At 41.7% G+C, this 117,866-nt stretch overlaps 1 protein-coding gene across 2 annotated transcripts; it reads left to right on the forward strand.

Annotated features, from left to right (window-relative positions):
- The first annotated feature begins 1,655 nt into the window (after positions 1 to 1,655).
- LOC126473297 (retinol dehydrogenase 14) lies at positions 1,656 to 116,959 on the forward strand. Of its 2 annotated transcripts, none has more exons than XM_050100267.1 (8): positions 1,656 to 1,776; positions 85,031 to 85,208; positions 86,504 to 86,596; positions 88,606 to 88,845; positions 96,680 to 96,862; positions 99,675 to 99,784; positions 109,775 to 109,864; positions 116,594 to 116,959. In XM_050100267.1, exons 2-8 carry the CDS (start codon positions 85,040 to 85,042, stop codon positions 116,696 to 116,698), a joined length of 990 nt encoding a protein of 329 aa, XP_049956224.1. In that variant the 5' UTR covers positions 1,656 to 1,776; positions 85,031 to 85,039; the 3' UTR covers positions 116,699 to 116,959. The 2 variants fall into 2 exon arrangements, with proteins under 2 accessions (XP_049956224.1, XP_049956223.1); XM_050100266.1 differs by lacking the exon at positions 1,656 to 1,776 and adding an exon at positions 83,160 to 83,312.
- The last annotated feature ends 907 nt before the right edge of the window (positions 116,960 to 117,866 follow it).

A 117,866-nucleotide genomic window follows, 5' to 3' on the forward strand; every position in this document is an offset into this window, starting at 1 on the left:
GGGACAACAGTACATTTTCAGGCGGACAAACTTTAGAAATTACAGTAGTTACAATTTTCAACAACAGATGGCGCTGCAAGTGATGTGAAAGATATAGAAGACAACGCAGTCTGTGGGTGCGCCATTCTGTACGTCGTCTTTCTGCTGTAGGCGTGTGCTGTTCACAACGTGCAAGTGTGCTGTAGACAACATGGTTTATTCCTTAGAACAGAGGATTTTTCTGGTGTTGGAATTCCACCGCCTAGAACACAATGTTGTTGCAACAAGACGAAGTTTTCAACGGAGGTTTAATGTAACCAGCGGACCGAAAAGCGATACAATAAAGGATCTGTTTGAAAAACTTCAACGGACTGGGAGCGTGACGGATGAACGTGCTGGAAAGGTAGGGCGGCCGCACACGGCAACCACAGAGGGCAACGCGCAGCTAGTGCAGCAGGTGATCCAACATCGGCCTCGGCTTTCCGTTCGCCGTGTTGCAGCTGCGGTCCAAATGACGCCAACGTCCACGTATCGTCTCATGCGCCAGAGCTTACACCTCTATTCATACAAAATTCAAACGCAGCAACCCCTCAGCGCCGCTACCATTGCTGCACGAGAGACATTCGCTAACGATATAGTGCACAGGATTGATGACGGCGATATGCATGTGGGCAGCATTTGGTTTACTGACTAAGCTTATTTTTACCTGGACGGCTTCGTCAATAAACAGAACTGGCGCATATGGGGAACCGAAAAGCCCCATGTTGCAGTCCCATCGTCCCTGCATCCTCAAAAAGTACTGGTCTGGGCCGCCATTTCTTCCAAAGGAATCATTGGCCCATTTTTCAGATCCGAAACGATTACTGCATCACGCTATCTGGACATTCTTCGTGAATTTGTGGCGGTACAAACTGCCTTAGACGACACTGCGAACACCTCGTGGTTTATGCAAGATGGTGCCCGGCCACATCGCACGGCCGACGTCTTTAATTTCCTGAATGAATATTTCGATGATCGTGTGATTGCTTTGGGCTATCCGAAACATACAGGAGGCGGCGTGGATTGGCCTCCCTATTCGCCAGACATGAACCCCTGTGACTTCTTTCTGTGGGGACACTTGAAAGACCAGGTGTACTGCCAGAATCGAGAAACAATTGAACAGCTGAAGCAGTACATCTCATCTGCATGTGAAGCCATTCCGCCAGACACGTTGTCAAAGGTTTCGGGTAATTTCATTCAGAGACTACGCCATATTATTGCTACGCATGGTGGATATGTGGAAAATATCGTACTATAGAGTTTGCCAGACCGCAGCGCCATCTGTTGTTGAAAATTATAACTACTGTAATTTCGAAAGTTTGTCTGCCTGAAAATGTACTGTTGTCCCAAGCATATTGCAATAAACGGTGTATTTCTATCGCTGCTTGTTTAGTTTTTATTGCCGTTTCAAATATACCGGTCATTTTTGAAACACCCTGTACATGCAAATAGGTAGTTTTCAGCATGCTAAAACGCAGCATGTGATGCATCACATTATCTGCTTCTAAAAAAGAGTACGAGACCATGTGCTCGGAACGTCTTCTCGCGGCATAAGCTGGAGGCTGGAATGTGTCGGAACTGGCAGGTCCCCCTGTACAGGCGTGGCTCCTCTTTCCCCCCTTCTTCCCCCTCCATCTCGGCCCCCTGCACAGAACACACTGTTCGCTGGAGGCCAGCGCATTGAGTCAGCTCAGCTGTGTGTGCCGCTGTGGACGCAGAACCGGACCTGGAGGAATACACGATCTTTCAGCCACGTTGGTGAGTGTTAATGCAGGCAGCCGCTGCCGGCACAAGCGCACACGTGTGACAGAGGACATCGTTTTCCCTGTGTTCGGGTACAGGATCCTCAAATGTGGAAAAATCCCCTGTGTAATTTGTGTTTTTAGCATGTTAGCTGCCTGAACATAGACACAAGCCGGTACAAAAAGTGTGGCGAGAAGGGGACAAAATTATGATTTCATTTTGGGCCTGAACACATTAGAATGCAGTCTAAGAAATCAAAACGTAAAAAAAAAAAATTACGCTATCTCTCTGTTTTTGGTAATTTAAGGGCTTTACTTCTGATGTTATGTACAGAATAATTTAGCCCTGACACGCTGCTACATTCATTTGGAAAGTGTGATACTTGAACGGTTATGTCAAACGTACTGTTTTCGTTGTGCCTTTCCCGTAAGGTAATGTAGCAAACCGGCTAAGATCGAATTAATACTGCTCGGCCCAGGTTCCAAATGAGACTACTGTCAAAGCATAGATTGCTGTAATTGTGTCAGCTCACTCAGTACTGTGGAGCACTCCAACTGGATTTTTTACATATCGGAGTTTTACACAATGCAGAATAACTGCTTCTGGAGAAGTCTGTAGTTGGGCAAATGACGTGTTGTGCATAAAACGTTGAGTTTTGAACCAGTAACGAAGTGGAACCACGCATAAAAAGAATGTTAACGCCCCTGGTAACCCGAGCCTTCAATCGTATGAGTCAGAGAACAGATCCAATAAATAATTAACATAATTTTACGAGTATACAGCAGGGGACCTTGTTTAGGAATTACGTTTATTCGGAATCATGGAATTTTCAGAGTTTGTTCGATTTGGATTTATAAATATTGTTGAAGAGCGATACCATTTTCTTAATATTTCATGTACTACTGAAACTCTCCTCTCGTCCGCGCGTTCTACTGTTATCTCTCAAGATAGAACGATCTCCAAGTAGTGAGAAAATTTAAATTAAGGATATACATTTAAACGTATCGTGTTGCACAGTGGACGCACAACAATCCATAGACTTAAAAAAGGCACTAAAAACAGAAATCTCTGACTAAGACTGAGAATTTTTTTCTGTAGCACCGACTATTTAGACAGGTGTTCACAGCTGCTGCTTCTGACCCAGGGGAGCTTGTGCTGCCTCACATCATCTTGTTCTAAAGTGTGCTGCATTAAAGTCCTAGAAGAGGGTCTCACTCTGCGTTCAACTGCTGTTGAACATCAAATCTCTCGATTTAGAAGTTCTCATTGACACCATGCCGAGTGAATGATATAACAAACATTAGAGAGTGTTTCGTCTGTCACAAATACCAGTCCTATTAATATTGAGGTTAAAAAGAAATCTGTGGAAAATATGAGTCCGGTGTGGGCTGAGAATGTCTATCGTAGCAAGAAGGAAGGAAGGACGAGGGCGTTATTAGAAACGGAGGACAATCTCGAATTGGCGAAGAAAGTAAGCTGTGGCCTTTCAAAGGCAGCATTTCGTCCTACCGATTCCGGTCCTGCGCAAATTTTCATCTTTCGTCATTGAATTATTTCAGTGCCCCGTTTCATCAAAATTCTGGCATTTATTTCTTCAAGTATATACAGGGTGTTTCAGAAGAGATTGTCAATATTCAGGGATATGACAGGAATGATCATTCGAAACAAAAATGCATACCTTAAGAGCTACGAACAAATTTTGATCTTCGATACTGTGAAAAATTCTCTTCTACTGCAAGCTCTTTGCATTCCATATTTTAGGAAGGCAAAACAAGGAAAAAATGTCCAGTAAACATGTGTTCTTATACGCATACCTTAAGAGCTATGAGCACTTGTTCATCTTCACTACTTTGAAACACAACTCTTCTGATGAACAAGAACTCATAACTTTTAAAGTATGCATTTTAGAGCACATGTTTACTGGACATTTGTTCGTTTTGGTCTGTACTACCACTTCTCAAAATATGGAAAGCGAAGAACTTGCGGCCGGTCGGAGTGGCCGTGCGGTTCTGGGCGCTACAGTCGGGAGCCGAGCGACCGCTACCGTGGCAGGTTCGAATCCTGCCTCGGGCATGGATGTGTGTGATGTCCTTAGGTTAGCTAGGTTTAATTAGTTGTAAGTTCTAGGCGACTGATGACCTCAGAAGTTAAGTCGCATAGTGCTCAGAGCCATTTGAACCATTTGAAGAACTTGCAGCAGAAAAGACTTGTTTCATAATATCAGAGATCAAGAATTGCTCATAGCTCTTAAGGTAGGCGTTTTAGAGCCCATGTTTACTTGATTTTTTTGTTTCAAATATCATTCCTGTCATATCCGTGAATATTTACCATCACTTCTGAAATTCCCTGTGTACACAGCTGTGGACTGACACGATGGTGACTGTTCTTTCGGACATGCATTCCCGAACGATCAGACACCACACCTATAATAACACACATTATACCTATACGAGCGAAGACTGACTAACAAGAAACCGTGACTTTTTTCCTTCATCATGTCTTCCAGCTTGTTTGATGCGGCCGTTGCGATTTCTTCTCCCGTGCCAACCTCTTCATCTATCATCTATAGTCCTACACGAAGGCCCTCAGTTGTTTGTTATGTGCATTTAAATCTCTGTCTTTTTCAATTTTAGCTACCCAGAGATTCCTCTAGTACCATAGAAGTTGCTCCCTGGTGTCGTGACACGTTTCCAATAATTCTATACTATTTTCTAGTTGGTGTTTTCAATATATACCATTCGTCGTGGATACTGTGGAGAAGCGTTGCATTCCTTACCTTATGTGTCCACTTAATTTCCCATTCTGTAGCACACCCTCCATTCTCTTCTTTTACGGTTTTTTCCACAGTCGTTAATTCACGTTCATACAGTGGTGTACTCCAGAGCTAGGTTCACAGAATTTTCTCGCTCAGATTCGGGCTTGTTCACTCTAAGACAAAGAAAACTATGCACCGCGAAGAAATCAATAGATGTACAATGCGTATACAAACAAATGATTGCAATTTCAGACAAATTTGGTGATGTATTCAAGCGAAAGAGATTCACAAATTGAGCAAGTCAATAATGCGTTAGTTCACCTCTGGCACTGCATACAGTTATTCGGGTTGGCATTGATTGATAGTTACTGTATATGCTCCAAAGGGACATCGTGCCAAATTCTGTCCAACTGTCGCGTTAGATCGTAAAAATCCCGAGTTGGTTCTTAATTGAGAAGATATCCGGCGAACTTGCTGGCCAAGGTGGGCTTGACAAGCTCGAAGACAATCAGTAGAAACTCTCGCCATGTGCGGGCGGTGCGTTGCTGAAATGTAAACCCCGAATGGCTTGCCATGAAGGGCTACAAAACGGAACGTAGAATGTTATCGATGTACCGCTGCGCTGTAAGGCTGCAGCTGCTGAGAACCAAACAGGTCCTGCCATGAAATGAAATACTACTTTGGTTCTCAAATCGTATGGCGGACGATAGGTTGGTTTCTCACAGCTGTCTACAGCGTCCTCCAGACACGCCTCCGCTGGTCATCAGCGCTCAGTTCGAAATGGGACTCTTCAGTGAAAAAAATGTTCAAATGTGTGTGAAATCTTACGGGACTTAACTGCTAAGGTCATCAGTCCCTAAGCTTACACACTACTTAACCTAAATTATCCTAAGGACAAACACAGACACCCATGCCCGAGGGAGGACTCGAACCTTCGCCGGGACCAGCCGCACAGTCCATGACTGCAGCGTCTCAGACCTCTCGACTAATCCCGCGCGGCACTCATCAGTGAAGACAATTCCACTCCAGTCAATGTAACTGCAGACCGAAGCCAGCGGTAGGATACCGACCTGACTGCCATACAGCCCGACAACCAGGAATGTTGTTCTGGGGTGCCGTGTCTTGTCATAGCAGTACCCCTTGGTTGTCATCCGCTCCGCCCTTATAGCACGGAGGTACGTCCCGTTTTGTTGCCCTTCATGGCGAGCCTCCACGACAGTTTCTACTGCTTGCCTTTGTGCTTGCCAAACCCTGCCTTGACCAGCAAGTCGAAATTGGGAACGTTTGGAGCATCTGGACAGGGCTCTCCAAGCAGCTTGGGTCAGAATTTGGCACTGTATCACTCAGGAGGACTCATCCCACAATTCTGTCAATCATGAATAACTGCTTGCGTAAGGGCCATAGGTGGATCAACGAATTAATGACTTCCTCAATTTCTCTTGAATAAACCACCCAGTTTCTCTGAAATTGTAACCATTTATTTGCCAGTGCATGTACGTCATATCTACCGATTTCCGTCCCATTCGAATAATTCTTCTGTCGTGCGTCGTTTGTTTGTCTTTTTTTTTTCTTACAAGGGAACATCCCCATCGCACCCCCCTCAGATTTAGTTATAAGTTGGCATAGTGGATAGGCCTTGAAAAACTGAACACAGATCAGTCGAGAAAACAGGAAGAAGTTGTGTGGAACTATGAAAAAATAAACAAAATATACAAACTGTGTAGTCCATGCCGGGATAGGTAATATTGAGGACACTGTGTGCTCAGGAGCGCCGTGGTCCCGTGGTTAGCGTGAGCAGCTGCGGAAAGAGAGGTCGTTAGTTCAAATCTTCCCTCGACTGAAAATTTTACTTTCTTTATTTTCGCTAAGTTATGATCTGTCCGTTCGTTCATTGACGTCTCTGTTCACTGTAATAAGTTTAGTGTCTGTGTTTTGCGACCGCACCGCAAAACCGTGCGATTAGTAGACGAAAGGACGTGCCTCTCCAATGGGAACCGAAGACATTTGATCGCAAGGTCATAGGTCAACCGATTCCTCCACAGGAAAATACGTCTGATATATTCTATACGACACTGGTGACGGCACGTGCGTCACATGACAGGAATATGTTGTCGACCCACCTAACTAGTACACTTGGCGAATGGGTAAAAAGATTCTTCTACCTTGCCCGATTTATGTTTTCTTGTGGATGTGTTAATCACTCCCAAAAAAGTGATGAAAGCATAAGAGTTTGTCACATAAAGTGAAAATAAAAAGTTAAAACTTTTCCACTTGAGGGAAGACTTGAACCAAGGACCTCTAGTTCCGCAGCTGGTCGCGCTAACCACGGGACCACGGCCCTCGTGATCTCACAGCGTCCTTGTTATTGCCTATACTGCGCATGGACTACTCAGTTTGTATATTTTGCTTATTTTTTCATAGTTCCACACAACTTCCTGTTTTCTCGATCGATCTGTGTTCAGTTTTTCAAGGCCTATCCACTGTGCCAACTTATAACTAAATCTGAGGGGGGTGCGATGGGGATGTTCCCTTGTTAGTGTCTTTCGTATTAGTAGAATTCTTCTTGTGAAGAACGCTCTCTTTGCATGTGCTACTCTGCTTCTTATACCCTCCTTCCTCCGTCATTCATGCATTCATACATTCCTTCCCTTTGTCTATTACGTTGTCCCAGGTTTTACGTTAAAGTTTGCATTTAATCTCATTTCTAATGCTCCTTCATATTTTCACCATTTTTGTGTTTGCTCTCTATCGATATCCTGCGCTCAGTAGATTGTTCATTCCATTCAATAGGCCCTATAATCCTGTAATGTCATCAGTGAAATTTATTAATGGTATCCTTTAACCCTCAATTTAAATCCTGATTCTTAACCTTTTCTTTATTTCCGTGGTTCCTGCTAGATTGCAACTGTTGAAAAGTAGTAGCCGGCCACTGTGGCCGAGCGGTTCTAGGAGCTTCAGTCCGGAACTGCGAACTGCGCTGCTGCTACGGTCGCAGGTTCGAATCCTGCCTCGGGCATGGATGTGTGTAATGTCCTTATGTTCGTTAGGTTTAAGTAGTTCTAAGTCTAGGGGACTCATGACCTCAGATGTTAAGTCCCATAGTACTTAGAGCCATTTGAACAATTTTTTCTTTTTTTAATAGTAGATGAGAAAGAATGGATCCTTCCTTACGTTTATTTTAATCAGAGCACTTCTTGTGGTGTCACCACCATACACCACACTTGCTAGGTGGTAGCCTTTAAATCGGCCGCGGTCCGTTAGTATACGTCGGACCCGCGTGTCGCCATTATCAGTGATTGCAGACTGCCGTCACACGGCATGTCTAGTCTAGAGAGACTCCCTAGCACTCGCCCCAGTTGTACAGCCGACTTTGCTAGCGATGGTTCACTGTTTACAGTCGCTCTCATTTGCCGAGACGACAGCCTTCAGCTACGTCATAGCAAGGCGCCATATTCAGTTACTATTGATATTGATATTGTGAATCATGTACCGTCAAGAGCGACGTTCATCATTAATGGATTAAAGTTAAGTATCAAACTCGCTACGTCTGCTTTCTGAATTCTAATTCCTTGTCATGTTCCAGACCTCACGTCAGTATAGTCCCTCCTCACGCCAGCCTGCGTGAGCTAAAACGCGTGCATTTCGGCCTCCTCTAGTAACACGGTGTTGGCTCTTCTGCCGACACAACGCTTCTCTTACATTAAATCGCCCCTTCAGAGCCAGACTGGTCCGCCGACATGCTCGCCGACCAGTCGTACTGTGTATGGACACCAGCGACTGCTTGACGGGCACTACCTGACTGCACTGACAGTGTGAGCAAACTGGTCGATGTGTGGATGGGCCTATGGAGGCTTTTATATGCTAATATAGGAGCAGATTGTAGCGATGGATCCTGAAAAACCATCAGGACCTGTTTGTGCATTAAACGCCTCCATACACACGTGGACCAGTCGGCAGTCCGCAGCCCGTGTCTGCATCGACCCACTCACCTGTGCGTGGGCGGCGGGTCTGCCGTCTGTTCTGTGGTCTGGATGCGACGGTCTGACTGCCGAACCGTTACTTGCTGGATCCGACCCTCCTCACACTCCGTAAGTGCAGGCAGATCTGATTCGAAAAGCAGTCGTCGTTGTCCGCACACAGTTGGGTCGGGCGGCGAGCGAGTAGGTGGACTAGCCTGGCTGTGAATGGGGGGTTGTTGAGACACTACCTTCACATCGTTCTCGGAATCGGCGATCCCGCCTCTCCATCTAGACAAACAAAAGCAGTTTTCTGCAACTGGCCACACTGAGAACGTCTGTGAGTTGTCCTGTGGTTTTTAGGTGAAAGCAAGATTTTGTAGTTTAAAACATGATCAAGGAGTACACCCGTGACCACATCGAAAAACTTAGAGTTGTACTGTGAAAGACTATGAAAACTGGCGTTTGAACATTACACATTTAAGAAATAATAGATCGGAAGAGATGGGTGAAACATTTCTAGACCTTATTACAATTGCAGGCAAGAGAGCTTTGAGTGACGGTTTTTAGAAAAAAAATAACAGAAAGGCTGACTTCCTAAATTTAAAGACAAATGATTGAAAGAAACATCATTCTGTACATTTACACGCTCGCAAAATCATAGGCTGCAGACCTGTCACAGTCGTTGTACTAAGTGAAATACCAAGGTCACTATGATACAAGTTTTGTAGGCAATGACGTTGTGAAAGTTGTTCAATATTGTTGCTGCTGTACTTCTTAAATCAGTTGCACGTCACATTTACTTCTCAAATTTTCGGAAGAATCAGTCAAGTCCTGCATTTCGAGAACCATAATTTCTTAGAAGTCATCCTTAAACGATATACTAAAACGCTGACGTAAAATGTATTAAAATTATTACACATTTTGTTTCCATCAGTTTATCGTTATTTAAAAAAGATTTTACAGACAGTACCTGATAAAGAAAGGTGAAGCAACCAGAAGACATGGTAAAACCCTGCGGGTTTTTCAGAATGTATCGCTAAAATCTGCTCCTGTATTAGCAGCTAAAGGCCCCCATAGGCACCCATGGTAGTGATTGAGGGAACTCTGTTGGCTGAACGGTACGTCACGGACATCCTGCGTCCTCGTGTCTTACCTCTCATACGACATTACCATGGTGTCATTTTTGAACAGAACGATCCAGACATGTCACGTGCTCTATAAAATGTCTGCATGGTGTTGAGTTACCTGTGGTCAGGAGGATCTGCAGATCTGTCACTGATAGAACATGTGTGTGTCGAGCTCGGACGTCAACTGTGTCCCATTGCCATTACCAAAGATATGAAGGACGAATTGGCTGGGTGGTGAGGAGGGGTGGGGGGGGGTGGGGGGGGAGGATTGGGAAGCTTGTCTGAGGAGATAATACGATAGATTTGTGACATCCTTTCCAACTGAATCAGTGCATCTAGGCCAGAGGGGTGCAACATCATATTGGTATGTGAGCTCAAACTGCCATGATCTTTGTAAATTCAACACGATTGCGTAAACACTGCAATCACATTACATATCTGCTTAACTCGTGAAGTTTCATTTCGTCTACGTGGTCAGGGTGGGGGATCGCTAAGTGGAGGGGCCCTTGTTTGATTCCCGGTCAGATTGGAGATTTTCTCCGCTCGGGACTGTATATTGTGTTGTCCTTACGTTACTATCGTAATAAGTGATATTACACTCTTGAGAGGACTGAATAAGCACGGCCTGAAAGTAAAAGAAAAAAACAAAAAAGTCATTTCATTTCCTCCTCACCTTCTGGGGATTTCAATATTTTTGTCAGTTTATTTATGTAATAGCTGCTATTAAAATCGTAGGTGTACATGACAAGTTAAAGGTTAAAGTAGGCATCACGGCAACGTACATTTGGAGAATGTGCGGGGTAGGCGTAAGGTGTGCTTGAAGAGAGAGTAATAAACTGTGACTCACTCAGAACCGAACCCTCAGACGCACATCTTTTCCTATGATTAGTTACATTTGATTCTTGCATTTTAAATGGCTCTTCTCGCATACTCCCAAATATTTAATGGTCGTAACTGTTTCCAGGGAATGTTTGCCAATCGTGTTATCGCACAATAACGGATCTCTCTGCCTATTTTCCTTTATATTGAGACTGAATTGCTAACCCCTGCATCTAGCTTCTTCCTCTGTAGGTCTTCCTGCACTGCACTACAATTTTCGAACATCATGACTTCTATATAGGGTATTTCACAATTCGTATTACGGGATTCTATTGGTGGTTGAAGGGAGTTAGTAAGTTTCGATATGGAACACATGTCCGATAAGATACTGTTTGGATGAAAAATAGGTCTGAATATCGGAAGACCCACTAGTTTCCCGCTTCATAGTAAGCACGCGGCAGAGACAATGACCTCTGACCTGTGTGCTCTACAAACGATCTTGACATAGGCGTTGGTTTCGAGTACTTGTCTCTTCTACGTGACAAAGGAAATTGTCTTCAAAGACAAGGAGTATCACAGCGGAGCATCACAGTCAACCCTCCTGATTGCGGATATACCAGTTTCTCGCAGCAGTTCTTGCAGCAGAACGAAAATGGTATGTGATGTCATAACTACAACAGGGATCGACTACGGCGCCATCATATCAGTTTGTGTGTGTATCGTGAAGCGGAAGATTTGAAAATAATCCGATCTTCTAACTTACTTACATAGTACCCAAACGGTACATTTCCAGACATGGGTTCCTTACCAAAACGTTACCTACGAAGTCTCCTCAACAGCCCCTAAAATCCTGTGGTGGGAATTGTGGTAAGTGAAAAGCCTTATGGAGCTTTCGCCACTATCCCCTGGGTGAGTGGTTCCCAACGTTTCTTACACAATTACCCTTGACTACAATTAGGCTTTGGCTAGTAACCCCCTCCCCCCTGCCATCTGTTGTCCTCCCCACCTCCCCCCCCCCCCATTATCACCATCTTAAGCACCTAACTAAACAGTGGGACGAAAAATTTTTCTTGGAACGCTTTTGTTTTTAAACGATGAAAGAGGAATGATATTTAGTTTGTGTGTGTGTGTGTGTGTGTGTGTGTGTGTGTGTGTGTGTGTGTTAGTTAATGAAAACTACCCACAGTGAGGGTAGGCATTTGTTACAAAACAAACTTCCCCTGCATTATTCCTCTCAATTGCGGTACTTGCTTGACTTGCACGCTGCAACCCCATTTAGGATCAACCAAGTTAAAATATGTGCACTATACTTTATTCTGCGCTTCTTACTTCTTAATTGGCAGGAATTCGAAGATTTCAGGCTGTTAATACTTTTGCGTCTGCCGACAGCCGCTAATAATAATAATAATAATAATAATAATACACTGCAGAACCAAAGAAACTGGTACACCTGAGTAATGTCGTGTGGGACACCGCGAGTAAGCAGAAGTGCCGCAACACGACTTGGCATGGACTCGACTAATGTCTGAAGTACTGCTGGAGGGAACTGACACCGTGAATCCTCCAGGGCTGTACATAAATCCGTAAGAGTACGAGGGGGTGGAGATCTCTCCTGAACAGCACGTTTCAAGACATCGCAGATACGCTCAATAACGCTCAAGTCTGGGCAGTTTGGTGGCCAGCGAAAGTGTTTAAATTCAGAATCGTGCCATTCTGTACAAATTATGGACGTGTGAGGTGCCGCATTGTCCTGCTGGGATTTCCCAAGTCCGTCGGAATGCACAACGGATATGAATTCTTGCAGGTGATCAGACAGGATGCTTACGTACGTGTCACCTGTCAGAGTCGTATCTAGACGTACCAGGCGTCCCAATCACTCCAACTGCATACGCCCAACACCATTACAGAGCCTTCACGAGCTAGATATGCAGGTTACATGGATTCATAAGATTGTCTCCATGCCCGTACATGTCCATCCGCTCGATACAATTTGAAACGAGACTCGTCCGACGAGGCAAGTTTTTCCAGTCATCAACAATCCAATGTCGGTGATAACAAGCCAAGCCGAGGCGTAAAGCTTTATGACGTCCAGTCATCAAGGGTACACGAGTGGGCCTTCGGTTCCGAAAGGCCATATCGATGGTTTCGTTGAATGGTTCGCACGCTGACACTTGTTGATGGCCCAGCACTGAAATCTGTACCAATTTGTGGAAGGGTTGCACTTCTGTCACATTGAACGATTCTCTACAGTCGTCGCTGGTCCCGTTTTTACAGGATGTTTTACCGGCCGCAGCGATGTCGGAGATATGATGTTTTGATTCCTGACATTCACGGTGCACTCGTGAAATTGTCGTACGTGAAAATCCCCACTTCATCGGTGCCTCGGAGATGCTGTGTCCCATCGCTCGTGCGCCGAATATAACACCCGTTAAAGCTCACTTAAATCTTGATAACCTGCCATTGTAGCAGCAGTAACCGCTCTACTAACTGCGCCAGACACTTTTTTGTCTTATACAGGCGTTGTCGACCGCAGCGCCGTATTCTGCTTGTTTACGTATCTCTGTATTTGAATATGTATGCCTATACCAGTTTCTTTGACGTTTCGGTGTAGTAATAATACTGAGTGCGGTACTATAGCACTCCTTGTGTAGTTTCTGCTGTGTCGAGCTGTCAGTTCATTTATCTTTTCCCAAGTGAGTAATGAAGCAATTTCTGGACTACCGCAGCTACTATCTACAACTTGGAGAAGACATTTTCTTGAGTTATTTAACAGTTGTTACGTACAAAAATCTCTGACTTTATCATCAGCGATGTACGGGACAAAGCACAACATATGTGTGTAGCGGGTGGGCAATGTGAGGAACCTGTAACCTTTACCGCGTTAATGCTACTAACTAAGAGAAAGTAATTATTGGCAACTTATATAATCAAAGCGCAACATATGGGTGTAACGGATGGACTATGTGAGGAGCCTGTAACCTGCACCACATTAATGCTACTAATTGAGAAAAAGTAATTATTGGCAATTTGTGTAATCAATCTTAGAGTCTTAAAAAACTGTGATAATAGTAATGATATTTTTGAAAACAATTTAGTTTCGTGACTGAAACAGAATCAAATCGTTTAGTTTTTACCCCTCAGATAATTTCATTTTAACCATCAGGGGATAATTATGCCCAGGCTGGGAACCACTGTAATGTACGTTCTGTGAACAGTAACGGTGAAATTACAAGTGCCTTCCGATACGCCCGAAGCTAATTCTGTATCTGAAGATTTCTCTCTGTTAAGACCGACGAGCTGTGTTTTAACATGTACTTGGAGTTTATACACTCCAAGAAGGAGTTGTGCGACATAAAAGAAACTTGGTAGACGTGTTTCTACATTTGAAAGATGATTTAGCTCCAGTCTCATTAAGAGTATCGCTGGTTGCGCCACTATGAGGATGAAAATCAGATTCGCTTTAAATACGCGCTGTAATGGTCGTGAGCGTGGACATGCCGAGTTGAAGTTAGTCCACAATGCTTTTAAGGCGAGAAAGACGCCATTATCAACACCTCACTGAGTTTGAACGAGGTCGTGTAATAGGGCTCGAGAAGTCACATGTTCCTTCTGCGGTACTGCAGAAAGACGTGACACGAATGTAGTCACTGTACGTGATTGCTGGCAGCGGAGGTAACGAGAATGTACGATTCCGGACGGCCACGTTGCATTACCGAGAGGGAAAAAAAAAATGGTTCAAATGGCTCTGAGCACCATGGGACTTAACATCTGTGGTCATCAGTCCCCTAGAACTTAGAACTACTTAAACCTAACTAACCTAAGGACATCACACACATCCATGCCCGAGGCAGGATTCGAACCTGCGACCGTAGCAGTCCCGCAGTTCCGGACTGAGCGCCTGAACCGCTAGACCACCGCGGCCGGCTCGAGAGGGAAAGTTGAGATTGTAAAATTCTTGGGATTACAACTTAATAATAAATGCAGTTGGGAGCAACATACTAACGAACTGCAAAAGCGCCTGAACAAGTCTGTGTTTGCAATGCGAATGATGTCAGACATAGGAGATATAAATATAAAAAAAGTGGCATGTTTTGCTTATTTTCACTCCATTATGTCATATGGTATCATATTTTGGGATAACCCCACAAACAGAGAAAAAATTTTTAGAGTACAGAAGCGTATGATAAGAGTAATGAGTAGTGTAAATCCAAGAACATCATGTCGAAACGTATTCAAAGAATTGGGCATATTAACCACAGCTTCTCAGTATTTTTATTCCTTAATGAAGTTTGTTGTAAATACTACATCTCTTTTTCCAACTAACTACTTAGTACACAGTATCAGTACTAGGAACAAGAACAATATACATAAAGATTTAAAATCACTTACTCTTGCCCAGAAAGGAGTCCAGCAATGCATATTTCAATAAGTTACCAGCTACCATTAAGAGTTTAGTTTCAGACAAGGCACAATTTAGACATAATTTAAAAGAATTTTTGGTGGCCAACTCCTTCTATTCCATCCATGAGTTTCTCAACAAGTGCAGTAGACCATTTTAATGAAAATTTATTATACTTCAATTTTTGGCAATACTTGGTTGTAACAGCCAAGAACTACCTACTGTTTGAATGATAGGTGTATGGAAAGCAGATGTAAATCTTAAGTCTGTAAATAGTGGAAGTTTAATTTTAAATCTTGTACATAATCTGACTATTCTTAACTGAGGATCACTGAAATGAATAATTTACTTTAATTTTTGACAATACTTGGTTGTAATAGCCAAGAAACTAGCAAATGTCTGAATGATGGATTTAATGAAAGCAAATGTAAGTATTAAACCTGCAAATATTAGAAGTTTAAATTTAATTCATGTACATAATTTTACTGTTTATTGACTGAGGATCATTAAAATGAATGAAATTCAAGTTTTTCTAATTACATTTTTGTAATGTGTTTATCTGATATGTCCCACAACCAGGATGATTCCCTCTTCTATGGGTCTGTGGTATGAATAATTAAGATAATCTAATCTAAAACCATTATGTTCTGCGTGTAGTTCTGGCGCATCGTCCTGCATCTGCAGCAGAAATTTGAGCAGTTGGCACAATAGTGACACAACGAACTGTTACAAATTGATAACTTCACGCCCTGTAATGTGCATTCCACTGACACCCAAATCACCGCCGTCTGAGACTTCAGAGGTGTCAGGCATGAGCTCACTGAAGGGTAGGGTGAAAGTCTGTGTGTTTTCTGATGAAAACGGATTGTGTCTCGGCGTCAATGATGGCCGTGTGTTGGTTAGCAGGAAACCAACTGAGGGCCTGCAACCAACCTTTCTGCGTGCTGGTCTTACACCTGGAGAGTTATTGTCTGGGCTATTTCCTATGACAGCATGAGCATTCCCGTGGTTATCCCACATACTCTAACTGCAAATTTGTACATCAGTCTCGTGATTCGTCTTGTTGTGCTGCCATCTATGGACAGTACTCCAGGGGTTTTTCGAACAGTATAACGCTCGCCCACATACCGCTGTTGCAATACAACATGCTCTGCAGAGTTTCGACATGTTGCCTTGATTTGCTTGATCACCATATCCGTATCCAATCGAGCACATACTGGACATCATCGGACAACTCCAGCTTCATCCACAAACAGCATTAACCATTCCTCTATTGACCGACCAAGTGTAACAGGCATGGAACTCCAGCCATTCACGGCCGAGCGGTTCTAGGCGCTTCAGTCCGGAACCGGGCTGCTGTTACGGTGGCACGTTCGAATCCTGCCTCGGGCATGGATGTGTGTGATGTCCTTAGGTTAGTTAGGTTTGAGTACACTACTGGCCATTAAAATTGCTACACTAAGAAAAAATGCAGATGATAAACGGGTATTCATTGATAAAATACATTATACTAGAACTGACATGTGATTACATTTTCACGCAGTTTGGGTGCATAGATCCTGAGAAATCAGTACCCAGAACAACCACCTCTGGCACTAATAACGGCCTGGATACGCCTGGGCATTGAGTCAAACAGAGTTTCGATGGCGTGTACAGGTAAAGCTGCCCATGCATCTTCAACACGATACCACAGTTCATCCAGAGTAGTGACTGGCGTATTGTGACGAGCCAGTTGCGCGGCCACCATTGACCAGACGTTCTCAGTTGGTGAGAGATCTGGAGAATGTGCTGGCCAACGTAGCTGTCGAACAGCTTCTGTATCCAGAAAGGCCCGTACAGGACCTGCAACATGCGGTCGTGCATTATCCTGCTGAAATGTAGGGTTTCGCAGGATCGAATGAAGGTTAGAGCCACGGGTCGTATCACATCTGAAATGTAACGTCCACTGTTCAAAGTGCCGTCAATGCGAACAAGAGGTGACAGAGACGTGTAACCAATGGCACCCCATACCATCACGCCGAGTGATACGCCAGTATGGCGATGACGAATACTCGCCTCCAATGCGCGTTCACCGCGATGTCACCAAACACGGATGCGACCATCATGAGGCTGTAAACAGAACCTGGATTCATCCGAAAAAATGTTTTGCTATTCGTGCACCCAGGTTCGTCGTTGAGTACACCATCGCAGGCGCTCCTGTCTGTGATGCAGCGTCAAGGGTAACCGCAGCCACGGTCTCCGAGCTGATAGTCCATGCTACTGCAAACGTCGTCGAACTGTTCGTGCAGATGGTTGTTGTCTTGCAAACGTCCCCATCTGTTGACTCAGGGATTGAGATGTGGCTGCACGATCCGTTACAGCCATGCGGATAAGATGCCTGTCATCTCGACTGCTAGTGATAAGAGGCCGTTGGGATCCAGCACGGCGCGGCGTTCCGTATTACCCTGCTGAACCCACCGATTCCATATTCTGCTAACAGTCATTGGATCTCGACCAACGTGTGCAGCAATGTCGCGATACGATAAACCGCAATCGCGATAGCCTACAATTCTACCTTTATCAAAGTCGGACACGTGATGGTACGCATTTCTCCTCCTTACACGAGGCATCACAACGATGTTTCACCAGGCAACGACTGTCAGCTGTTGTTTGTGTATGAGAAATCGGTTGGAAACTTTCCTCATGCCAGCACGTTGTAGGTGTCGCCACCGGCGTCAACCTTGTGTGAATGCTCTGAAAAGCTAATCATTTGCATATCACAGCATCTTCTTCCTGTCGGTTAATTTTCGAGTCTGTAGTGTAGTTCTAAGTCCAGGGGACTGATGACCTCAGATTTTAAGTCCCATAGTGCTTAGAGCCATTTGAACCATGGACTTCCAGGACACAAACTAACAGCCGGTACCTGTACAACACAATGCATGTTCGTCTGCATGCTTACATTCGACAGTCTGACGGCTACACCGGTTATTAATGCACCAGCATTTCACATTTGTAATGGCTTATTTCGAGTTTAGGTTAACATGTGACCTGGTAATGTTAATCACTTATATATGTCACCTAGACAAATGTATTCCCGAAATTTCATTACATTGCATTAATTATTTTTTGGTGTTGCGATGTTTTTGCCGTCAGTGTATAAACGTCTCAGCAAACATCATGGAAGAATCGTGAATATACTGTTTACATGGGTTGATTGTGCGGAACCTCTTCACCTGTTGGACAAAGAATGAGGGGAAGAAAGATAGAGACAGAGAGAGAGCGAGCAAGAGAGATAGTGAAGAAGTCGTGACTTCCTGCGCTTTCTCCGCAGACCGGATGCTTGTTTGCAGGTCACGGCACACTCATACTGGGCACTCACGTAGGCAAGTGCTGTTCGTTTTAGCGACGTCAGTGAGGGGACAGCCTTTCTACATGCAGATGACGAATTTATTGCTCGCTGGAAAGACGTATGAATATAGCAATAAGAAATGCTACAGCACTGAAAGTGCTGTAAGAATTGTGAACAGTAATGTAGAAATTAAGGTCGTACGCTGTTGTAATGTGAGGCATCGTTTGATGAAGTTATAAAGTTTCTATCCATAAAGATAGGACGGAAAGCATTTGCAAAGCCTGATGAGTGGGACGACTGGAGTTCGTATCCCCCTCAGGTAATGCTGAGGGAAGTTTCCGTAAGTTCTCCTAAATTGGTTCAGGCGTTTTTTTTTGTGCTAAAAAGTTATTTTTTTGTCAGTCGGACAAACACAGTACACAGTTCCATATTGTGAAGATGTAGGCCTCTACAGGTCTGACGCTGATGGTAGCAATAAGGTGTTGTAACTCGGGCGAAACTGGTTATTATTGTTAAATAAAAGAAACGCGGTGTAGACTGTTTTCTGCATTAAATTATAAGATGGGATCACTGTTATCACCTCAGACACACTCCTCTTTCTGAAGTTTTTTTAGTGCTATTCGGCAACTCCTTCATGCATACCACTCCCAAGCTGTACGGAGATTTGCCAGTTTTTTGAAAGCGCCTGGTCTTACTACTACTTCTTCGTACCTCATCTTTTCCTGTAGGTGCAATCCTCTTCATATAATAAAACTAAACTCCTCCCGAACAGGCCTTGAAGGCCCATTGGTACCGACCAGCCGCCGTGTCATCCTCAGCCCATAGGCGTCACTGGATGTGGATATGGAGGGCATGTGGCCAGCACACCGCACTCCCGGCACAACGTCGGTTAACGTATACAGGATGCTTAAAAAAGTGTCACATATTTCTGCAGGAGGTAATATCGCTCAAACCTAGAAGGAATGTTCCTATAATTATATATCTCAAAACTATTACCTGTTGAGATATGAGCCAATGTGTCCTCTCATTATCATCTGTGATGTAGAAGTAGGCACTAAAGGCAGTTCTCTGTACGGTTACCATGCATCCTGACAAATCCTTCAGCCCTTCTTAGCTGTGGATCACGCAGTCTTTCGAATATACCTGGTTCCATTCGGCTTGCATCGCATGCATTAGTCGCATGCTCCTGTAATGTCTGCATATTGGGAGTGGGCTGGACATACACCAATGCTTTAAAATCTTTCCTGAGTCAGACATCAAACGGATTTAGGTCCGGTGAACAGGAAGACTCTGGTACCGGCCTCCTGACCAATCCATCTACATGTACATACATACTCCGCAAGCTACCGTACAGTGCATGGCAGAGGGTACCACGTACCACCACTAGTCATTTCCTTTCCTGCCCCAGTGCCAGAGCGAAGAAAAAGCAGCTGTCTGAAAGCCTGCGTAAAAGCCCTAATTTATCGCATCTTATCCTCGAGAAACATACGTTCGGGCAGCTTATAGATTCAGCCTTTGCATTTCTCTTTTCAGATTTTCTAGCTTCCCTTCCACGATGAAACTACTGACATCCCACGCTCGGACTCGTAGAATGTTATCCGTATTCCATCTTTTTCTCGTCGATACCTCTCCCCTTCGCAGTCATCTCCTGGAGACCTGAATGGCCGGCCACTGTGGCCGAGCGGTTCTAGGCGCTTCAGTCCGGAACCGCGCTGCTGCTACGGTCGCATGTCCGAATCCTGCCTCGGGCATAGATGTGTGTGATGTCCTTAGCATAGTTAGGTTTAAGTAGTTCTAAGTCTAGGGGACTGATGACCTGAGATGTTAAGTCCCATAGTGCTTAGAGCCATTTGAATTTAGACATGAATGGGGGACTAATCCGAAATCTTTTGCCAATAGAGAGATCATTACGACACTTTCCATGTAAAGGCCTCATATATGGATAAACATTGTCCTTAATGTGGTAGTTTCCATTACCTTCTGCATCCTCATGCCGCTGATCATAACTGATTATTACGCCTTTTAGGGGCATTTTCCCACCCCAAGAGAAAGAGTGTGCCCTTCACCACTGTCTGCTCATGCGCCCGGTTTAAAAAGGTCATTGGCAGAATGAGGGTGACTTCTTATGTTGGAAGTCTGAGGCCGCCATTGCTGGTGGATTTTTTTCTTGATTTAAGCAGTGACTGGATTCGGATACGGAACCCAGGACATTTTGAGTGCTAGGCAAATACTGTAGCATTAGATCACGTGTGCCTCAGTATAACAATATCGCAGTACAGTATAACAGCGGAGCTTGGTGTGTGGAGCTTAGGTGCTGAGGATACTAGGGGACATAGGCTGCAGCTATACTCTATTCGCCGCGTCATGGCCCTGGAGTGCTGCCTTACAAAGTTTTTGCTACCGGCAGTTTGGGCCAACGAGATCGCCGAAGTCGTTGTTACACGGTGAGACGTGAGCGTCACCGTCTTCTTTGAAATGGAGATGAAAAACGGCACCTTGATCTCGTGGGTACGTTAATTGGTGGTATCGTCATGTTTGTTTTGGCGGCGGGTTTTCATCAGACGTCATAGCCACATACATTGTCGTCACTGGCCATGACGTGCACCAGTAGTAAAAAGAAAAGTGAAGATCAAAGTACTATGGCTGGCTCGTAACCGGTTTCAGTGCGGCTCGCAGAAGAAATTCGTGGGAGAGAGATGCATTTTGGGATAGTCACAGTTCTGTTGTACGAGTTATTTTAGTTTGCCTTCTGTGTAATAAAGCCGATTTATCCTATCTTCAAGAGATTTAAACTTGTAACTTTTTAAAATGAACAAAGAAATGATGGGTTAATACATTTAGTGTTACAGAAACAGCCTATGCTTTATTTTAGCACAAATATTTAAAAATATTTGGTAATTGTGTTTGTGGAGATTAAGACACTAAATTTCAAACACTCTAGTGACCTGCCTGTGGCCAAAAACCTCAAAAGTTCCTCCTAATTGCTAGTCGACTGTGACTGCCTGTCGCATTGGCGTATATTGTTTTTCTCTTCCTTTTCGTATTAACATTAGTAAATAATTCTTGTCCATTGTGGGCGTATTAGAACACAGTAAATGTTGAAACTGAAAGTAATTTATAATGAAGCAGCTGCAAACATTTGGTTTCACAGGAGTTTATTTTTCAATGACATTTCAAGATGCTTGGCGTCCGATCATACGTTTATATTTATTCACGTGTCATGAACATTGTTCCTTACTGAGGGCGTTACAGAATTTTGCAACTGAAATTTCTACGACGGCTGTTGTAAAAAGTCGTAAGTAAGGAAACAATGTTCACGACACGTAGATGAACGTAAACATCTGAAGATAGTGTGAACATACATCTACATCTAAATGTTTACTCTGCAGTTCACACTTAAGTGCCTGGCAGAGGATTCATCGAACCATTTTCATACTAATTCTCTACCATTCCACTCTCGAATGGCGCGTGGGAAAAAGGAACACCAAAATCTTTCCGTTCGAGCTCTGATTTCTCTTATTTTATTATGATGATCATTTCTCCCTACTTAGGTTGGTGTCAAAAAAATATTTACGCATTCGGAAGAGAAAGTTGGTGATTGAAATTTCGTAAATAGATCTCGCCACGCCAGCTCGCATATCATATGAGTGACACTCTCACCCCTATTGCGCAATAACACGAAACGAGCTGCCCTTCTTTGCACTTTTTCAATGTCCTCCGTCAATCCTACCTGTATGGATCCCACACTGCGCAGCAATATTCCAGCAGAGGACGGACAAGTGTAATGTAGGCTGTCTTTTTAGTGGGTTTGTCGCATCTTCTAAGTGTTCTGCCAACAAAGCGCAGTCTTTGTTTCGCCTTCCCCACAATATTATCTATATAGTCTTTCCAGTTTAAGTTGCCTGTAATTGTAATTCCTAGGTATTTAGTCGAATTGACAGTCCTTAGATTTGTGCGATTTATCGTATACCCAAAATCTAACGGATTTCTTTTAGTACCCATGTGGATGACCTCGCACTTTTCTTTGTTTAGTGCCAATTGCCACTTTCCGCACCATACAGAAATTCTCCGATGATATTACTAGATGGTAAATTACAGCGTCATCTGCAAAAAATGTAAGGGAGGTGCACAGATTGTCACCTAGATCATTTATATAAATTAGGAATAGCAGAGGGCCTATGACACTACCTTGCGGAACACCAGGTACCACTTCTGCTCTACTCGATGATTTACCGTCTATCACTGCGAAATGTGTCCTCTCTGAGAGGAAATCACGAATCCAGTCACACATCTGAGACGATACTGCATATGCACGCAATTTGATTAATAGTCGCTTGTGAGGAACGGTATCAAAAGCCATGTGGAAATCTAGGAATATGGAATCGATCTGAGATCTCTTGTCGACAGTACTCATTAGATCATGGGAATAAAGAGCTAGCTGCGTTGCACAAGAACGATATTTTCTGAATCGGTGTTGGTTATGTATCAATAAGTTATTTTCTTCAAGGTGATTCATAATGTTCGAGTTCAGCATATGCTCCAAAATCCTACTGCAAATTGAGATCAGCGATATGGGTCTTTAATTCAATGGGTTACTCCTATGTCCTCTCTTGAATATTGGTGTGCTACTTTCCAGTCTTCAGGAACAGACCTTTCGTCAAGTGAGCGGTTGTATATGATTGCTAACACAGGCGCTATTCTGTCTGGATACTCTGAAAGGAACCTGGTTGGTATACCATCTGGACCAGGTAAAATGAATGTACTCTCCCATACCCATGTTTTGAGCCGCTATTTGTTGGCATGGCGTGTCGATAAAGGTGTGCCATTCATATCGAAGCAATGCCCCATAAACATTGTCACAGGCGACACAGTGTCGACTTTCGGAGCGCTGCTCTAACATTACGCGACGAAGCGGTCCGTGAGCTTCAGTAAGTGTGTGAATCAGGTCCGCAGGTCGCCAAACGCGGCTGCCCATGCTGCTCTAAACGATTTAAATAGTATAGAAAGGAAAATAAGTACAGGGCTATTACAAATGATTGAAGCGATTTCATAAATTCACTGTAGCTCCATTCACTGACATATGGTCACGACACACTACAGATACGTAGAAAAACTCATAAAGTTTTGTTCGGCTGAAGCCGCACTTCAGGTTTCTGTCGCCAGAGCGCTCGAGAGCGCAGCGAGACAAAATGGCGACAGGAGCCGAGAAAGCGTATGTCGTGCTTGAAATGCACTCACATCAGTCAGTCATAACAGTGCAACGACACTTCAGGACGAAGTTCAACAAAGATCCACCAACTGCTATCTCCATTCGGCGATGGTATGCGCAGTTTAAAGCTTCTGGATGCCTCTGTAAGGGGAAACCAACGGGTCGGCCTGCAGTGAGCGAAGAAACGGTTGAACGCGTGCGGGCAAGTTTCACGCGTAGCCCGCGGAAGTCGACGAATAAAGCATGCAGGGAGCTAAACGTACCACAGCCGACGGTTTGGAAAATCTTACGGAAAAGGCTAAAGCAGAAGCCTTACCGTTTACAATTGCTACAAGCCCTGACACCCGATGACAAAGTCAAACGCTTTGTATTTTCGGCGCGGTTGCAACAGCTCATGGAAGAGGATACGTTCAGTGCGAAACTTGTTTTCAGTGATGAAGCAACATTATTTCTTAACGGTGAAGTGAACAGACACAATGTGCGAATCTGGGCGGTAGAGAATCCTCACGCATTCGTGCAGCAAATTCGCAATTCACCAAAAGTTAACGTGTTTTGTGCAATCTCACGGTTTAAAGTTTACGGCCCCTTTTTCTTCTGCGAAAAAAACGTTACAGGACACGTGTATCTGGACATGCTGGAAAATTGGCTCATGCCACAACTGGAGACCGACAGCGCCGACTTCATCTTTCAACAGGATGGTGCTCCACCGCACTTCCATCATGATGTTCAGCATTTCTTAAACAGGAGATTATTGGAAAACCGATGGATCGGTCGTGGTGGAGATCATGATCAGCAATTCATGTCATGGCCTCCACGCTCTCCCAACTTAACCCCATGCGATTTCTTTCTGTAGGGTTATGTGAAAAATTCAGTGTTTAAACCTCCTCTACCAAGAAACGTGCCAGAACTGTGAGCTCGCATCAACAATGCTTTCGAACTCATTGATGGGGACATGCTGCGCCAAGTGTGGGAGGAACTTGATTATCGGCTTGATGTCTGCCGAATCACTAAAGGGGCACATATCGAACATTTGTGAATGCCTAAAAAAACTTTTTGAGTTTTTGTATGTGTGTGCAAAGCATTGTGAAAATATCTCAAATAATAAAGTTATTGTAGAGCTGTGAAATCACTTCAATCATTTGTAATAACCCTGTATTAGAGTTTAATGTTTCATCGACAATGAGGTTATCAGATATGAGAGAAAGGATGTGATAGAAAATCGGCAATGCCATGGCATTCATCTTAAGCCATTTAGGGAAGTTACGCGTAACCTAACTCAGAACTTCCGTACGTGGATTTGAACCGTTGCCCTCACATAGGTGAGTTTGTTATTATTACTATTATTATTATTTTGACTGGAATACTCTTTCAAATTCTGAAGGTGGCAAAGGTAAAATACAGGGAGCGAATGGCTATTAACAATTTGTACAGAAACCAGATGGCAGTTATGAGAGTCGAGGGGCATGAAAGGGAAGCAGTGGTTGGGAAGGGAGTGAGACAGGGTTTTAGCCTCTCCCTGATGTTATTCAATCTGTATATTGAGCAAGAAGTAAAGGAAACAAAAGAAAAATTCGGAGTAGGTATTAAAATCCATGGAGAAGAAATAAAAACTTTGAGGTTGGCCAATGATATTGTCTGTCAGAGACGGCGAAGGACTTGGAAGAGCAGTTGAACGGAATGGATAGTGTCTTGAAAGGAGGATATAAGATGAACATCAACAAAAGCAAATTGAGGATAATGGAATGTTGTCAAATTAAGTCGGGTGATGCTGAGGGAATTAGGTTAGGAAATGAGACACTTAAAGTAATAAAGGAGTTTTGCTATTTGGGGAGCAAAATAACTGATGATGGTCGAAGTAGAGAGGATATAAAATGTAGACTGGCAATGGCAACGAAAACGTTTCTGAAGAAGAGAAATTTGTTAACATCGAGTATAGATTTAAGTGTCAGGAAGTCGTTTCTCAAAGTATTCGTATGGAGTGTAGCCATGTATGGAAGTGAAACATGGACAATAAACAGTTTGAACAAGAAGAGGATAGAAGCTTTCGAAATGTGGTGCGATAGAAGAATGCTGAAAATTAGATGGCTAGATCACATAACTAATGAGGAGGTATTGAATAGCATTGGGGAGAAGAGGAGTTTGTGGCACAACTTGACTAGAAGGGATCGGTTGGTAGGACACGTTCTGAGGCATCAAGGGATCACCAATTTAGTATTGGAGGGCTGCGTGGAGGGTAAAAATCGTAGAGGGAGACCAAGAGATGAGTACACTAAGCAGATTCAGAAGGATGTAGGCTGCAGTAGGTACTGGGAGATGAAGAAGCTTGCACAGGATAGAGTAGCTTGGAGAGCTGCATCAAACCAGTCTCTGGACTGAAGACCACAACAACAACAACAACAACAATGACATACACTGATGAGCGAAACCATTATGAGCACCTGTTCAGCAGTATGTCGGTTCATCTTCGGAAACACAATGCAGAAGCGATTCTGCGTAGGATGGATTCAATACGTCCATGACAGGTTTTTTGGAGGCACGTGGCAACAAATGTCTACGCATACGTCACAGAATTGCCGTTAATTAGCGGACAGTTATAAAATCACTCAGCTATCTTCAATTACTGTTATTTGCATTTTGCCTATACTGGCCTTTTAATACTGATATGTTTCCCACACCACCTTGTGTTGTGATTGTCTGTGTGTGTTTTCTGTTGTAGTGAATACATACACCGTTGGTGGGACAAGGGCGATCAGTGAAACTGCTTTCACACTATACGCTTCCGTTGTTATATCGATCTGCTCCAGCTACTGCAGATGCTGTATTGAAGCTGAAAGTGTTAATTAAAGTTGCGGAGAAATATTCGTCGGGGCTCTGTTGCATAGCAATCAGATTTGCCTTCAGTTCTTAGAAACATTGGTGGCTAAAAAATGATCCGTGAAATCACTTCTTTTCCGAAGAAAGCATCAAATTATTTAATTAGAACTGAACGCTCCCGTCGGAACTGTTCTCGAGCTGGTATTCATTAATCGATCACACTTGACTATACGTCGTTTGTGGAAATAACGCGTACCTTTTTGAAATGAACGAAGTTTTATTGACCTTAGTGTCACTGAAATTCTTCTCGCACATGGCTCAAATGGCTCTGAGCACTATGGGGCTTAACATCTGAGGTCATCAGTCCCCTAGACTTAGAACTATTTAAACCTAACTAACCTAAGGACATCACACACACATCCATGCCCGAGGCAGGATTCGAACCTGCGACTGTAGCAGCAGCGCGGTTCCGGGCTGAAGCGCCTAGAACCCCTCGGCCACACCGGCCGGCATCTCGCACATGAATTAGCGATTCTCTATGATATATACAGATTTATATACAAATTGTCTTCAACCTTTCGCAATGGCGTTGATTTATACAGCACAATAAAGAACAGAATCCTCTTCCATGAAATTAAATCTTAAGAAGAACGAAAGCTTACTATCTAACAAAAATTATCTAAGCGCACTACGCCACAGAGTAATAAAGAATACCTTTCTCTCTCTCTCTCTCTCTCTCTCTCTCTCTCTCTCTCTCTCTCTCTCTCGCATTAATGCATAGCAATCTTATTACATGATAAATCATACGGTGCAGACAAGCTTGTAGGTAGGGCAACCACAGCTACGAGTAGTCATCTTGGGTATCATAGTTGTTCTAAAGATTGCTTTAAAAAAACGGTTTTCTACTATTTATCCCAATATTCCATGTTCTCATTCACCATTTGTGTATCCCCAAAAAGACCACCAATCATTCGCTCGAGCCCGCGCATCCTCAGCGCATGCGCGAACGGTGGTATATAAAATTCTGTGTACGTGTGGTAAAGTCTACATTGGAGCTACCAAGAGAAGCGTCAATTCACGGCTGAAGGAATATAAAAATTGTTACCGACTAGGGAAAATAGAAAAAGCAGCAGAGTACGTTTTTCGGTCAGGAAATAGTGAGGGTTTCCGAAATCAAAGTTTTATCAGCAATCACGAGCTATTATCCATGGCTGTATAGAGAAGCCATCGAAATATATAAACATGAGGATAAGTTTAACAGAAAGTAAGGACCCTCTAGTGATATAAAGACAGTAACTCTGCAGAATCGACAGTTAATTTCTATCTCTGATGAGGGTTATCCCTGCCGATCACGCGTAAACGTATATCACGCCCCATTATCACAATATTTATGTCGCTCTCACACATCCGACCCGTCTGTCAGGACTCAACGGAATCTGAAGTATCTCTGAAGATGTGCAGCGCAACTCTGGGCGAAACGGTAGGAACAGCAAACTTCATGGACCACGACCACTACTTCTCTGGCATAGTGATAATAGATTATAAAACAAACTTTCCTTGTGGATCAGTCTATCTGTTAGTGAAAACCGTATTAGAATCCTTATACAGGAGACAGAAAAACGCTGCGGGGAACTTTATAATTGTATAGATTACAGCTCACGTTGAGTGTAAATTATGGCCTACTTTAAACTTATTCTGTGCCCCACAATAAAACGTCGAGTCACACTGGTTGGGAAAGCCTGATTACTTGCGCTTAGTGGTAAAGCGACATTCGGCGGCAGAGAATAAGCACACTAGTACAGTATAATGCGTTAACCATTAAAACATACATAAAACCTTCACACAGAATGATACGCAGACATATTGTACAGGTGCCCTGCGTCTGTGCTCAGAATTTTTGAAAGGAACATAAAATAGGGTCGTAAAAACAGCGGCAAATGACTCGTTATCACTAACTTTAGCTCAAACGAATAGCTGTCGACGTTAAGAGTGTACTGGTTCTCCGCATATTTCGTCGAGCGCCTTACGTCTTTTAGAGAGAGGGTATATCAACAACGATTTTTATATGTGCTTTTAAACCATTTAAAGCAAATCGTTTCCGTCGGTAATATTGTGGCCCCAAGCTCTTAATAACGCACAACAGACTACAGGGGAACATTGCAGATAGAGCTCTTGTGCTAACTCATAAAACGTAAAATGTGATTTCATAAAATAGTATTACGTAGAATGTATTTTTCAAACGTTCGAACGCATACACGATCTGTGTCAATGATGTAACATTTCCAGGGCGTCAAAAGCCATTCTCAATCATGCTAACGCATAGACGTATACAGGAGAGGTGAGGAGGAGGAGGGGTGTGGAGGGGGAGAGGGGTGGGGGGAGGGGGGAGGGTAATGGGGGACGGGCAGTTGGCCCCTCCTGACATCTTGGTCAGAGATTCGTTATTCATTATCGAATTCTCCCCCTTTTTTAGACGTCATTGTTATGTTACATAACCCCAGATTCACAATTTCCGAGTGCAATGGGAAACATTGCGGCCGAGCACTACATAACTCGGGTTTGTTTGGGTATTGGTAAACCACAGCGTTTCCTTGGCGCGGCGGCTGTTTCAGCACTGTTTTAAAGTTATGGCGAATGCGGACCTTTAGAGAAAATTGCCGAAATAGTCCCCATCTATCCAGCACAGTGAAACATACAGGCATCGTGTTACCAGTTGTGCAGTTCGTTTGACATGACTGCACAACTGCGTATTAAACCGAGGAGACGAAGGCTACCTTAGTTCAGTCCTAGTTTGTTGCGAAAATTCGGTTATACTGCTCACTTTGAGGGTTGTTTTGGAATGTTTCACACATCCATCTCGTCAAATTCTGGCCCTCAGTTAAGTTTCAGACAAGCAACCCAACAAAATCTATCTTTCAAAACGAGTTTTATTGAACTTTTATTATTCCAGTCAACATTAAAAAACACACACCTCAAAAAAGTTTTGCATCACCTCGGTTCCGAGAGTTCCGAAACCTGTACAGGAAATTGGAATAGAGATCAACATAAATATCATTTCCGCCCTTTTTATTGCTGACGGCCGGTGTGGCCGAGCGGTTCTAGGCACTTCAGTCTGGAACCGCGCGACCGCTACGGTCGCAGGTTCGAATCCTGCCTCGGGCATGGATGTGTGTGATATCCTTAGGTTAGTTAGGTTTAAGTAGTTCTAAGTTCTAGGGGACTTATGACCTCAGAAGTGAAGTCCCATAGTGCTCAGAGCCATTTGAACTATTTTTTGTTTCTCATGAAAACCACATATTGCATATTGTACCACCATACAGCGAGACCTTCAGAGATGGTGGTCCAGATTGCTGTACACACCGATACCTCTAATACCCAGTAGCACGTGCTCTTGCATTGGTTGGTTCAAATGGTTCAAATAGCTCTTAGCACAATGGGACTTAACTTCTGAGGTCATCAGTCCCCTAGAACTTAGAGCTGCTTAAACCTAACTAACCTAATGACATCACACACATCCATGCCCGAGGCAGGATTCGAACCTGCGACCGTAGCGGTCGAGCGGTTCCAGACTGTAGCGCCTAGAACCGCTCGGCCACTCCGGCCGGCTCTTGCATTGGTGCATGCCTGTATTCGTCGTGGCATGCTATCCACAAGGCACTGTTGGTCCAGATTATCCCACTTCTCATCGGCGATTCGGCGTAGATCCCTTAGAGTGGTTGGTGGATCACGTCGTCCATAAACAGCCCTTTTCAATCTATCCCAGGCATGGTCGATTAGAGCTCATGTCTGGAGAACATGCTGGCCACTCTATTCGTGCGATGTCGTTATCCTGAAGAAAGTCATTCACAAGATGTGCATGATGGAGTCGCAAATTGTCGTCCATGAAGATGAATGTCTCGCTAATAAGCTGCCGATATGGTTGCACTCTCGGTCGAAGGATGGCATTCACGTATTGTACAGCCGTTACGGTTCGTTCCATGACCACCAGCGGCGTACGTCGGCCCCACAAAATGCCACCTCAAAACATCAGGGAACCGCTGCACTCGCTGGACTGTATGTCTAAGGCGTTCAGCATGACCGGGTGCCTCCAACAACGTCTCCGACGATTGTCTGGTTGAAGGTATATGCGACACTCATCAGTGAAGAGAACGTGATGCCAATCCTGAGCGGCCCATTCGGCATGTTGTTGGGCCCATCTGTACCGCGCTACATGGTGTCGTGGTTGCAAAGATGGACATCGCTATGGACGTCAGGAGTGAAGTTGCGCATCATGCAGCCTGTTGCGTACAGTTTCAGTCGTAACACGACGTCCTGTGGCTGCTCGAAAAGCATTATTCAACATTGTGGCGTTGTTGTCACTGCTCCTCCGAGCCATAATCCGTAGGTAGCGCTCATCCACTGCAGCAGTAGCCCTTGGGCGGTCTGAGCGAGGCATGTCATCGAAAGTTCTTGTCTCTCTGTATCTCCTCCATGTCCGAGCAACATCGGTTTGGTTCACTCCGATACGCCTAGGCACTTCCCTTATTGAGAGCCCTTCCTGGCACAAAGTAACAGTGCGGACCACGGTATTGACCGTTTAGACATGGTTGAACTACAGACAACAAGATCCGTGTACCTCCTTCCTGGTGGAATGACTGGAACTGATCGGCTGTCGGGCCCCCTCCGTCTAATAGGCGCCGCTCATGCGTGGTTGTTTACATCTTTGGGCGGGTTTAGTGACACCTCTGAACAGTCAAAGGGATTGTGTCTGTGATACAATATCTAGAGTCAAAGTTTATCTTCAGGAGTTCTGAGATCCGGGGTGATGCAAAACGTTTTGATGTGTGTATATGAAGAACCCACGGAAAAAACGCGATAAGTGACGTTTAGTACATTATTCAGAAGAGTAAAGTTAATCTTTTAAGATGACAAATACTTAAAACACTCAAGTAGAGTGTAACCAATATAATTATGGTGTCAAATTTACAATTATGGAGGAAATACACTAGGGAAAAGTAATAATTAAAATTATTTGATGAAGACAATACGCGCAAAGATAATGTAACTTTTCCACGAAAAGAACGTGGTAGGTCCACCACTTTTTGGTTTGCTTTCGTCCCTTCTTTGTATTGATTAGTTTTGGAAGTTATTTTTATTGGTCTTGAATTTTGGTTCGTTATGTGGTAGATTGGAATACATATTTCTTGCATCTTGACCACAAAACTGTTTAAATTCTTGAAGGACTGCATATTTTTCTTAAGATATTGGCAGGAGCTCTGAAAGTATACCCTTATAATAATTTATCTGCAAAACAGTCTTTATTTACCTTACAAGAACTTTCATATTGCAAAACACATATGCTCGATGAGGCCATAAGAATTCGTCAGGACCCTGCAGTTGATAATCAGGCTAGACGTGTACTTGTAGACTACCAGAACGTTCCAGATCTATTGGTATCGAGGTTCTCTGAGCGGTCGTGTCTTCAAAGAACACTACAGTTTGTATCATACTTGCAAAAACGTCGTCCAATCTCGTATAATTTCTTGTTGAACGGGAATGCCTTGGATTTAGTCTTGTGTTTCCAAAAGCCTTAATCCAATCTTCTTATAATTCTGCAATAGTTTTCTCTTTTATGAAACCTAAATTTTTATCTTGTTCAACGTAAGAGCGTCCTCTTATTGTAAATACTGTTTAGGTACTATCTAATCTCTTAGTGGCATGAACGACATAGTGAAGGTATAAAAACACTGCATACTTCTTGTGCTGCCTTTAGCACGAATCACAGAATATTACGAGAACCCTTACTTTTGCATCGAGGATTTCGTTCACATAACTATGCAGAAAATTAATAAATTCTCTCACTCATTTGCCGCTACACCTTCACTGTAAGGATAAAATGTTGCATCACTCTGGGACATTTGATAAATGTTAAAACTGTAAAACCATAATTGACGCTTTTAATACACCTCATTGGAGTTGATACTAGGAAATGGTAGTTTTTTCTTTTTTTATATAGCTTATGCATAGTGCTTCATTTTCCTCTATCTACTGACTTCCTTGCCTTGCTTTTCGCTTTCTTGAATAAAATGTAACAGCCCTTAGCTAATGAACCTGGTTTTCCGTGCTCATTGACTTAACTTGATTTGTAATTTCTAACTTTTCTTTTTCAGAGATATTTTGTGAAATATTTGCATTCAGACCCTTTAATTCTGCTTGAGCTTTGTCATATGATGAGCAGGAATCAGTACCAGGTACCCCAATGATAAGTTGAATTTGTTGTTCATTATTTTCCGCTATGTCCCATATGCAACATGACGTTCAGGGTATTTTCCTTTATACATAGCATTTTTTTATATAATTCTTCTGCACTGCAAGGTAAATCCTGTCTGTCTTTTCCTTGTCGTAGCGGTTATTTCTCCCCTTGAATGCATCTATGTGGTTTTTGACGGCTGTCAACTTTTCTTTGGATATTTTCCAAGGCCGGTTAACATGCATGCCTCTTTTGTATTTGAGGGATATTCCGGCATCCTTGGTGGCCGACTATATAGTCTGCGCTCTGTGCTTTGTTATTTCATGTAAAACAATGAAGGTCTTTCGGCAAATACGAATTTCATTCATCGTATCATTTCGTTTGATTCTTACAATGTGTCAGAAAAAGCAGTTTCTGGCATTGGAATCGTGATTCCTAAGCTTTCTATGAGCAATTAATGTCACAGAAATTAAGCTGGTTAAATAGGAAGAGTGATTATATCACTTTTCTAACAAATTAAAATTCTTCATAAGCTGTTCTTTTTCGTGGGGACTGATTTATTTTAAACACTCAAACAGCGAGCATTTGCAGTCACTGCCTAACTCTTGAAACGCTGCCCTAAGGTCTCCACAGACATGACTCATTCTGGCATAACTTTTTCTCTTTTTAACTGATTGATTATCAGATGCTTTCTTACCGTCGTGTGTGGGATTTTCAAAATCCCAAGAGGACCACACTACTATCACACTTCAAACTAAATACTTTTACTACAAGGAAACAACACAGAGTAAGAAACTCAATCGATCACGTTTGTAGCAGCACCCCAACTGACCTAACAAGTATAGTGCGAGCAGTGGAAGCAAATCTTGGACTGGCCCCATTCTTTCTAGAAGACTGATTTACAGCGTTATTTCCGTTACCACGGAAAGTGAAATCCGTTGTATCTTGGTGACCTGCCACGTTATTTGAGTCATTTAAGCTGTCTTGTAGTACCGACGACTATCCATCAAAATGTGCGGTAAACTCAAATCCTAGTTAAACATACTTCCCCGTTTTTTTCCGTGGGTCTTGATATCCCATGAAAATAAATAGACAAGTCGGTTAGCAAAATCAGAAGTGAAGCTTCGTAAAAAAAAAAGAAAGAAAAAAAGGTAGTACCGAAGCTGAATTAGCCTCGTTTTACAAGTTTATTTACTGTTTCTCTAGTTAGAGGAATATCAAACTGAAGAATTTTTTATTGTTTATTTTTACTGATATGTAATAGGTCATCTTCAATGGACCGTTTTTTTTTGTTTTTTTTTTGTAAGTCAGATGTTTAATTTTCATTATCAACTTAACGTTATTGACATATGATTAAAAATATATTTAGCAAATGTTTTGTAACTTTACTTCCTAGCTCGTTGGATTTAATAACATTAAAATAACAATCTACAGGCAATAATGAAGAAAAGAGGAATTCGTAAATATGTGATCCAAGTCCCAAGAAGTTTATATATGAACACCAGAATTAAAACTGACGTGGATAAAAAGATAATACCTGAAATACAAATAAATCAAGGAGTGAAACAAGGAAGTAGCTTCTCACGAACATTATATGACATAATCTAGGAATGGAAAATAGAGAGAATACCGTCAATCATAAATGTTGGTTGGATTTCAAATATTAACACGGTGTTATTCGCGGATGATCAAGTTATCATACAGAACAGTTAAGATAAATTACAAAGAGCATTACATAAACTAAACGAGATAAGTGCTAAATACAGTCTACTATTTCTATAAATGAAACAGCCCTCAGTCATAAGCCGATAGAACAGGTAGACCATTTCAAGTACTTAGAACGTGACTGCTGTATGATCAAGGTATGAATAAACAGAAAAAAGCAATACTTACCAGCGCATATGTAGCACAATAAGAAAACTTAAGGGTAAAAAACGGAAGTAGGCAAAGCTGAAATTAAAGTCTTGGCAATTCCTGCTGTTTTATATGGGACAGAAATTTGGACGCTGAAAAAGAAAGATTTACGGCAACTAGAAGCATCAGAAATGAAATATCTAAGATCTGTGAAAGGTTAAGCTAGGGAAGACAAAATTAGAAACGAAGTAATAAGGAAAGAATGAGGAATTCCCGAAACGTAATCGAATACAAAGAAAAATGTAGAGGATACGTACTTCGTATGTCACCACAAAGACTTCCTTAACTACGAATGAATTATGAACCATGTGCAAGCGAAGTGTGGGAAGACCGAAGATAAGATGGTGAGACCGAAACGTCCCATAGGCCTAACCCTGGAGTGGCAGAAGAAGAAAAATAAATGTACTTTGCAGATACTAATGAAATAACCTTAGGTATGAAAGCAATCTTATCTTCAAAAACATAATAAGTGAATAACCGTCAAACGTCTAAGATAGAACATTCGTTTCGAAACGGATTCCTTCCATTAATGTGTAACGTCCAACTGGCTACGCCAGAACTTTCGTAACTACAGAGACAGCGTTTGTCACCGTGCAGCAAGTAAATCTCAGCTGGCTGTGCTGGCTTCTGCGCAACCAGTTACCGCTGGCGCCCCCACGTGCAGACGGAGATTACGTAAATTGCGAGACGGAGGCTGTTCTGTGGCATTGCCCTGACCGGCCGCCACGAGCCAGTGGCTTTGCGTCACGGCCAAGGTAACCAGCGGAAAGGCAGCAGATGCCTCGCTAACACAGAGCCCAAGCGGAACTGCTCAAGGGCATGCCAGAGAAAACTCTGACGCGCCATTGAAATGGAAGGAAGAAACTGGAAACGCTGTTCCTTATATGTGGTCCTGGTTTTTGATACTTAAACGATCTGCTTCCACGTGGAAGTTTTTCATAATGAGAAACATAGGCGGTGTTGGACAGGTTTTACGTGCTTACGAGGGCTGTCCAGAAAGTAAGTTACGATCGTCCGCGAAATGGAAAAGACTATGAAAATCCGATAAAGCTTTGCAAAGATGTGTTGAGCAGTGTCTCTAGTATGACTCTAGGTAGAATTATGCCACTCTTTTCATTCCTGAGCTCTTAGTGAGCGCGTAAAGATGTTATAGAAAATAGTGTCTCCCGCCAAGTACGAGGGCCTGGTGAGAATTTTCCCCTGAAGCTATGCAACCAACATTACATAACTGTCGTGCGGTTTCTTCTTCAAGACAATTCTCAGCCTCATTCTGCAGGGGCAATGAAGGTATTCCCGCATCGTTTCAATTGGAAATGTTTGGTTACCCACAATACAGCCCGTAATTGTCTCCCACTGAGTTTCATCTCTGCTCAAACGAACCGCTGGCTATGAAGACAACATTTTGGCACAGACAACGAGGTTTAGGTCAGCGTAGAGAATTCGCGGAAAGCACTGGCGGCTGCCTTCTATGATGGGGGTATTGTAAAGTTGGTACAACGCTACGACGAATGTCTGAGTCAGAACGGCGACTATGTAGAGAAGTAGCTGAAAGGTGTAGCTAACTGTTACAAATGAAACATTTCTGATTTTCACTGTGATTTTCATTTCGCGATCAATCGTAACTTACTTTCTAGACAGCCCTCGTAAGATACTCCATCATAGGGTTACACAGATGTCACTATTCTTTATTTCGATCAGTTTCAAGGTCGTCTTCTTCTTAAATGGGGTCTATCGTAATTAATGTTAAAAACTAAAAAGAGTAAAAGTACAGTATAAGGTAATATAAGGAAAAATGTTCCAGTTAACAGGCCGCTTGCGACATGATTGCAGATGTCTGGTTATGTGCTGCCACTTGCTTCCTTGTGAAATATTGCACTACGTAGTTAATTTTGTATCCCGCCTGGAAGGCGGCGCGTGGGTCTGCTCCTGAAAAATGAAAGGTAGGCCGAATGACGAAGGCGAGTAGTTGCAGGAGAGGTAAAGCACTTCGGTACTGCGTGAAAAATTATATTTGTTTACTATAGGCAAAAACAAGTTAATAAATGGTTACATAACTTTTCAGCGCATGAGCACGTAGGTGCGAAACCGTATTCCCGTCGTAAGTAGTACATAGTCTCAATAGCAACGCAACACCCTCTAATGTTGATGTTTCCAGGCAGTCTGCTCTTGATCAAAATGGGCTGAATCTGGAGCGGAGCTCGTAGATCTGGACAGCGCCGACTAGAAGGCGCTGTCGTCGGTGTCGGTGTCGTAGTACCAACCTACGAAATTGCACCTACGCCGTGACATCGTAGCTATCGATACCACAGTTACTACTCTCCAAGACAAAAAAAAAAAGGATGCACCACGAAGGAATTATCCGAATGGGACGGAAAATAGCAGATGGGATGTACATATACGGACAAACAAATGATTAAAGTTACAAAAAATTCAATGTACTCAGGCCCTTATGTAAGCAGTTATTCGGCTTGGCACTGACTGATACAGTTGTTAGATGTCCTCCTGTAGGATAGCGCACCAAATTCTGTACAATTGGCGCGTTAGATCGTCAAAACCGCGAGCTAGTTGGAGGGCCCTGCCTATAATGCTCCTAACTTTCTCAGTTGTGAAGAGAACCGGCGACCTTGCTGGCCCAAGATAGCTTGCCATGAAGGGCAACGAAACGGGGCGTAGAACATCGTCGACTTACTACTGTGCTGTATGGACGCTCAGGCTGACGACCAAATGGATCCTGCAAGGAAAAGAAATTGTGCTCCAGACCATCTCTCCTGGTTGTTAGGCTATACGGCGGGGGACAGTCAGGTTGGTATCCCAGACTCATCTTCGCTGTTGCCCATTCGCACACGCTGAGAGTTCCCATTGTTCGTCTTCGTGCTTGTGAAACCCTACCTTGGCCATCAACATCACCAGATCTCTGCCCAATTGAGAACGTTTGGAGCATTTTTGACGATCTAAAGCACCAATTGGACAGAACTTGCCATGATATCCTTCAGGGCGACATCCAACAACTCTGTCAGTGCCAGGCCGAATAACTGATTGCCTAAGGGCCACAGGTAGACGAATGCGTTATTGACTTTTTCAGTTTGTGAAGCTCTTTCTCTTGAACAAATCATTCGACTTTCCTGAAACTGTAATCATTTGTTTGTCTGTACATGTGCATTATGTCTGTCAATTTTCGTTTCATTCGGATTATTCCTTCGTGGAAAGTCGCTTCTTTGTCTTAGAGAGTACAAATGTATTTTAAATGTCAGCTTTACTATTAAGTTTTCATATGTTGTTGTTGTTGTGGTCTTCAGTCCAGAGACTGTTTTGATGCGGCTCTCCATACTACTCTATCCTGTGCAAGCCTCTTCATCTCCCAGTACCTACTGCAACCGACATCCTTCTGAATCTGTTTAATGTATTCATCTCTTGGTCTCCCTCTACGAGTTTTACCCTCCACGCTGCCCTCCAATACTAAATTAGTGATCCCTTGATGCCTCCGAACATGTCCTACCAACCGATCCCTTCTTCTTGTCAAGTTGTCCCACAAACTCCTCTTCTCCCCAGTCCTATTCAATACCTCCTCATTAGTTATGTGATCTATCCATCTAATCTTCAACATTCTTCTGTAGCACCACATTTCGAAAGCTTCTATTCTCTTCTGGTCCAAACTGTTTATCGTCCATGTTTCACTTCTGTACATGGCTACACTCCATACAAATACTTTCAGAAATAACTTCCTTACACCCAAATCTATACTCGACGTTAAAAATTTCTCTTCCTCAGAAACGCTTTCCTTGACATTGCCAGTCTACATTTTATATCCTCCCTACTTCGACCATCATTAGTTATTTTTCTCCCGAAATAGCAAAACTCATTTACTGCTTTAAGTGTCTCATTTCCTAGCATAATCTGATTCCCTCAGCATCATCCGAATTAATTTGACTACATTCCATTATCCTCATTTTGCTTTTGTTGATGTTCATCTTATACCCTCCTTTCAAGACACTGTCCATTCCATTCAGCTGCTCTTCCAGGTCCTTTGCTGTCTCTGACAGAACTACAATGTCATCGGCAAACCTCAAAGTTTTTATGTCTTCTCCATGGAATTTAATTCCTACTCTGAATTTTTCTTCTGTTTCCTTTACTGCTTGCTCAATGTACAGATTGAATAACATCGGGGATAGGCTACAACCCTGCCTCACTCCCTTCCCAACCACTGCTTCCCTTTCGTGCCCCTCGATTCTTATAACTGCCATCTGGTTTCTGTACAAATTGTAAATAGCCTTTCGCTCCCTGTATTTTACCCCTGCTACCTCAAGAATTTGAAAGACAGTATTCCAGTCAACATTGTCAAAAACTTTCTCTGAGACTACAAATGCTAGAAACGTAGGTTTCGCTTTCCTTAATCTATCTTCTGGGAGTGTGGAGCACGACTGATGGGGTACTGGAACAATTTGCTGCTTATGTAAGACGACATATCATTCACCAATATAGTCCTACATGGATCGTTTGAACAGATCCTGTACCTTATCCTCAAAGATCATCTTCGTCGATTTTCAGGATTTTTCTGCATAGGGTCATCTGAAAAGTGAAATGTACAGTACTTCCTGCTGATCCGGTTGAAGAACTGGAGTAGCTGTCTTTTCAATATTTACGAGACGATCAGGGTCTTTGAGAGGATCTGTAACTCACTGTAGAGGCAAGTGGAACATTTGAAACGTCCCCCTTTTGAACATTTATACATGACTGTGCTTAACCTGACATACAATATTTTTAGCGCAACGCAATCTGACTTTCAAAAATCCCTGCAAAAGAATGGCCCTGAGTAACATTAAACTATACCTTTCAGAAATCACTTACCTCACAAAAATCTTGGTTACTCGAACTACTGCAATACAGCGAGCGCCACTACTGCCAGCTAAATAAAAGATTCAAACTACGGAAGGCACTAACTACTGATAGGGATAGTTAGCAAATGAAAGATATTAATAGAGAACAATCAATGTATTTACCTTAATATCATCATATATCTAGCAGTTCATGACAAATTACAAAACTCCGCCATCTCTCTCGCCACATCCACCACTGCTGGCGGCTCACCTCCAACTGCGCAATGCTACGCGCTGTTCACATCCAGCTGCCGCTGCCCAACACTACAATGGCAGACAACAATGCAAACCAGCCACAGACTGCACACAGCACAGCCAGTGATTCTCACACAGACCGCTACGTAACGTTGCCAATAACAAAACAGCCTACTTACATAGCCCCCATGCTCCCCACAAAAAATTTTACAAATTGTTTTGGGCGGTGGCCAATAATGATTTGATAAAATTTTTCGTAATTACAATAACAAAGATATCAAATGCACACACTTATTGATACAATGTTGGTCAAAAGCTAAAATTTTCTCACAGTCCATAAAGACAGTCCTGATCGTTTATTACAGTAAAATAGGAGTGTTTTTCTCAAAGTCTGAGCAGTAAAAGAAAATGCACACGGAAGTAGTGGATTTCCACACAGTCTTGAAGAAGTAGTGTTGTCCTTCAAACGGAAAGACAGTACTGACTCTTGACATGCAGACAGGTATTGGTCCACAACAGAGCAAACCTACAGCAGAGTCAGTCGAAATTTTGAAGAGTATTGGTAGGTAGGTCATCACAGAGCAGACCCACTGTAGTCCTGGTAGAGATTACAGTATTGGTGGGCCACCAGAGGTGCAGACCCACTGCAGTCCTTGTAGAAATAATGGTACTGGTGAGTCAGCAAAGGTGTAGACCCACTGTAGTCCTTGTAGAAATAATGCTATTGGTGGGTCATCAAAGATGCAGACCCACTGTAGTCCTTGTAGAGACGGCCAGCAGCCATCTGTTGCGACTGTGCAGGTGAACATTCACCATCGAAGAGTCTTGCGGAGAATATAGCAAGTCCATAAACCACCACCTGTGCACTCACAAAGTTTTTCTTTAATTGTCCTTAGAACCAGCAATGCTGTTATCCAGTCCCTTGCTGAATTATTAACACACGTGCAAACACTGACAGTCTCTACTTCTCACATATTGTCCATATACTATGACCAACAGAAACGTGTGCAGTGAAATGTAACTTAATTTGAAGAACTGGTGTCTATACAATTATAAATTTACAACATGAAAATACAATTACAAAGGTACAAAATACATCATTAAAGAACATAATAGTACAGATAACATTTGTAGTAATATGGGCTTTACAAAAGAATCGAAATGACATATACATCAGTGTTACAGGAATTATGACATGAGTATATACATAAAAGATCAGAATAACTTTCGAAACATCAACTTCACACATGAGCATTGAAACAAAACAGAATAAATAATGTCTAAACACCTTTATGAAGAAAATAACATAGTATTTGAAAAAATTCTACAACATAAATCTTATTAGCTAAACATATAAAGACAGGAAAAACACAAATACACAAGGGAACACAAACACATAGTGGGATAACACAAGGAAAGGACAGGGTTTCTTTAACTGCAGTATTTTGCAAACAAAACTTTTTTTACTTCTCGGAGATCTCCCTTCATTCGTCATTATCCCAAAAAGTCCTATCTATACCTGCTTTCTGTATTCTATTCATATTTCTTTCAAAATAATTATTTCTCAGTTTACAATACTCATTTTGGCCCAAATCTTTTTCATATAACTTCTCAATGCATTTTTTCCCTATTGTCCATAGTCAGTTTCTTATATAGTCTACCCCCTCTTAAGCTAACTTAAATCTACTGAGCTCAGATGCTAAACTAATGGATGAGGCAATGCAGCAGCACAAAACAATTAACGCAAACAGCAATGAAAAAAATGGAAATTTGCAAAGCAAGCTACAGTAAATCTAAATTACCAAGCAATTCAACATTACAACTAATATGAGGCAATGCGCAGCAAACAAGAAAAATAAATCTGGCTTAGCAGAGTAACACAAATTGAAATTCAGTAGCACTCTGCCTGGCAACCAACAACAGAAAATGAAATAACTTATACCTAAACATGACAAAGCTCAAGCAGAAAAAATAGTACACTAAAAATGGCCATGTCTAATACCTATGTCACATCTTAATACTAGAGTGATGCATCACAATTTATTCTACAAAAGAAATTACCAAGTACTTGAAAAGAAAATTATGAATGCAGTTCCTGTGAAGGTAAATGTCGTTTTGTGCTCCCTCATTTTTTTGAAAAAAATTATTATTTACTCGATCTGTAGACAGAAAATATTTATATTAGTACATCTATAAAATTTTATTTTAACCAATGCTGCAGTGCAACTAGAAACTAGATATTAAAAAAAATAGGCAAAGCAAGGCGTCAAATGTCATTCACTAGCCATATGGCATTTCATACTGCAGTAAACAATATTTCAACTAGCAAGACAATGGATGTAAAATGTTTCTCATCATTTCACTAAGCAATTTAGTAAATATCATAAATTAAGAGCTCTACAGTGTAATCATATGTTATCAAGTTCGACCGTGTCGTTTTTCCGATGCTTTCTACAAAGGAACGTCAATAGCGAGGCTAATGCCCCCCCCTTTTTTTTTCACCTATGCCTCTGGAAGACACACGCTAATGGCTTTTTTCAAGGCGGCTGTCGCCCAGCTGGGTGCCCACAACGCATTAGGTGCAGGTGGTCACTTAACTTTCTTACCGAAATATTTACGACACCAGTTTCCGCTACAGTGACAGTCTCATATAAAAATATTTCACAGGTCGAGAATTTGCGTTCAAATGTGTAGAAACAAAATCCTATGAATATAACAGTGTTCAAAAAGTTTTCGTCGGCATTGTGATACATTCACGCATTTACACACATTTCATAACTCTTAAAGTACGATTCTTGGTTTCCAACATCCTTCTCCACAAATCAGAGTCCCTAACCACTACTCATTATTCCTTACCTTATTACACATATACATATTCGTCGACACGTCAATCTTGCGACGACACTTCAATATTTCATCGTAATAAATACATATCATAATCAAAATCCTCATATACGGTAGCATCATCTTATTGATCATAAACATACCTCAACAGCATAATATACATTGTCGTCGTAAAAATAACATTGTAACACCTCAGTCAAATCTCAAAATCGTCATAGCTTTCTGCAATAATTTCAAAACCTAAAAAGAATTCTATGCTCATTTCAATAGTGTCATCTACTTCAAACGTACTTTAAAATTATGATCCCATACCAAATACATCATTCAAAGCTCTCATAGTATCACAATGGTTCTGAAAAAATATGAACAGTTTACAAAGTACAGACAAAATACAGTTTCATAAGTGTGAAGTTATCCAACGGTCTAATTACGTAAACATCTGTCACTGCCGTAGTAAAGAAGTTTGTCTCTCTCAGTTAAATGATCAGATAGCTGTGTAATTATGTGTTAGAGAAATATGGTACCGATGTGTAAAGTTGTATAAGCAAATACCATAATAGCTAGGGCTCCTTGTGCTTGCCAAACACATGGTACACAAAGTGAGCGTGTACCCCCCAGAGGATTAATGTAATTATACCCTCAGGTGTTACAGATTACAGCAATGGAATGAAATATATCACGGAAAACCCTTGTATCATTGTACTTCAAATATCTTAAAAAAATGCATGTTTTATGTGCGAAATTAATCACTCAAATACGTGTCCTGTAGCGCTAAATGTGCGACTTGCTGTAAGATAATCTCTGTGGAAGTGTCGTAGTTATCGTCCTCCGAAAGCTAAGTTCTGCAGAAGCCAATGTACTTACCTCATGATAAACAAAAGTGAAATGCTTTGCGTATAGATATCTTAGTTATTACGCTTATTACCGTGATGAAGAAAGTACTGTGCTGTAACGTATTGTTGTGCTACGGAAAAGGCAGTCTCATTGTAGCTATACCACAAAAGTTACTACTAAAACATGTTTTACTTGCCAGAATAAAACAGAAAACTGTGCAGATATAAAACAGAAACACTGCAAAAGCAACATTGTAAATTGTCACTAATTAGTATCGTCGTGATAAAATCGTATAGCTGTCACATAAACTAACCACTGTGTCATCTGGTATCTCACAGAAAGTACTTTAATTCAGAATGTATTTTCAAGTAAACCAAAATGTTGCATTAAAATCTCATTACCAGTACTGGTAAATGTTCTAATTATGTGAGCCTTATAGTCGTTACATAATCGTGCAACTAACAAGCAAGAATGTACACACACAATAACACTGTGACGTCTGTTCACTATAACAATGCATTCGTAATTTCTGTTTAAAAATGTTCCCTAGGTTCTAGACTGGATATTTAACTGCAAACATTGTTGCATGTTAACAGTTTCTTAAGTCTGACAAAGCATACTAGAAATGTGAAGTGAAAAGTTTTATGGCAAAGACAAAGCAGATTATCTTTCAATAAACGGTTTTACATGTGAAATGTGGTGTAAACCTTTACTCTTCCTAGTGCACAGAGTTTCAACTTCAAAGCAATTATCATGTTGTATACATCGGTAAAGAATGCTAAAATTTTTCTCAAGGCTAGCATCTTATGTTATTTTTCTCGGAGCCAGCGGGCGCACGTGGCTGCCTGCTGTGCGAGTCATTGTCTCTCTCTTCGTTGGCGCGCGCCGTTATTGGGATTTGGAGACCTAACTTCTACAAATTCACCGTGACGAGAGGGCCCTGCCCTGTTTAAATCCCGCCAGTTCTGATGCAGTTCAGGTCTGTCGTTACGATCATATCGTCTGTCGTCATGTCGGTAGATTCCATAGTTTCTTTCTTGTCGGTCACGTGGTGGAGAATTTCTCCCTGAGTGGTAACTGCGCGCTGGACCATTGCGTCTAAAGTTATTCTGTCTCACGTAATAATAATTATTTTGGTTCCCATATTGTCTGTTTCTCTGATTGTCTCTGTGATAGTCATTACCGCGGAGAGGTGATCTTTCCTGTAATTATTACTACTCTGCCAACGGTTGTCATATGGGTGGTGTCTGTTTCGGTCACGATTTACATTGAAAGAATAGCCTTGTCGTATATTATTTCTGTCATCGCGGAATTGTGACGGATGTGATCTGTAATTGTTGTGCTCCTGTTTCCGTGTTCCCCGATTGTCAGTGTCAATTTCCAGTTCTTGTAACAGTCCCTGAAAAGCCTCAATGTCTTCTTTGCAACGTCCTGCTAAAATAATATGTCGTAAATGTTCAGGTAATTTGATTAAGCAAATGCGGATGAGTTCTGAGGGGCTGTATGGGTTTGACAGGTACTGATTCTTGTGCAACATGTCTTCAAAATATTTCACAAGACTGGAAAATTCAGATTGTTCGAAATGTTTCATCATTATGATGCCATGTTTTACTCGGTCTTGTGTAGCTTGAGACCAATATGCTGAGAGGAAGGCATGGTAAAATTCTCCTTCACTGTGGCAATCGTGAATGACCAATGTTATTCTTACAGCTGGTTCATTCTCTAAGTAGCCACACATAAATTCTAATCTGTGTTCTAACGACCAGTTGGGAGGAAAACAATGAGAGAATTGATGAAGCCACGCTTGTGGATGAATGTCGTTGCCAGAATTCTTAAATGTTTTGAATTTACGTGTAGTAATGAACAGCTTATAGTCAAAATCATCGTGTCGGCGAGTCGCATATCGGTCATTGTTACGTCGTGTCGGCGGTTCAATCTCAAAATTCGGTGCACATTGCCAATTTCTTTCATAATTTCCGAAATGTCCTGTGTTGTTATTTTGTGGTTGTTCCGTATTTCTATGTCCCTCTTCCCGTACTGGAGCGCGAGTGTCCTGTGAAATATGTAATTCTTGTATTACCTGCGTCAACTGATCTTGTACTTCCCGAATTTCTATTTGGTGTTGCGTATTAATTTGATTCTGATTTTGTTTGAATTTCCTAATTTGTTCACACTCTTCTGTGTCATTAAAGACTACCGGTTTTGTGTCATTCAGATTATCATCTACCTTCGTAGATAAATTAGTGAACTGATGCGAAAGTTCGGCTACCTTCTCCGATAGTGTACTTATTTCCTCAGTGTGTTTTTCTGAACCAAGTTTCAGAGTATCCATTTGTGTTGAAATCGAATCTACTGTGTCCTTCAAGTTTTCCTGAGTTTTTGCAAGTTGTGTAACCGAATCGGTAGATGCAACTGAGTCAATTTTAGCCCACAAGGTCTCATGATTTTCATGAACAATGGTTTGCAGTTCTTTTATGGCTGCTTCGTGATTCTGTAATGCATTTTCATGCCGCGAAAAAATAGCTTGAAAATGCTCACAAATTTGTGTTTTTACGTCATTACAGACTTTTTGGCATTTCGATTCAATGTTATGTAACTCAGTAGTTAAGTCTTCATGTGTTTGTTCAAGAGTTTGTTCCAATGAGTCTAACTTTTTGAGATTCTGTTCCACTGTGTCTAACTTTTTGAGATTTTGTTCCATTGTGTCTAACTGTTGCTGTGTTTGTCTCTGGTGTTGTTCCATTGTGTCTAACTTTTCAAGCTTTTGTCCCATTTGTTGCATTAATTGTAATAACAATGCACTGGTGTCTGAAACATGTTCCTCAGTGCTTTTCGGCAGTGAATTTGCACCGGCAACATTCACATTTTGACAAGCGGAAAATGTGTCTTGACTCATTTGAAAAAACGGTGAGGACGCAAAACCTGAATCTACAGTATTTGCAAAATTGTGTCCTGTCATTTCGGATTCCTGAGGCGAGCTGTTGCTGAGCGATCGATCGATAATGCTTCCCTGTTCACTACCTGTTTCACTGTCTACGCCATTGTTTGCAGCCTGCTGCATTTCCCTATGCACAGTTACCAAATTACTACTTTGCACGTCTGTTAATTCATTACACAGTGGTGCTGGCAAGCTACGCTCGTCGTCACTATTATTTGTCAGTTTACTTTGGAGCCTAGTGTTACGTTTTTCACACGCCATTATTGTCACAATATTTCACATGATAACACAGAAAAGCACAATTTGAAGAGCAAAAATAAGAGAACACATTAACATAGCACTGAAAATAATATCTAGTTAATTGCAGCTGCGAAATACTAGGTGCAAATCTACATGCATGCCACAACTGTGTACAACAATGAAAAACTACAACTACAAAGGAGATTCTCTCTACAATTACGCACTAGCAATAAACAATAGCTACACTAATTACACAAACTACAAGAAAAAATCAGAAGATTCCAGTGAGGTATCCTGGCAGGGTCGCCATATGAAACGTCCCCTTTTGAACAATTATACATGACTGTGCTTAACCTGACATACAATATTTTTAGCGCAACGCAATCTGACTTTCAAAAATCCCTGCAAAAGAATGGCCCTGAGTAACATTAAACTATACCTTTCAGAAATCACTTACCTCACAAAAATCTTGGTTACTCGAACTACTGCAATACAGTGAGCACCACTACTGCCAGCTAAATAAAAGATTCAAACAACGGAAGGCACTAACTACTGATAGGGATAGTTAGCAAATGAAAGATATTAATAGAGAACAAACAGTGTATTTACCTTAGTATCATCTAGCAGTTCATGACAAATTACAAAACTCCGCCATCTCTCTCCCCACATCCACCACTGCTGGCGGCTCACCTCCAACTGCGCAATGCTACGCGCTGTTCACATCCAGCTGCCGCTGCCCAACACTACAATGGCAGACAACAATGCAAACCAGCCACAGACTGCACACAGCACAGCCAGTGAGTCTCACACAGACCGCTATGTAACGTTGCCAATAACAAAACATAAACAGCCTACTTACACATTGAAGCCAAATACGAGGACAACGCGTGGAGCGCTTTCCTCAGTTGTAAGTGTACACTAAACGTAAAATGTAATGTAGTGAAGTAGTATTCTATTTCTTGTTGAGGTAAGTCATGGGTGAAATTTCAGCCATATTACATGGTACTTAGTCGAAAAGTTTAGTCACATTTGTCTTAACATTTTTTTCTGTGCCCGCCTGTTCATGTCAGAGTAGGTCTTAGCAGCTAATATACTAAGCCAATATTTCACATTAATGCCAATTGTGGCTCATATCAGCACCTTTGCTGCAATCACCTCGCAAATTATCTGAAATGTAAATAGTGATCAATTTGTTTTGGTAATGTGTACGAATAACGTACAAATTTAAAGTGAATGCGCTACACCGTTGCACTACGCAGTGCAAAGGCAAAGGGTAAGGCGCTTGAATCGACAAAATTTCCAACACTTGTCGTCGCTTTAAATCTACATTATTGGCTTTGCTAATCCGATCGATACATGTGTGGTGTGGTAAAATTTTGGCGCACGTTGCGGCGGTACACGCTTTCGTGACGCAACCCAAGTATATTTCCAGACCACGTAACCTATTTCCCATGCTCTCCGCTTCGGTGTGTTATGCAATGACCACATTTCCATGACCCTTAAAACGCACGTTCGCCCTTTGTTTTTCCTTTCTGATATAGCTCACTGTAATGTATAGAGTGCAGCAGATACGTCTTTGCTAGTTGTAGATCTGGTGCGTATACCCGAGGTCGCATGCGCTTTCTGAAATTGTCACCTTTCTCCGTAGCCAGTGCCGACGGTACACCATATCTCGACAAATCGTGCAAAATCTGTTCTGTTAAAGTAGCGTCGTATGTACGGAAGGAAGCGTAATATGTCCGTTACTGTTAACGATGCATGCATTCTAAAACAAAAGAAAAAAGAAACGCACCACGAAGGAATCATCCGAATGCGACGGAAATCCGTAGATGTGATGTACGTGTACAAACAATTGATAACAATTTCAGAAAAAATAGATGAATTACACTCCTGGAAATTGAAATAAGAACACCGTGAATTCATTGTCCCAGGAAGGGGAAACTTTGACACATTCCTGGGGTCAGATACATCACATGATCACACTGACAGAACCACAGGCACATAGACACAGGCAACAGAGCATGCACAATGTCGGCACTAGTACAGTGTATATCCACCTTTCGCAGCAATGCAGGCTGCTATTCTCCCATGGAGACGATCGTAGAGATGCTGCATGTAGTCCTGTGGAACGGCTTGCCATGCCATTTCCACCTGGCGCCTCAGTTGGACCAGCGTTCGTGCTGGACGTGCAGACCGCGTGAGACGACGCTTCATCCAGTCCCAAACATGCTCAATGGGGGACAGATCCGGAGATCTTGCTGGCCAGGGTAGTTGACTTACACCTTCTAGAGCACGTTGGGTGGCATGGGATACATGCGGACGTGCATTGTCCTGTTGGAACAGCAAGTTCCCTTGCCGGTCTAGGAATGGTAGAACGATGGGTTCGATGACGGTTTGGATGTACCGTGCACTATTCAGTGTCCCCTCGACGATCACCAGTGGTGTACGGCCAATGTAGGAGATCGCTCCCCACACCATGATGCCGGGTGTTGGCCCTGTGTGCCTCGGTCGTATGCAGTCCTGATTGTGGCGCTCACCTGCACGGCGCCAAACACGCATACGACCATCATTGGCACCAAGGCAGAAGCGACTCTCATCGCTGAAGACGACACGTCTCCATTCGTCCCTCCATTCACGCCTGTCGCGACACCACTGGAGGCGGGCTGCATGATGTTGGGGCGTGAGCGGAAGACGGCCTAACGGTGTGCGGGACCGTAGCCCAGCTTCATGGAGACGGTTGCGAATGGTCCTCGCCGATACCCCAGGAGCAACAGTGTCCCTAATTTGCTGGGAAGTGGCGGTGCGGTCCCCTACGGCACTGCGTAGGATCCTACGGTCTTGGCGTGCATCCGTGCGTCGCTGCGGTCCGGTCCCAGGTCGACGGGCACGTGCACCTTCCGCCGACCACTGGCGACAACATCGATGTACTGTGGAGACCTCACGCTCCACGTGTTGAGCAATTCGGCGGTACGTCCACCCGGCCTCCCACATGCCCACTATACGCCCTCGCTCAAAGTCCGTCAACTGCACATACGGTTCACGTCCACGCTGTCGCGGCATGCTACCAGTGTTAAAGACTGCGATGGAGCTCCGTATGCCACGGCAAACTGGCTGATACTGACGGCGGCGGTGCACAAATACTGCGCAGCTAGCGCCATTCGACGGCCAACACCGCGGTTCCTGGTGTGTCCGCTGTGCCGTGCGTGTGATCATTGCTTGTACAGCCCTCTCGCAGTGTCCAGAGCAAGTATGGTGGGTCTGACACACCGGTGTCAATGTGTTCTTTTTTCCATTTCCAGGAGTGTATTTAAGAGAAAGAGCTTCACGAATTGAGCAAATCATTACAGCGATGGTCCAACTTTGGCCCTTATGCAAGCAGTTATTAGGCTTGTCATCGATTGATAGAGTTGTTGGATATCACTGATCATCAGGGCTCATTTCGAAGCGGGATTCATCACTGAAAACAATTCTACTCCAGTCAATAAGATTCCAGGCTGAATATGTGTCTGGAGACACTCCGGACAGTGGTGGGATACCAGCCTGACTGTCGCCCGACGTACAGCCCGACAACAGGAGTGATGGTCTGAGGTGGCATTTCATTTCATAGTACAACCGCACTGATTTTCATCTGCGGCACCTTTACAGCGCAGCGATACGTCGACGATATCATACGCCCCGTTTTGTTGCCCTTCGTGGCAAGCCATCCTGGGCTTACATTTCAGCAAGATATTGCCCGCCCGCACGCGGAGAGTTTCTACTGCTTGTCTTCGTGTTCGTCAGACTCTAACTTGGCCAACAATATCGTTGGACCTCCCCCCAGTTGAGAACGTTTGGAGAATTATGGGCTGGGCACTGTAACCATCTCGAAATTTTGAGGTCTAAAGCGCCAAAAGGACATACTTTGGCACGCAATCGTCCAGGAGGACATACAACAACTCCATCAATCAATATCAAACCGAATAACTGCTTCCAATGCGTTACCGACTTGCTCAGTTTGTGAGGCTCTTTCTCTTGAATAAATCATCCAATTTTGCTCAAATTGTGATAATTTGTCTGTACATTTACATCACATACACCGATTTCCGTTCAATTCAAATAACTCTTTCGTGGTGCATAGGTTTTTTTAAGTTTAGATAGGGACTTCGTAAAGTAAATTACATAATATGTCATCCCACGCTATGACACACTACACAATAAGAGTGGCACGTTGTCAAAAGAGAACTATTTTCCGGGTATCCTGCAAAGACAGGTCTACTGCGATACTGATAACAGATGCATTACAGTGTGAGAGTGAAATGACACAGCAACTGGAAATGTATTATAAAAGACCTGATGTGGGAGACACTACTATTTTTGGGGACAAAACTTTACACTGCAGTCACTCACCGTGAAATTCTGGCAATGTATGGACCAAATGCAATGTCGCGTCACACCAAGGCTTCACAGATGTGGGTGATGCAGATCAGAAAGGAATTCCATCGACCTCGACTTCAGAGGACAGTGTTCATACAATCGAGGAAGCACATCTGGGAGAAAAGAGATTTCAGGATGTGGACGTTCACACAGCTGTTCTTGAATAGCTCCGTAATGGAGAGGTTTTCAATCCTTGAGGAATTGAACGACTGGTAGAACCACTCCGACCGTCCTTTAGAGACTTTGGGACTGTTGCAAACTGTCATGTATAGCTCACACAGGATACAGTGGCGGATGCGCAGTGACCAGTTTTCGTCCAATGCGTTGGGCGAGTTCATTCGTTCGTTAGGTAGGGGAGGCCTACAGTGTTTGAAATCTTTACGACGGCCGGCGATGACAGAATTGGGGCGCACACCCTGCAATCTTTCTCAAATGATTTTGCAGAAACTATTAGGTAAAAAAAATAATTTTTGCTTTACTTATAGCTTTAAACGTCAGGTTCATGATGACATACCCATAATTTTGTTAATGGCCATAGCTACTGTGATATTTACGTGAAAGTAGGACACGGCGCGAAATTAGAAAAAGTTTGCAATGAAAAATATAGGTCGCTATGATTTTGCGTTTGGTGCATATAACACAACATGTTGCAGCGTATGAAATTTAGCTAACATATTCAGTTTTTCGTTAGAATTGGGTGGGTGTATCTGTCACCAATCTCGAGAAATTTGATCTGATGTAGCACACTCATATGCGACCGCGCCGCGCCAGCGACAAAGCCAGAGTGAAATATCCAAAAGATTCCTTATATTTCATAAACGGTTTGAGATATCGAAATGAGATTTTGGCAAATGATAGCATGCAAAGAGGAGAGTATTTTGCTATATGGTTATCAAGCAAAACTTCATTATCTACCCTGTTATTCCACTAACTACAATGCAATTTTTAAGGGCCACTGCTAGCTGGTTAAACGAGAAATGCTATGGGTTTTGGATCAACATTAGATGTTCATTTTGTACTGAGAATACGCTTTTTCATAAGCCACTGACCTTACTTTTCCTCAGTTCCTCATTTAACAAATTTAATAAACCACTTATTCGGAATTCTTTTGCAATTGCATCTGCACAATATGTTAGTGAGGTGAGACTGTGGAATTTCGCTGTTTTTTGGCAAAATAAACAGATTTTACCATGACAAACAGAGAAATGTGTATGTTTTACTCAAAATTCGCCACTCATGACGCTTCTCTGAAAGTTGCAAATGATTAACAAGCTAGGCGAAAATAAATCGCGAAATTCTTTTTATACACTAGATCTTTGTGAATGGCCCTCATGCAAGGGTGGGTGCGGAGGGCCCCCACTTAATATTTACAGAAAATGTGAGAGTAGGCTTCAGTTTAGAGCGGTACTTCTCCTCCAGCACTCAGCATTTCCCCTACATCTACATCTACATCTACATCCATACTCCGCAAGCCACCTGACGGTGTGTGGCGGAGGGTACCCTGAGTACCTCTATCGGTTCTCCCTTCTATTCCACCCCCCAGGGGGTCCACAACTCTTTCGTGGATACGTGCATGGCGAGCACGGGGCCCCGAGCCATTGCCGCCTTCTTTCTCTCCCGGGCTGCATTTCCTTTCCTTTCCCTTCCCCTCCTTTCCCCTCCATACCCCTTTCCCCTCGCCCTCTCCTCTCTCTCTATTGGTGTCCTTGCTTATGTTGGCCCCCGCTATCCTCCTGGTTCTGTTGGTTTTACACTCCGGCTTTTTTTGCGTAATCATCTCCTCCTTTTGGCGTTCCTTGGTCCCCCTCTGGGGTTTGACCTCCATTCCAAAATTTCTCTTCCGTAGTGCGAGCCATTTGGGGAAGAGCACCTTACCTAGTGTCTCCGACGTGTGCCCTCATAGTACATTCCACCTTTTCTTTTACGTCGTTGTCTGATGCTAGGGTGCATAGCCAGCACGGTAGCCAGCCCGTGTGGTGGGGTCGCTATGTACCCTTTTGGTTGAGCCCCCTGAACACACAGGGATCACACTTCTGATACCTGAGCTGTGACCTCCTCATGCATGCCTTGGAGTGGTTGCTCGTCATCCTGGAGCATCGGAACTCCCGGCAATCGCCGCCGTGCCAGACGGCCCTTGCTGTGGCTGGGTGGCGCCCGTGAGGAGAGCCCCTGATCGGAGTGGGTGGTATCAGGGCGGACGCTATGCAGATGAAACGCATACGGGTCCAAAACTCTGGCCGCTCTTCTGCGGCCGTCTCTCTGCGTGGTACTGATTCCTCAAGTTCTGCTTCTCTTGCCCCTTCGGCCTTCCCTTCCGTGGCTACCCCCTGGGAGGAGGGTCAGGCGCGTCGTCTAGGGGCAAAACCTTTCCCCCGTTATCTAGTTTGCACCAGGACTGATGGAGATACTTTCACCAGTGTCAAACCTTCATTCTTTGTGGAACACATTGAAGACAAGTTCGGCGAAGTGGACTCCCTGAGCAAGATGCGGTCGGATTCGTTACTGATAAAAACTGCTTCAGCTGCCCAATCTGCGGCCCTTCGTGCCTGTACCCATCTTGGCACAATTCCCGTGTCCATTACCCCTCACCAGTCTCTAAATATGGTACAAGGTGTGATTTTTCACAGAGACCTCATCCTTCAAACTGATGAGGAACTTCGGGACAATCTCGGACGGCGGGGTGTTCACTTTGTTCGGCGTGTTCAGAAGGGTCCTAAAGATAATCGTATTGATACTGGTGCCTTTATCCTGGCCTTTGAAGGGGATACCCTTCCTGAGAAAGTTAAGATTATGGTCTATCGCTGTGATGTGAAGCCGTACATCCCACCTCCTATGCGGTGTTTTAAGTGCTTGCGTTTTGGCCACATGTCTTCTCGCTGTACCCAGGACCCTCTCTGTGGTGACTGTGGACGTCCACTCCATGAGGGGAGTCCCTGTGTTCCCCCTCCTGTATGTGTAAATTGTCATGGCAGTCATTCTCCTCGTTCAGCAGATTGCCCAGTCTATAAGAAAGAAAAAAAGATACAGGAGTATAAGTCTCTTGATCGTTTAAGCTACACAGAGGCCCGTAAGAAATACGCACGATTGCACCCTGTGTCCATGACATCTAGTTACGCCTTGGTTACATCTTCATCCCTTCCTCCCCCTTCCTTACCCCCATCCCGGACCCCTCTCCTTCCCCCCTCCCCTGCGGCTCCCACACCTTCTCCTCTGGGCGCTGCTCCCCCTCCCCAGCCGGAGAAGTGTCCCACTCCTTCGGCGTCTGCCGGTCAAGGGCGCCTCTCCCGGGATGCCCCTTCCCGGCACCTTCCAGGTCAAAGGTCTGCTGCAGCGCGGCGACCGCGAGAGCCGCGGTCTATCGGCCCCCCGGTCGCCCGGTCTCTTTCTGTTCCTGATCTTGCTGCAGCTGGCTCCATTATGCCACACAGCCCTCCTCGATCTCAGCCTGAAAAGAAGAAGAAACATAAGTCCCGGGACAAAGAGCCTCTGGTGTCACCAGAGGTCCCTTCCCCGGCTTCACAACCGGATTCTGACCTGACGTTTATGGATGTCGCCCCCTCCTTGTCGGTGACGGGTGGGGACCCGGCGGTATGACTGGATTTAGCGTGTTCAGCCCTCATTTAAACCATCGTTCTGTGGTTCTCCAGTGGAATTGTAATGGCTACTATCGTCACCTTCCGGAATTGAAATCCCTTCTTTCGTCCTACTCAGCAGCTTGTGTGGTTCTCCAGGAATCTCATTTTACTGATGCTCACTCACCGACTCTCCGTGGGTTCCGTGTTTTCTGTCGAAATCGGGTCGGACCCTTGCGGGCTTCTGGTGGCGTTTGTACGTTGGTCCGTACAGACATTGCTAGCACGTGGATTCCTCTCCACACTACATTGGAAGCGGTTGCTGTTAGGGTCCACTTAGACTCTGCAGTCACAGTATGCAATCTTTATCTCCCTCCTGACAGGACTCTTACACCTGCTGCCTTAACCACCCTTCTTCAGCAACTTCCTCCTCCCTTCCTCCTCCTTGGGGATTTTAATGCTCATCATCCTTTGTGGGGCAGTGCCTTTCCATCTAGACGAGGTCTTCTTATAGACCAATTTATTGCAGACCACGACCTATGCCTTCTTAATGATGGCTCCCCTACTCATTTCAGTGCTGGTCATGGTACCTTTTCTGCCATTGATCTTTCTCTTTCTTCTCCCTCTCTCCTCCCTTCATTACACTGGTCGCCACACGACGACCTTTGTGATAGTGACCATTTCCCGTTGATTATCACGCTCCCTTCCCGCTCCCCGATGGACAGGTTACCTCGTTGGTCTTTCCACCGCGCCGATTGGCCTCTATATACTGCACAGGTCGAGTTTTCTCCCTCTTTGTTGGGTTTTATTGATGACGTCCTACGTGACGTGTCTGCTGCGATTGTTCGCGCTGCTAACCTTGCTGTCCCGCGCTCATCTGGACAATTTCGTCGTCGGCAAGTCCCGTGGTGGAGTACGGCCATTGCCATTGCCATCCGTGATCGCCGTCGAGCTTTGCAACACTTTAAGAGGCACCCATCTGTAGCCAGCCTTTCTACCTTTAAGCGCCTTCGCGCTAAAGCCCGTTATTTAATTAAACAGAGCAAACGGATATGTTGGGAACGATTCGTTTCTTCCCTTGGTTCCACTGTCCCTCTGTCACGGGTATGGGCTACACTTCGCTCTCTCCAAGGTTGCCATCGGCAGTCCACCCTCCCAGGCCTTCACCTCCCGGATGGCATTTGTACGGACCCATTAGTTCTCGCAGAACATCTTGCGACCCATTTTGCAGTGACATCAGCGTCGGCCTCCTATCCAGCTGCTTTCCTTCATCAAAAACAGCAGGCTGAAGCTGTCACCTTATGTTTCACCACTTGTGAGTCAGAATCTTACAACGAACCTTTCACTGAATGGGAATTTCTTTCTGCTCTATCTTCTTCTCATGATACGGCCCCTGGCCCAGATTCCATTCATAACCAGCTGCTTCAACATCTCAGTGCTCCACAACGGCACCATCTTCTTCGGGTGTTTAATCGTATCTGGCTCCAGGGTGACTTCCCTTCTCAGTGGAGGGATAGCATTGTGGTTCCTGTCCTTAAGCCTGGTCAGAACCCCCTATCTGTTGACAGCTATCGGCCAATTAGTTTGACCAATGTTGGTTGTAAGTTACTTGAACGGCTGGTAGCCCGTCGGCTCACTTGGGTCCTCGAATCTCGGGATCTATTGTCCCCTTACCAGTGTGGCTTTCGAGAGGGACGATCTCCAATCGATCATTTGCTTCGCTTGGAATCCGCAGTTCGGCATGCTTTTTCCCAGCGCCGCCATTTGGTTGCAGTGTTTTTTGACCTTCGCAAGGCCTATGACACGGCCTGGCGCCATCACATCTTACTAACCCTTCATCAGTGGGGTCTTCGGGGCCCACTCCCGATTTTTATCCGCCAGTTCCTGATCCATCGGTCATTCAGAGTTCGAGTTGGTACTGCTTTTAGTTCTCCACGGACCCAGGAGACGGGCATCCCACAGGGTTCTGTCTTGAGTGTCCTTCTTTTCCTCATTGCTATCGATGGACTTGTGGCCTCTGTCGGTCCCTTGGTCACCCCTGCCCTGTATGTGGATGATTTCTGCATTTGGGTTAGTTCCTCCTCGATGCCATCTGCAGAACGGCAGCTCCAGGTGGCTATACGGCGTGCCTCTGCATGGACCCTCTCACACGGGTTTCAATTCTCTCCTTTAAAATCGCGGGTGGTCCACTTCTGTCGCCGTACTACGGTCCACCCTGATCCAGAGCTCTATCTCGCTGCACAAAGATTGCCTGTGGTTCCACAGTTTCGTTTCCTAGGTCTTCTTTTCGACAACAAGCTCACTTGGCTGCCCCATATCAGACTCCTGAAGGTAGGATGTTTCCGAAAACTCAATGTCCTTCGCTTCCTTGCCCACTCCTCTTGGGGTGCGGACCGTTCCCTCCTCCTCCGTCTTTATCGTGCTCTAGTTCTGTCACGTTTGGACTATGGTTGTCAAGTTTATGGTTCAGCTGCTCCTTCCACGCTGCACGTGCTGGATCCGGTCCACCATCGTGGTATCCGTTTGGCCACCGGTGCATTCCCTACGAGCCCTGTTGATAGTCTCCTGGTTGAAGCTGGGATCCCCCCCCTTTCTGTTCGGCGGTCCCAGCTTCTGGTGTCTTATGCCCTTACTATCCGTTCTTCTCCCGCTCATCCTTCCTATTCTATCCTATTCCCAGACCATGGACGTCGCCCGCCTGACTCCCGCCCTCGGGCGGGTTTACCGGTTGGGCTGCGCCTTGCGTCTCTTACCCATGATTTTCGGCTTCCTTCTTTGTCGTGTCTTCCTCGCTCCCTCCCCTCCACCCCTCCTTGGTTAGTTCCTCGGCCTCGAATTCGGATGGATCTCCGCCGCGGTCCGAAAGATTCCATCCCCCCGGTGGTGTTCCGTTCCTTTTTCCGCCAAATTTTATGGGAGTTTCGGGATGCTGTTGTTTTTTACACTGATGGCTCTAAATCTGCTGATCATGTTGGGTATGCCTTCACGTCCTTTGTTGGAACGGAAAATCATCTACTGCCACCCTCATGTGGGGTGTTTACTGCGGAATTGATGGCAATTTCCCGGGCCCTTACCTTTATTAAACAATCCCAACACAACCGCGTTTTGTTATGTACGGACTCGTTGAGTGGCCTTGTTGCTATTGACCGGTGTTTTTCGCGCCATCCCTTGGTCTCTGCCATCCATGACCATCTCGCTGATCTTCACCGTGCTGCTTGTTCCATTGATTTCCTATGGGTCCCGGGCCATGTGGGTATCCCGGGTAATGAGCTCGCTGATCGTTTGGCTGGGGGAGCAGTTACTTACCCCCCGTTTTCTGTAACCCCTCCTGCAGCGGATTTACGGCTTCACATCAAATCCCACTTTGCACAGTCATGGGCCAATTCTTGGGAGGCTACTCCACTGTCTAATAAACTTCGTGCCATTAAGGTGAATCCAGGCCCATGGCGTTCTTCCTTTAGCCTCTCCCGCAAGGACTCGACCACACTGTGTCGTCTCCGCATTGGCCATACCAGGCTGACCCATGGTTTCCTTTTGCGTGATGAGCCACCCCCGCTATGTGGTTGTGGAGCCTTCCAGTCAGTGGCCCACATTTTGGTTGAATGCCCCCTTCTTTTGGCTCTGCGTGCTAAGTACAGACTCCCCCACACTTTACCTTTGATGTTGGCTGACGATTCCCGGATGGTCTCTCTGGTTCTAGGTTTCCTCCGGGAGAGTGGTTTTTATTCTCAGTTTTAAAGTTTTTAATCTCCCTCTGGTGTTGGGGCGGGGAGGTGAGTGTTCGGGTGTCTCCCACTGTAGGCAGTGTTCAGAGATTCCCAATTCACCTCCCTGACCGGAATCCTCTTTTCTTTCCCTTTTACTCTGTTTTTACCCCTTCTTTTTAAGGCTTGGTTAGTTTTTCTATTCCCATCCGTACTTTCTGCATTATAGCAGTTGTACCTTTTAAGTCACAGGTGGTCTTGCCTATGCTGCTTCAGCATAGTGTTGGGTCCGTTCTCTTGCCAACTTCCTTCATTTGTTTTTACTAATGACAACGTGACTGCCCTTTTACGTTTCCCCTTTTCTGTTTTATTTTTCTGACTATACTGAGATGTCCCGTTAGCAGAATGGAGTCTATTTGAAACAAGGGACTGATGACCTTGCTGTTTGGTCCCTTTAACCTCAAACAACCAACCAACCAACCTTCTATTCCAATCTCGTATTGTTCGTGGAAAGAAGGATTGTCGGTATGCTTCTGTGTGGACTCTAATCTCTCTGATTTTATCCTCATGGTCTCTTCGCGAGATATACGTAGGAGGGAGCAATATACTGCTTGACTCTTCGTTCAAGGTATGTTCTCGAAACTTTAACAAAAGCCCGTACCGAGCTACTGAGCGTCTCTCCTGCAGAGTCTTCCACTGGAGTTTATCTACCATCTCCGTAACGCTTTCGCGATTACTAAATGATCCTGTAACGAAGCGCGCTGCTCTCTGTTGGATCTTCTCTCTGTCTTCTATCAACCCTATCTGGTACAGATCCCACACTGCTGAGCAGTATTCAAGCAGTGGGCGAACAATGGTTCTGTAACCTACTTCCTTTGTTTTCGGATTGCGTTTCCTTAGGATTCTTCCTATGAATCTCAGTTTGGCATCTGCTTTACCGACGATCAACTTTATATGATCATTCCATTTTAAATCACTCCTAATGCGTACTCCCAGATAATTTATGGAATTAACTGCTTCCAGTTGCTGACCTGCTATTTTGTAGCTCAATGATAAGGGATCTATCTTTCTATGTATTCGCAGCACATTACACTTGTCTACTTACATTGAGATTCAATTGCCATTCCCTGCACCATGCGTCAATTCGCTGCAGATCCTCCTGCATTTCAGTACAATTTTCCATTGTTACAACCTCTCGATACACCACAGCATCATCTGCAAAAAGCCTCAGTGAACTTCCGATGTCATCCACAAGGTCATTTATGTATATTGCGAATAGCAACGGTGCTATGACACTCCCCTGCGGCACACCTGAAATCACTCTTACTTCGGAAGACTTCTCTCCATTGAGAATGACATGCTGCGTTCTGTTATCTAGGAACTCTTCAATCCAATCACACAATTGTTCTGATAGTCCATATGCTCTTACTTTGTTCATTAAACGACTGTGGGGAACTGTATCGAACGCCTTGCGGAAGTCAAGAAACACGGCATCTACCTGTGAACCCGTGTCTATGGCCCTCTGAGTCTCGTGGACGAATAGTACGAGCTGGGTTTCACACGACCGTCTTTTTCGAAACCCATGCTGATTCCTACAGAGTAGATTTCTAGTCTCGAGAAAAGTCATTATACTCGAACATAATGCGTGTTCCAAAATTCTACAACTGATCGACGTTAGAGATATAGGTCTATAGTTCTGCACATCTGTTCGACGTCCCTTCTTGAAAACGGGGATGACCTGTCCCCTTTTCCAATCCTTTGGAACGCTACGCTCTTCTAGAGACCTACGGTACACCGCTGCAAGAAGGGGGGCAAGTTCCTTCGCGTACTCTGTGCAAAATCGAACTAGTGTCCCATCAGGTCCAGCGGCCTTTCCTCTTTTGAGCGATTTTAATTGTTTCTCTATCCCTCTGTCGTCTATTTCGATATCTACCATTTTGTCATCTGTACGACAATCTAGAGAAGGAACTACAGTGCAGTCTTCCTCTGTGAAACAGCTTCGGAAAAACACATTTAGTATTTCGGCCTTTAGTCTGTCATCCTCTGTTTCAGTACCATTTTGGTCACAGAGTGTCTGAACATTTTGTTTTGATCCACCTACCGCTTTGACATAAGACCAAAATTTCTTAGGATTTTCTGCCAAGTCAGTACATAGAACTTTACTATCGAATTCATTGAACGCCTCTCGCATAGTCCTCCTCACACTACATTTCGCTTCGCGTAATTTTTGTTTGTCTGCAAGGCTTTGGCTATGTTTATGTTTGCTGTGAAGTTCCCTTTGCTTCCGCAGCAGTTTTCTAACTCGTTTGTTGTGCCACGGTGGCTCTTTTCCATCTATTACGATCTTGCTTGGCACATACTCATCTAACGCATATTTTACGATGGTTTTGAACTTTGCCTGCTTGTAATCCCCACCACTACTGTTCTCCCCACACCTGCCCCGAGGTCTGCACATCTACCAGCCACGGTATTCTGTGTGCATTATATTCGTGTCACTTCGAGGTATTAGTGCAGCGTTCAATATAAGTGACTTGGTCTGCCATACTAAAGTGTAACTTACTTTTAGAAGTTTCCTCGAATAAATGACCCGCCAGAAGAAATTAAGCTCTCTGAGGCTGTTCACAGATTACGCACTTATATGTCATGAGGTCATGTTGTTAGAAATGGATTAGGAAATGCAGAGAAGGAAGAGAAGCAGGACTAGGTGCAAAGACTGATAGTTCACACTGTGTAGATAGATCCAAACCAACGAACTTAAATAAAAAAATCAATATGGTTTGTAGTTTGTCTCATAGGTAAGAATAATTTTTTCTCGTCTTTTGAAACTGATTTTTAGGGTTCCGTGCTTCAATCTGTAAAAACGGAACCCTTAAAGAACCTCTTTGTGGTCCATCTCTCCGACTGTCTGACTGCTGAGAATCATTTTTCTGAAGAGCCGGTAGACATACTAATTTCAAATTTATGTCACATATTAAGGTCTATGCCTCTCTTGGCAGTGTAAAAATTGTAAGCTTCTAGGTCAACTCAGTCAAACGATACGACTATTTTTGCCACATAATTTGTTACTCAGAAACACTTGTCGAAACCTATATGGCGCTTCCCGTTGAACTAGAAACATGAAAGTTGGCAAGAAGCTAGGTTTCAAAGTGAAAGTAAAGGAAAAAAACCAGAAAATTGATAATTTGTAATTATATAACACGAAAAACTATTTTTTAAATTTTAATTGTCAGTCAGTCTGTTAATACCACATTTTCTCTTGAACAGATTGGCGTATCAAATTCATATTTCTCTCACGTACTAAGGTCTAAGGTCCCTTATCGATATAAAAATTTTAAGCTTCTAAGTCAATGCAACCAAAAGATACGGCCATTTAAGCCACATATTTTGATACTCGCAGACCTATTCTTCAAAACCTATAGGGTTCTTCCCGTTGAAGGGAAAAATGAAATTCGGCAAGAAGCAAGATTTGACAGTACAGGTGAAAGAAAAATCCGAAAATTGTTAATTTCTAATTATACAACACGAACAAATACACTTTTTGTTATTTTCTTATCTGTCTGGCCTTCTGTGCGTCAGTCAGGACCCCTTTTTCTCGTCAACAGTGCTGCTTATAAAATTCAAATTTGTGTCACCTATGTCAGCCTATGGCTCCTTGGCGGTGTAAAAAGTTTAAGATTCTACATCGATGCAATCAAGAGATTCGGCCGTTTGTCTCAAGCTCACTCATTAGAACCTATAGGGTACTTCCCATTGACAATCATGAAATATGGGAAGAACCACGGTTTCAAGTAAAAGTAAAGTAAAAAAATCAGAAAATTGCTAAAATGTAATTATATCACATAAAAATGTCTTTTTGCCTTTAGATCATACATTGCATTCATCATCCATCAGGAGCATACTAGAAGTACATTATTGCATGAAAACATAAAATGTACGTTGTACTCATGTTTTAGTAAGTAAATAAAAAATTTTATATGAAATATGCTATATCTACGTATATATTGAATTCCCCTGTTCTTCTTTTTCTATGTCCGGGTTAGTCTGGGTAAATACTGTAGAGATTTTGATAGTCTTGGAACCTCCAGAGCCAATATCTTGCCAGTAACTATGCCGAAAACAGGCAAAAATCCTTGAGATTCTCGATTCCCAGCAAGGATGATCTATATATAGGATTTTCTGTATGTCCATCTTTTTAGAGATGGTTGCTGGACTCGGCTGTTCGATACAGGATGTAAAATTAAACACCTTTAAGCCGTCTAGTTTACAAAGTTATTTTATTTGGCTATCAGCTTCAGCGTTTTACCACACCGTCTTCCTACCAGTTTCGGCGTTTTACTACGGCGTCTTCCTACCTGTAGGTTCCTACACGTCGGTCAGGGGCCTGAAACTGGTAGCATTAAGCTTCTTCAGCGGTCGACAAAGAAACTTGTAAACCATGGATCTTATTCCAGGGCGCCTCGCACGCACGTGGAGTAGCATTAGTGGCCGTCACGTCCTGCCCCTATAGAGATATAGTACAGTTATAATCAGTCAGTTTAAAACCGAATCGCAGACTCAAACAGAAAGGGTAATTACGAGTCCGATGACCACAGTTACGGGTCGATCTCGTGCATGCGGAGTGAGCCAATAAACTGAAAATGCGAATTTTCCCCGTTAAATCAGCTTTACTAGGGACTATAGATCCTCCGATGTGTTGCAAAGATATAGGATCATCGGACGATAAGGCCAGAACAAATCTGTGATAACTGCTTAGCACGTTATTTAAAAAAATCTCAAGGCGGCGTGGACTAGTAAAAGAAAAGAAAAGCTGTTTGATTGAAGTTTGTTTCGTGACCACGCTGTCGCGGAAGAATACGTTTCATAATAGGTGCCCTCCAGTTGGCAACGCAATGTAACGGCCAGTTTAACAGCTTGAAAGACACTTCCGCCCACCGCAGAGAAGCAGGGTGAGAGATCAGCGCAGCCGCTTCTGTAAGTTTGACGCCTTGGCGGTGCGGACTATTTTTTAACAGCGGAGGCACTCAGCCTAGGTACTAGAACTAGCGGAGACACTCTCTATAGCCCGCTCTTGCTCAAGTCTCGCCCGTTTGAAGTTGGTAGTTCATAAGACTGAAGCAAAAGTCTGCCACCATCTTAGCTTACGGCATGTTCTGGCCTCTATCACATTGAAGTCAAAAGTGCGGGGCTTAAATCACGGTAGCATTTCAATCGCGTAGTGAAAAGATGTCCTCAATTACCGCAGGTTCAGTGACCACGCGCGCCTGCAATTTGCAGTGTGAGCCGACTGCAAACAGAACTCTCACACAATTTTGTCAAGCTTGCCGCACATGCTGCCTTCGCAACGAGTCTCGACTACTCTCGTGGCCAACCAACGTGTCCCCTCTTTTTCAAAGACTGCTTTTACGGGCCTCGTGTCCAGTTAGTTCTCGAGGGGCTGTAACAAATTTCTTCTTTATCACTGGTACAGTTTGAGCCGTGCATGGCTCGGCGTTCCACCATTTGGTATTTTACACCCTGTTTTAACGTACTTTCATCTCACAACGTTGATTTAAATTACTGGCGTTACTGAGTTGCTGTTTTGCCTGCCCGTCATCGGCGCTAGTAGCGCGTATCGATGTATCCGCTCTGATAGGATGTTTGGTCGACTGCTATGACTTCCCGGTTGTCATCTGTCGTGGAGTCAGTCGGAACATGCGAGGAGGAGAGTTCATGGCGGCAGTTCGGATCGTGAGTTGGGCCCTGCCAGCCAGTTGCAACGCGTCTGGAGCGCAGCCCGGACCAGCCAGTCGCCGGCTTGCAGCAGCAGTGAGACCTGCGTGGGCATCGCCCGCCCGACCGTTGCCGCCACGCATCACTTAAGCCGGGCATGACTTTTGGTGGATTGTTGGTCGGTCGGTTGGTCCGAGGACATATCCGTGCGGTGTTGTCGACTGGGCCCGTTGGCGGTTTGTGCGCAGTGTTGGAGTGTGTCTGGAGCTGTCCAATCGGTACGAGCGTCGTCTCTCGCCGACCTAGAATGTGAAAATTCAGTGGTTTTGAGCATTACGTCGTTGGTTCCGGCGTTGCTGTTGTGGAGATTTCCTGTGAGCAACAACGAGTGAAGTGTTCGAGATAGCCACGGTCAGGTGGAATTGATTTAATTATCCATAGTTAAGTGCACCAGCGGAATTTTCTGCCTTTTGGCCGTTAGTGTTCTTGTTACCTGTCCTGGCCAGTGTCTTTTCCACACCTGTTGTTGCTGTAGTTTTGACAGCTCAGTTCACATACGCGTTTGTTTGGGGATAGTGATAGTTGTAATTTTTTTTTTTTTGGGGGGGGGGGGGGTGGCGGCCTTGAATTCTCGTGTACTCCGTCGTGGCAACCAAGCGGTTGGTCGGTCGTTCCGTGACTGTCCCTTGGTTGGGTTCGCACGAAAGTGTAGTTGGACTCACCACCTGTCTCGCCTAAGTGAACGAGGGCAGACCGATCCACTGGAGACTCCTGAGTGCCGTTCTCTTAATTATCCTTCTGGAAGTGTTAAGGTTGTTGTAATTTAATTGTATTTTATATTTTTAATTTGGCAAGGTTAGTTGTGAGCCTTCGGCTCTGGAAACATGTTCTCAGAGTTTAAAGTCCAAACATTATCGCCTTCTGCTCTTGAAAGGTTATTGTAATTTTCTCTGAAAGATTTTACAAGTTATTGTGGGCCTTCCGCCGTTGGTGTTGCAAAAAGGAAATTTTTAAACTTAATGTATTGTTTTACCGATTGTTGCAATATATATTTCCTTAATTTGCAGAATTTAACTTTGCGGCCTTCAGCCATCTTATTGCGTTTATCTGTTTCTGTGCACCTTGTGGGCCATCAGCCCTGTTAGCATCCTCCTTCTGCATCTGCTTTCGGTAATCATCATAGTGTATTCCGAATTTTGAAGATTTAGTCCAGCGGCCTTCAGCCGCTCCACAAGCCGATCTCATATATGTATACGATTTGTCTTATTCGTAAATTTGTCATGTCTTTTCAAAACTGAACTTATTCTAAAGCATCTGTTTGGAGGCCTCCAGCCGCGAAGCACTCTCTTTCAAAAGTGTATTTGTGAAATAAATGATAATAAATTACAATTGTGAAATGAATCCGACCGCAACTCCCTTGGCCCTTCCCAAAATCCTAATTACCTGTTAGCCCTGCGTGATTCAGCGGGCGTTTCACTCTTACTTGCATAAATTTCTTTACCCTCGGAGAGGGGAACCACTGATGATCCGGAATTGTGTATTGGTGGTTTTCACGCGATGTAAAGGCTGCCTCACATTTCTTTTGTTTTATTGAGTCTGTATACAGAAATTAATTGGATTTCTGTCTGCCTGTTACTTGTCTGAGACCTTCCAGCCCGGGCTGAAACACCTGGTGTAGGTTCCGGTTCCAATGCTGCCACGATCAAGGAATCAGGAAGATCTTTACAGGAAAGCAAACATTTGTGTGGAGATAGTAAGAAGAAGTAGTGGTTAGAGTAGTAGGTACGATTATCGCCTCCATCAATATGTCATCAGCGGGGTGTCAACATTTCTTTTAGCATCAACTTTTATTTGATCGTACTGAGTAAATCGTACCTGCCCTTCTACGCCAACATTTCTTTTAGCCTCGATTTTTATTTGATCGTAATGAGAAAATCGTACCTCCCCTTCTGTTATTAACCACCATACAAGCGGTGGCGAGTACTTACGAATATACAGCCAGCGATACAGACTTAAATAGAAATATTTTTTCAGATATCGCGTTCCATGGCAGCGCTTTTACTCTAATATTTAAATTCATAAGTACAGGATTGCGATTTAGCACTCACTTTTAGACGGTCGAATCAGAAGTATGGACGTGAATACAGGCGCATCCATTCTTCATCCTTATGTCGGCTTGAACTCGAGAATAATCGTCTCCGCTTTTTTCCTCTGCTCTACGCAACATATAATTCTGTAAAAAGTGTTCACATCCTTCTGCGTTTAGCGTTTTCTTATGTAGAGTAAGGGGACCACACCCTAAGCACGAAAAGCACCCCCATGCTATAACACCACCTCCTCCGTATTTCACTGTTGACACTATGCGTGATGCCACGTAACGCCAAACCCAAACCCTACCATCGGATTACCACAGTGTACAGCGTGATTCATGACTCCAAATCACTCGTTCCCAGTCATCCACTGTCAAATGGCGTCGCGCTTTACACCATTTCGAGCATCGCTTAGGAATGAGTACAGAACTCTGGGCTTATGTGGAGATGTTCGCCCATTGTACCCCATTCTTTTTCTCCAAGCACAGTCATTGTGCTATCGAGACCGCTAGTAGCTCTTTGGAACCCGCGAGGGAATCCTTCGGCTGATTTCACGCGACTTTTTGCAACCACCTTCCGCAACGCTCGGCGGTATTTCCCCATCAGTACACGTGGTCTGCCCGTTCTTTGTTTAGCTGTGGCTGTACCACTTCGCAGTCACATCGCCAACAGTCAAATAGGGTCGCTTTAGAAGGTTTGAAATGTCCACGATGGATTTGTTATTCAGATGACATCAAACGACTATTGCACGTTCGAAGAAACTGAATTCTCCCGACTTACCGTTTCTGCTCTTACTGCTTCTCTACTGACAACACCATACTCCACGCCTCGTTTTATACCGGCGGCACCACCTGTCGTTACATTTAGTGATCAATTTCGTATTACATAGAGTGCCCTTGATATTTCTAATCAGTTGTGTATTCCTTTCACATATACGGGGTGTTCAAAAAGTCTCTCTGCAGTGCCGTATTATTGTTAGCCGCGCATGCCGTATGCCGCAGTGAATATACTAAAATGAAACTCAGGGAAATAAAAGTTATAATGTTGAAAGTGTCCCTCCTGTTATTGAATACACAATTCAGTTCGTCTAATCAGGTTTCCAAACACAAGCTGTAACATTTCTTCTGTATCAGAAGCAGTGAAAGTGGATATTGCAGTTTTCACTTCATGGATGGACTTTGGACGGTTTTTATAGACAGTTGCTTTCGCTGCACCCCAGAAGAAAAAGTCAGGTGGTGTTAGGTCCGGCGATCGTGGAGGCCAAAGTCCCTGTGAAATTATGCGATCACCAAAAACATCAGCAAGCAGTGACATTGAAACGCAAGCTGTGTGCGAGGGTTGCACCATCTTGTTGAAAATAACCTTTCAATGTTTCACTTAACACAAGTTCTCCTATGAATGGATACAGAATATCACTGCAGTATCGTTGTGCGTTTATTGTTCTTTGAAAAATATGGAACCCACAATCCGACGTCTAGAAATTGCAATCCAAACTCCTATTTTCACAGAATGAAATGGTTCCTCATGAATACACAATGGATTTGCAGTACTCCACATACGAGAATTTTACGAATTCATGTACCCGGATAAATGAAACCACGCCTCACAATGAAAAACGTTTGATTAAGAAATCCTATTTTGCTGAACGGAAGTTTTGAACCATTGCCAATAATGCAGTCTCTTGCCATGGTCAGTATTTTTCAGTTCTTGCACGACTGTCACTTTGTATGGGAAAAGTTCTATTTTTTTTCCTTACAGCTGTGTGGGTCGTCCCGACACTAACATCGATTTCCTGGGCGAGTTTTCTTACTGACTTGTTCGGACTCGTGGACATTTTATCGGAAATATCGAGTAGTTTATCCTCAGACGAAAAGCTAGGACGACCACTTCTCGGTGCATCTGTCACTGAACCTGTTCTTCGAAATTTGTTAATCAAATCACGCACAGTATAGCGATGTGGGAGTGTTGTCTCCGGGAAAACTGAATTAAATGTTTGACAACTGAAACTGTGTACTTACCGCCAGTTTCGAACACTTGTTCGACTAAAAACACGCGTTCGTCAATGGTTAGCATTTTAACAGTGACAAAAACGAAACAACGAACAAAGGAACTTAACTTAAACGTCACACGTAACGACACACACCAACGATACTACTGATGCTGTCTGAGATAAACGAAACAGTGGAATGTTGGGAGAGACCACTTAAAGAGAAGTAACCCAGGTACGCGAACAATCAGCCATGCGGCACGCGCGGCTATCAATCATACGGCACTGCGGAGAGACTGCTTGAACACCCTGTACCTCGCTAAAACGCAATGAAGATAAAATTAGAGAGATTCAAGCTCACACGAAAGCTTACCCACACTTTCTTCCCCGCGGACCGTTCGGGCGTGGAACAGGAGTGGGGATAGTGACAATGGTACACTTTGTACACTCCCTCACACACTAGGTGGTGTGAGAAGTGTGTATGTAGATGTAGACATTGGCACAGACAGATCGTTGCGTATAATGAGTTATCTCGAACAAAACGACTTCCTCCATGTCAAACAACATAGATTTCGAAAACACAGATCACGTGAAATCCAATGCTCATTTTTCTAACATGACTTCCTGAAAGCCATGGATCAAGGCAATCACATTGCTACAGCATCCTCGATTTCCGAAAAGCATTTGATTCAGTCCCTCGCCTATGCTTCTTATCAAAAGAACGAAACATGTCTGGACTGAGGATTTCTTGGTAGGAAGGAGGCAGCATGTTATCTTGGATGGAGAGGCATCGATAGATGTAGAGGTAACTCTGGGTGTACCCCAGGGAAGTGTTGGGTCCCTTACTCTTCATTTTGTGTATTAACGATCTTGCGGACAAAATTAATAGTAACATCACACTGTCCGCAGATGATGCACTTATCTACAGTGAAGAACAGTCTGACCAAAGCTCTGCAAATATTCAGTCATATTTCAAAGTGGTGCAGTGATTAGCAGCTTGCTTTAATTTTTTTTAATGTAATATTTTGCACGTTACAAAACGAAAAAAAACTAATATCCTATGAGTATAGTATCAAAATGGCTCTGAGCACTATGGGACTCAACTGCTCAGGTCATTAGTCCCCTAGAACTTAGAACTAGTTAAACCTAACTAACCTAAGGACATCACAAACATCCATGCCCGAGGCAGGATTCGAACCTGCGACCGTAGCGGTCTTGCGGTTCCAGACTGGAGCGCCTTTAACCGCACGGCCACTTCGGCCGGCAGTATAGTATCAGTGGATCACAGTTGGGATTTGTAAACTCATACAAATACATGGGTGCAACGCTTAGTAGGGATGTGAAGTGAAATGATCACGTAGGCTCAGTAGTGGGTAAAGTAGGTAGCAGTCTACAGCTTATTGGTAAAATGCCATGGAAAGGTAATCAGTCTACAGAGGAGATTGCTTAAAAAACTCTCGTGCGTAGAACATTGCTCAAATGTGTGGGACCCGCATCAGATAGGAGGGGATACACAGAGAAGGGCAGTACGAATGGTGAAGGAAAGAAGGAAGATCGGGTTTAACGTCCCGTCGATATCGACGTCGTTAGGGACGGAGAATAACCTCGATTGGTGTCAAGGATGGGGAAGGAAATCGGCCGATCCCGGTATATGCCTGGAGCGATTTAAGGAAATCACGGAAAACCTATATCTGGATGACCGGACGTAGTTTTGAATCGTCGTCCCACCGAATAAGACTCCTGCGTGATAACCACTGAGCCGCCTCGATCAGTAGACCAATGGTCACAAGATTTTTGACCCGCAGGAGAGTGTCACTGAGGTACTGAAAAAATTGAACTGGCAGACTTTTGAAGATAGACGGAAATTATGCCGATAAAATCTGCTGACAAAGTTTCAAGAACCGGCTTTAAATGATGACTCTAGGAATATAGTAAAACCCCTTACATATCGCTCCCATAGGGTTCGTGATGACTAGATTAATTACAGCACAGGCAGAGGAACTTAATCATTTTTCACTCGCTCCATGCGTGGATGGGACGGGAAAAATCCCTAATAACTGGTACAGGGGGACGTACCCTCTGCCATGCACTTCACAATAATTCAGAGTATAAGAGGTCTGTTCAAAAAATTCCGGAACATTCGTAGCTTCGAGCCAACGGTGCGTTGGAGCGGTTGCGGTTGACATTCCTGCGCACTCCTGTGTTGAATTCAAATGGCTCTGAGCACTATGGGACTTAACTTCTGAGGTCATCAGTCCCCTAGGACTTAGAACTACTGAACCTAACTAACCTAAAGACATCACACACATCCATGCCCGAGGCAGGATTCGAACCTGCGACCGTAGCGGTCGCGCGGTTCCAGACTGTAGCGCCTAGAACCGTTGGGCGACTTCGGGCGGCTGAATGTATAACAGCCGGCTGTTTCATTGTTGTATGTCTGTTAGTTATTGTTCAGTGCTGTATTGAGTAGAACGTTGTGTGGCACAATTTGCCATGTTCGAGATGGCAGAGTTAGAGGAGCAACGCGTCTGAATTAAATTTTGCGTGAAACTCAAGAAAACCTTTACAGAGAGACACCAAATGACGCAGGAAGCCTACGGTGGTGAGTGCTTAAGCCGTTCACGCGGAATGGCCGCACGGAAGTTAAAGATAACCTTCGTTTAGGCCCCCTTCGACGTCTACCAACGACGCTCATGCCAGGAACGTGTGTGTCAATCGAAGACTGACTGTCCGAAACATTACAGAAGAACATTTCAGTTGGATTATGTTATGAAATCCTGACACAGCACCTTGGAAAGCTTCGTGTTGCCGTCAAGTTCGTCCCACGGCTCATGAGTCCAGAAAGACCTCCTCGGAATCTGTGTAGAGCTTTTGGATCGCACAAATGAGGACGAGATGTTTCTTAAGAGAATCATAACTGGCGATAAGGTCTACGGTTATGATGTTGAGACCAAGATCCATCATCAGGTCAGGTCAAAGGTCAAAACTATGCTGACCCTTTTTTCTTTGACTTCGAAGAATTAGTTCATCATGAATTCGTGCCACAGGGTCAAACTGTTAATCGATGGTTCTATTGGGACGTATTGCGACGCCTGAGAGGAAATGTAAGAAATGTGGCGAGACAATTCATGACTCTTGCATCATGATAACGCACCCGCATATTCATCCCTGTTGGTGCGTGAATGTTGCACAAACAACGAAATCATTCTGCTGCCTTATCTTCCGTACTCTCCAGACTGGGGACTGCAGACTTTTTTTACTTGCAAAGTTGAAAATCCCCTTGACAGGACGAAGATTGGCAGTGATAAACGAGATAAATGAAAATTCACAAACGGCGCTTCCCGCGATCCAGCAAGAGGCCTACCAAGACTGCTTCCGGAAGTGGAAATAGCGTTGAGAACAATGTATCAATCGTGGAGAACAGTATGACTCTTGTTTGTTTAAATATAATTCTGATTCTTAATTTCCATTTGTCCCTTCAAGTTTGACATCTTTCACTAGTTATTGCCAGTGATGTGTGTGTCACTATATTCATATGCCATAATCATAGGTCGATAATTATCATGTCATTCACCCAGGATCGAAGTTCCTATCCATTCTTCACTCAATGTAAATGTCATTTCATTTAAATTAAATGCAATCATTATGATCTGATTGCAAAAGTAGTCTCCAACTTGCGTTTATCTATTTTGGCTGTGATTAATGTTCGAAGCAAGCCCACTCTACAGACGGGCCCACTCTTCAAATGCTTTTTGTAGAGCCATCTAAGTTTCTGCTGCCAAGAGTGTGTCCCTTATATGGGAATAATTTGTCTTGTCCAAGAAGAGTACACCTGGGAATGTTTTTCTGTTTCTTTTCTTCAAACAGTCACCCAATTTCCTTGTATCTGAGGGAGAATTCTCTACAACATTCCACAGTTCGCCGTGAACTAAATATGCCTTCACGGCAATTTCCATATTGAATAACTTTCTCATCCAATCGACTTTTCAAACACTGGGGATCAAGAGGAGGCTGTACTACACACTGAACAAATAAAATACACAGCAGTCTGCACATGTGAGTGATCAACTGATGAAATCAGTCAGCACACATGTTACTTACAGAGTGAATTTCATCGCACAAAATCAATTTTTAACATTAATAAAATGTTGCTTTTATACCAAAAACGTTGCCTGCACAGAAAAAAAAAGTTTTGTAGACGGAATTTTTTGAACAGACCTCGTAGACATTGACCGACCATGTGTGCATTGTGAAAATAATGTCCATTCTGCCCAGACTTTAAACTCTGCGCAGACGATCCGTTGTCAGGCGTTTGGCTCAGCAAGGTACACGGGTCTGCAGCAATTGAGGTGCAGCAACTGCGTGTGTTTACACGCAGGGTCAGCGACCGGCGCCGCGCAGCTGAAGGCTGCGGCACGGACGTGGTTGCCGAACCGGTTTTCTCCCGCAGCGACCGTTGCTTCCGCGGCGCCACATTCACCTGTCCCGTCCATGGTGGCCTTGCCTCTCATTTGGTATACCTGTGGGATCTCCGGGATAACCACGTAACCGTTCTACTTCTACTACTGACTTAGTACGAGCACTTTCTTGTCTCAGTCGATTATTTTTGGCAACTGAGTCTACTTACCTCAGAAAAACATTATAACCCCAAGTATTGCTTATATGCCTGGTTTTCAGACTGTACCAGCTGGGGTACGACAGGACACTGTACCAGGACCTCTCTTATTTCTTATTTATAGAGGGTGGTCCATTGATAGTGACCGGGCCAAATATATCACGAAATAAGCATCAAACGAAAAAACTACGAAGAACGAAACTCGTCTAGCTTGAAGGGGGAAACCAGATGGTGCTATGGTTGGCCTGCTAGATGGCACTGCCATAGGTCAAACGGATATCAACTGCGTTTCTTTAAATAGGAACCCCCATTTTTTATTAAATATTCGTGTAGTACGTAATGAAATATGAATGTCTTAATTGGACAACTTTTTTCGCTTTGTGATAGATGGCGCTGTAATAGTCACAAACGTATAAGTACGTGGTATCACGTGACATTCCGCCAGTGCGGACGGTATTTGCTTCGTGATACATTACCCGATTTAAAATGGACCGTTTACCAATTGCGGAAAAGGTCGATACCGTGTTGATGTATGGCTGTTGTGATCAAAATGCCCAACGGTCGTGTGTTATGTATGCTGCTCGGTATCCTGGACGACATCATCCAAGTATCCGGACCGTTCGCCGGATAGTTACGTTATTTAAGGAAACAGGAAGTGTTTAGCCACATGTGAAACGTCATCCGCCGACTTGCAACAAATGATGATGCCCAAGTAGGTGTTTTAGCTGCTGTCGTGGCTAACTCGCACATCAGTAGCAGACAAACTGCCTGAGAATCGGGAATCTCAAAAACGTCGGTGTTGAGAATGCTACATCAAAAACATCGATTGCACCCTACCATATTTCTATGCACCAGGAATTGCATGGCAACGACTCTGAACGTCGTGTACAGTTCTGCCACTGGGCACAAGAGACATTACGGGACGATGAAATTTTTTGCACGCATTCTACTTAGCGATGAAGCGTCATTCACCAACAGCGGTAACGTAAACCGGCATAATATGCACTATTGGGCAACGGAAAATCCACGATGGCTGCGACAAGTGGAACATCAGCGACCTTGGCGAGTTACTGCATGGTGCGGCATTATGGGAGGAAGGATAATTGGCCCCCATTTTATCGATGGCAATCTGAATGGTGCAGTGTATGCTGATTTCCTGCGTAATGTTGTACCGATGTTACTACAAGATGTTTCACTGCATGACAGAACGCCGATGTACTTCCAACATGATGGATGTCCGGCACATAGCTCGCGTGTGGTTGAAGCGGTATTGAATAGCATATTTCATGACAGCTGGATTGGTCGTCGAAGCACCCGCACGTTCACCCAGTATGACGTCCCCGGATTTCTTTCTGTGGGGAACGTTGGATATTTGCTATCGTGATCCACCGACAACGCCTGACAACATGCGCATTGTCAATGCATGTGCGAACATTACGGAAGGCGAACTACTCGCTGTTGAGAGGAATGTCGTTACACGTATTGTCAAATGCATTGAGGTTGACGGACATCATTTTGAGCATTAATTGCATTAATGTGGTATTTACAGGTAATCACGCTGTAACAGCAAGCGTTCGCAGAAATAAGTTCATAAAGGTACATGTATCACATTGGAACAACCAAAATAAAATATTCAACCGTACCTACGTTCTGTATTTTAATTTAAAAAACCTACTTGTTACCAACTGTTCGTCTAAAATTGTGAGCCATATTTGTGACTGTTACAGCGCCATCTATCACAAAGCGAAAAAAGTAGTCCAACTAAAACATTCATATTTCTTTACGTACTACACGACTATTGAATAAAAATGGGCGTTCCATTTAAAAAAAAAAAACTCAGTCGATATCCGTTTCACCTATAGCAGCGCCATCTAGCGGGCCAACCATAGCGCCATCTGGTTTCCCCCTTCAAGCTAGACGAGTTTCGTTCTTTGTAGTTTTTTCGTTTGATGCTTATTTCGTGAGATATTTGGCCCGGTCACGATCAATGGACCACCCTGTATAAATGATACCGAGACCCCCATTAATGGTGCTCACATAACCCCGTTTGCAGACGGTACGAATGTTGTTGAACTGATATAAACACGATACTGCCTACATCTGCGTCTACAGGTTTCAAAAATTAATTATACCAATTACAGGAAAACAGCCACATCATGACCTGGATATCTAAATACAAATTAAATAAATTGAGAGTATTGTTGCCACCAATTTATTTTAGTTGTCTACATAGATGAAAATTTCAACCGGAAAGCCTATATCCCCTATCCCGCTAACATCTGAAGTTCTGCTTGCTTTGCACCGAGCGAGGTGGCGCAGTGGTTAGCACACTGGAGTCGTATTCTGGTGGACGACGGCCATGCTGATTTAAGTTTCCCGTTATTTCCCTAAATCGCTTCATGATTCCTCCGAAAGGGCACTGCCGGCTTCCTTCCATATCCTTCCCTAATGCGCTGGGACCGATGATCTCGCTGTTTGGTCTTTTACCGCAAATCAACCAACCATCTGTTTGCTTTGCGTTACGTGTAATTACGTAATTAGTATTGTAGTATTGTGTGTAGTAGAAGTGTAGCAGAACTGTCTGCTTACATCCATTCTAATATTACCTATGGCCTCACTTTCTGGGGTCATAATAAGAAAAACCTAAAAACCATATTCTTTCTACGAAAATAAGTTTTTAGAATAATTATCAACACCATCCAAGCAGTTATTTCAACAAATAAATATTCTACCCTAACCATGCCTCTTTATACAGAAACGTGTAATTAAAATAAATGCGTACATCTAGAATTTCAAAACCGACTTAGATCTGCATTGATATAATACAAGGGTGTGTGTGTAACGATACTAGACTGTATAACAAACTTCTGATAATGTAAAAGAATTTAAAAAAAACTGTCCTTTAGGAAAGCAATATTTAAATTCTATTTTTTTTTAAATTTTTATGACCAACTACTATAGGCAAACGAATACATGCAATGAAGAAACGAATACTTGTATGAATATCAAGAGCTCAGATGGGAAAGCAGAAAGGTGCAAGGAGTATATAGAGGGTCTATACAAGGGCGATGTACTTGAGGACAATATTATGGAAATGGAAGAGGAGGTAGAAGAAGATAAAATGGGAGATATGATACTCCGTGAAGAGTTTGCAGAGCACTGAAAGACCTGAGTCGAAACAAGGCCCCAGGAGTAGACAACATTCCATTAGAACTACTGATAGCCTTGGGAGAGCCAGCCCTGACAAAACTCTACCATCTGGTGAGCAAGATGTATGAGACAGACGAAATACCCTCAGACTTCAAGAAGAATATAATAATTCCAATCCCGAAGAAAGCAGGTGTTGACAGATGCGAAAATTACCGAACTATCAGTTTAATAAGTCACGGCTGCAAAATATAAACGCGAATTCTTTACAGACGAATGGAAAAACTAGTAGAAATCGACCTCGGGGAAGATCAGTTTGGATTCCGTAGAAATATTGGAACACGTGAGGCGATACTGACCCTACGACTTATCTTAGAAAATAGATTAAGAAAAGGCCAACCTACGTTTCTAGCATTTGTAGACTTACAGAAAGCTTTTGACAATGTTGACTGGAATACTCTATTTCAAATTCTGAAGGTGGCAGGGGTAAAATACAGGGAGCGAAAGGCTATTTACAATTTGTACAGAAGCCAGATGCAGTTATAAGAGTCGAGGGGCACGAAGGAGAAGCAGTGGTTGGGAAAGGAGTGAGACAGGGTTGTAGCCTCTCCCCGATGTTATTCAATCTGTATATTGAGCAACCACGGAGTAGAAATAAAAACTTTGAGGTTCGCCGATGACATTGTAATTCTGTCAGAGATAACAAAGGACTTGGAAGAGTAGTTGAACGGAAAGGATAGTGTCTTGAAAGGAGGATATAAGATGAACATCAACAAGAGCAAAACGAGGATAACGGAATGTAGTCGAATTAAGTCGGATGACGCTGAGGGAATTAGATTAGGAAACGAGACATTTAAAGTAGTAAAGGAGTTTTGCTATTTGGGGAGCAAAATAACTGATGATGGTCGAAGTAGAGAGGATATAAAATGTAGACTGGCAATGGCAAGGAAAGCGTTTCTGAAGAGGAGAAATTTGTTAACATCGAGTATAGATTTAAGTGTCAGAAGTCTTTTCTCAAAGTATTTGTGTGGAGTGTAGCCATGTATGGAAGTGAAACATGGATGATAAATAGTTCGGACAAGAAGAGAATAGAAGCTTTTGAAATGTGGTGCTAGATCACATAACTAATGAGGAGGTATTCAATAGAATTGGGGAGAAGAGGAGTTTGTGGCACAACTTGACTAGAAGAAGGGATCGGTTGGTAGGACATGTTCTGAGGCATCAAGGGATCACCAATTTGGTACTGGAGGGCATCGTGGAGGGTAAAAATCCTAGAGGGAGACCAAGAGAAGAATACACTAAGCAGATTCAGAAGGATGCAGTAGTTACTGGGAGATGAAGAAGCTTGCACGGGATACAGTAGCATGGAGAGCTGCATCATAACCAGTCTCAGGACTGAAGACCACAACAACAGCAACAACATGTATTTTCTTACGAAATAAGTGCAATGTACATTGTATCTGGATGAATAAACTATTGCTTCTGTTACCACTACTACTACTACTACTACTACTACTATTACTACTGCAGCGCTCCAGGCATTTTATCCCTGTACGAAGTCTCGCCTGTGGTCGGTTTCGTTCACACGCGAGCGCCAAAACTGTGTGTACTGTGAGAGCCGTCCACTGTGCAATTTGGCACCTGAACGGCTAAAATGAGCTTGTAAGGGACCTACCTTTTACGATAAAATCTGAGTATGGGAAAAGAACGTAGGAACAAGCTACCTTAATAGAGTTTACTAATGACCAGAGCAAAATTCGTAATGGATGATTTTGACGAAGATCATATGGCAAATTCTCCAGACTTCATCGAACAGAAAGAATAGGAGAAGTGTTGTCAAAATATTTCAAATCATCATTTATTTGCTCGTTATAATAAATACGTACAAAACACAAGATAACATTTGATGATGATGATGATGATGATGAAATCCCATACTCTGTAACAGAGCGTAGGGAGACCCGCACCGCCGTACTAGGCAAGGTCCTAGTGGAGGTTGTCAGCCATTGCCTTCCTCCTACCGTAGTGGGGATGACATTTAGAATTCCTTTTTTCTTTATCTTTTACATTATCTTCTTTTAATTTTAAGTGCCAAACAACATCGAAAATTGCAGGGGTTGGACAAAAATATGAAAGCACCAAGAACAGAACACATTACGATGCCGAATACGCTGTAAGAAGGTCGTTAGCGTTCAAAACAAATTCCAGTCGTTTCAGAAAGAATAAATACAGGTCCTGTATGGTTTTCAATGGAACCTTTTGCCATTCTTCCGGCAAAACACTCGCACGTTAAGTAACTATGATGGAGGTGGATGGCGATCATGCACCCATATCTCAAGCCCCCCTGCCCCCCCCCCCTGTGGTTTTTTTTTTTTTTTTTTTTTTTTTTTTTTTTTTTTTTTTTTTTTTTTTTTTTTTTTTTTACTAAGACTCCAGAAGTGTCTCTGTTTAGTTGGTATCTCCGTAGAGGTTGGTATAAAGGGCGTACAGTAGGACTGGCAGTGGGATCAAGACAACCCGTCCTTGGGTTACGTTACTGAGTCGTCATGTAGGATTTCATCCCACCTGTTCTGCCGCAAAGTGCTCGTAGTTGAAGTCCCTCGCAGAAGCAGCATCAGCGCCATCTGATTCTCTGGAAAATGCAAATCTGTATCCTATAATTTCAAGGTGGTCTAAGCGGAAAGCTATATTACTTGAAATATTGTTCTTAGATGCCCTTTTTTTCCTACTAAATTTTATAACCTTTAAATGGACAATACCAAACAGCTATTCTAGAGAAAAGATTATTAATGAATTTCATAAAGATAAGTATCGAAAAGATTGATTCTGTTGGATTTGTAAAGAATGTGTATCGAGACATCAGAAAATTAAAGTTACATTTGAATTTGGTAAAACTGTAAATAAGTCTAATCTCTAAAAGCATATACAAACAACAGATCATAAAAATCTTATGGCTGCTCAAAAAGAAAGAATTAGGAAAATTTTGGGCAAGGAATAGATTTCTTACATTCACCATAATTTATTTGATTTATTTTCTTACGTTCACCTTTTGTAAAAAAAATATTTAATTTTGTTTTCTTGTGTTCGCCTATTATATCAATAAAATAATTATTTTGAAAATTGGTGAATGTGATAAGATAAAATATTCATGCTTATCAATTTTTCTAAGTAATTTAAATGAGATTAAGTGAGTTAGACCTGAAAAGTAGATTATAGAAGTATATTTCTGTACGTTCTGGGTAAGTTTTCATTTTCTAGTGAACGAACGAGTGAAACGAAAGAGTGAGCTAGAAATGGAAACTGAGTCAGAACTTACAGAAATATCTTACTAGTACGAAAGGATCACTTGATGTGCAGATCAACAAACTGTTCTCTTGCAGTATCCTACATGATGACTTTGACTGCTGTAGCTGAGGTCTCGGACTGGGAAACTTTTACATGCTCGGCACTGTGTTGAACTCAGTATGAGGATGCTGCTATGTTGAGAGAGAGAGAGGGTGTGTCTTCTGGAGTGTCTCACATTGGTTGTTGTGGGTTGCAGCGAGCCCTTGCTGGTGTCTGTAGTATCAATTCATGTTGACAACTTTGGTGTGGCACTTAGATCTCCAGATGATACCACTGATCATGACGAGAAGACGAGATCGCTGTACCCACCGGCACTACCCTTGACATATTCATTGGTAGGATACAGGGAAAATGCAGTGTCTACAACGGAGATTACTGGGGACTGACACAGAAGAGAGAGAGCCACGCCCTCCAACCTGGGAGGATTAAGCGATTAAAGAATTATAAGGCAGCTGGAGAAGATGGTATAGCAGCCGAGATGATAAAGTGGGGAGGCAACAGAACAATAGACAACATGACCAACATAATTCACCAGATCTGGAGAACAAAGAAGTTGGCAGAAGGATGGAAGAATGTAATTGTAGTACCAATACATAAGAAGGGGGACAAGAGACATGCGAACAACTACAGAGGAATATCGCTACTAGAGGTCGGATACAAGCTGCTGTCAAAACTATTGCTCAAGAGAGTGGAAGAACAGGTAGAAAGTACAGTTCGGGACTACCAAGCGGGATTCAGGAAGGGAAGAGGTTGTACAGAACAGATATTTATCTTGAAGCAACTCATAAAACATAGGGCCTTAAAAAACAAAAAGACAGTAATAACCTTCGTGGACTTCACAAAGGCATATGACTCCATCGCCAGGACGACTGCTATCATATTAGCGTTGTTGTTGTTGATGATGATGACGATGATGATGGTGAGAGAGTAGTGCTACATATAACACTCTGTAAAACAGAAACAAAGAAGCAACTTAAAACAGATCTGGAGAACAAAGAAGTTGGCAGAAGGATGGAAGAATGTAATTGTAGTACCAATACATAAGAAGGGGGACAAGAGACATGCGAACAACTACAGAGGAATATCGCTACTAGAGGTCGGATACAAGCTGCTGTCAAAACTATTGCTCAAGAGAGTGGAAGAACAGGTAGAAAGTACAGTTCGGGACTACCAAGCGGGATTCAGGAAGGGAAGAGGTTGTACAGAACAGATATTTATCTTGAAGCAACTCATAAAACATAGGGCCTTAAAAAACAAAAAGACAGTAATAACCTTCGTGGACTTCACAAAGGCATATGACTCCATCGCCAGGACGACTGCTATCATATTAGCGTTGTTGTTGTTGATGATGATGACGATGATGATGGTGAGAGAGTAGTGCTACATATAACACTCTGTAAAACAGAAACAAAGAAGCAACTTAAAACTTTGAACGTAGCTGCTAATGTTCAGTGACGGTGTCAGAATTATATTAGAACAAATAAGCCCTCGGTCACATATATTAAGTCAAAATTGACCAGGTTTCGACGCTAAATGTGATAATCTAGAGGCGCAAAAATAATGTTCATCGCTGTTTGACTGGCAGCGGGAGACAATGTCGGTTACAGCCCGTGATAAATAAACTGTATACCTTTGCCACGGGTTAGAAACTATCCCTCATAGTAGCGTCGAAACCTGGTCAATTTTGACTTAATATTTGTGACCGAGGGCTTATTTGTTCTAATATACAGAAGCAACTGCCACCGTCCCATAAATGGTTCATCATATTACACAGGGGCGGTGGCAAGGCGGGGAACACATTTTAACAAAAGAACAAGAGCGGCAAATAGCTTACTATCTAAACCAATAAATATCATTTAACTTAAAATGGGCGTCTTATTATTTATTAATATACATTGGATGTATATTAATTTACGAGTACCACTTACAATAATCAAGAAAGCTAAATATGCAGGGTATGCCCACCAACATTTAAACTGCTGACACCAGACAACAACAATACTATGGGAGCGCTACATTGTACACGCTCATATCACAATAACACACACTAAAAGTTACACTTACTACATAACCCACAGGCTTCGTCAACGAAATGTGGTAACGAGGCAAAGTTTTCTTTCTTTTTTTGCAGGTTTGGACGTGAAACTATTCACTGAAGTCTTTCAACCAATAAAACCGGGTCAACAGAAACCTCCGATCTTACTCGTCGGCTTTGACCCGTGACGTAAGCGTGTTGTGGTGTGTGACGTCATAACGTCATTCCTTAGTCATAGATCTTAATGGCTTCACTTCGAGGCATAGATAATAAAGCAGTTCTGTGTTCTAATAAGCTTTTGCTGTTATGTTTCAATTTCGTTTTTTACTGATTACTTAATAAAGTAGGATCAGTTTATTCTATCTCGTGAGATTTTTTTTAAGGCAGCTACAACACTAGAAAAATCGCTTCTCGGCTTTTGACAAGATATTGCTTAATAAAGTAGGATCAGTTTATTCTATCTCGTGAGATTTTTTTTAAAAAAGCCTAAAAAACACTATTGCTTAATAAAGTAGGATCAGTTTATTCTATCTCGTGAAATTTTTTTTTAAAAAGCCAAAAAACACTTATTAGCTACTGAAGGGAGCTACAACATTAGAAGAATCGCTTCTCGGTTTTTGACAAGATACTGCTTAGTAAAGTAGGATCAGTTTATTCTATCTCATGAGATTTTTTTTAAAAAAGCCAAAAAAACACTATTGCTTAATAAAGTAGGATCAGTTTATTCTATCTCGTGAGATTTTTTTAAAAAAGCCAAAAAAACACTATTGCTTAATAAAGTAGGATCAATTTATTCTATCTCGTGAGATTTTTTTTTAAGCCAAAAAACACTAATTAGATACTGAAGGAAGCTGCTTAATAAAGTAGGATCAGTTAATTCTATCTTGTGAGATTTTTTTTTTTACAAAAGTCAAAAAACACTTATTACGTACTGAAGGGAGCTACAACATTAAGAACAATCGCTTCTCGGCTTTTGACAAGATATTGCTTAATAAAGTAGGATCAGTTTATTCTATCTCGTGAGATTTTTTTTTTTAAAAGTCAAAAAACACTTATGCCTTTGACAAGATCAATGTTTATCTCTCTCGCATTCCTTTGTTTCTCAACATTCTCCTCAGCTCTTTCATCTCTGTAATACATGCTCTCTGGCGACTTGTAACGTCATTGTTCAAAGCCGACGGGTTGTATCCCCTGCTGCACTAGTCCCGATTTTTTTCGTCGTTTTGCGTGGTTTTGTATGGCGGTCGGTGGCTACATTTGTGTATATTTAGTTTCTCCCCACCCAAAAACCCCCAATTTCCCACGCTTGTCCCGTTAGTCATTAGGCTTTTTGTGAAACCTGTGTATTTCAGTGTTTATGATACGTATGCGATGTTTTTATATCCGCCATATTGGAATTGTCGTTTATGGTCGTTTCCGCCATATTTGTGACGTCATGGGTCAAAGCCGACGGGTAAGATCGGACGCTTCTGTATTTCCATAAAACCACACGACACTAATTTCTTGTTGACAATGTGAATGTACACGTATACGCAGACATACTAATGATGGGATACATCCAAATTCGTAATGTTGAACGATTCTGTTTTCAGCATCCATTCACCAGTGACACACAAAACATCGACATTAGTAACTCGAACATTATCACACAAAAAATTACCGGTACGTGTAAAAAAATACCGAACGATCGAGAAAAAGCTGCGCGTTTAATTACAGATGTACTAGTATTTACAATGGAAACTCTCAAAATATCACAGTTGAATTGATATTTATTGTGAAAACTCTCGAATCAGTGGAAGTTCTATTGTTGCAAAGATTATTGTAATTTGTAGAATAGCTGGTGGGCGCCATAGGTAATAATTTAAGTAGACTATTTTGTGGCAGGAATTCCTTAATGGTGTTTTGGACCTTTTTCCAGGAATTATCTAGATGCGGTAGTGTTTGTCCACAAACGTCGAAATGGTCAGCACACCCTCAAAACAGGAAGTTTTTTAGGCGTAAGCGGAAATTGTAGCTGTATTATTAAATACGGAATCTGCTGACTTTTGAGAAACATGGAAAAAAGTAAAATACCGTACTACTTTAAAAAAAAATTATAAACGTAAGCCTAAATCACTCACTAAAAGAAATTTTTATGTGTCCACGTTAATCAAAACAGATCTGACTACCTTGTCACAGCATTAAAAACAAGAAAACATGTTTCTAAACGCCCGACTTCTGTGCGCATTATCCCGTATTCGAAAATCGATTGTCGGTGACCCGCAACTCTGTACAGCAGGTCAGTGAAGAAGAAGCATCGTGGTGACGTCATGATGTGTGACCGAGACGAGATGAAAACTGTCACACAGCAACAAACGCCTTTCGCTTGGCGGCGTTCGTTGTTTATCGATAACAAGGATGTACAAAAGATTTGAAACCTAAATTTTTGACTGATGACAGATTGTCATCTTTGACTGGTGAGTGAGAACAAAAGGGGACAAATATTCACTACAGAATATTGTGTACGATAAAGAGTAGTGACAATACGCTTGATACCATCTTCAAACGATGGTAGAACGCGCAAATTTTTTAATTAAACGACACTATTTTAAGTTTGTATGCGAAAGTTGCAGAATTGAGCGGACGTCAGATTAGAATTGAGCTTTACTGTACTGAAGCTGACAGCTTTTATCAAACAAGTGTGCACAGATTTTGAAGAATTTTTCTCTTTTTTCATTTCGCCGTGGCTGGACGCAATTCCTGTCACTTTCAAACACAGGCCACACCATCTGTCTACAAGTTGGATTAGTTTTGTTCTGCGTGTTTGAGGTTTCGTTACAATTTTTGTATTCCGATTGACAAAGATGTGTAAAGTTTATATAACAAAGCCAATTCTGCCATCATAAAATGTAATTAGTGTTTATAATATATCGTGGTTGAAAAGTAAGCTTAGCAATTAATAAAAATATACAAATGAAATATTACAAAAGTTGTATACTGTATCTAATGATACAAAAGAAAAAATTCACAAAGACATCAGACCTACTTTAAAGCCTATAAATCTGCACCATATGTACCGTTGTAAGCTCAGAACACATTATACAAGATTCATTTAGGGTCCTATGCTAAAATGTCTGCAAATGATTGCACCAATGCAAGCAAAAGTTGGTACCCAGTTTTTTGAAACACTCTTAATATGTTGACTTGTAGAACTGCGCAAAAGAAAACAGATGACCCAATGATATGTTTCTGTCAACCATGAGGCTTTGGATTTAAATTGGGCACACACATGCCAACAAACATTATAGGATTGTCACATGTAAAACATTGACTTGTATGTTTTGAACAGAACAAATCCTGAAAGGTGTTTGTGGTAGTTTTCTCCTCTAGTGAAAAGTCTAAATTTTTTTAAACACTAATAGTGTAAGTCATGACAGTCTGGCATGTAGTGCAGCTTATCTGAACAGTGGATTCTGAAAACTGACCTGATGTTTGGGTCAAAACTACCTGCAAAGTTAAACACATTTTTAAATTTATGTTGCATTCACTGTTGATGCTTTGTGAAATTTAATGATTACAAAATGGGGAGGGGGACGGGGCTGCAGCATCTGTGCCACTGTTTCCCCGACTTTTTACGAAATTTTTATATAATTGTCTTGAGTGTTACTGTCAGTTCTATGTGTAAGCCATTAACAGTAAGTCTTCTTTTCCCTATTAAGTTACATCTGTATTTAATTATTATTATTATTTTGCCAATGTGTACCTAATGTGCAATTTTGTTGTCTGTATTTGTTCTGTCTTTAACTTGGCCTAATATTTTTCTTAGTATAACCTTCTGGTGGTTTATAATTTTTCCATAATTATTTTATTCAGTTACCAAGTTTCTTCAGCATAAAGTGCTTCTGAGTGAGTTCCCATTGCATAGTAATTAAGGACATTAATTTATTTGTTATAGGCCTAGATATCTTTTGTTAAGTGCTACATTACTTTCATGTTCGTAGCTCTTGAGTGGATTCCTTCTGTTTGACATATTCCGTATTCAACTTAGAAACACGATAAAAATTAATTATGAGCAAATGAGATTTATTATTTCTTAAACATATTCCTGAAGACCTAATCTGATGTTTTACCAATTTGAAGATCTGTTTGTTGTGCATTAAATTGAGTGATGATCATATTTTTCTTTTGCCAACAGATGTAAAACATGTTCCCTTGTGGTGCCTGTGTGCTGTGCTATATTGTGCTTGGTGGACTTGCTCTGTTGATTCTTGGATTGTTTTTACTGAAGGTTTATGTAAAAGTAACATGTGGTGTTTGCACCAGCACAAAACGCATGGAAGGAAAGACAGTGATTATAACAGGAGCCAACTCAGGTAAAATTTAGAAATAGTAAAAGCACTAAATGATAGAGACTGTGTATTTGTCAGATTGCTAGCTCTTTGAACCTGTACCAATGTTGAAAAATCTGAAAGAATCCGAATGTGCTCTTCTCATTAACAGTGTACAATAGCAGATATGAAGCACCAAAATTGCCCTTGTCTGCTGTTTACATGAACATTGGCTGGGGAAAAAATTGAATCCAAGGAAACAGAAAACTGCTGATTCAATATTTCTCAAATTTATCATCAAAGTTGTTGGTACATGTTTAGATCTGCCTATCAAAATATGTATCTAAATCATTGGATAATATCGTCTATAAGTGAAACAATAATAGAAATTCCTGGATGGAGCAATTCATAAAGTAAGGGAAAGGCAGGCACTCTGTTAACTATAGTGGGACATTGTGTGGAGTACAGCACACACACACACACACACACACACACACACACACACACACACACACACACACACACACACACACACACACACACTGGATGCAGGGGTGGAATTGTGAACATTACAGTTATTGACAATGCAAAATAGACGGCTTCCACTGATGGTCCTGTTCTTTCTTGTTCAAGTCCATTGGTTCTAACCGTTCAGATGGGTTTACGTTGTAACCATTATGCCACATTAACTAGTTTGATCACTGAAATAACTGGGTCGACAGAAGCGTCCGATCCCATGCGTCGGCTTTGACCCGTGACGTAAGGGTGTTGTCGTGTGTGACGTCATGACGGCGCGGAGTTTGGTTTGAGTGTGGCTGTCTCCAGTTCTGTTTTATCTTATTTTATTTACTTTTTTGATCTGTTCGTTCTATCTTGTGAGATTCTTTTTTAATTTAAAAACACTTATTACTTATTTTAATTATCTGTTTCCTCCAATTTCTGTTTTAGATTATTATATTTTTCTTTCTGATCTGTTCGTTCTGTCCCGTCAGATTTTTTTTTTAAAAAGACAAACACTAATCAGCTACTGAAGCATCTTTATCTTCTATGGGTTGCAGTGGTTACGACCCCTGGGGAGGTGGGTGGGTATTCATGCATGGCTGTCTTCACTTACACGTTGTAGCTACGCAAGGCGTCTAAATTTGTTTATATTTAGTTTGCCCCCCCCACCCAAAACACCCCATTTCCCGCGCTTGTCCTGTTAGTGTCATTAGGCTTCTTGTGGAAAGTGTGTGTGTTTGTTTTTGTTTCCGCCATATTTGTGACGTCATGGGTCAAAGCAGACGGCGGGATCGGACGCTTCCGTATTTCCCTGTAACTTACCTTTGTTTTTCCTGCAGGTATTGGCAAAGAGACAGCATTTGAATTGGCAAGAAGAGGGGCAAGAGTAATTATGGCATGTCGCTCTATTGATGTTGCAAAGAAAATCCGTGGTAAGTTGTAGCTGTAATTATGTCACTGTTAGACATACAAAATAACTGCACATTAGTATGTACTTTCATTATGCAAAACTTAAACAGCTGTTTGGGCAAATTAATTCTAATTTATCATAAACATAACCATATTTCTTTTTTTTTTTGTAAGCGGGAGAATTAAAAATGGGAGGGGGGGGGGGTGATAATTTACACATCACCTTCTTTCTTACAGCCCAAAATCAAGAAGGCTCTTCAATAATATGAAATTAACAAAGCAGAACATTAGTACGCAGATGTAACTATTGTAAACTATTTTGCATATTGTGCTAAGCATTAACAGACTGATGACAGGCAACTTTGACACTTCTATGGGCCAGCAGCTGATAATAGAACATGACTTAAAACGCTAACTTCAGTGTCAATATAACAGATAGATGATGCTCTCTGTATTCTTGGATAATTTGTGCAAAAGTCTTGCCCCCATGCAAATGGTTTAAAATAAAATTTTGTGTGTGTATAATTTATACTCATCTTCCAAAATAATTTTATTTGGTTCCTTGATATTACGTCAGGTATTGCAGTTGGTGCCACAAGTTAAATACGTGTGCCTTCTCTTTTGCCAGTGCACCTGCAGTCTTTTCCTCTTCTCTCTTTCTCCCCTCTCCCTTTTCTGCCACCATCTCCCTTTGCACGTAGGAGCCCTATCTTGTCCCCACCACTTCTCTGCTTGCTCTCAGCAGAACATCTTTCTGTACCCCAACCTTGCTATGCGTCTCCCTTCCTGCCCTATGCTGGCTCCTTACCTGCATCACCCACTTAGATTACTGCTCATGTCACACACAGTTGCAGTTCACAGTTGAAGTCAGCGGCACATGTGTACATGTTGTTGTGCTTTTTTTTGTGTGTGTGTGTGTGTGTGTGTGTGTGTGTGTGTGTGTTTAAATGATGTAATAAATTATATGATTGAGACATTGCTGGCCAGTACTTACCTACATGGGAGGTGGAGTGCCTGTGCTACCAATAGGTTGAAGATTAAAAAGGGAGTAGGACATCCTTCTGTAAGGGTGAGGCAGCAGGAAAAAAGAATATCACTGCATTCCTGATATCTACCCACAACTGCTTCAGTTGTTAAAGCTCTTTCAAATGCTACAGTGACTGGTTATTCCACAGTCAGCCGGCATTACACGAAACAATAAAACTAATTAAAAGAAATTCCATGTTGATGGTAGGCAATGAAAACCCCGTAACTCCACCTGTCTCTGAAAGCCTCATCATTCCTGTAACCAGCGACTTCATTATCAAAGAAATTTGAAAGTGCATGGATTTCTCTAATCTGTAAATAACTGGGAATCTGCTATATAATTACACATGTAGCAACATTATCTGTATCTCTTGATATATATTTTAAGAAACTGCCTTTGCTTCTCGTATAAAATTTAACAACATGGGGTTATAAGGTTTTCATTGCCTGCCATCAATATTTTAAATATCCCAAAGACACCTTGCTTAACAAAACATCACAGTTGTAATTTATTAACCACTCCTAATTGTAATTAATGTCAAGAAAGAGCCAAATTATTGCTGAAAAATTTGTGGTGTTGAAGTTATAAATTTTGAGAATATTTTTTCCCCACTCTGACCTTTGGGGACATCATGTTTCAAAAATTGTACAAAACTAGTAGCTCATTTTTATTTGCAGTGACAATGTTCTCGTAAGTGTTCAAAACTCGGCATAAGAAACTTTCTATCATTGACTGTGACCAACATTGAAAGTCGTTTCTTGTCATTCAGGAACTATACAGTCATGTTAAGATAGTAGCACACAAAAATGGAAATTAAAAAAAATGAGATCTGTTGTCTAAAATAATAACAAACCAGCATGTTAGGTGTGAAATTAGTGATAACAGCAATTGAAACAAAATCCTAATTGTTTTCTTGGATTAAATTTTGTTGCTTTACTGTCTGAATGATACATGTTTGACATATGCTGTATTTTTGTTTGCCATAAACCATGTTTTCTTATGCAGATGAAATAGTAGCAGCAACTGGCAATGAATCAGTATTCGTGCAGCCTCTTGATCTTAGCAGCCTGGAGTCTGTTCGAAAGTTTGCTACTGCCATTAAGTCTTCAGAGAAACGTCTTGATGTGCTGATACACAATGCAGGTTGTGCACATGCATTTGGACCCAAAGCCACAGAGGATGGACTGGAACTTACTATGGCCACCAATCACTATGGACCGTTTCTACTGACACACTTGCTGATTGGTATTTTTTATTATTCATTGGTTACTTTTAATTATATTTAAAAGTTTTAACAAAATTGTTAAATATGAGAACTAATGAACCTTTCTTATTCACTTTGTATCAACAGTAGACAGTATGTGCTAGTTGGTTGTGCTTAACCAAGTAATGGTCTGTTCAACAGTTAGTCACAGGAGAAGTGTAGTAGTAGTAGTAGTAGTAGTAGTAGTTGTTGTTGTTGTTGTTGTTGTTGTTGTTGTTGTTGTTGTTGGCGGTAGCGGCGGCCATAATAACTTTGCAGTCTTGCACAGTTAGTTTTGAACATTTACAAAAGTATCACGCTATGCATAGAATGAATATGTACAAGTAGCACATTAGATACTATTATATAAATATTTATCACCATTAGTATACTGAGGTATGCAAAACTTGAACTATTCATAACACAGCTCAGAAATCTCTGAGTGACTACAAACATTTTTCAATTAATAAGTTTCAATTTGCCTATAAAAATATTTCCATGGAGTTGCATTATATTATTTGGCAACATAGTACAAAATTTTCTGCCAGCATCAAGTGGACTATGATCTGTAGTTCTGATAGTTTATCAGATGTTTCAACCGTAGATAGTGATACAGTATGACATTCGTTATAATTCAACAAGAACTTCATTATTGTCCTTATTCAGTCTAAGTTCGTTCATTGTTAGATATTCTAGATCAGTTTAGAGTTCTCTTTGTTTTGTATTGCTAGCTAATCATTAGGGCCCCGGTCAATGAATGATGTCTCACAATTATAGTTCATTAGCTTTGAGCTTTGCACTTGTGTTAAGTCATTAATACAGAAAAGAAACAAAAATGAACTGATAATACTTCCTTGGGGAACTCCATAGTTGACAATTTTGTATGCTGATTTTACTCCTAGGATTTTTTACTTTCATACTTATAACACAGTTTAGTGCACTGTCTTATATGTCGGAGATATGAACATATATAAACTTTAGTGCTATTATTCTTATATCATAAATTTCTAATTTGGATAATAGTACCTCATGAATCATAGAATCAAATGCCTTAGGCAAATCTAGAAAAGCCCCAGTGACTTTGTTTCTGCTGTGGCCACCCGCTTCGGACATTGTAGCACCTACTGCATCGGCATCCCACTTCACGTCCAACCTACACAGGATGCCTGCATCACAGTGCGTATATTCACCAGGAAAACCTACATAATCTGTGTTGTCAACACAAATATTTACTGGAGGCCACAAAACAACACCAGGTCTCCACAAACGGACGCCAGGGACCGCTACCCATTCATGGAGTGTGCAGAGTAGCTTCACCAGAGGTTGCAGCTAGCCCAGAAACTACTTTGATACACTAGGCATGTCATCAAAAATAGTTCCAGCATATACATCTGCAAAATGGGCTTTGTAGGCGGCACACTGCTGGCAAAGGGCAGTTTGACACACCGCTTGGAAGTTTACAGTGCTGCCATCACGGCAACCATAGCCAGACGTCTCTTCTAGCTGGCTGATCTCTTGCAGGTGGACTTGGTATAGTCGACAAACATCTTGACATTGTATAATTGTTTGATTGTGGTCTCTCCCTATGCAGAGTGGGTCTTTTCTATTATTATTTGTTATTTTATATTTGTAATGATCCACAGTTGGAATAGTCTGTTGTTCTTTTGGAGATTGTATTATTGATTCATTTTGGTGAGTCCTATTGTTTTCAGATTTGTTTTTTCCCCATTTCCATTCTGCTAGTGCAGATACTTCAGTTCCCTTCATCCAGTGTGTTTAGCTGTTTGTGGAAAAAAAAGTTGCTGTTGCTGTTGTTGTGGAACCCATGCTGCAAGTTGTTTAATAGGTTGTATATACAAAAGAAAGATTCTATTTGGTGTAGAATTACCCTTTCAAGTTACTTGCCAAGCGTTGAAATAAATGAAATTAGCCTGTAATTATTTTACACCAATTGTATCTCAGCAATTTTTTAATAGCTTACAAAAGGTCCCCTGGCTAATTGAACTGCTTATTAAATGTGATATTGATTTTCATTAATTCAGTTTTGCATACCTTAATTAATGCAGATGATATATCATCCCCGCCACTGTATGTTTTTATTTTGAGTTTCGAGATTATTTTCATTACCACATATTCTGTTGTGCCCCTTAGGAAATATGACTTACTCATTTTAATGGAGTTTATTTGTTGTGCTTGTTCCATTTATTCTTTGTATGCATTACTAAAATGTTTTCTGAATGCCTCACATACTGTTTTAGACTCACCCGCTAACATTCCATTTTCTTCTGTTGTTATATTACTGCATCTTGGATTCCTTTATTTGTGCATTCTTTGTTTAGTATATTCCATAATGTTTTACTAACATTACTAGATTCGTTTAACTATTCAGCGTAATAGTGTGTTTTTAGAATCTCCAGGGATTCTTCGTACGTTTTTCTAGTGTTTTAGAATTTTGCTAGGAAGTATTGTAATTTTGTATCTCTGAATAGCACACATAGGTCTTTAGTCTTTTCCTTTAATTTGTGGCTTTCTGGAGGAATTTTAAGATATTTCATGTGCTCTGATTTCTTTAGTTTATTTTGGTTAAGTATCTCATAGAGATGGTCCATTTTTCATTGATATCATCTCATCTGTATATGTTCTGCCAGTCTGTGTGTGTGAGGTCCTCATTTATAAGTGATTAAGTAATTTTGTGATCTGTCTTAATCTGTGTGGCTAGAGTTGTATGGTCCAGAGGCACTTTTCAATACTTCATACTAGTAATTCCTTGATATTTAGATTTGTAACAACATGACCAATGCAAGATTATGAATCAGATGTTGTTCTGGTTGGTACTAAATTTATACGGATATTGATGTAGCAATGTAACAATTCAGATTACCTAAGATAATTTACATTCTTTGTTAGTCAGTTTTTACATCTCTTATTGTTAGTTTATCCAGAAATTCATCTAGATACATACAGTTTCTGGGTCTTCAAACTCTGTGCCATTGCCTTTTAAATTCCTACCCTCTCTGAACAATTTCATAGATTGAGAGCATGTGGCACTTTTGATAGTTAATTGCCTGTTGGCTGAGGACATTATACTTTTTGGCCAACCTGATACGTACATTCCACACCAGATTTTGTCCTGTCTCAATTTTCATTTAATCTATTACAAGGAAAATACAATATCAAACTGAAAAAATGCACATTGTCATAGCACAGGTTCTCTGTTATTATGCTAAAGGTAGGAAGGAGACCATAGCAAGTCTAATACCGAGTGTTCTCTAAATCAACGTCTTGTTGTGCACTGTGCAGTTTGAGCCACAACATTATGAGACTGATATTGTAGCACTGCAGAATACATACATCTACATCTACATCTACATTGATACTCCGCAAGCCACCCAACGGTGTGTGGCGGAGGGCACTTTACGTGCCACTGTCATTACCTCCCTTTCCTGTTCCAGTCGCGTATGGTTCGCGGGAAGAACGACTGTCTGAAAGCCTCCGTGCGCGCTCTAATCTCTCTAATTTTACATTCGTGATCTCCTCGGGAGGTATAAGTAGGGGGAAGCAATATATTCGATACCTCATCCAGAAACGCACCCTCTCGAAACCTGGACAGCAAGCTACACCGCGATGCAGAGCGCCTCTCTTGCAGAGTCTGCCACTTGAGTTTATTAAACATCTCCGTAACGCTATCACGGTTACCAAATAACCCGGTGACGAAACGCGCCGCTCTTCTTTGGATCTTCTCTATCTCCTCCGTCAACCCGACCTGGTACGGATCCCACACTGATGAGCAATACTCAAGTATAGGTCGAACGAGTGTTTTGTAAGCCACCTCCTTTGTTGATGGACTACATTTTCTAAGCACTCTCCCAATGAATCTCAACCTGGTACCCGCCTTACCAACAATTAATTTTATATGATCATTCCACTTCAAATCGTTCCGTACGCACACTCCCAGATATTTTACAGAAGTAACTGCTACCAGTGTTTGTCCCGCTATCATATAATCGTACAATAAAGGATCCTTCTTTCTATGTATTCGCAATACATTACATTTGTCTATGTTAAGGGTCAGTTGCCACTCCCTGCACCAAGTGCCTATCCGCTGCAGATCTTCCTGTATTTCGCTACAATTTTCTAATGCAGCAACTTCTCTGTATACTACAGCATCATCCGCGAAAAGCCGCATGGAACTTCCGACACTATCTACTAGGTCATTTATATATATTGTGAAAAGCAATGGTCCCATAACACTCCCCTGTGGCACGCCAGAGGTTACTTTAACGTCTGTAGACGTCTCTCCATTGATAACAACATGCTGTGTTCTGTTTGCTAAAAACTCTTCAATCCAGCCACACAGCTGGTCTGATATTCCGTAGGCTCTTACTTTGTTTATCAGGCGACAGTGCGGAACTGTATCGAACGCCTTCCGGAAGTCAAGAAAAATAGCATCTACCTGGGAGCCTGTATCTAATATTTTCTGGGTCTCATGAACAAATAAGGCGAGTTGGGTCTCACACGATCGCTGTTTCCGGAATCCATGTTGATTCCTACATAGTAGATTCTGGGTTTCCAGAAATGACATGATACGCGAGCAAAAAACACGTTCTAAAATTCTACAAGAGATCGACGTAAGAGATATAGGTCTATAGTTTTGCGCATCTGCTCGACGACCCTTCTTGAAGACTGGGACTATCTGTGCTCTTTTCCAATCATTTGGAACCCTCCGTTCCTCTAGAGACTTGCAGTACACGGCTGTTAGAAGGGGGGCAAGTTCTTTCGCGTACTCTGTGTAGAATCGAATTGGTATCCCGTCAGGTCCAGTGGACTTTCCTCTATTGAGTGATTCCAGTTGCTTTTCTATTCCTTGGACACTTATTTCGATGTCAGCCATTTTTTCATTTGTGCGAGGATTTACAGAAGGAACTGCAGTGTGGTCTTCCTCTGTGAAACAGCTTTGGAAAAAGGTGTTTAGTATTTCAGCTTTACGCGTGTCATCCTCTGTTTCAATGCCATCATCATCCCGTAGTGTCTGGATATGCTGTTTCGAGTAACAGTATCTACTCTGTTTGTATGCTTTGCAGCAAATTTAAAAGATGAGTAAGAGATGTCAGTAGCTGATCTTGTGTGGAGTACTAAAGAGGTTCCCAGAATACCACTGCCCTGGATGGAGTGTGGAAAGTATGCATGTATGCATTTTTCTCAATATGGGCATGTTGCATGATTTAGAGTTCGGTATTGTATCTGGCATCGCCCAGGAAAGTTTCATGCCTGCAGTGAATTGCCTTACTACAGCTGCTCAGCTCTGCTCTGCTCTGCTCTGCTCAGCTCTGCTCTGCTCAGCTCTGCTCTGCTCTCTCTCTCTCTCTCTCTCTCTCTCTCTCTCTCTCTCTCTCTCTCTCTCTGTGCTTTAGATAAATGCCACCAGAAGCTGTTGTTTTGATCAAAAACTCTGTACAAAGATGGTGATGCTGGAAAAATTTGAGTGCGAAAGTTATTTTCTTGTTTAAAAAGTGGGGACATGTTAATTGATGACAAATCTCATTCTGAACGTCTGCTGCCCAAACATACAAAAATGTGAAGAAAATTTGTGAATTTGCACCTGAAAACTGACAATGACATATTGAACACATGGCATAGTTGAATGAATAATCTTGGACCTCGGTTCAGTAAACTTTAGCCGAAGACTTAAGAATTAGAGTGGGTACTGCCAAATCTGTGGTATGAATACTGACTGATCAGTAAAAAGATCAGAGAATGGAAGCATGCTTTGCTCTGGAAAAAAAAAAAGCTCCAAGCTGAACCAGAATGTTTTCTTAGTTGTTTCTGGTGGGGCGTCATGGTACCACATAGGATCAAGAAAATGCAAGGAAGGAGATATCAGCCATCACTACAGATGGGCGTGAAAATGTTTCCAACAATGGGTTCACAGATTGGACAAACATATGGTGTGTAATGGAAAATATTTTGGAGGCAATAAGGTTGTTTAAAAATATTGAAAAACATAGCTTTTAAAAGAATCCTTTACTTCTACCTCCCTCGACTTTATTCTTGTCCAATATAATCCTTAAGTTTCATACTGGCCACTGGCCAGAGGACAGACATGTGATGTGCCATCAAAAAGTAAAGTTTTTCTTAAAGAATCTTTATTTATTCACCAATGCCATCTCCTTCTGAGTAATCCTCCTTGTATATAATTCAGCTGTACTGTTGCTTGTTCAAATCTTGGAAGCACTTCTGGAACTCAGTTTTTGTTGTGGTGCTCAGCTCCTCCAGCAATTCTGTTTTTATCTCATCACTGGTGACAAAATGACGTCCTTTCGTGGTTCTCTTCAGCCTCGGGAATAGAAAGAAGCCAAAGGGGGCCATGTCTGGTGAATACGGTGGCTGAGGCATCATAACAGTTTTGTGTTTTGCCAAAAAATCATGAACGAGCATTGAGGTGCGAGCAAGAGCATTATCCTGATGCGATTTCCATGAGTGATTTTGCCTCAATTGTAGTTGTTTTCTTCAGATTGCTTCACGCAGATGGTGCATAACTTCCAGGCAGTATTCATTATTGACCATAAGGCAGGAACTCACAATTCACTATCTCATTGTAATCGAAGAAACAGTGAAAAGAACCTTCACACATTATTAAACTTGCCAAATTTTTTTCGGTCTTGGCTCTTTAGGCAGTTTCCATTGGGATGATTGGGCCTTGTTTTTGATGTCATACCCCTGTGCCCTTGTTTTGTTACCTGTTATAATCTTCTGTAGAAGTTCTGGGTTGTTGTCGATTTCATTCAGCTATTCCTGAGCGATGTGTACATGATGTCATTATTGATAAAGTTCAATAATTTCAGAATAAACTTTGGTTCTACACATATCATTCCTAAAACGTTGCTTAGCATGAGGCACAGGTTGTGCTGATATCATTAGCAACATCTATGATGGGGATTCGGCGATTTTCTAGTACTGTTTTCCTTACTACTTCCACATTGTCATAAGTAATTGATGTGCTAGGGCATCCAGGGTTGCCATATATTCAACATCTTCTCAACACTCCTTGATGTTTGTACCACTCATAAACTCTTGTCTTACACATAGCAGATTCACCAAAGGTCACAGTCAACATTTGAAATGCTGTGCTACACTTTATTCAGCTTTTCAAGCAAAATTTGATAGAAATTATTTGATCCATCTTTTTCGAAAGTAAAAATTCGACGAGCCCTCAAAAACACGTAGAAGCTTTCCATCTGTCAACAATAAACCAAACATTCAAAACAGCTGAAAACACACATACATCAGAAACATGTGTACCATCAAGATAAGAAAAATTAAAAATTGTATCAATAAAGCTTGCGAAATTCTAAAATTCCTGTTACTTTTTCATCACATCTCGTATAAATACCAGTTTGGGCTATGCAAAGCAACTGCATGGGGATTTCTAAGAGAAAACTACAGAAGAGCTCTCCCATGCTAAGGACATGTACACTGAAATATAATTATTCTACTGGAAACAAATGTCAAACTTTGTTTGTCAGTGTTCGGTTTCATTCTATGACAGATATTTCACCATGGATCAGGATTTTTAACTGTGGTCATCAAAACTTTATCACTAGATTGTGAGTGTGTTCTCCCCCCCCCCCCCCCCCCCCTCCCCCCTCCCAAAAAAAAGAAAAAAAAAAGTAAAGCTGAAATTGTCTTAAATAACCCTTTATTTTATATTTTAATGCCAATCTCTAATTTTTCTTGCTTTTACATGTACATTTGAAATAAAAATGGTATGTGGTAAGAAAAAGCTGTAAGAAGAAAATTGTAGAACAGGTATGCTAAACAGTAAATTCTATATTCCAGATCTCCTGAAGCAGTCAGTGCCCAGCCGAATTGTTGTTGTGGCCTCAGAACTCTATAGATTTGCCAAGGTTGATCTACAAAATGTAAATCCACTGAAGACTTTCCCTGGCTACCTTTACTATGTGTCTAAATATGCCAACATCATGTTCACATTAGAACTTGCCCGGAGACTGGAGGGAACAGGTAAGTGGAGCCACAGATAAATTGAAAAAAAATAATGTTGCTCTCAGCAAATGTGTTTATGGGAGCATAAAAAGGGACTGTAATTATTGTCCAAATTCATCAGAATTGCAAAACTTAATCATAGAAACTGCCTTTCTTAGGGTTTGCAGAAAATTTCTCCCCCTTGACACAAAGATTTGCAAAAATTGAAAGGCTACATGTGATAATGAACAGATTAGGAACATGGCAATACACAAATAATTGGTATTATAGAAATGAATACAATCTCTGTGAGAATTCAGTATTATGTGAAGCCTTCCATGTGGTGCAATATAACAGCCTCTAAACACAGTGTAACATGAAATTGATGTATGCTAGTGAATTACTCAACCTGCAATGTGTATGAAAGTCCACAAAGTCTGAAACATTGCTGTTGGAAGACTATGATCAGTGAATTGAACAAATTACTGACTGTGTGACCAGGGTAGCAGTAGTAGTCACAGTTCTTTGAAAAAGTATTGCAGATACCCTGCTACATTTGGCTGGCTGTTGTCTATAATGTAGCATGTAAAACAGTGTCAGTACATGAGAGACTTAAGCTGGCTGATAAGTTTGGAGTTCATATTGAACACACATTTTATCCTACTGTGTCCCAAAACATACATGTTTATCGTAGCTGTCAGTCAGTATTGTAGACTGCCAGACTGTAATCACTTGGTAGTTTATGAGTACAGTCATCGTTGTAGGCAATTTTTAAATGGACATCACCTGAAAATCCTACATTTTGTCTCACCATGTGTCGCCATAGTTATATGCATTTGTTGTGTCTGGCTACTGAAAACTGATGCAGTGGCGCGAATACCACTAGTCCACCCTATGTCGGATGGTGCTGAACTGTTGACAGACAGTTAGACATTTGGTGCAGTGCTCTGGCTTCGAGCCAACACTTTGGTTGGAGTTGTGTGGTCCATTGCGGCCATGTGAACAGAATGGCAGTCAGCACATGCTGTATTCACATCGCATGGACCTTTATCCTTGCTGCAGTAAATGTACATAATTATGACATGCTGAAAAGTAATGCCTCAGAATTTTTAATGTGAAAATCTTTAAATCGTTTTGAAATAAAACAAACATTATTAACATTCTACATCTGCATTCTTCACGTCTACGTATTTATTTCTCAACATAGTCACCCTGGTGACGAACACATTTCTCCCAGCAAGAGACCAGTTTGTTGATACTGTCACTGTTAGATTTGACTTTGTTGATGGAGCTGCAACCTCACATCAGCTTGCACCGCTTCATCACCATCAAAGTGAAGTCCTCAAAGACGTTCTTTCTGTGTTGAAAACAGATGAAAATCAGCTGAGGTCAAGTTCGGACTAATGGAGGATGATCAATAACAGTTTGCCCCAAGAGCCAGAGTGCTGCAGATGTCGTAGGGCTCGTGTGTGGTCTGGCATTGTCACTCTGAAGGAGAGGGTGCTCGATGTGTGTACAGACTCTTCGAATTCAAAAGTTGATTACAACATTACGTATTGCCATGTTACATGGCAAAATTTGTAGCCCTGTAGCAGCAGAAGGCTGCAAATAGGTAGATGTGAAGAATAAAGATGTAGAACATTTATAATGTTTTTTTGTTTCAAAAGCTTTAAGAGTTTTCACATAAAGAAATTAGAGGCCTTGCTTTTCAATACACCAACATAATTGGGTTTATTACAGCCTGCATCTTTGCTTTTTCCATCCCCATTGTAAAAGTTAAATTTTCAAAATGGTCAAGTGTTACGCTCTTATGAAAAAGATATTTGTAGTAACACACTGGCTTCCATTGAACTGAGATATTATAACAGTGTTTCAGTATCTAACTACCAGCACACAGCACTTACGAGTTGTGTATGATGCAAGGTGACAGTTATTGAACTATATATAAAAAGTGCAAATATGTTACAAACTACAGCATGCACACACTTTTTTCAACAAGTAAATGTCACTACAGATATTTGGATATGGGTTATGACATGTTCAATATTCCTGCCATCATTGGCGATGATGTGGCACAGATGAAATTGGTGATGATGCGGCACAGATGAGTAGCGATTTTGCAAGACCCACTGAAGTGTCAGAACATTGATGCTGTCGATGACCTCTTGAATGGCTGTTTTGAGCTGAGCAGTGGTTTTGGGGTTATTGCTGTACACCTTGTCTTTAATATAGCCCCACAAAAAGTAGTCTCATATGTTCAGTTCCTGAGAATATGGCGTACAGTCGAGGCACATGTCAATGGCCTGTAGATACTCCAGAGCCAGAATGGGGTCCCCAATGTGCTCCTCTGTGACATCACTCTACTGCTTCGATGGGGTCGAACTAAGTCTTGCATGAACCACATCTTGTTGAAATCACTTTGGATAATGGGAATGAAATTGTCTTCCAAAACATTCACACAAAACCTTCACAGACTGTTTGGTAGTCACCGTGCCTTCAAGGAATATTACACAGATTATTCCGTGACTCGACATTGCACGCCACACAGTCACCCGTTGAAGTTGAAAAGGTTTCTTGATTGTGAAATGCACATTCTCAAATGCTCTGAATTTGCTTATTGACGAATCCATCTGAATGAAAGTGGGCTTTGTTACTAATCAACCATAATGTGCATATTAATTCCCATCATGCCCCCGCAGCCAACCATGCAGTTTGAACGTCCAAATGCAAACCATTCAGAAGTTGTGACAATTTTATTTTGTGTAGCTCAATAATTGTAACCCTGCATCTTTGAAACATTACTCTGTGTTTTGTGTCAGTTCTTATAATAGGAAATGCAATTCTCTTACAGGAGTCACTGTTAACTGCTTGCATCCAGGCATGATTGACTCGGGAATATTTCGAAATGTGCCTTTCCCGCTGAATCTACCCATAAAACTGATTGCAAAACTATATTTCAAGGTAAGATTTGTCATTCACAAATATCTTAAATTCAATTTGTTTAATTCATTATTTGGTGATCCAGAGTGAACAACTTAAAGACACAATTTTGTTATGTTTTCGAGCAATGTGAAATGATAGAGGAAGACTGATTAGGGTATGAAGGTAGGAACTGAAACAATTTGTAGAATATTGACATCATGTGGAGTGTGAAAGAAACTATTTAAATTGCTCTCTTCTGTTTGTTGTCTGTCCATTACAACTATCCAAATTGATAATTCTGACTGATTAACCACCTTCCTATTTATTTTTATTATAATTCTATGTATTCGCATAATGTAGCACCATATAACTTTTATATATACATGAAGGTCAAATCTGCATCAAAAGGAACAAGATTTCAGTCTTTTGAAGCAATGAAAGAAAAAGCAGTACATAGCATCAAGGAGCTGAAAAAGGAAGACTTCCAATACTGTTTCCATCAATGGCAAATACACATGGAGCATTGTAGGGATAGAGGAGGAGAGTATATTGAGGGTTACAATAACTAAATATGTACATTTTTGAAATAAAATGCTTCGCAGTGATAGTCCCATTATTTTATAGCCTCATGTAAGAGAAGCTAATTTGCACATCAAAATACAATATCCAGTAGCATGTATAAACACACAGTTCCAGTGTTACACAATATTTCCATTTCCAAATAAATGGAATACAATTGGGAAATGAATACAAACTCATGAAATATTATTAATATCTAGACAGAAAAAAGATAAGATTGCTACTTACCATGAATATGGCACATTAAGTTACAGAAAGGCACAATTAAGAGACAGAGCTTTCGGCCACAGCCTTCGTCAGAAAAAGAGAAACACACACTGTTCATTCACACAAGCAAGCACATTCACACAAGCAAGCACACCTCACTCACACAAGACCACAAACTCTGGCAGCTCAGGCCAGAGTGATAGTTGCATTCTGGTCCAAGCTGTTGGATTTGGCAGTCGTGTGTGAGCGAGGCATTTGTTGTGTCCATGAATGACGTGTGTTTCTCTTCTGATAAAGGCTTTGTGTAAGTATCTCTTTAGTTGTTCCTTTCGGCTGCGTAACATGTTATCTTTACTGTTTGTAGCAATCTACCTTTTCCTACATTGTTGATATTCCTACCTGGAGTTTCCATTGTTTGACTTCTAGGTGGATAGATGCTCATGTAATTATGTCTGTAGCAAATCTGAAAGATTATAGCAGAGAAAATGTAATTATACGTCCAACAAGGATGATACAAATGAACAACCAGTCATGTGAAATGCAGATGTTTTCAGGGAAAATGGAAGTATTAGAGTGCTAGAAAAACTTGTAGCTCCTCAGCCAAAATTCCAGAAATTTGGAGATTACTCGACTTACTCCACATTTACATGTGAAACAGTAATTACCACTTACTGTGAAAATGGTAAACCAACGGGATAATGAAACTAAAGTTACAGCAAAATGGATTGTTAATTAACGGAATTAGATGTGGAGTATCAGGGACACAAGTTCACCTTCCAGTTACCATCATGACGCAAATATTACACTTTGCTACAATTCCTAGACAAATTAAGAACTTAAGGACAAATTGGTCAGTCGAATATTGCAACAATGTAACAAGAAACATAGACAAAATACAGTTACTTTTGTTGTATCAATGAAAAGTTTAATCTCGGTTTATGTGTGCAGCTTACATTTGTTCAGAGCACAAGATGTCTCATTCAAATGAGGCAACCATTCATCAGATACCAATAGAGTGGATACGAACTCGTAATAAGTAATGGAAGTGGAAAATGTAAATAATGTAAGTAACTGGGACAAATTGACAAAGTAGATTAGTTAAACTATGATGCAAGACTTAGGCTGAGAAGCAACCCAGAAAACTGTTGCAGAATAGTTTTTTTTTAAATGTAAGACAGGTATAGACTAATTACTAATAAGTGGAAAAAAGGAAAGACAGGATGGAGATCTTAAAAAGGAGGCATGCGCTGTGGCACAGGATAGTAAGGGATAGGAAATTAGAAAATTTAATGGAAACTCGTATTCCTACAGGGAATATCAATTTAAGCAGCTGAAGCAGCATGCTTACCGGTATGTCGCAAGTGGGTTGGACTTTTAACACATTACGACACTGTTCACCGAATGAGAAATACACAGCCGGCAGAAAGAAAAATGTGCCAGAAAACCAAGGGAGGGGAGCCAAGCATATTCATTAGCTCGTAAGACACGGTGCAAGAAACTCTATCGCTTACACAAGCATTTGTAGTGAGGATCTGATGCATCAGTTAACAACCTGTTAAGATAATATTGCAGAATGAGGACAACATGTGGTCATTACAAACTGAGCCGCACGTTATAGCCTCATGCTAGCTCACTTTAAATACTCCAGTTTTCCAGCTCCTGTCAGTTGGCCATGGGGATTGAGGGCTTCCACAGTAATGGCTCTCAGTTTTGTGTTTATGATACTGTAGTGAATCTGTGTGCTAGATGCTCCAGCACAGTCTATGAATGAGCGGAAGGTGTACTTGTGATGATGGTCTCCACCTGATGAACTTCATGCTGCCTGCCATCTGACTGTCTGTCTCCCAACAACACTATATCACAGAATGCTGCCCCCACTGGACCAGAAAATTAAGCCAGAAAGCTAGTTATGAGGCCTCTTGAGGCCCTTGTTCCTATTAAACACCCAGGTACTGAAATCTACTAGGCTGGTAGGGAAGAAATAAACTGACCACATGACTACTGACACTAGGTACATCGCTGATGGGTCATCGAGGATTGTTGTAGATTTTTGAGTGGGACTGATGACACTTCAGCAGCCAGCGCAAGACCAAACTTTCATGTTGGACATGGCCACCATTTGCCAGACAGCAACACACCGCTGCACAGAGACCATTGACACCATTGTGTGGGCATGCAAATTCTGAGATGACGTAAACAGACATCAGCCAGAATAAAACGCGCAGCTGTGTGAAGAATCAGTTGGGGCTAGTATGGGAGAGCAACAAATTTGTTAACATAAAAATAAATGATTGAACTTTTAATAATGTTCTCAAGGTGTATACAGTATGTGACAACCGGGAGATCCGGGAAAAACCTGGGAATTTTTTCACCCGGTAGAAAACTGGGAAAAACCCGGGAATTTTTTAGAAGTCCGGGAAATTATTTTTCTAGTTTTCAGTTAAATTTTTGCACTTGTGACTGTTGAGAAACAATACTCTAACAAAGGATATCATAATATTGCAGAAATAAAACATGAACCAACAGGAAAATGAAAGAGACATTTGGAGAAAAGAGAACCACTTGTATGAATATCAAGAGCTCAGATAGAAACCCAGTTCTAAGCAAAGAAGGGAAAGCAGAAAGGTGGAAGGATTATATAGAGGGTCTATATAAGGGTGATGTTCTTGAGGACAATATTATGGAAATGGAAGAGGATGCAGATGAAGATGAAATGGGAGATATAATACTGCATGAAGAGTTTGACAGAGCACTGAAAAACCTGAGTCAAAACAAGGCTCGGGAGTAGACAACATTCCATTAGAACTACTGATGGCCTTGGGAGAGCCAACCCTGACAAAACTCTACCATCTGGTGAGCAAGATGTATGAGACAGGCGAAATACCCACAGACTTCAAGAAGAATATAATAATTCCAATCCCAAAGAAAGCAGGTGTTGACAGATGTGAAAATTACCGAACTATCAGTTTAATAAGTCACAGCTGCAAAATACTAACGCGAATTCTTTACAGACGAATGGAAAAACTGGTAGAAGCCGGCTGTGGTGAAAATCAGTTTGGATTCCGTAGAAATGTGGGAACACGTGAGGCAGTACTGACCCTACTACTTATCTTAGAGAATAGATAGAGGGAAGGCAAGCCTACGTTTCTAGCATTTGTAGACTTAGAGAAAGCTTTTGACAATGTTGACTGGAATACTCTTTCAAATCCTAAAGGTGGCAGGGGTAAAATACAGGGATCGAAAGGCTATTTGCAATTTGTACAGGAACCAGATGGCAGTTATAAGAGTCGAGGGGCATGAAAGGGAAGCAGTGGTTGGGAAGGGAGTGAGACACGGTTGTAGCCTCTCCCCGATGTTATTCAATCTGTATATTGAGCAAGCAGTAAAGGAAACAAAAGAAAAACTCAGAGTAGGAATTAAAATCCATGGAGAGGAAATAACAACTTTGAGGTTCGTCGATGACATTGTAATTGTCAGAGACAGCAAAGGACCTGGAAGAGCAGTTTAATGGGATGGACAGTGACTTGGAAGGAGGGTATAAGATGAACATCAACAAAAGCAAAATGAGAATAATGGAATGTAGTCGAATTAAATTGGGTGATGCTGAGGGTATTAGATTAGGAAATGAGACACTTAAAGTAGTAAAGGAGTTTTGCTATTTGGGGAGCAAAATAACTAATGATGGTCGAAGTAGAGAGGATATAAAATGTAGACTGGCAATGGCAAGGAAAGGGTTTCTGAAGAAGAGAAATTTGTTAACGAGTATAGATTTAAGTGTCAGGAAGTCATTTCTGAAAGTATTTGTATGGAGTGTAGCCATGTATGGAAGTGAAACATGGACGATAAATAGTTTGGACAAGAAGAGAATAGAAGCTTTTGAAATGTGGTCCTACAGAAGGATGCTTAAGATTAGATGATTAGATCACATAACTAATGAGGAGGTACTGAGTAGAATTGGGGAGAAGAGAAATTTGTGGCACAACTTGACTAGAAGAAGGGACAATTGGTGGGATATATTCTGAGGCATCGAGGGATCACCAGTTTAGCATTGGAAGGCAGTGCAGAGGGTAAAAATCGTAGAGGGAGACCAAGAGATCAATTCACTAAACAGATTCAGAAGGATGTAGGTTGCAGTAGGTACTGGGAGATGAAGAAGCTTGCACAGGATAGAGTAGCATGGAGAGCTGCATCAAACCAGTCTCTGGACTGAAGACCACAACAAAACAAAAATCATGAACAAGAGAGAGAAAAAGAAAATAAAACAAAACTCAAGTTGCAAAAGAAATGCCGCACATACAACAACAAACACAATGCTCATAAAAGCGTCTGCGAACAGCGAAATGTGTCAAAGACTTTAGGAAAACTTTGCAGTGCTTCATAACAACAAATTGCTTTCGATGTGCGTGACGTCACAACTGTTTACATTAGATTCATTTGAGCAGTTGCGAGCAGGCTCATGCATATGCGCAGTTGAGTTGTGCATGTGTAGTACCTTCTCCCACTTCTAGCTACAGAAGTGTGGCTGTTAACTGTATAAGCAGTAGCAGCAAGATGCTACCTGGAAAAATTTTACTGTTGCATGCAAGGCGTCGGATTCACTGGGGGGAAACCAGGGTATCTGTCCCAGACGGCAGTTTCGGGTTGGGGGGGTGGGGGTGCAAATTCATATTCTTGAGGGGAAAAAAACCGTTTCACAAAGCGCCTATTATCCAGCGCATGTTGGTCTATCAATTATCCATATGATTTTGAAACACATTCCTGCTGGTTTTTGAACATATGCTAAGTTTATTTATGAATGAATTATAAGTTGATTTTTGAATGAGTGCATAGTGTATGTCATGTCTCTGCCATGGAATCCCCATTGCATGCAGAAATAAACATTCCTGCAGACAGAAGGGGATGGGGCTATACGAGCTGAACGGAATAAAGCCATATGGGTGAATGCCAATTGCTGTCTGTCTATGTGGTTGACTGGGTTTGTGAATGATCACCATTGTTATAATTACCAGCTTAAATCCATAGATTCAGACTACCAGAGGGGAATTAAATGACTGACAGGTAAGAAAGATTATGGATTATCTTCTCAGTGTAACCAAGAAAATGAAATTTAGTTAGAAAACTTCTGACCAGACCACTACACTAGTAACGGCCAGTTGTACAGACCCTGGTAACACCCGCCTAAGTTCTATTCTGGGAGTAGTGTGGAAAAATGCGTTCTACGAACACGTAGTAACACCTAACCCAAGAATAAACGTGGGATAACTAAGCCATTGATTGTGGCAGTGTTAGTGAAGTTAACTGGAGAAAAACTTTTGACACTGGCAGGAATAGTTACAGAATTGATGATGACAAGATTCCAGAATGAGATTTTCACTCTGCAGCGGAGTGTGCGCTGATATGAAACTTCCTGGCAGATTAAAACTGTGTGCCCGACCGAGACTCGAACTCGGGACCTTTGCCTTTCGCGGGCAAGTGCTCTACCAACTGAGCTACCCATGCACGACTCACGCCCGGTACTCACAGCTTTACTTCTGCCAGTACCTCGTCTCCTACCTTCCAAACTTTACAGAAGCTCTCCTGCGAACCTTGACAAGATTGTTTGTTAGAAAGAGGAAGGAGAAGAAACGGGGACATCACACAAATTATGGAAAAATATGACGATTCCAAATCTATATAAAAATTTCTAACTACTACTTTTTGATCTCATGCTTGAGAAGCTGGAGCGTATGAATGAAATGTAAAACTATTTCCGAACATAAAGCTTTTTGCTCGTAGTAGGCCTAATAGGCATTTCATATTGGTGCTTCATGAATTATATTCTGTCGTGTCACAATTGCTGCAATACTAGACAGGCCTATTTCGTTTTATCTGGCAGACAGTGACAAAACTCATGTAATCAGACGGAGAAACCACACCAGTCTTGGGTACTGTTTGTATTAACATCTTTTTCAGTATTGGACACTGACATTTTGTTTTTTCATGTAGCGAAACGTTTGGTGAAATGTGATAAGATCCTTTCGCAGAAAGGAAAGCACACCATGTAAAGCAGCAGTAACAAGGTTAGACAGAAAAAATGCTAGGATTTAAGGATTGAAGAAATGTGTGCTGTCTTGCTTGTCACTTGTCTTTATTGGTTTCAAGTCACCATTTCCTTTCCTTTGGACCTTTGTTCAACTTCGTGTCGACCTTGTTACTATGGATTTGGCGATGTTAGTGGCAGAGGGTGGCCAGATGCCCTTCTTGTCGCCATCCCGTGTTGTTATTTTTTTGCTTTTGGCATCTTACCTCAATTGCTGAAGGGAGGGGGGGCACAACTATCTAGTATTGCCATGGTTCGGAAATATCGTTGATCTGGTGCTAATGCACAGAGCAGTCTGGCTTGTAGGGAGGTGGATAGTCTCCGCGTGATCTGTGTTTACGTTTAGTGAGTTTGCTGTTTCCTCTTCATTTGTTGCTCTTACGTCAAATGAAAACAAAATGGATTTCTGTGTCTGGGAGCTATCAAGTGAATTAAAATACATTCACATAATTATGGAAGGATAAAATATGTTGTTAGTTTCAGATTTTATTTCCACCTGTCTGACAGTCAAGCATTAATCGCCTTGCAGAACAATGAAGTTATTTTTGTCGATTTGCTAAAGAAATTTGGCTTTTGATAATATTTTACGCTGAGGCAGTCAATTTATTTGAAACAAAAGGTTTAATTCCACACTATTGGCTAGTTTAAACTGCTCATTGCATTTCAAAATTTCATCTTTTCATCTTCTAGCATGTATGGCATTATGCCACAATAAAGAACCAAACATGAGATAATACAGCACTGGTACTCCAAGAAAATTTACATCTGAATCTTGACATAAGAATGTGCACTGGAAGCCGAATTAAATGTTTTACACATACAAACATACAGTCTTCCTGAGTCATCGTAGCTGCGCAAGCTGGGTGACGCCTGCTATCTGGCACTCTCTGGCAGCTGCTGAAACGAACCTATTTCTAACAGGTTGCGGGGAAATATTTCAGATGGTTGTTTGAAAAGCATTACTTTCAAAGTAAATTTCCTTCTATGCAAGCTGAACTATGTGCGAGAATGTACGATTAATTTCTTAAATCACAAAGTGTTTGACTCTCATTCAAAAATCAACTCTTTGTGGATGAACATTTAGGAAAATTTTGAGCCCAGAAGATCAGACATTTATGTCATTATTAAAAATTTTACTGGCACATTTGTGTGATGTATCTTAATGTGTAACTTGCACAAAAAGATCAATATTATATGTGAAAGCTTAGCTTCTCATGCAGCTTATTAAACTTAGAGACCAATATTACATGTGAAAGCTTTGCTTTACATGTAGCAACAATATGTATATTAATTTGAACCATTAACTTTTCCAATTTGTATATACATGCTATTTAACAGTGATATTGTTATTGGCTGACTACATCACATGTCCTACGCTGTGAATATCCATTGTAATCTGCTGGCGAGATCACATGACACAAGCTATGACTGGCTTACTTAAGTGCATCACAATCTTGATTTCAATGCTTCGGAAAGTAACATGCAGTGTTTGGTGGAATTGAAATTTATACTTTCTGATAAACAGGACATAAAATCCCATCTGAGGCCTACGATCATTTTTATGTTAATAATTGGCAACCAATGCTGTACAATCACAATAAAGTCATGAGATGTTCAATTGACTCTTTTATTAGAACATGTTACGTGTTTCAGGATTACACCTATCTTCAGACATCACAAACTCCAACTCCTTCCTAACCAACCAGGCGTACAGCCTTGGCAACTCAGTGTCGAATAACATATGACTCTGGCACAAGCAGTCTTGAAGTACATGCTCTGTGTGTTAACGGATGTAGACCTTAGTGCCAGTTGCTTTTTGCACCATCGGTTCTACATGACTCTCTCCCAAGTAAAGCAAACAAGCTCATCATTCATATTCTCAATCATACTACTGCAAACACTGTACACAAAGAAGCTTTATAATCTGTATCATATCTTCTTAATCTGTACTAATAATAAAACTGTTGTGTCCATCTATTTGAACACGCTTCTCCAAAACTACTGGAAGAATTTTAAAGCGATTTTCACAGGTAACTTAAGCACAACTTGAGACACCGTATAGGCTTTATTTCATGACAATCAGATCACAGAAAAAAAATTGTAATTGAAAGTTTTTCGATATTAATATTATAAATGCAAAAGTAACTCTTGGTTGTTAAATGTTCAGCACTAACATGCTGAACTGATTTCTATGAAATTTGGTAAGGAGATAGCTCGATACCTTAGGAAGAGCATACGCTACTTTAGAAACTTTACATTATGCTTATTAGTTGGAAGAATATTTGGTGATCTAAGGAAAAACATCTACCTTTTGGAAAAGGTATTTATTCTTGACCTTTGAACTTGTTCATATTGGTGAAAATGGTTGTATTGATATGTGCTATGTGATATGATCCAAAGTAATGAATACAAAGCTTATACAATCTTCAATGTGTTTAATCCATACTTCCACACTCTTTGCTGCATAATGTACACATTGTGTAATGTGTAGCTGCTTCAGTAGCATGCTTAGATGCACACTTCTGGTCATGCCCGTATGTATGCACTGCTCAGCAGCAGTGCTGCACATGGCAATGCATTGTGCTTTGAGGCAGCTTGGGAGAGGGAGAACAGGGAGCACATCCATGAGCTGTGCTTACACACACAGGCAGACGCATAGGAGGAGTTGACCTTAATGCATGTAAAGTAGCTTATTTGCTCACCATCACTCATTGTAGCAACACATCTATAGTGTGAGTGCAGCTGCGAGTAACAGAAAGTACTTACATAATTATATGCCATCTCCAGAAGACTATTTAATAACAGTTTACAAATGGGAGTTACATAGTTAATTGTGTACATATTTAAGAGTAAATTCAAAAGGTTGGTAATATGAATCTGTACCCATAGCCAGTAATTTAAATTATGCTGTGCCATAAATAATAGTAATTAATTTTTGTATTAGTTCTTTAAAAATAACAGGATGATAATGGCTTCATTTTATGGGGAGACTCCTGAAAATGACGTATGTTTTCAACACTGATTAACACTTTCTAAATACTAAATCATGAACTCATCTGCAAAACATTAGAATTTGTTTTTTGTGTCATAGACATTTTATATCTGCATTACATTAATTACTAAGTAATTGTAACTTGTTCATAGAACATTAATTTTATTTCCAGACTCCGGAACAAGGGGCACAAACAACTCTTCATCTAGCTATATCAGAAGAAGTAGAAGGTGTGTCTGGAAAGTACTACATGGATTGCATGGTAAGTTCCAGAAAATCTTGAATATCATCTTGTAATGTTTATATTTGGCTGTTCACAACGGTGTTTGTCAACTGAGCTGGAATTGAAAAATCCTGTACAATACATTGGATTTTTTGAAATCTTGTTAATGTAGATTGCACATTTCTATGCGATATCATATTTGCTAATGATATAAAATTACAGCTTACGGCAGTACTCTCTAAAATAACAGTGTCACCAATCCTGTAGTAATATAAAGAAGCTCTCAGGACCTTTACTTCGTCTGCTTTCTCTTACTGAAAGAATATTGGAAAATAGAATGATGGAAAATTTTGGAAAGTCACTTAGAACACCACAAGAAAATGTGTATAAAATGTTAACGCTGAAGATGGAGTACCAGAAGAGTCTAAATCACATACTTTAGCCACTGGTTCACTTATAGCCCCACAGGAATAAGTATGTAGTTTGTCTTGTTAGTTTGTTTTACTGCAGGTGTTCATAGTAGGCGCCAATTCTTCGTATGTAAAGTTATACGCTTCTGTGCAGAACTTTTAATATTTTTAATTCTGATATGTGGCTGCTAATGACTACTGAAGGAAATTCTGACTTTGAAATGAACAGTCCTTAAATATGAATGTACAAGATGCTTCTCAATTAATATTAGTCTTCAAGGAGTTGTTGAGGAGAATTGAGGAAGTTTTTATAAGGAACTTATGTCCACAAATGTGCCAATTAGATGTAAAACAAGATTGAAGACTGCGTCACTTTCAAACCTCCCACTTCACTGTGTCTGTTGTGTGCATATAGTGAAGTCTGATCTGTGCGCTCTACGGGAGCCCATGGCATGGGCAATATTTCTAGCACTTCTATGTGACAGACATACTTTTCAAAGTCAAAAGTGCAGCGCATTCTTACAGCACCACATTCAACCCTCCTATTTGGAAGTGTACAAATTTCTCTCAGCCACTGTTGTAGTCAGATGAATATGTTACGTAACAATTACAGTATGGGCCAGTGATGACACACACTTCCAGTTTGTGCGCATACTGTGAAGTGGGAGATTGGAAAGTGATCTGGTCTTCAAACTTACTATATATCCAAACTTTTTATTTCTGAACATGGGTTCCTTATCAAAACTCTATGTACTAATTACCCTCTACAACTCCTAGAAACCTGCAGTAGAAATTGTGAAACACACTGCAAAGCATGCTCAACTTAATTGAGTAATAACCTGTTGTTACATCAACTATTATTATTATTATTATTATTATATATTTATTTATTCATTTATTTAGTTATATTTTTATTATTTTATTTACTCATCCAAGGATCATATCACAATAATACAGGATTTGTTATCATAATGTAATGAAAATGAGTCGCTCCAGTATACATACATACATACAGAATATTCAAGTGTTCAACTATTGTAGGTATGAACAGAAGGGGTGAATAGAGGACAATGAAACGAGCAGATAATTCTTACAAATATAGCTCCAGACCCCCCATGAACCATGGACCTTGCCGTTGGTGGGGAGGCTTGCATGCCTCAACGATACAGATAGCCCTACCGTAGGTGCAACCACAATGGAGGGGTATCTGTTGAGAGGCCAGACAAACATGTGATTCCTGAAGAGGGGCAGCAGCCTTTTCAGTAGTTGCTGTTCTGGTACTGCGAACGGCTGAAAGAAAGGGGAAACTACAGCCGTAATTTTTCCGAGGGCATGCAGCTTTACTGTATGATTAAATGATCATGGCGTTCTCTTGGGTAAAATATTCAGGAGGTAAAATAGTCCCCCATTCGGATCTCCGGGCGGGGACTACTCAAGAGGACGTCGTTATCAGAAGAAAGAAAACTGGCGTTCTACGGATCGGAGCGTGAAATGTCAGATCCCTTAATCGGGCAGGTAGATTAGAAAATTTAAAAAGGGAAATGGATAGGTTAAAGTTAGATATAGTGTGAATTAGTGAAGTCCGGTGGCAGGAGGAACAAGACTTTTGGTCAGGTGAATACAGGGTTATAAATACAAAATCAAACAGGGGTAATGCAGGAGTAGGTTTAATAATGAATAAAAAAAATAGGAGTGCGGCTAAGCTACTACAAACAGCTTAGTGAATGCATTATTGTGGCCAAGATACACGAAGCCCACACCTACTATGGTAGTGCAAGTTTATATGCCAACTAGCTCTGCAGATGATGAAGAAATTGATGAAATGTATGATGAGAGAAAAGAAATTATTCAGGTAGTGAAGGGAGACGAAAATTTAATAGTCATGGGTGACTGGAATTCAAGAGTAGGAAAAGGGAGAGAAGGAAACGTAGTAGGTGAATATGGATTGGGGCTAAGAAATGAAAGAGGATGCCGCCTGGTAGAATTTTGCGCAGAGCATACCTTAATCATAGCTAACACTTCGTTTAAGAATCATGAAAGAAGGTTGTATACATGGAAGAACCCTGGAGGTACTGAAATGTATCAGATAGATTATATAATGGTAAGACAGAGATTTAGGAACCAGGTTTTAAATTGTAAGACATTTCCAGAGGCAGATGTGTACTCTGACCACAATCTATTGGTTATGAACTGTAGATTAAAACTGAAGAAACTGCAAAAAGGTGGGAATTTAAAGAGATGGGACCTGGATAAACTGAAAGTACCAGAGGTTGTAGAGAGTTTCAGGGAGAGCGTAAGGGACCAATTGACAGGAATTGGGGAAAGAAATACAGTAGAAGAAGAATGGGTAGCTTTGAGGGATGAAATAGTGAAGGCAGCAGAGGATCAAATAGGTAAAAAGACGAGGGCTAGTAGAAACCCTTGGGTAACAGAAGAAATATTGAATTTAATTGGTGAAAGGAGAAAATATAACAATGCAGTAAATGAAGCAGGCAAAAAGGAATACAAATATCTCAAAAATGAGATTGACAGAAAGTGCAAAATGGCTAAGCAGGGATGGCTAGAGGACAAATGTAAGGATGTAGAGACTTATCTCACTAGGGGTAAAATGCTGCCTACAGGATAATTAAAGAGACCTTTGGAGAAAAGAGAACCACTTGTATGATTATCAAGAGCTCAGGTGGAAACCCAGTTTTAAGCAAAGAAGGGAAAGCAGACAGGTGGAAGGAGTATATAGAGGTTCTATACAAGGGCGATGTACTTGAGGACAATATTATGGAAATGGAAGAGGATGTAGATGAAGATGAAATGGGAGATACAGTACTGTGTGAAGAGTTTGACAGAGCACTGAAAGACCTGAGTCGAAACAAGGGCCCGGGAGTAGACAACATTCCATTAGAACTACTGATGGCCTTGGGAGAGCCAGTCCTGACCAAACTCTACCATCTGGTGTGCAAGATGTACGAGACAGGTGAAATACCCTCAGACTTCAAGAAGAATATAATAATTCCAATCCCAAAGAAAGCAGATGTTGACAGATGTGAAAATACCGAACTATCAGTTTAATAAGTCACAGCTGCAAAATACTAACGCGAATTCTTTACAGACGAATGGAAAAACTGGTAGAAGCTGACCTCAGGGAAGATCAGTTTGGATTCCGTAGAAATGTGGGAACACGTGAGGCAATACTGACCCTACGACTTATTTTAGAAGAAAGATTGAGAAAAGGCAAACCTTCATTTCTAGCATTTGTAGACTTAGAGAAAGCTTTTGACAATGTTGATTGAAATACTCTCTTTCAAATTCTCAAGGTGGCAGGGGTAAAATACAAGGAGCGAAAGACTATTTACAATTTGTACAGAAATCAGATGGCAGTTATAAGAGTTGAGGGGTATGAGAGGGAAGCACTGGTCAGGAAGGGAGCGAGACAGGGTTGTAGCCTATCCCCGATGTTATTCAATCTGTATATTGAGCAAGCAATAAAGGAAACAAAAGAAAAGTTCGGAGTAGGTATTAAAATCCATGGAGAAGAAATAAAAACTTTGCCGATGACATTGTAATTCTGTCAGAGACAGCAAAGGACTTGGAAGAGCAGTTGAATGGAATGGGCAGTGTCTTGAAAGGAAGGTATAAGATGAACATCAACAAAAGCAAAACGAGGATAATGGAATGTAGTCGAGTTAACTCGGGTGATGCTGAGGGAATTAGATTAGGAAATGAGACACTTACAGTAGTATAGGAGTTTTGCTATTTGGGGAGCAAAATAACTGATGATGGTCGAAGTAGAGAGGATATAAAATGTAGACTGGCAATGGCAAGGAAAGCGTTTCTGAAGAAGAGAGATTTGTTAACATCGAGTATAGATTTAAGTGTTAGGAAGTCGTTTCTGAAAGTATTTGTATGGAGTGTAGCCATGTATGGAAGTGAAACATGGATGATAAATAGTTTGGACAAGAAGAGAATATAAGCTTTTGAAATGTGGTGCTACAGAAGAATGCTGAAGATTAGATGGGTAGATAACATAACTAATGAGGAGGTATTGAATAGAATTGGGGAGAAGAGGAGCTTGTGGCACAACTTGACTAGAAGAAGGGATCGGTTGGTAGGACATGTTCTGAGGCATCAAGGGATCACCAATTTAGTATTGGAGGGCAGCGTGGAGGGTAAAAATCGTAGAGGGAGACCAAGAGATGAATACACCAAGCAGATTCAGGATGTAGGCTGCAGTAGGTACCGGGAGATGAAGCAGCTTGCACAGGATAGAGTAGCATGGCATGGAGAGCTGCATCAAACCATTTTTGTCCCCTTACGAAGGCTCTGAGGGGCAAACGATTCTCCTCAGATGACGCCTCCTCAGATGACGACATCCAGCTGTACATGCGGAACTGGTTAACATCGCAGCCCTGGGGAATGTTATGAGAACCATTCACCTCCTTGTGTCTCAACAGCCAGGGTCAATACTTCTAACATAGAGATACTGGTTTCTGTAATTATGCCTCCAACTCGTTTCTTTTTGAATGCTCTTTATAGTTTGTTTGATATCGCAGTGTTTTATAGTCAAGTCTTGCACAAGCATAAGAATGTACTCAGTCTTCGTTGTCAAGAGTTTAAAGTGCCACTTCTGTGAACTATATTATGGCTGACGATGTACTTCTCCCACTTTGGAAACAAGACTGCCCTTCATTAAAAGGTTGTATGTAGTCATGTAACCCATAGGTCTATCTTTCATGATTGATAATATTATTTTTGATTGCACTGATAGTAGTGAAACTAGCCTGTAGTTTTCTGTATTCCCTGCATTACCATTTTGTACTAAGAGCTCAACTTATGCATGCTTTATGTACTCTGGGAAAATACCTGACTTATAGGACACTTTTATTACATTTGTTAAGAGGGGGTTTCTTTGCTGTTTATTCACACTTTCAGAGCAGAGACTGGAATCCCATCTATGCTTGCTGAGTTGTTATTCTGTAATTTCTGTATTGTCATGCTCACTTTGAGCTCTGTATGTGTTTTGGGCAGTATCAGAGAGATAGTCACTTACAAAACTTAACATTTACTTTTATCGTCTTTGATTTGTTTATTGCTGTACTTGTCTAACTTTTCCAGTAGGCAAATATGAAAGGCACTCAATGAGTAATGCAACACATTTTCTTCTGAAGGAGGTTGGATTTATTCAGGATTCCAATACACCATATTATTCCCCAATATTTTGACTACAAAATGCTACTTTTCAACATAATCTCTATTCAGTACAACAGTTTTATGCCACCTTATTGGGAGGGCCTGTATGCCGACATAATACCACTCTGCTGGTTAATGTCAGAGCCAACATCTTGCTGCATCAATAATCTCCCCATCGTCCATTCAAGGCTTCCTGCAGAGTGCATCTTTCATTGGGCCAAACAGATGGTGCGAGATCTAGTAAGAACAGTCCAGGGAGGATGAGGACGAAAGCCCAATGAATTTTTGCGAGGTCCTTCAGGTACACAGGCTTATGGAGCCTTGCATTGTCATGGAGAAGGAGAAATTTATTTGCATTTTTGTGGTGATGAACACATTGCTGAGGTCACAGCCAGACAGGTTTACATGACCTTTATTGTGAGATGACAGATGCCTTGCCCAACAATTCGCCCTGCTTTTCATTCACTGCCAGGTCTCTGTACACATTTTGCAAGTGCCTAAGAATATCTGTGATGCTTTGGTTATCCACCAAAAGAAACTGTGACAGCTCTCTGCGTGGAACACACCTCCATTAGACTCCATTTTGAAGGCTGTGAATAGTGCCGCTACCTATCAGAATGTCATGAAGCTATGGTGGCTGAAGTGGGAATATTCCATGATGTCCTACAACAAATTCTGCTTTTTTGTCAATGGAAACACCCCTCATAATATGGAATGTTATTTTTTAATTACACACTATTTTGTCACTGAATGACTTTTTTTTCCACTCCCTTCCCCTGCCCCTCCAGCAAACAGCAGCAGCAGCCAGATCATTATCCATACCTACTTTATCCCAGGTTTGTCAATACTCTAGAAGAAATATGTATTTTAAATTCTGAGAGGACATGTTGTTAGGCTTGCACAGCTTGAGTAATAACCTAGGTTTATGAGAGACAGCGAGTTTGTTGTGACATCCATAGAAATTGAGTTCAAAAGTTAGAATATTACCAGATCTCTAATAGTAATACAGTGTGTTTTGTAAGAAAAGGAAAATTTCTTTACTATTATATAGTGTTCAATTTCGTAGTTATTTGTAAATATGTTCTGCAGCAAAAAGGAAAAAAATGATCATGTAGTAATTGTGGTAATATGGTTAAGGAGGTGTTACATCTAAATTACATGTTCCCTTTTCCAGGAAAGGGGCCTGTCACAAGGAGTGCAAGACATGGCTGCTGCAAAGAAACTGTGGGAACTGAGTGAGGATCTTGTGAAACTGCAACCGTCAGATCCTCATCTGTAATTTTTCACTGACTGTTTTTTTTCATATTTTAAATGTTTCCATTGTTTTCATTTTGACTGAATTCCATAGTTGTAAGATCCTACATGAGTTACTCTGCAAGTATTATTTCTTTTGTTTAGAGTATGGTGATGCAAAGAGACTTGTAATGGCCAGTATCTTATTTATGAATAAAAGAATCTCTGTGCCTTTTTGTGAGCATGCCTGTCTATCACAACTGGACAAATTGCAGCAAAAACAGTAATAAACAAATCTGAAAAGCCAGTGGTGTCTTTTGAAACTTTTACAATTTTCTTAAATTTCCTATAAAGCATACACACAAATCAGGAACATTCTGTTACTGGGGAGAATCCATCATGTTTTAAGATACTTGAAAATATGCAGTGTGGTCATAGTGAGTGAATTCTGTTGTAATATCTGCTTGTTATGCAAGCACTCTGTGTCAAAGCCATTGTTAAATCAAAACTTTGTTAGACGGTACATTTATGTCACCTAATTTGTTCACATAAAGAGTACTCTTTTTAAAACTAGATGTTCCTTTGAGTTTTTCTGTTTTGTTATAATACCATTGACTTTAGTGGTTATAGTTTGATGGAGAAATGAAAATCAGAAACCACTTGACAGTTTGAGATGTGCTCTTGTGAAACTTAAGTAATCCATAACATGTGTTGCATGAGACGTCATCTCTGTCTTGGCTTTTATATCAATGTTAGAAGTGAAACTAACACTTGATAATAATTCATAATATCTATTCAGTTAATGTTATCGTTAGGTCCATTACGTTCTGCAGTTCAGTGCTTGGTTAGAAATCTACCCACCCTTTTCTCACAATTCCGTGTAGTAAAGGGGGTGTGAAGTGTGGCAACTTGATTGTAATTAATAGTTGTTCTAATGTGGAATCTTTGAGTCCCAGTTCCATTCCTTACAGAAGAACATTTTTTAAATTTTTTTTAAGCAATAAATGCAATTTCAATAGATCCAGGTGAAAGGCAATATGTACTCGTATTTACTTTTGTAAGAAAAGAAGTAAATAATTGTACATCAAATATGGAAAATACATCAGATGTAGTTACACAGACGTATGTGTGGCATATCATTTTGTTTTTACTCTTAATATGGAACAGTATTGATAGTCATGTCAAGGGATTACATAAGAGGACAAAAATGGAGC

The sequence above is a fragment of the Schistocerca serialis genome, chromosome 4 (assembly GCF_023864345.2).
Source record: "Schistocerca serialis cubense isolate TAMUIC-IGC-003099 chromosome 4, iqSchSeri2.2, whole genome shotgun sequence".
Taxonomy (NCBI): Eukaryota; Metazoa; Arthropoda; class Insecta; order Orthoptera; family Acrididae; genus Schistocerca; species Schistocerca serialis.

Bases quoted from the DNA above. Each gene is read 5' to 3' on its own strand.
- LOC126473297 (XM_050100267.1), top strand. From the start codon at position 85,040: ATGTTCCCTTGTGGTGCCTGTGTGCTGTGCTATATTGTGCTTGGTGGA. The intron at 85,209-86,503 runs GTAAAATTTAGA...TTTTTCCTGCAG, and splicing joins TATAACAGGAGCCAACTCAG to GTATTGGCAAAGAGACAGCA. The intron at 96,863-99,674 runs GTAAGTGGAGCC...ATTCTCTTACAG, and splicing joins CCGGAGACTGGAGGGAACAG to GAGTCACTGTTAACTGCTTG.